The sequence below is a fragment of the Phascolarctos cinereus genome, unplaced genomic scaffold (assembly GCF_003287225.1).
Source record: "Phascolarctos cinereus isolate Bilbo 61053 unplaced genomic scaffold, phaCin_HiC Scaffold_5;HRSCAF=322, whole genome shotgun sequence".
Classification (NCBI taxonomy): Eukaryota; Metazoa; Chordata; class Mammalia; order Diprotodontia; family Phascolarctidae; genus Phascolarctos; species Phascolarctos cinereus.
The window spans coordinates 97,759,281-97,903,459 of record NW_027555958.1 but is presented as its reverse complement, the minus strand read 5'-3'; the positions used below and the strand labels follow the sequence as shown (position 1 = coordinate 97,903,459).

General features: G+C 36.0%; 1 protein-coding gene and 1 pseudogene across 4 annotated transcripts; one reads left to right on the top strand and one right to left on the bottom strand.

The window, feature by feature from the left end:
* Window positions 1-19,113: 19,113 nt before the first annotated feature.
* LOC110208512 (lipid transferase CIDEA pseudogene) lies at window positions 19,114-19,963 on the bottom strand (annotated as a pseudogene).
* Window positions 19,964-32,910: 12,947 nt separating this feature from the next.
* Window positions 32,911-136,912, top strand: SCAF8 (SR-related CTD associated factor 8). Of its 4 annotated transcripts, XM_020986667.2 has the most exons (21): window positions 32,911-33,000; window positions 38,507-38,570; window positions 66,075-66,158; window positions 67,704-67,748; window positions 81,669-81,830; window positions 87,009-87,165; window positions 87,792-87,922; window positions 93,388-93,564; window positions 94,648-94,727; window positions 96,095-96,212; window positions 109,346-109,477; window positions 109,696-109,808; window positions 111,045-111,238; window positions 115,338-115,438; window positions 120,546-120,659; window positions 121,353-121,509; window positions 122,592-122,725; window positions 127,775-127,919; window positions 129,236-129,304; window positions 132,853-133,071; window positions 134,774-136,912. In XM_020986667.2, exons 2-21 carry the CDS (start codon window positions 38,553-38,555, stop codon window positions 136,228-136,230), a joined length of 3,807 nt encoding a protein of 1,268 aa, XP_020842326.1. In that variant the 5' UTR covers window positions 32,911-33,000; window positions 38,507-38,552; the 3' UTR covers window positions 136,231-136,912. The 4 variants fall into 4 exon arrangements, with proteins under 4 accessions (XP_020842326.1, XP_020842325.1, XP_020842324.1 ...); XM_020986666.2 differs by lacking the exon at window positions 38,507-38,570 and having other exon boundaries at window positions 32,917-33,000; window positions 94,651-94,727; XM_020986665.2 differs by lacking the exon at window positions 38,507-38,570 and having other exon boundaries at window positions 32,917-33,000.
* Window positions 136,913-144,179: the final 7,267 nt, after the last annotated feature.

The window sequence follows — 144,179 nt, the reverse complement described above, 5'->3', positions numbered from 1 at the left end:
CGCCACCTAGCTGATGCAATACTGCATCTCCAATTTCCCTGCCTTTGCACTGTCTTGCTCCCCAAGCCTGGAATGCTCTCCTCTCTCCCCTCTTCCTCTCAGTTTCCTTGACTTCCTTTAAGACTTAGCTGGAACGCCACCTATGTCAGGACGTCTTTATCAGACCCCTGACTACTACTGCCTTCCCTTTCCAGAGTATATTCCATCCTTTCTTTATATATCTTGTATCTACCTGGTTAGAGTCTGGCGTAGTTTTTTTCCTGCTGCATACGAGGAGGGAGATATGGCTCTTAATTGGCCGAGAGAATTCCAAGTGTGATGCTGTGGATCTGTGGCAGCAGTTAAGTGACACAGTGGACAGAGAGAGCCCACGAGATCCAAATTCAAATCCCACCTCAAACACTGTGTGACCCTAGGCAAGTCATTTAACTTCTGTCTGCCTTAGTTTCCTCATCTGTAAAATGTGATGATAGTAATAGCACCTATCTCACAGGAATGTTGTGAAGATCAAATAAGTTTTGTAAAGTGCCTGGCATTGTGAAGTACTAAATAAATGCTTAATCCCTTTTCTTTTCTCTATTCCCTGTGTGAGGGAAATTGTTAGACGACATATTTTGAGAGAGACAGGTGAAATGTAGGCTTTTGAAGGGCAGATTGCATCCCATTAGCCCCAGGGATATAGGAGAAAGCTGCCCTCTATCATGTCCCTTGATTTTTAGCACCGGCAGCCCTAGAAAATGCTGAGAATTAACTCCCATTAATAAGATTGTTTTTGGGACAGCTAGGTGGCACAGCGGATAGAGCACTGGCCCTGGAGTCAGGAGGACCTGAGTTCAAATCCAGACATGTAACACTTACTAGCTGTGTGACCTGGGCAAGTCACTTAACCCCACTGCCTAGCAAAGGAAGGAAGGAAGGAAGGAAGGAAGGAAGGAAGGAAGGAAGGAAGGAAGGAAGAGAAAGAAAGAAAGAAAGAAAGAAAGAAAGAAAGAAAGAAAGAAAGAAAGAAAGAAAGAAAGAAAGAAAGAAAGAAAGAAAGAAAGAAAGAAAGAAAGAAAGAAAGAAAGAAAGAAAGAAAGAGAGAGAAATAAGATTGTTCTGTCCTGGTTTGAGCTCAGATCTTATCTTACTGCTAGATGATATTCCTGGATATTCTTTGGTATATTCTTATCTATATAGTTTCTCTGATTTCTGTTTGCTCTTTTCTTTGACAAGAGATTTACTAACAATTAATGATGGTCTTTTGTGTAATCAGCATTTAGTGAGAAGGGGCTAAGCTGGAGAGTTCCAGCTTAGCCTATCTCTTGAGAGCAATCAGGGAAGGGACTTTCATTCTGAACTAGGCTCCTAGAATACAGACACTTTAGAGGTGGTAGGTAAAGTCCAGTCCAACACTGCTCATGGTGAGATGGCCCAGCCTCGGGGGTCCCAGATCTAGCCTGCCCTCCACCTCACCCCAGCTTGCTGCTGATGGTACCAACAAAGCTGTCCTGCTATTCTACATAAAGGTGGGCCAGATCCTAGGTCATATGTATCCTTGACACCTGAATGCTATATCATCTTTATATTTAGATGGACAACCACATACACCCCTATATCTTATATCATGCCATCTCCCCCTTAGAATATAAGCTTTTTGAGGACAAGGACTGTGTTTTTGCCTTTCTTCGTAGAACAGTGCTTGGCAAGTTAAGCTTAATAAATTTGTGTTGGTCTTTTGACTTTAAATAAAGGAACAGTGGAGCAAAATTTCTTAGCAATAAAAAATGTCTTCTTATAAAAAGTAATATTAAAAAAGTGCCATTCCTGGATGCACCCAAGGCATCTGTCTACCCCTAGTGTGTTAGCCTTACCAAGGTTGTATATCAAAGACTTTTGTATACTTTGGGGAGGTTGGGGTAGGTGAGGAGGAGCAGATGAGCAAGAGGAAAGGATGAACTGCAAAAGTTGATTTCAGGACTCACAATTCACATTACAAGAATGTCAATGACCATCAGCATTGGCCAAACCTGTATTTGGAGAGAGTGATAAAAAAAAAACTAAAACTATGTATTATTTCATTAGTATACTGCCCAACTTCAAAAGTTTATATTCCAATAATCTCTTGATTCTTTTTGCAATAAGGTTAGTGGTATTTTTGAAGGAGCAAAAGTCTATTATTTCATGACACACTGTGGCTAATAAAAGCTAACTAGGTGTGAAGGGCATCTGCCGAATTGCCACTGTTCACTGGAAAAAACAACAAAACTTTCTTCTGAAGAGGGAAGAATAAAAAACAGATTTCCCCCAAGAATTGAAAGAATGCCTTTTGGAACCATAAGGGATCTGAGGGGATGTTTACCTTACTGTGGAAAGGCTGGTGGGTCTATGAATTGTACAAAGTAAAAAGATAAAGATTTTGATTGGGGATTTGAGAGATATTTTCTAGATAGCTTTTATCATGTGTCTGTCTTCCAGGGATTTTTGATCTGCAAAGGGGTAATGTTTTGAAAGTTCTTTTGATATTCTTGAACAATCTTTCATTTTGTCCTTCCAGTTCAGGGTAGCTTGGGTTTAGCTAGTGCAGCAGAAATTTGCCCAAGATTTCCCTCACAATCAATCAGAAAGCACTTATTAAACCCCATTCCTCCCAAAGCACTGTGGTAGGTATTGTGTAGATTGAGTTAAACAGACAAGATCTGAGCACATGAGAGAAGCTTATAATTCCCATCATTGAGCCACAAATGGCTCTATTAACTGTGAACTCAAAAAGATTGAGTTAACTTCTCAAGACCATGTGCTCACACTGTAGTTTATATCTAATTTAATACCAAAGGTTTAAATGAATAGTGTCAGAAGAAGGAAGGGTATCTTACAAAATCTCAAGCCAGATGCTTTTTCTTAGAGAATCTGGATGAGAGGTTCTTAACCTGAGATCTGTAAACTTGCTTTTAATAAATAAATAAACAAACAAACAAATAAATAAATAAATGAATGAATGTGTGTGTATGTATAGATACATACATATATACACACTAATAACTATATTTCACTTCTCTGGGCCTCAGTTTCCTCATCTACAAAGTGAGTGGGTTTTCAGGAAGTATTAGATGAACTCTAAGATCTGTTTTAGCTCTGGATCCTATAAAGCTGGAGGAAGGGATAGAGTAAAGGGCATCCTCCCAAGTCAAAAGTGGGGCAGAAAGCTCCAAAACTGAAGAGGTTGGGGATTTTGAAATTCCCTAACTTTGCAATTTTACCTGGCCTAGTCCTCTCTCTCTCTCTCTCTCTCTCTCTCTCTCTCTCTCTCTCTCTCTCTCTCTCTCTCTCTCTCTCTCTCTCTCTCTCTCTCTCTCCCTCCCTCCCTCCCCTCCCCTCCGTGTGTATGTCTTAAGAACTGTTTCCAGTTGAAGGTTGCTTGTTGAAGGTTAATCAGAAATGGAGATAAAGTATCACTAAAATAATAATACAAACGTAGGGAGGAAAAACAATTTATTTATAAAAATTCAGACACTCAACTTTTCATAAATGCCCATTATGTTAAATGAGATATAGCTATGCATGTCCACTACAGAGAAATCAGGATTTGTTTCTTAAATATGGCCCATAGAATAGAATGTTCCCAACAAGCAAGTTCAAGGAGAATGATTGTAACAATGATTCTGTTCTGAGGCTCTATAACAAAATAAAAAACATCATCTTAAAGTTACATATTGCCTTGTCCAAAGTCACATCCTTTCCAATTCATCTCAGACCAAGTTCAAAGCAATAATAATACTACAATAAACTGAATTATTCTAAACACTGGTACTATTTCTTCAAAAAATCTAAGTTTATCTAGTATCTAATATTAATGTATTTTTCTTTTACTAAATGATAATAACTGCTGTTTGTAATGAACTTTTAAAGTTTTCAAATTACTTTAATAGAGAGAGAAAGAGCTAGATAGAACAGTGGATAGAGTGTTGTACTTGGTGTCAGAAAGACCTGTGTTAAAATCCACCTCAGACACTTACTAGCTGTGTGACCCTGGGCAAGTCACTTTACTGCTGTCTGCCTTAGTTTCCCCATCTGTAAACAGGGATAATAATAGCACTTACCTCCCAAGGATGTTTCGAGGATAAGATGAGATAGTATTTATAAAGTGATTGCAAACCTTAAGGTTCTATAATAATGCTATCAATGACTAATACCTTATCTTTTGTAAGCCTCACGATAGCTATGCCTTGTATTGATACTGCAGGTATTATCTCCATTTTGTAGATGAAGAAACCAAGGTACAGAACAGATGAGTGACTTCTCCACAGTCAAACAGCTAATAAGTGCCAGGGACAGTATTTAAACCCTTCTTCCTGACTCCAAGTCCAGCAGTCTGTCCACTAAACTATATGGCCCTTCATTTCAACGAGCATCTTTAAGCACTTTTCTTCCTGAAAGAATGCAGAAATTAACAAGAATCCCCAAAGAGCACAAAACAAGTAGGTGAGATACAGACTCGGGTTGTGATGGTGGGAGAGGGCAGAATTTGATGTTAAAGCATCTGTGGCTATACTATTTGGTATCCAAGTGACTTGGCAAGTCAGTTAATCTCTGTAGGTCTCAGTTTCTCCATCTTCAAAATATATGTGTATGATGTGGGGAAGGAGCGTTGATGACCTCTGCTGTCCCTTTCAGCTCTAAATCTGTGATCCCAAGAATACAAGCTAGAACATAATAAATGTGTAAGATCAGTCCAAAGAAAGGTTATGTGAAATCCAAGGAAGAAAGGTCATTTCTGATTAGAGAGGGAAAATTTTCATGAAGGAGATGGCATTTAAGCCAGACCTTGAAGAATGGGTAGCATTTTCATTACAATAATTTTAGATAAACATTATTACTGAACACTCTTCCCTCATTAAGGACTCTTGTATGGAGATGCTTTCCTAGGTCTATGTGAGAACTTTCAAAATACATCTAAATTTCAAAGAGTAAACCATTTTCCCTATAGTAAACTGATTGTACCTTGCAAAAGGGGAGATTCGTAAATCAAAGTTTAAAAAAAAATCAGTCTACCAGTTAGTCTCTATTATTTATATGTATTATTATAACAGAAACCTAAAAGAGGATAAATCACCATCTGTGCTTTAACAAAATGATGGGAAACAAAGCACACTATAATCTATCAGTGAAGTGTCACATTTAAATATCTACTTTAAATGTTTACTAAATTAACATGTACTATAGCTTTGTAGTAATACATCCTAGCATTTTACATTTCCATAGGATAGAATGATCATTAAGTAACCATGTCTCACAGCTGCCTATGTGGAGAGAATTATACCTCTCCTGATGTTCTGTTTTACCCACTGACAGTATTTTTCACTGAAATAAGAAAGCATTGACATGATCTACAACTTAGAAATATTTAAACAAATAAATTCTTAAAGGAACAACATTTCAATAACTCGTTTCCCTCAACTGCTCATTATGCCCAAGAAGTTGAGAGGTGGTAGGAAGTGATTATTATGCTGTAATCAGATGAAACTAGTTATGTCACCAAGGAGAAATATGAGCACTTTTATGAAAAAGTTTTATTTTGTTTTATTTCTCTCTGCTTCTTACTCCCTTTCCTTTTTTAAGCTCTTCTATCCTGTTCACCTGGGAAAGAAACAGAAAAGGTATTGACAAATTCAAAGGTTACATATTTTGGTGTAGTGCAAAGAACATGGATGTGCAGCCAGAGGACATGGGTTAAAATCCAAGCTCACTTTGCCTCTTAGATGTTAAATGTAAAATGACAAGATGCTATCTAAGGTCCCATTCAATTCTAAATATTTTGATACTATAAATGATCCTTAAATTTTAAAAACTGCTGGCTAAGAGATCACTCAACTAGAAGACATTTAAATAAGCGCTGAAAGTGGAATAAAGAGTCTGGGGGTGGGGTGGGAAGGAGGATGTCCTTAAGTGAATATTTAAATGAGGCAGAAATTTAAAATGCAAAAGAGATGTGCCTGTTACAGATTATGGATGATGACCCAGAAAAACTTTAAAAGTATTGAGCCTTTATATAGTGTTATAACAAAACTATTAAATTTTATGATTCCCCAAGTTAGATTTGATCTTGGGGTAATGTTAGTAGCCATTGTTAATTCTAATGTTCTATTCAGTTGAGTGAAGGTAATCTTGATTTGACAATAAATGTCTATTCAGAAGTTTGAGTCCTAATATGGTTTGCATTTGTGCTTATTTTATCTTGGAAAATCTTTTCTCCTGTACTCCTTTTAGTCCATTTCCTTAACCTTAAGAGAACCTTGAGTATGTTTCTTGTATGAGATAAGCATATAGAAACAACTTCTAGTTTCCTCCAAGTGAGAAGGAAACACACGGCTCTGGCTTCTTCACCTTGAAAAATAACCACTAAAATGACCTGCTCAGCTGTGTCTCGTTGATCCCGGGGGAGTAATAAATGAAACTGCTGGCCAGAGCCATGTAAAAACAAATCTATGACTCTGGAGTAAAGAAACGAGGTGAATATGAGATCAGTTTAAACACAAACTTTTTCCCCCTCCCTAAGGAAAGGAGAATCCTCTGTTTCTACAAAGTTCAACCTTTCCCTGACTTGTAAGACCAAAGAGGAAGATGAATGAAATGAGTAGAGTATTTTACTATAATACTAAGAAGTGGTTATCTGACTGAATTATTTTTGATGAGTTTTCTGTATTCTTCATATAGTAGTCTTCTTTACGAATACTTCATATTATGGACCCATATTGTAGGTAATTCTAGAGTAATGCTTACACAAAGTTCCTACCAGCTAATTCCTGCTTGTAACAAACAGTCTAAATGCTCATTAGCATTTAGATATCTAGACTATTATCACACTATGCTGGGCACTCTGTTTTCTGGGTATTTTGTGCTATGTACAAAAGAAATGAAAGACATGATCCTTATACTCTAAAGTCTTACAATCAAATTAAGGGTCCAAACATACTCAAAGCAAACAGTTAACCAACAATAACAGCTAGCATGTATATTGCATTTTTAGGCTTGCAAAGTGCTTTACAAATATCATCTGATTTTACCTTCATGACAACTGTAAAAGGTAGGTACGATTATTATCCCTATTTTGCAGTTGAGGAAACTGAGGCAGACAAGCTTAAGTGGCTCGCCTAGGGTCACATAGGTAGTCAATGTCCGAGACTCTTGAAGTCTTCCAGACTCGAAGTCAAGCTCTCTATCCACTAAGTGGGTTACTCAGTAACAAAATGAAAGCTCCTTCAAGGGCAGAGGCTGCTTTATTTTTGCCTTTTTATCTCTAAGACTGGCATAGATCCTGGCACACAATAGATGTTTAATAAATGCTAGCAACTGAAGAATGTCTTACAATGAAAGGAGAACTTGAGCTGGGCCTGGAAAGATGGATGGGGTTTGGAAAAATTGATTAGGATTGATTTTTCTAGGCAAAGTGTAGAATGTTTTGGGATTTCTACAGGTTGCATCTTCTATGGGAGAATGCAGGTTATGGGCTAGACCTCTGAAGTTCACCCACAAGCCAAGACAGAGGCTAGTATGCAAAAAATATATGTTGTATCACTGGCCTCTTGCCTATATAGACCCTTGATCAGCTCCTAAGCTTCCTCCTGGTCTCTGAGCCAAGCACAGAGAGAGATATTGACAAAGACATCGGAAATGATGAAAATCCGTCGTATAAGGAAGAGAGAAAAGATTCAGATCCCTCTAAAGAAACAGGATGCACGCGCGCATGCACATACACACACACACACACACACACACACACACACACACACACACACACACAATGCTGAGGGATGGTTACCAAATAAGGCAGGATGATATTGTCCAGGAAGCTTGGCTTCTGCAGGAGCTCATTCATAGCACACATATTTTGAGTTCTTTCTGGGAAGCTATCAGCAAACAAGAGACTAGCACCAAGATAACTCAAAGTAGCACCATGTGCCTAACTTGTTTTTATAGCTTGGACAGCACCACCTTGTCTGCAGGGGTTGGGGGCAGGGAGAGGGAGGAGGAAGGGCTCTTTAATTAGCCACAGCTGGGAAGGTAATTTTGTCTCTTCACCAGAAAGTCGTAAGTGATTTTACAACTCAACCAGTGCCTTCTAGCTGAGCCTGACTTGGCATGGCAGCTAGCCTCTGATTGCTGTCACATGGGGAACACCAAGAGCAAACACCGGATTTGGGATGTGCATGATGAGTTCAGACAGAAAATGAGTAGATCTATTTGTAGCAAAGTGGAAGAAGAATGCAGAAGTAGGGTAGAGTCCTGTGTGCCAGGCTGAGGAGCTGTACCTTTATCCTCTTGGCAATGGGAAAGCAGCAGAGGTAATTGAGCATAAGAGTGGCATGATAAAATCTGTGGTTTTTGTATAGACAGATCACTGGTGTGCTGAATTTTAAATAAATAGCAAATAATGGCCTAAGAAATATAGGATGCTTGGTTAGATCGGTTTTTTTTTATGGGGGAAGGGGTTCGTGGACTTCAAAATCTGTATGAGTCAGCAAAAATGGTAGCCAAAAAATCTAATGCTTTCCTGGGCTGCCATTAGCCCCAGAGAAGCATAGTTTCCAAAAATAAGAATTTATTTTTATTGTTTGTTTATTTATTTATTAAGACTTTGCCCTGGTTAAACTATATCTGGTATGTTGCATTTAGTTCTGGGTAAAAGAATTTTTAAAAGATATTGATAAACAGGATAACACATCCAGATGAGGCCAACTGGGGTTTTGAGGGGCCTTGAATCCAAGTGATATGAGGATGTGGTAGAAGAACTAGGGATGTTTAGCCTGGCAAAGAGAAGGCTTATATGGTAGCAGTCTTCAAGTGTTTGAAGGGCTGTTGTTCGGAAGAGGGATAGAAGACAGAGCTAGGAATGATGAGTAGAAGTTTAATGCAGAGAAGAAAACTTAGCAAAAACTTCCTAACAAGAGCTATCCAAAAGTAGAATGGATTGCTTCCAGAGGCGATGGGTTCCTCCTCATTGGAAATCTTCATTGGATTTTGGATCATAACTGATTAAGTATAAGTATTAACTATAAGTATTAAGTAAGAATTTCTTTTGGGTGTGGTACTACATGGCCCTTCCAACGTTTAAATTCTGTGATAACAATTCTATAAATGTATAGATTTCAACTTTGGTTTTTTTTTTTACTCTTAGCCTTATATTTTATACCTGGCCTTGTTCCTTTTAGACCCTCTGTGTTAGAAGCTGGAAATGATGAATACTTTGCCCAGATCCCAGCTCTGGATTACTCCTACCATCCACATCCTCAGCTCTTATAGGTGCTGAAGAGCTGGATGTAATCATAACGGAAAGGATTGAGTCCACTACAAATGTGTTCTCTACCTTTAACTGGACCCTCAAATGTAGCAAAACAATCTTTTTATTCCTCCACAGGCAGTTTTGTATCTCATGCCTTATAGAAGCTATTCCAAAACTTATCTTATCCCATCAAATCTGCCACAATTCTCCTTCCTCCACACTCTCAGCCAATGATCTACATCATACTTTACCGAGAAAATTGCAGTGAGCATCCTTTTCCCCTTCTCTTCATTTCAAATTCCCTCAACTTTCTTCTCCTTTACTATATAGTCTCTGACAATGAGATGACTCTTCACCTTCCCATGACAATCCCTTTACATGAGTCACCCTTAATCCCAACCCTTCCCATCTTCTCCAACAAATTGGACCCTCAATCATCCTCCCCTTTCTCTAATCTTCAATATTTGTCTATCTACTAGTTCTTTCCTTGCTGCCTTAAAACATGCCCAAGTTTCTGGCATCCTTAAAAACCCTTCTCTAGACTCTATCATCCCCTTAGCCTATTGTTCTTTACGTCTCCCTTTCTCAAACTCCTAGAAAAAAGTTTCTTGCTTCATCTATTCCTCTCACTTCTCAAACCTTCTCCAAAGTTATTAATGATCTCTTTATTGCCAAATCTAATGACCTTTTCTCATCCAGAGAAGCATTTTCTTTGTCCAGTACAGCATTAGTCACTGTTGACCTCCTTGTGAATCAATCAACAAGCATTTACTTGGCATCTACTTCGTGCTAGGTACTCAGGACACAATTATAAAGAATGAAACAATCTTTACTCAGTACTTTACAATGGATCAGACAAGAAGTAAATACAAGATACATACAGTAGAAATAGAAGATGAATACACATACATATTATTAGTTGAATACAAGATAGCTTGGGGAGGATGGAGGAATCAGAAAAATCCTTATGTAGAAATTGGTGCTTGAGCAACAAATTAAAAGAAGATAGGGAATTTATGAGGCAGAGGTAATAAAGGAGTGAATTCCAGCTATGTGAAAGAGATGTCCAGTGAAAGGGCACAGAGAGGAAAGAAGTGAAGAACAGAGAGAAGGCCAATTTGGCTGAATTTAAGTGTGTAGGAGGCAGGATAATGTCCAATGATGCTGGAAGGTTGGGTTGGGGCCGAAAATAAAAGCTGAATGGAGAAGTTTATATTTTTCCCAGACACAATATGAAATCAATGGAATTGAGTTGGGGATTTCAGGATTAAATCTGTGCTTAAGGAAAATTCTTTGGCAGAGTGTGTAAGATAGACTGGAGTAGTGAGAGACTTGAGGTAGGGATACCATGTAGGGGGCTATTACAATAATGTAAGTGAGAGACAGTGAGGGCCTGACTTAAGATAGTATCTGTGTGAGTAAAGAGAAAGAGTCAAATGCAAGAGACACTATAAAAATAGAAATGGAAAGAGTTGGAAACTGATTGGATATGTGGGGTAAGGAAGATTAAGAGTTCCAGGATAATGCTGAGGTAATAAATCTAGAAGTTTGGAAGGATGGTGGTGACTTCAATAGAATAAGTTTGGAAAGAGGGAAGGGTTTGTCTTGAATTTTCTCTTTTCCGGGTATTTGTTACACTACTCTCTCCTCTTATCCTTCTACCTGTTTGACCGTTACTCAGTCTCATCAAACTCTTTAAGTACGGGTGTACCCAAAGTTTCTGTCCTGGGTCTTCTTCTTTCTACTCTTCATTGGTTACCTTATCAACTCCATCAGTTTAATCATCATTTCTATATAGATGATTGCTGCATCTATATAGCCAGTCCCAGTCTTTCTCCTGAACTCCTATCCTTCATTGCCTAGTTCCAATCTTACATCTTCTTATTGAGTCCTTCAAATTGGATGTCCCATAGACATCATAAACTAAACAAGTCATGAACAGAATTCATAATCTTACACCCCACTCCAACTTACCCCTCTTTCCTATCTCTGTTTAGAGCACCACCCATTCTTTTGGTCTTATGGGTTCACAACATTAGGATTATTCTTGGACTCTCTGCTTTCTCAATCCAATATATCCAATCAACTGCCAAATATTATTTTCATTCATCTCTGATACTTCTGTCATGCCTAACCCATTCTCACTACTCAACCAGCCACCATCTTAGCTAAGACTCTCAAGAAGACTTTGTTTCTCTAGTGCCTAAGTGACTAAAACTGTTTCCTCTGTACACACATGGCCATGAAGCTTAGTCAGACCTTCATTATTTGAACTGTTGTCACAACCTTCTAATTGGTTTTCATATTTCAACTGTCTCTTTTTTCCAATTCATCATAAAGGTAGCTGTCAAAGTGATTTTCCTAATATGCAGGTCTGACTATGTCCACTCAGCTGACTCTGGTAGCTCCCACTATTTCTTTTTAAATTTTAATATTTCCAATTACATAAATAAACAATTTTTAACCTTTGTGTGTATGGTTTTTCTTTTACAATTTTGAGTTGCAAATTTTTCTACCCTCACTTTCCTCCCCCTGCGTTAAGAAGGCAAGCACTTTGATAAAGGTTATGTGTGCAATCATGAAAAACATATTTCCATATTAGTTATGTTTTGAAAGAAAACACAGACAAAAAATAAAAATCATGAAAAATTTTAATAAAGAATTTTTAAAAATTTAAAATAAAAAATTTTAACAAAAAATGTTTTAAAATTTTAAAAAAGAAAAATTTTTTAAATTTTTAAAAATTAAAAAAAATTTTAAATCTTTGATCTGCATTCATATTCTATCGATTCTTTCTCTGGAGGCAGATAGCATTTTTCATCATAAGTCTTTCAGAATTGTCTTGGATCTTTGTATTGCTAAGAATAGCCAAATCATTCACAGCTGATCACTATACAATATTGCTGTTACTGTGCACGATGTTCTTGTGGTTCTACTCATTTTGCTTTGCATCATTTCATTCAAGTCTTTCCAGGTTTTTCTGAAGTCTGCCTGCTCATCACTTCTTATAGTACAATAGTATTCCATTACATTCATATACCACAACTTGTTCAGCCATTACCTGATTAATGGACATCCCCTCAATTTCCAATTCTTTGCCACCACAAAAAGAGCTGCTATCAATATTTTTGTACATACAGGTCCTTTTCTTTTTTGTTTTAATTTCTTTGGGATACAGACCTTGTAGTGGTATTGCTGGGTCAAAGGGCACAGTTTTATAGGGCACAGTTTGGGCACAGTTTCAAATTGTTCTCCAGAATGGTTGAATTAGTTCACAACTCTGTCAACAATGCAAGTGTCCCAATTTTCCCATATCTCCACTAATATTTGTCATTTTTCTTTTCTGTCATATTAGTCAATCTGATAGGTGTGAGGTTGTACCTCAGAGTTGTTTTAATTTGCATTTCTCTAATCAATAGCAATTTAGAGCATTTTTACATGACTTATAATAGTTTTGATTTCTTTATCTGAAAACTGCCTGTTCAAATCCTTTGAACCATTTATCATTTGGGCAATGACTTATATTATTATATATTTGACTATATATTTGAGAGATAAGGCCTTTCTCAGAGAAACTTGCTGTAAAACTTTTCCCCCAGTTTTCTGTTTTCCTTCTAATCTTGTCTATGTTGGTTTTTAAATTTAAGTAATAACAGTTATCCATTTTACATCCCATAATGCTCTCTTATCTCTTCTTTGGCAATAAATTCTTCCCTTATCCATAGATCTGACAGGTACATTATTCCATGTTCCCTTACTTTGTTTATAGTATCACCCTTTATGTCTAAATCATGTACCCATTTTGACCTTATCTTGGTATATGGTGTGAGGTCTATACCTAGTTTCTGCCAAATTGTTTTCCATTTTCCCCAGCAGTTTTTGTCAAATAGTGAGTTCTTTCTTGTCCCAAAAGTCTGGGTCTTTGCATTTATCAAACACAAGATTAGTATGGTCACTTCCTATTGTTTATTGTGTATCTAATCTATTCTACTGATTCACCCCTCTATTTCTTAGCCAGTTCCAGATTGTTTTGATGATTACCACATTGTAATATAATTTGAGATCTGGTATGGCTAGGCCACCTTCCTTCACGTTTTTTTTTTCATTGATTCTCTTGATGTTCTTGACCTTTTGTTCTTTCAGATGAATTTTGTTATTATTTTTTCTAGCTCTACAAAATATTTTTGGTAATTTTATTGGTATGGCAATGAATAAGTATATGAATTTAGGTAGAATTGTCATTTTTTAAAAATTGGCTTGGCTTACCCTTGAGCAATAGCTATTTTTCCAATTGTTTAGACATATCTTTATTTGTGTGAAGAGTGTTTTATAATTATATTCATATAGTTCCTGAGTTTGTCTTGGCAGGTAGACGCTCACATGTTTTATATTGTCTATAGTTATTTTAAATGGAATTTCCCTTTTTGTCTCTTGCTGCTGGACTTTGTTGGTGGTGGTTTTGATGTTTAGTCATTCTTCAGTCATGTCTGACTCCTCATGACCCCATTTGAGGTTTTCTTGGTGAAGATACTAGAGTGATTTGCCATTTTCTTCTCCAGCCCATTTTACAGATGAGGAACTGAGGCAAACAGGATTAAGTGACTTGTCCAGGATCATACAGATACAAGTGTCTGAGGCCAGACTTGAACTCATGAAGATGAGTCTTCCTGATTCCAAGTCCAGTGCTCTACTACTAACTACTACATCACCTAACTGACTGTAATTGTCCATAGTTATTTTAAATGGAATTTCTCTTTCTATCTCTTGCTGCTGGACTTTGTTGGTAACATATAGAAATGCTGATGATTTATGTGGGTTTATTTTATATCTGGCAACTCTGCTAAATTTGTTAATTATTTCAACTAGAGTTGATTTTCTGAGATTCTACAAGTATAGCATCATATCATCCACAAAGAGTGATTGTTTTGTTTCCTTATTGTCTATTCTAATTCCTTCTATTACTTTTTCTTCTCTTACTGCTATAGCTAGCATTTCTAGTACAATATTGAATAATAGTGGAAATAATGGGCGTCCTTGCTTTACTCTTGATCTTATTGGGAAGGCTTCTAGCTTATCCCAATTACAGATAAGACTTGCTAATGGTTTTAGATAAATATTACTTATAGTTTTAAGGAGAGCTCCATTGATTCCTATGCTTTCTAGAGTTTTCAATAGGAAAGAATATTGTATTTTGTAAAAAGCTTTTTCTGCATCTATTGAGATAATCATAAGATTTTTTGTTGGTTTTGTTATTGATGTGGTCAATTATGCTGATACTTTTCTTAATATTGAACTAGTCCTGCATTCTTTGTGTAATCCCACTTACTCATGGTGTATGATCTTTGCAATCTAGTGCTGTAATCTCCTTGCTAGTATTTTATTTAATTTTTTGCATCAATATTCATTGGTGAAATTGATCTATAGTTTTCTTTCTGTTTTCACTCTTCCTAGTGTAGATATTGGCACCATATTTGTGACATAAATGGAATTGGTAGGAATCTTTCTCACCTATTTTTCCAAATTGGAATTAATTGTTCTTTAAATGTTTGGTAGAATTCTTTTATGAATCCATCTGGCCCTGGGGTTTTTTTCTTAGGGAGAGCACTGATGGCTTCTTCAATTTCTTTTTCTAAAACAGGGTTATTTAAGTATTATGTTTCCTCTTCTGTTACCTGGGCAACTTATATTTTTATAATTATTCATCCATTTCACTTAGATTGTCAAATTTATTGACATATAATTGGTCAAAATAGCTCCTAATAATTGCTCTAAGTTCTCCTTCATTGGTGGGGTCAGTTAACCCTTTTCATTTTTAATACTGGTAACTTGGTTTTCTTTCTTTTAAAAAATCAAATTAACCAATAGTTTATTTATTTTATTGCTTTTTTTCCATAAAAGCAGCTCCTAGCTTAATTTATTAGTTCAACAATTTCTAACTTTTATTAATCTCTCCTTTGATTCTCAGGATTTCCAATTTAGTGTTTAATGGAGGGTTTTTAATTTGTTCTCTGTTGTTGTTTTTTTAGTTGCATGTTCAATTCATTAATCTGTTCTTTCTCTATTTTATTGATGTAAGCATTTAGAGATATATCATTTCCCCTAAGTATTGCTTTGGCAGCATCCCATAAATTTTGGTATAATGTCTCATTGTTGTCATTCTCTTTAATGTAATTATTGATTGTCTCCATGATTGGTTCTTTGACCCACTCATTCTTTAGGATTAGATTATTTAGTTTCCAATTAATTTTCAATCTATGTTTCCATGTCCCTTTATCAAATGTTATTTTTTTTATTGCACCATGATCTGAAAAGGGTATATTTAACATTTCTGTTTTTCTTCATTTGGTTGTGAGTTTTTCATGACCCAATACATGGTCAAGTTAGGTGCCATGTACCACTGAGAAAAGGGTATATTCTTTTCTATTCCAATTCAATTTTCTCCAGAAGTCGCTCATATCTAACTTTTCTAAAATTCTATTCACCTCCTTAACTTCTTTCTTGTTTTTTTGTTTGTTTGTTTGTTTAGATTTATCTAGTTCTGATAGGATTTGAACCTAGGTTTTCCTGACTCTAAGTCCAACACTCCAAACACTATACCATATTTTCTTTCTTTTGGCAATTGGTAATGACTTGGTTCCCCATGGTTCTTTAGCCTCCCTGCCAAGCCTTGTTAGCACCTCTGCAGCCACTGTCAGGTCTCGGTTTCCTTTGTTGCTGCTCTATCTGCCTGACACTGATGGAGGCAAGAGCTAAGCCCAAAGGAAAATCCATACTGGGCTTGGAAGAGCGGGCAGGACACAAGTGAAGAACTCAGAGCCCACTCTCCTTCCTGTTAGTATAATATATGTGTGCAGAAAATAAAGCAGTTAACTCAAGACCTTTGATTTCATTGGAACTCCCAGTGAAGATATTCATTCTGCCAATGCAGGTATGACCAGATCTGATATTTATAGCTTTAGCGAGTGGCCTGGTATTCTAAGAGGTTAAGTGACATGCCCAGGGTCACACAATCAATACTTGTTGGGTGGGTCTTGAACCAGGTAGTACTTACTTCAAGATTGGCTTTCTATCTATTTCACAGTATTTAGCTTAGTCAATATTTTTAAGATAGTGATGGGGATGAGTATGGGAGAAGGCAGAAAGTAGTTGCAACATTGAATTTTACTCTGACCAAAAGTCAAATTATAAAATACAGAGCTGAGTTAAATCCTTTTTAATGCCAAGTGAAGTATTTCTTAAGGTGCTGCTAGGAGGTACAGCAGATAGAGCACCAGGCCTGGAGTCAGGAAGACCCAAGTTCAAATCTGGCCTTGGACCCTTATTAGCTGTATGATACTGGGTGAGTCGCTTCACCCTATTTGCCTGAGTCTCCTAATCTATAAAATGAGCTGAAGAAGGAAATGGCAAATCACTCTAGTATCTTTACCAAGAAAACCCCAAATGGGGTCATAAACAGTCAGACACAACTGAAATGACCAAACAAGGAACACTGCTTATAAAGCATAATATTAAAGAGTCTTATAAGTAACATAAAGAGGAGTAAATTAGAATTATCCTTAGTCATTGATGGAAGATACCAGATAAATGACCACTATATTTTTATTTCAAGCAGTTTTGAACGTAAGGACAGGAGGAAGGGAGAGAAGGAAAGAAATATCCAGAGAGGCAGCAACTGGAGCCTGGCTTCACTGTAAAAGAAACAGCTTCTAGGGTGGGTAGTGTTGCAGAGTTAATTAGCCTATATACGAAAAAAGCTTACACTGATAACATAAGCAGCTAGAAAGAAGTAGGCATAAAAACTTTTAAACAGAGGCCTGCCCCACAAAATTCTTACCTAAGATTCAGACTAAGATTAAGTAAAGTTGTGATTTTTTTTAAAAAAGAAAAAGCTATGTAGATTAGTCAATATGATACAGTAGAAAGAGTATTAAATCAGTGTTAGGAGACCTGGATTCTAGTCTCATTTGGCTTATTCCACAATGGAATACACAGGTATCCCTTCCACATCGTGGGAGTTGGGAGCATGGTGTCCCTATGATCTGGAAAATCCTCATAAAATTTTTTGCTTACCCTTCATACCTGAGAAGAAGTCTGAATTTTTTAATTTTCTTTTGCGGGGCATTCACAGCATTAAGAGATAAAATATGTTGATATTATATAATACTATACATATATTTTGTGCATTTCTGAGTTTCTAAACTTTTTCTGTTATCATCTGCTGGCCTTTGCATGTCTGCAGCTTCCCAAAAATTCCCCCAAAATTCCCATTTAATTTCTAATGCCAATCTGTGATGTATTGAAATCAGGATGGGGAAAGCCCAGATGTGGAAGAGGTAAGTATTCTAGACTCCAATTAGGAACTGAAGAAGTAGATATCACTTTTTGAGGACGGGGTGGGGCAGACTTCTTAATGATCCTAATAGATTAGTTGGAGGTATAGGGTGTGAGGGGGGAAGGATGAGATTGTTCCAGACTTGTGATTATATTGGTGGAGGCAGTTTTGTTTAGAAAACTCCCTTCCCCAAGACAGAGCTGTACCTTCTCTCTAATTTGTAATCTTAGAGAGTTTCTTAGGGGCCCTGAGAGATTAAGCCATTTATACTTACCAGATGACTTACTAGAGGCTGGACTTAAATCCATATGCTGTGGCTACCTCTACCCATACTGCCATACTGCCTTTAGGCTGGATAAAATTTGGGGATGGGGATAAAGTACATTTAGTCTGCAAACCCCCATTCCTCTCCTCAAAAGAAATCCCGAGTTAAATTTCTAAGAAATGACTTTGCATAACTTGACAAAATGTAAAGATTTTTAAAATTAAAATTCTGAATTTTGCACACATAGAAATCTTCTTGTTTTACACACTATTTATTAGATTTAGGTAGCAAAAATCAAGCAATGACTGCATGGTAGCTGCAGAGAATCAAATGTAGTCTTGTGTCAGGAAAAATTTCCTAACAGAGCTATCCAAAAGTAGACTAGACTCTCTCTGGAGAGGTAATGGGATCACCCTCCTGGGATGTTTTCAAGGAGATGTCTATTCCATTGTCCAGTATGTTATGATAGCCCTTTCATGAATGAATGGGAGTAGATGGTTGCTGAGATCCCTTCAGACTCTCAGATTCTGTAACTGACTGTAAAAGTGGCCTATTGTAAAAAAAAAATCTATTTGAATAATGTGAAGAAGAAAAAAAAAGACTATAACCATTTATCTGAATTGAGGGGAAACTTTCAACCCTTTGTACTAGCAGATAAAACCTTAAGCCCAAAGGTGCTTATCTAAGAATTAGAAGACTCGTGGGTACTTAAGGAAGCTTAAAGGGGTTAATACACATCTTGACACTTTTTCATAGTTTCTGTTTAAGCCTTGGCTCACCTTTAAAATCAGTACTCTTTGTTTTTATTGTACTGACATATATATGCTTATTAAATTCTACATAAGAAACATATACCTTTTAATATATTTTAGTCTGATTTCTCATAATGCCTATTATTTAATTTTTATTCAACAAAGATCTTTAAGGAACTCAAATCATTTCAAATGGCTACCTTCATAGCGGCGACTAAACTAGAAAATTTTCAATCATAGATTAGAAATATATACAAATATATATTTCTAATCTATGATTGAATATATATGTATACATATTGTCTGCTATTTCTTTATTTCCTTCATGGCATCAATAATCTGGACTAAAGACCCAAAAGTACTTTTCCTACATTTGCTTGCTAGAGGTGTGATTGCACATGAAAGCTAGTTTCAGAGACGCACATATGGATATACAGAGGGCCCTGCATATTCCAGCGAGTAAGCCACCAAAGCATATTGTGTATAACCCTTTCTTCCAGGCTCATTAGTATAAAGGAATTTCCTAGGAAACAAAAAGCTGGCCACAGCTAACTTTTACCTGCATCATTAGTATTGAGCAGTAGTGGCCAACTATCTGTAAATGATGTGTCTAAAAATATAAGGTAGCATCTCTGAAACCAGTCATTTAAAAGTTAACATTGGGAAGGAAACTAACAGAGCCAGCTACAATCTCTTTAATGCAAGGCACTGTCCCCCTATAGGAGCCACCCCTTGGTTCTTGGTTTCAGAGGAAGAATAGAATCACCAGTGTCATTAAGCACACATAACATGTAATTCCTAGTGTAGATGAGAAATTATCTGGTAACTTGTGCAGCATAGGACACAAATAGCAAAAAGTGCCTCAGCATAGCTTTGGCAGAATATATCTCATACATGGTAGCTTTCATGTTTAAACATCCTAGAAGTCATTAGGATTCATCTTATACAAGTCAAAAGTGACTCTTGCTATTCCAGACTTTTTTTGCTTCTGAGTAACATATTTAGGACCCAGTGTCCACTTCTGTACTTTTTCCAAGGTCATGAAATGTGTATTATCTCGTAGGGTCTGAAAGAATTCTTCTGTATCCACAACCGTGCCATCTTCTTCCAACACTAAAGTAACTAGCCCAGTAGTAATTGCTAGGGCATCCACGATCTTGCCAATAAGTTCCTTCAGGGTATTGGCTGTCACCCCACACCGGCTGCTTCAGTCGTGATTGGAGATCTGGAAAGGCTGAGATGAATGCATAAGGGGAATTAACAGGATTTGTTTGGTCTGTGATTCCACAAAAGTCAAGCACCTTATCAGGGTTCTGGCACAGTCCTTGGTGGTGTCCATAGCCTGGTGACCTTTGTTGTAGAACTCCAGGAAGGAGTGGGCAGGTGGCGCAACTGACTGCAAGCCGTCAATTAGAAATATTTTTAAACCTAGCCATGCAAGCTATATTAAAATATAGCAAATATTAAATTTTCAAATTTTTTGGAAAATCTTTTTCTTGGTCAATTCTACCTATATACTATTTCAAGTCCCACTACCATACCTCTTATTAAATCCTTTGATACTTACTACATGCATTGCCTTGGGCAAGTCATCTAACCTCCCTGAGGCTCATTTCCCTCAGCTGGAAAATGAGGGGGTTGGATAAGAAGGCTTGTGTTAGTCTTTCCATCTCTAGATCTATGATTCTAAAATAATGCCTTTTCCACTTGACAGCATGAAGGGGACCTGGCTTCCTTTTAAAAAATTAGTTTAATTTTACTTAAAATCAGTTTTTAAGCATTTATTTCTCTCTCTCATTGAAAAACATTTAAAAAGGGGAAGAGAAAAAAACATTTAAGTGTCTACTAAGCCCCAGGAACTCTGCTAGGTACTTTTCAAATATTATCTCATTTGATCCTCATTACAACACTGCTTAGATTGGTGCTATTATTATCCCCATTTTATAGTTGAGGATCTTGAGACAGATAGTGGTTAAGTGACTTGCTTAGGTTCACACAACTAGCAGATGTCTGAGACTGGATTTGAACTCTGGTCTTGCTGACTCCAGGCCCATCCAATGTACTACTTAGCCCTCATAACAAATATGAGTAGCCCAGCAAAACAAATTCCCACACTGGCCACTTTACATTACATTCTGCCTTACAAATCTGTCACCTGACTAGCACGAGACTCATTTTAAGTTCTCTGGAATTTTGGTTAGTCATTGTATTTATCAGAGTTCTAAAGTCTTACAAAGTTGTTTTTCTCTATACTAGTGTTGTCATTGTGTAAACTGTTCTTCTGGTCCTTACTTTACTCTGGATCAGTTCATAGAAGTCTTCCAAGTTTCCTCTGCAAATACCCATTTCATCATTTCTTATGGTACAATAACTTTCCATTACCTTCATATGCTATAATTTGTTTTGTTCTCCAATAGGTGTATTTTAGTTTCTAGAATTTTTTCTTGCTACTATATGTGAATGGATTCTTAAAGGCTATGCCAAGATAGTCCAAGCTTTTATCATTCAGATGGAAAGGCTTTGAGTATGGACCAGGCAACAGTCTGTGCAACAATTATTAGCAAACCATACTACCTTAATCCAGGAAAACTAATCACCAGACATAAGTTTACTGGGGGATAAACATTTTTAGTCCCAGAAATTCATGAAATAACTTGCTAATACATGGAAGGACTGTGACCTAGAATGAGAGAGAAATGTCCTGAAGTACTAATATTATATCTAGATGCCAAGATTACTAATTTTTGAAACTTTTTGTAACCAGTGATTCAACGTTGGGGTCTTTCCTCTCAGCTTTCCTGTTTCTGTTGATGGAATCATGGGTACTTCAATAAACCGAGCTGAAAATCTCAGAATCACCTTTTACTATACCTTTCCCCCTGATCCCCACATTTCATCAGTTACCAAGTCCAGTCCCCAATGTCTCTCATATCCATTCCCTTATTCATATGGCTACCATCTTATTTCAAATCTTCATATTACCTCATGCTTGAAGTCCTGTAATATCATCTTTACAATGACCTCTCATTCCAACCTCTGTCTTTCAAATCTATTTTTCACACAGCTGCCAAAAACATTTTTAATGTATATGTTTGACAATGTCACTTCACTGCCCCCCAAAATGTCAAAATGAAATACAAGCTCCTTAGCCTTGGGATTCAAGGCCCTTCATACTTTGGCTCCAACTTACTTTACTTTTCCAGCCTTATTTCACATTATTCCTCTTCAGGCCCTCTATGTTTCAGCCAAACTGTACTTGAATTTGACCTTCCATCAGCTTCTTCCATGCATTCTGGAAGCCTGGAATGTATTTATCACTTCATCTATGCCTAGCACAACCCTCTTTTCCTTTACAACCCAACTTAGGTTTTACTTTCACTATCACATTTCTTTGCTACCTTTAGCTAGAAATGTTCTCTTTAGCTTCAACTTTTCCTAAAACACTTTGTCTGGGTCTCTTTTTTTTGTCCCCATCCCATTTTACGTCCTTTTGCTTATCTGTATATGGTGTCCTGTCCATGGCAGAGACAGTTTCATTCTCCATCTTTGTCTCCTTAGCACTTGGCAGATGCTTAATAAATATTTGTTGAACTGAATTCTGCATTCACCTTGCCCAATTTCTAGTCTTAAAACCTGTAGTAATTCTGTGACAGCCTCTATCTCAATGTTTTGAATTCCCAACCGTGAATTATCCAGGTGATATTCTAACTTGGTTAATAGGGCTAATGGGATTATGATTGTTCTTTGTGAGAAACAAAAAGCAAACAAATAAAAAACTTTAAGATACTAACTACATAAGTGCTGACTAACGAAGGGAGTAGTTATTCTGCTGCATCTCCCTAGCTAGCCATGTGAAGTGGAGTTCAAGGTAGGTGATTACATATATAACTCCTGTGAATATATAAGTTCCAGAAAAATCTCAACATGACTTGCACCTTTCTAGGTTTCTTGGAAAACTGCTAAGGAAGACAGCCTTTCAACTCTGCAAAGGTTGTAGGGTAGGCCTGGATGCTAGGCTGATTGATATTTAAGGGTCTTAAAAAGCCATCATTTGCCCCCAGAATATGTTGCCAGTATTCTTTAATGCATATACTGATTTGGTTTGCAAGTAATAGGACTGGAGCAATATCCCCCCCCAAAAAGTACCTAATGTCTTAGTTATGGTAACAGATATAGAATGGCATCTTCAGGACTAGTTGGTTTGAAAGGGATGCAGGGAAATACCGGTTCTACTTGCCTTTTCTCTTTCAGTTCCTAGGCTATGGAGTCAACTTTTGGACTCCCTTCTTTAGTGTCATCCTTTGCAAGTTATGTGTAGATGGCAAAGAAAGATAGATTACTAAGGAGTGAGTATTGGGGAGGTACTCAGTGTGGTACTGTTTCAGCTTTTTGTTAAGACTCTCCCCCTCTCCTCCACCAATGCTGATCTAGTCTCTGCCTCCTTAGAAGGCCCTGAACGGCTTGAGTTCAGGGATCCTTTGGACCACCAAAGTCAGCCAGCTCCCCCTATCTTTATAGACCATTATGTGTACCAATAGGCAAAGCAATTGTACAACCGGTTTATTTGGCCTGGTACTTAGAATTATAACTAGTAAAGTAGACACCCATATATGTGATGTGATATAAGGGAGATCAAGAAGGTTTCTACTCTACATTATCTCCTTTAAAGATATACAATAAATATCCAAAATTCCCCTATTAGAAATTTATTTTCTTTAGTAAAATATGATGCCTCCTCAAATCTCTCTCCCTTTTAAATATAAATGTTTCTTGGAAACAACAACAGATTAAATTACTAATATGTTAGCGTGACAAATGGTTTCATTCCTAATCAAATATGTACTATAATTGTACCTCTTTTTCCACAGAATTATTTTTAAAATCTTTAGCTTATGACCTAATTTTATGATCTTCTCTACATTCTTCTACCCTTCTACACCTTTACACAGATGAGAATTCCCCTCTGCCTCCATTCAATTTCTTCTTTGCTTTTCCTTTGACACACAATCTGGATTTGGGAAGAGCAAATGTCAAAGGCTTCAAAAGAAAGAAAGATATATAAGATCCCATAGATTAGAAATCCAAAAGGAAAATTACCTGAGAGGAATTAGAATCTTTCAAGAATGAAATTCTGAAGATGCAAACATAAACAATTCTGAGGATAAAGTAAAAGGAAAATTGTCCAGAGAAACCCAACAGGTTCAAAGTGGATGCACAGAATACAATTGTGGAAGATTTTTACCTTAAGAAAAGATCCAGAGTAAGGCTAAATAATTGATCGTAGTTACTGACAGAGAAATGAACCGAATTGTATTTAAGTGTTTCTATTTCTTTTAAATCTTGTTCATTATTTTTTTATGATCATATCTTAAAGTTTTTTTTAACTAATTTAGGCTGTGGAAAATGTAAACTGAGGCAATAAAAGAAGATGCATTTTAAAATGAGAGACATGGTCTTAAAAAAAATAGTATTAAAAAACATTAATCTCAGAATGAATTGAGCTTTGTGATGAATCCTAAACATGACACAAAGTGCTTTTTTAGGTATACTGGGGGCCTCAGGTTAAGAATCCCTGCTCTAAGGTATGATAATTGCCTCACTGATTTTTTTTTTCTCTTCATCAGACCACAAGTCAGCTGCTTTTACTGTGGTCAATAGTTCTCTATCTACAACTCTTCAATCCTCAAATGTATTGTTATAAATAAGAGGATCATTATCAAACTCTAACTTTGGTAAAATAAAACTGAACACTATAGCAATTATGAGCGTATTAACACCATCACTGAGTATTTAGGGATTATACCCCTTCATTTCAAAGAGAATAGAAGACTTGTATATTAATGTAAAACTTGACATAACTTTCAAAGTTATATGCCAGCATTGATTGCCAGGTAATAGAATCAACACGCTGACTTAAAATTACTATAGTGAATAAGTGTTCTAATTTTTTTTTCAAAATAGATTTTATTTTAAAAGAACAAGTAAAAATGTGAGGCAATCAGAGTAAGCCATAAATTGTTGATGGGACCTGCCTTTCAAACTTCAAAGTAAATTGTATACAGTACACCCAACCAGCTCAGACCAATAGACAAGAAAGACAATGAATACTAAGACAGTTAGGTCAATAAATTATAGTGGTCCCAATGAGCCTCGGGTTTGATCCTAAGGGCCATTGTAGCTTCCTATAGAGCAAAAGTTTTCCAGAGCCAAATACCGTTAAGCTCATCCATCAGTATATATCTCAGAAAGCCACTGGAAATGGACATTAAATTGGACCCAGAATTAAATAGGAGGAGAGTGGGTTGAATTGTCTTTGGAAAACTTCAAAGTTCTTTTAATTACTTCGAGCTTTGCCTGGAAACAAGACCCCACATTATTAATAACAATATTCTTCCAATGATGTATCACTTTCTGAGTAAGTTAGCCCAGAAATATCAAGCAAAACACTAGCCTGGGAATCAAGAGGCTTGGGATTTACCTTATCCTCCATCTAGCTCTCTACCTCCAGCATGGATGCCCCACCATCCGCATCACCTTTTTCTTTTATTGTCTTCTATGCATTTTAATTATTATCTCTTTCATTTTTTAAAGCTCATCTTTCCTTCTAATTATATATATATATATATGTATATATACACACACACACACACACACACACACACACACACACACACATATATATATATATTTTTTTTTTTTGGTTAGGCAAAGTGACTTGCCCAGGGTCACACAGCTAGTAAGTGTCAAGTGTCTGAGCTGGATTTGAACTCAGGTCCTCCTGACTCCTAGGCCAGAGCTCTATCCAATGTGCCACCTAGCTGCCCCCTAATTATATTTTCTATCACCATTACTGTGTAATATAATAATATTATACTGATCATGCAAGTTCACTATGTGGGAAGATTAAAAGTTTTAAGAGTGGCTTAAATTTATTAGAAAATAAGACAATATTCTAGGTACATCTTCTATATTAGAAAATAAGACAATATTCTAGGTACGTCTTCTATATTTGATAAAAATACCTCTTTATGTATCCTGCAGGGTTTGACTATTCAGTTCTTCATTGTTTGCTATGTCTACTTGGGAGTAACATCCTAGAGAAAACACATTCTTTTCTATGTAAAAATTTCTAGGTTTATATGTATAGTTCAATGCCATGAATAATGGATGCTCAGTAAATGTTAGTGGTTGTTGAAACTGTTATCTTCCTACTGACTTGTGTGAATTGAGTAAATCACTTTGTTTCTCAGTTTTCTTCCTATGTATGAGATAAAGGAAATAGTTTCCATTTTCAGAGATGTTCAATATGCTCAAAAAGTACTACAAGCAACTTCCCCTTTCCCTTCATCTCCCTCCCTCACCATAGAGAAGAAAAAAAAAGTGAAAATTATGTTGCAAATTTGTCTTTTCATGTTTTTATCTTGAAGATGTTAGTCGTGTTCAAAGTGATTCATTATTAGTTCAAGTATGACTAACTGGAGCATACTTTATTAAGTGTATCAATACCATTAAGAAAGGTAATATGTGAACATATTTATTAATGCATAATTTAAAGAATTTGTGGGATTGTATTTTCCTTCAGTGTTTGGCATTTGTAGGACATACTGAAACTTGCTACTCTATGATTTTTTGAACCCAGAATCAGATAAATTTTGAATGTTATTTGTGCTTGTTCCTCTGTGATTGTTTTGTTTTTATTTTGCATTTTTATCATCTCCAGTAGGGTACGCGTGAATGCATTTGCTTCTGTTGGGAGGGAGCCTCCTGTAGGGGAAAGAGCTGGAAGGGGAATGAGGAGAACAAGGCTCTCCAACAAGGCTCTCCACCCCGTTCTAGCTCCAGCTGTGCTACCAACTTTCTGCATGACTTGAAGCAAGTTACCTCATCTCATTTTCCTATGTGTAAGCTGAGGGAGTGGATTAGATGATATCTAAAGTCTAAATCATGTAACATGGACTTTGTGTCACAGTCTCCCACTTTAAAAATAGGCGACTGTCAATTAAGGAATAGTTTAACTGAATATACATTTGTTAAGTGGCTATTATGAAGAAGCACTAGGGATATAAAGATGAAAAATGACAGTTCCTGTCCTCAAGAGGCTTACAATCTAGTGTGTAATGACTGGGCTGTGTTGGACACTGATGGCAGGAAATAGAGAAATGAATAAGACATTTCTCTTAATCTCGAGGAGCTTACAATTTATTGGGAAAGATAATGTCTTACTTTTCTTTTGGTATCCCCAGCACTTACCACAGTGTTTTGCACATAGTAAGCACTTAATAAATGCTTTATTCATTTATTCAAATTAATAAAAGGTAGACTATGATAAGAGCTTCAGGACAGCTACAAAGTACTTTGGGAGTACACAAAGGGAGGGGTGTGTGTGTGTGTGTGTGTGTGTGTGTGTGTGTGTGTGAGAGAGAGAGAGAGACAGAGAGAGAGAAAGAGAAAGAGAGAGAGAAAGAAAGAGAAGTTCTTTGGTTTCAGGAAATAATAATAATGCTAATAGCTCAGGCTTAATTGCCCAGGCTTTGGTACTTAGAATTATAACTAGTAAAGTAGACACCCATATATGTGATGTGATATAAGGGAGATCAAGAAGGTTTCTACTCTACATTATCTCCTTTAAAGATATACAATAAATATCCAAAATTCCCCTATTAGAAATTTATTTTCTTTAGTAAAATATGATGCCTCCTCAGGCTTTGCTTTTGGAGACCTCCAGTGAACCCACTACAATGAAGTAGACTCACTTATTAAAGTTTTTTTTTTTCTTACATAAAGCCTAAAACTACTTCTCTCTGTGGTTCTACCCTCTGGGGGCCAAGCAAAACAAGTCTACTCCATCTTTCATGTGGCAGCCCTTTAAATATCTGAAGGTAGTTATTATGCCCCTTTAAAATGTTTCTTCTCTAAGCTTGTATGATATGCTTTCCATATTTTTCATCATTGTAAGTGACCTCTTATGAATGCTCTACAGCTTATCAACATCTTTCCTAAAATGATTCCCAGAACTCAATATTTCAGATGTGGTCTGAGCAGGGAAGATTATAGCAGAAGTAATTACCTCCCAGTTGTTGTTGTTTATCCTTCGTTCTTGAAGAGGGCTATGACGTTGGGGAGGTGATGCCATGACATGCAAGTGAATTGGATTTAAGTGAGGAATGGCTGTGCAAAGTCACCACCTCACTTTCTTCTCCAGAGCCATCTGTGTCCATTGGCAATATATAGATCAGGATGACTGGAGATGGCCCTGGGTGCAGTGGGATAAGCTAAGATCTTTAACAGGTCTCAGTTTGACTGAGGCAATGTCCATTCAGTGATTAAGGCCAGGTAAGAAATGAGGCAGAGAATAGCTTCTTTTACCTAGTTGGGGGTAGATGTGGGGGGCACGGAAATCAATTTGGGAGGGGAAGACCCTCCAGGTTTCTGTCCAAAATAGAAACAATTGCTATTTACATTCACTCTGAGACAATCAGGGCCCAAACAATGACCAAGTCGGGTTTGGCTTGGGACCTACTGCTGGCCAATCAAAGAGTGATTTGGTTTTAAGGCACAGTACTGTAGCCTATAAACCCCAAGATATCTTGCATCTTGCTAGGTTTCAGTGATCAAAATTTACTTTGGGCAGAGCACCTGCAGGTAAAGGATATGATACCTTTTGTGGACAGAGGGAAGGGAAGAGAAGGGAAGGGGGAAGGGAAGGGAAGGGAAGGGAAGGGAAGGGAAGGGAAGGGAAGGGAAGGGAAGGAAGGGAAGGGAAGGGAAAGGAAGGGAAGGGAAGGGAAGGGAAGAAAGGCCTAATGTTAGTAGTAAGTAGAAGAATTGCAAGATTAACCTCAATTCTCTGCCTGCAAATCTAGTACTTCTATTCCTACCCCAACCCATGTATGGGACACATAGTAAAGAATAATTGAATATTTATCAGACAGTCTCAGAGATGGAAATAGAGGACATTTAGCCCAACTTAAATTGAACTAAACTCTTTCCTAGTATATCCTCAACTTCTTGACTTCTTATTGATTAGGTGGGATTCTGAGGGGTTTTTTTTGGGTGGGGGAAGGTACTCTGGAAACAGAATTCTAGGTCTTTTTAATGTTGTACTTCTAGAGCTTGACATTAATGCAAAGGGCTATGTGTGGACTAGACATTGCTATTTTGAGGAACCACAGGGAAATTATCTTTCCTGTGGCATAATTATCTATCTCAGGGTAGAACAACAGAAAGCACCTGCTCAACTTGCCACATCCTATTCTATATCAATCATTCCTAACTCTATGCTACTATCAGTTGCCTTTCTGTCTTCTTAATCAAGTATGAAAGACTCTGAAATGTTTAGGTTTTGCCCAGCTTGGAGAAAACCTTTACTAGGGAATGTATCTATGGTCAGAGACCATAAAAAATGAAAAAATGTTTTGCCTAAACAAGAATTTACAGAGTTAGTGAATCAAGTTTTCAATAGTACTGTTGCTTCCTTTTGCACATTTTCAAGGATGATTTGTAAGAAAACAAAAAAGCTACCATTTCATAATAGACAGCAAGTTGAACCTTAAGTTGACAGATCTGGGTTCTAGCAGGTGCTGGTGAGACCTTACTGGCCCAGGGATGAATCTCAGGATATTATGGATCCCAGCTGTCATCTTTGAATTGCACGTGTACAGTTCAACAGACATTTCTGGAGGCCCTGAAGGTGAAGTGGAGCTTGCAAATCACTGTGATTGACTGGCATATGACATCATGTAGAGGAAAGATAAACTGTGTTCCATGTAATTCAGTGAAGCCCTTTTAAGTGAAGACCAAAAAAGGATTTTATAAAGACATTCTCACATGAAGTGATATCTGTTCATTTCTTTGTCAGGACAGTGATAAAGACCAGGAAGAGCATGGCTTTGAGTTTTGCAAACACACCAATCTGCTGTACGAGAGGGGGCTCAATTTGAACTGATTTTCATATCTGCTGCTGGAGTTCAGTCCAGATACTCAGTTATCTGGGGTCCCAGTTTCCTCATCTAGAAAATGAATGGATTGGATTAGGCAAATAGAGGTTAAGTGACTTGCCCAACATCATATAGCTAGTAAGTATCTGAGGCTAGATTTGAATTCAGATCTTCTTGACTCCAGGCCTGGCTCAGCCAAGGTAACAGAATTCTGGTACTACAATGCTCTTTTCTCCTCATGAAGTGTATTTGTAGATTCTTCCCCACCCAATGCCTCTGCTGGGCAATTTGCTTAGTTGGGCTCCCAACATCTATTTATCTTTCCACAGCTCAATTCTGAACTGCCAGGACGAGCACTCTTTTGAATCCATAGAAAGCTCTCTTCTTTGCTGCCAGAGGTTCCAACTCCTTGAAGTTTCTTGAACATAGCATTGCAGTGTCCATGTCTGTGTGGAGAGCGTATATCTCTGCCACCACCTGGATGTCGTCTCTTGTTGGTCAAGTAGGTTTGCTCTAAAGTACCATGGCTGATGGAAAGGTGGAGAAGACAAAGAAATATCTTTTTCACTTTCTACAGGGATTACACTTCTTCATTTCTCAACAGGCTTCACTCTGGACTTCTCCGTCATGCCCCACAAGCCTCTGAATCCTGGAAGATCATTTCATCCCTGGAGTCCACACTTTGAAAGTACTCCCCTCCCCACTTCCCATCCCTCACAGTAAGCTTTAAGAAATATTTTTGACTTACTGACACTCCACAAAGCCTCCTAACTTGGACTGATTCCAACTCTTGAACTCTTGACTGCTAACTGTTTCTAGAGTTTAGCCTTAGAAGCCTCAAGGCTCCTGATCAATTTGCTCATCCAAAGGCCAGGCTCTATTTAAATTGATTTCCTTCAAGAAGTAAATGCAGTTCTTCATATTCTTCAAATACAGTTCTTCTTCGTGAAGCCTTTCCTAGTCTTCCCTGCTCCTATTGCAGCTCCTCTCACAACCATCTTGTTTTCATTTTGTATAAGTAACACCTTGTTCAGGCAGCTAGGTTGTGCAGTGGACAGAGTGCTAGGCCTGAAGTCAGGAAGACTCAACTTCACGAGTTCAAACTAGGCCTCAGACACTTATTAGCTGTATGACCCTGGGTAAGTCTCTTAACCTTGTTTGCCTTAGTTTCTTCATCTGTAAAATGAGCTGGAGAAGGAAATGGCAAACCACTCCAGTATCTTTGCCAAGAAAACCTCAAATAGGATCACAAAGAGCAGATATGACTCAACAACAACAATAACAACCTACCAGATTGCAGGTGCTTTGACTAGGTGCAGACTCTTTTGTATTAAATCAAATAATCAGAACCTAGTACGAACAGGGATCTAGTTAAGGCACCAGAGGGAAAAGAAGTGTCTTCAAATCTTACATATATAATCTGTATATATTTAAATATGTACATGTGGTCTTCTTATTAGAATATAAGCTCATTGAGGGCTAGATTCATTCATTTTTGTTTTTGTATCCTCAGCTCAAAGGCTACCTTGACTAATGATATAGCACCAGCCTCAGAGCCATGAATATTTGGGTTCAAGACCCACCTCTGACACTCATTGATTTGTCAAATCATTTAACTATCCATTTTCTAAACTAGCAGTTCTCCCTGTGATCTGAGGACCCCTAGGGTTCCCTGAGGTCAGGTCAACACTATTTTCATAATAATACTAAGATGTTATTTGCCTATTAAAATAATTTTCCATTTTCCAACTATATATTTTGAGGCCAGGTTTTCTTCATATATACGGACCAAAACAACATCTCATAAGACTGAATACAGAAGCAGAGAATTCTATTAAGCCAGATATTAAAGAGATTTGCAAAAAAATATGTAAGACAATGCCACTCTTCTCATTTAATTTTAGTTTTGGGGTAATATAATTATTTTTCACCAAAATACTATATGTACATTAACATGTAATGAGTTTATTATATTATTTAAAGATGAAACAGATGTTTCAAAAAATTGCCAATTTTCATTTCTAATTCGGTAATTTTTATATATACCTCACATAAACAAAAGCTCTTTGGTGTACTCAGTAATTTTTTAAGAGTGTAAAGGGGTCCTGGGACCTGTTGTAGGCTACTCTCCAGGGCTAAGGTGCTGAGAAGTTACCTGACCTGCCCGGGTGGGGGAGTTTCTTTCTCATCTGCGAGTTTGCTATATGAATGAAATCACAGGTCCCAGTCACCAGCCCCAGGTTCGCAAATGCTTGTTGATTAAGTAATTCATCAGAAACCAGTGTTCTCATCCCAGAAAAGGACCGCAGAGGGTCAACAGCAAGTTCAAACATTAACGGCGAATTAACAGATCAATACCTCGTTACCACTGTTATTCCTGCTTCCCCCCAATAAATCAGAGGTGGAGGAAATCAATTTTACAAAGACCCAACTAACCCCCCCACACACACACCCAGATTTCTTTGATTCGAAGGAGTGTGGCAGCAACACATCCTTTTATAAGCTGGTATTTCTCATGCTAGATGCCCAATTATTAAGAACAAACTATAACGAGATCAACCCCATTCCACTACAGAGACACTTGTAGAGGGACCAAGTAAAGGCTTCGTTGTCTGTGCAGGGCAACTGGGCACGTCTGCAGTACTGCCCATTGCCCTGCAGGGATCACCACTGCCCGGCTCCCAGGCTCGCGAAGCAGCGGAGGCGACCTCCTGACAGTCAGCGCGGGACACTCTGGCCCACCCGCGCAGACATCTATGATTCCCTGACCCCCTCCCCCCCTACATCTTCCATCCACCTTCCCAGCCTTTCTGTGGCGGCGGCTGTCCGGCCGCCAGGGGGCGCGCTCGCCGCTGCTGCTGCCGCTCTCCAACCTGCGCTGCCAGATCGCGTCCGCCATATTGGCTGCCGCAGCTGCCGCCGCCAAGCGCCGCCGCCGCCACAGCCACTGCCGCCTTTGCCTCTTCCTCCTCCTCTACAGCAGCCGCCGCCGCCGCCCTTTGCTGATTCCTGTGTCCCGAGCGGTGGGGAGGAGAAGCAGGAGCCGGTCGGAGAAGGAGGAGGAGGAGGTGGTGGAAGGGGGTGGAGAGAGTGGGGAGAAGGAGGGAGCAGAGGGTGGAGAAGAGAGGCCGAGCGCGGGGCGGAGAAGAGCAGGAGCCGCGGCGGCTCGGCCCCTCCCCCGCCCGCCCCGGCTGCGCTTCTGTTCCCCAGTCCGGAGCTCCGCTCGTCCCAGCAGCCATGCCGAGGCCTCGCCGTCCCTGAGGGAACCCGCCCCCTCCCCCCCTTCCCCTCGTATCCCGCTTCGGCCCGCAGCGCCTTCGACCGGTCCCCGGCTCCCCTGGGCGGCCCCTGGCCCAGTCCCCTCTCTGTAGGCCGCCGCCGTCGCTTCTTCCGCCACCGGGCGCTGGGGCCTTCGCACCGACAACATGGAGGCCGTGAAAACCTTCAACAGCGAAGTACGTATAGCAGGCCGGACCCCAGCTTTCACTTCCTTACCCTGTGGGAAGGGCAGCGGGTGGGGACACGGACAGTAGGGGTGCGGGGAAAATGGGGGGGTGCCTAGGCTGCCCCTCCCCCTCAGCCCTCGGTGGGAGGAGGGACGCCTGGGCCCAGGGCTGGGGATGTGGATGGGGGGCTGGAGGGCTGGGGGCTGGAGGCTTTGGCGCGTCCACTTAAATGTCCTTGGGTTTGGAGTGGAGACCAAATTACCCGACGCTTCCCTAAGACCGACGGGGTTCGTTTCTAGTAGTTAATTCTTCACCCCCAACCTCCATTCTCTTCTCTTCCTTCTTAATTCCCCCTCCCCCTTTCCCGAGGACCAGGCTCAGGGCCCCAGGGACCTTGGTGGCTCGAACTAGATAAAGGGACCGACTTTCGAGGGGGGTTACTTTAAGGAGCTAAAGAATCTATCCACGGGGGTGGTGATCGGTTGTGGTCCCATTACACGTTGTGTTTATTACTGGGATGCTGTTGACTAGGTAACGTGCCACCCAGACAGAGAACCAAGCAGAGGGGATGGAGGATAGGGAGGAGAGGTTATTCTGCAATTCCCTCCATCTTTCTCTTCCTTTTCTACCCCCCTGCCCCCCAACACACACCACGAAGTAATACGGAAATGGTGAGAGAGGCCTGTGTTATCACTGTGCCTTCTACGGAGGAGGATGCTGAGGTAGAATGCAGAAGCATCTCACAGGAGATATCTCAGATACAAAGATACCTAAAGGTTATGTGACTGTTAACTGAGCAGGCCCACTTGGATTGGGTTATTTTCATTATCTATTTAACTGATTCTACTAATCTGAAGAAAGACTTGGTTAGATTCCTGAAGAATTATTTTGTTATAATTAAACTTGAAAAAAATCAAAAGCAAGCATTTTGTTCCAGCATACCAGGAAATGTACCACTTCAGATAAATATGTACATAACTTAGGATACTTTGGCTTACGTATATGCACATGAAAACAAAGTGCTTTATCAGGAGATCTGTGTATTTAAAGAAAATTGCACCTTGTCCACTTTTCATTTCGTAGTTTGGCATTTATTTTGCAAGAGGTTTAATGTCTATTACTCCATGCAATTTTAGCAGTTATTTTACTAAAGTAAGGCAAACATTTCCCATAATATTAATGGTAACCTGTATGCCCACTCATGGTACTGTGATATTTTAAGTAAGAAGGAACTTAAAAGACCCTTAACAGTTTTAGTTTGTTTCATTGTTTGCATTTTTAAAAAAATGTCCCATTTAGTACTGGGAAAATGTGCTTTTTGTCCATTTAGGAAAATAGGCCAAAAATGAACTTGGACAACTCTTACAGAAGCAGTCTTTCCATAGTAGGACAGAGTGTAATGGAATTATATGGGGGAAAAAAAGCTCTGAGTTTTTTTCATGTCAACAAGTATTCATTAAGTACTTACTATGTGCAAGGTACTGAATCAAGAATTGACAGTATGACAGAATTTATATTCACTGATTAGAGGAATTGAAAAATGTTATTAGAGAACACTTTCAGAATTTTCTTCCCAAATTCATGGCTATCTAGTGTGAACACTACCTTTAGAAGGTTGTAGTTGACACTGGGTAGTGTTATTAAGAAGCTTTGAAAGCATAGATTGAAAAGTACTTTACAGATACTATATACTATTAATATTTATTAATATTTTAACATACCTTGCATAAAGAAACAGTAACTTTAAACAGTTTTTCATTAGTGTTTAGAACACGAAATATTATTTTAAGAATGGGGGAAAAAACTTACTGAAACCCTTTAACTTATTTTTACCCAAATATGACAATGCAGTATATCCTTAGGTGTGGGGGGATTGCCAATTTGTGCCCCCAGAACATTTAAGTGACAGTTATACAGGTTGTGGGTTCCTTTACATAATAAATTTAACCAAATTGTTTGTATTCCGAAAAAGGATAAGTCAGAAATTTAGAACATTATTAAAGGACACAGTTATATAGAGATATCATAAGTTTTCAGTGTAGCAGTAAAATAGCAACAAGATATTTGATTTCTAGAACTTTTCTTTCAAGGAGTTCAAAGCATCTTACACAATCTATGTGTAGTTATTTTGTAACAAAATATTTTAATTTTTGCTTTCTGTTTGAAAATAAGATAAAATTGAATCTGGCTGAATTTTAAAATTAAGAATAAAAATTGATCAGCCTCCAGAGTTGAGGAAATATTACAAATTTGAAATGCTGCTGTTATGCCTCGAATCTGAATGCAGTTTCTGTCAGCTTTTCTTGACATATATGTTTCACTGTAAAATAAAATTTGTCATGTCATTCACTGAATTTTTTAAAGAATGTCAGGTAGTGATAATTACTCAATAATTAACATTTTCCTTTAGTTTTATTTTTAAAAATTATAAATTTAAAAAATGTCACTTTGGAAGACATCTGTTTATTGGGAGTTTTCCTTTAAACTGAGACCTTTAGAAGTTTTCTTTAACCTACTAAATTTTATGGCCTCAGTCAAGTTTTGGTGAAAGAAATGTAGTTGAGTGCAGTGTTAAGGTACAGAAACTTAGGGGTCAGAATTTTATGTTTAGCTATTGACTGGCATGTAACATTGATAGTTATTTTGAACTTCTGGTCCTGTAGATGAAATAAAATGAAAGTTAAAAATAGAAAATAGTTGTTAAAAATAGAAAATAGTTCCTTCCCAACTTTTTCAGTGGCTGACAGACTACTAGCACTCTTTCATTTGGAATAAGGAGAGTAAACTACTAATAACACAACTGATGATAGAATATCCATTCTTATTTTGAGCCACTTGGTAAACCCCTTCTGTTTATCTCGAATTTAAATGGGATTGAGGCCCTACATTTGATCCATCATTGCCTATGATGCTAGCTAGCTTTGAGCTAAATTAAAGTTTCTAATTACTACTTCCCATCTCGTAAAGGACTCCCTAATCCTCTCTCCCAGGTTGCTATGAGGTAGGGTCAGAATGCTTTAGGTAAGTCTGTGGGCAACATGATTTCTGCAGTCCACTATCCTGTCTGTGTCTGTGTGTGTATGTGTCTGTGTGTTTAGGGGAGGTTATTGTTCTTGCATTGGGATGAGGAAATCGTCTGGGGGCCAAGCTTTTTGTTAAAAGGTGTTTCACATATAGGACCACTTGATTTTATGTTTCTGAAGACCCTCCTTGATTGCTGATGATATAATATGGCTATATGTGTGTATATATACATATATGTACAGCATGTATGTATATATATGTATACACATGTATGTGCATACGTATATGTATATACCCACACACTATGTGGTAGTACTAACTGGGTGTTTCTTATTGTGATAGGAAAGTAAAAGAAAAGGGCATGATCTTTGCCTTTCATTTCTTAGGCTTGTGGGAGAACACTTGTATGTGTGAAACAACTTTGGCTATTTAAACTTATACGTTAAAAACATGCAAAATGAAATAATACTAATTCAGTGGGTTGGGTAGATTTAGGGCCTTGACTTCCTCAAATATTAGAGTTTTAAGCTAGCTAGTTGTTGAATTTTTGTTCCCAGGAGGATTTCTAAGATAGCATGTGCTCAATTTCATCTAGTTATGTGTCTTTTGCTGTTTTTATTTGTCCCTCATTTCTCTCACTGCTTTGAGTATACTGAATTGTACGGTTTTAGTTGAGGTGTGAAATTAATTGAGTTTCCATAAGATAGGAAGCATTTTAGAAGAATCTGGAAGTTGGGTGTTTTTTATATGTGTGTGTGTGTATATATGTGTATGTATGTATATATACACACATATGTATATACACACACATATACACATACACAGAGACTCCCACACATTTGTTTTAATCAGAATGTTACAATCTAATGATCTTCCAGGCTCTTTGGATTCACTGAGCTCCCAGATTATTTCTTCTAGGACCTTTAAGTTAGCAAAACAACTTAGTAGCATAGTTACTTCTAAGGGCTAAAGACTCCAGAACCGGCATGCCATATGATATTTCCATTGCACTTCCCACTGTTCTGCTGTCTGTATCTTCACAGCTAGCCCCAAAGTATAACCTATCTCCAATTCCATAAACAGAATCTGCACTATGACTTGAATTTGGGTATTTTTCCAGAGCCCCACAGCATCTACATCTGGCTTTGGGGGGAGGTAATAGATATGAGATGAATTGATAGAAAAAAAAGGGGCAACGTCAATGAAATTACTGCAAGGGAACATGAAATTTATGTATAGTTTATATATTAAAGTGGCATATATAAAGAAAATTCAGAGAAGTACTGAAATTTTGAAATTATATTTCATTTTTCCTTACTTTCATGGTGGTTTATGAGACTACAGCTTGTCCACCACCTTTTTTTCTTGTCTTGTTTATTAAAATGATATGGGAATGGAATGATTCCAGTGTATGGATTTTCTTGTTTTACTGAAGGTGAAACAGAAACTCTTTTTTAAAAAATGTTTTAAGTAGTAGTGCAGTCTAAGAAGAATTATGTTTGCGGTCAGGAATCCATAGTTCAATCCTAGCTCTGTAACTTAAGTCACAGTTTCTCTTTGGGCCTCAGTATACTCATCTGCACAATGAGAAATTGAATTAGACAGTCTTCCTTCTAATCATAAAACTCTTTGATTGCGAAATATTCTTTGTTATTACTTTGATTGTGAATTCTATATCATCTTAGTCATTCTGATTTTTATTGAACGGTATACTAGATGAAGAATGGTGTAGAGAAACTGGAAGTTAAAAAAATTCATGATGTTCAATAGGAAAGAATTCCTGAGGTTAGATAGTTAATTTTCCTTTTCTGAAATTAGACTATATAAATTCCATTTCATCAGTGGTTTCACAGAACAGGATTTTATTGTATTACAAATATTAATACATTATTCTTTTCTTGATCAGAACTTTTTCTTTAGTTGTTTTTCCCCCCAGCATAACATTTAGGTGGAGTAAAAACTTTTTATTTATAACGTTCCTTCAACCAGAAATACTTTATCAATTCTGCCACCATATCTCCGTTTACAATAAAATAATTAATGTTAGATAAAGATACAGAAGTACTGTAAGATCCTTAAATGCTATCTTAATCCTGAAAGAAAGATTAAATTGTGTTTTGTAATTAATATTAAATGTATTTTATTGCATTATAAAATTCTAAAAAATGGTAATGCAGATATGGCACATGGTAATTTCTTACCAGAATATTTGATTAACTATACCGTGCACTAATTGTTCCAGATTAGTCCTAGTTTTAGTTTCTGGGGTGGGGTGGTTAAGGGAAAGACCTCTATATTGGTTAAGAATGAGTGACGATACTGCTTTTTACAATTTTAGATGTGTCTTTGTAGAGCTAGTTTTACTGCCATTAGGTTTATTTCTAGCTCATATGACTGTGGCCTTGAACTTTGGCTGAGCCCCCTGAACTCCTAGGTGAGGTCATTTTGTAGGTTTATTTTCTCAACATCTCTCTCTGCTCCTCTCTCTCAGGATTGTGCCTCTACTCCTGCTTGTACAGACTGCTTTTTCCAGCAGCATGGACACGAGAAGCATAGTAAGACCAATGCAACCCACATAAGGCAGACCATATGGAAAATGTTGGGTTTAGAACTAGTAGTAAGATGGTACTTTACTTATATGGGCCGTAGTTGGGAAATGGAAGACTATAACTTTTATCACTTGAATGTAACAAGTTGAGGGGAGAATGTTCAGGAATTTGTTGTGTAATTTCTTTTTTTAAAAATGGGCTAAGTATAGGAAGAGTATTGCTACTTAATAGTGATATGTGAATGCCTGTAAATATTTATTCTGTCTGCTTGCATTCTGTTCCATAACATAGCTTTACTGATCATTTAATTGTTTGGCATTCAGTATTAATATACGTCTCATCTTTTGTGAAAACATGCAAAGATGTCATGAAGTTAATTTCAGTATTACATTTATCCAGTACTGGTAAAACTGTTTAAAAATCCAGTGAAGAGATGGGGAAATGTTTATAAATCCTAAAATTGTCCCTTTCCTGTTTTCTTTTTTTGGCTAGGCAATGGGGTTAAGTGGCTTGCCCAGGGTCACACAGCTAGTGTTATGTGTCTGGGGGCAGATTTGAACTCAGGTCCTCCTGAATCCAGGGTTGGTGCTTTATCCACTGCGCCACCTAGCTGCCCCTCCTGTTTTCTTTAAAGACTTGTTTGAAGTATTGATTTTTTTTTTAAATTACAGAAAAGCAGATTGTACCAGAAGTATTATAATGAGGCATGCTTATGAGAAAAATAGCAATAAATTGTCATTTTCGTATAGGAAGAGGTTTAATTAAAATTTTCATTGATACCAAACTATTGTGATTACATTTGTTATTTTTATTGTTAGCTTTGTTTTTGATCATTCTAATTTATTTTTTACAAAATTTGCATGGGAATGATCATAGATTTTCTGTGACACATGGCAATTTTATTACCTAATTTTAAACTTAGGGAATGAATTTGGTGTATCACTTGAAAACATGGAATTATAGAATTTTAAGGAGTTCTCAGATTCACACAATACAAATTCATTCTTTGCTTTACTAATTCTTAATTTTAATATTTGGTTGAAAAGGGAGATCATAATACTCCTTGAGTTTGAGTTCCCTTTCACCCTTATTTTCTAGGATTGTGTGGAGTTAATGAGTACTCTAGAGCCAGTGTGATTGTCAAGCAAGAACTCTAATATAGGATAGAGGATATTTCATTGTTTGGTGCTGATGGCGTTATTCTACTCTCTTGTGTTGGTATAAATCTCTCTGTCTGCTACGTATATTAACAACCTATATTTCTACCTCCAGTCTGCCTATCATGTCCCTTTTTTGGGACTGGGTATACTAGATGTGAGTGTGGGAACACTGTTTTGCTTTAAGACAGAGGTCAATGGAAAAGGGTAAATTATACAAAGTTATACTTTATAGTCATCTTGTATATTAAGAAATGGTTATAATTGTTATTTCTGAAGCCTCACATTCATATAAAATTATTGCTTCAGGATATGTTTTGTATTTATGAATGATGAGAGTGATATTTCCAATTAATATGTGAAATTAAGGGCAAATAAAATAACATGTAGCACTTAGAAACCTTGAAGTCTCATGTAAATGCTAGATATTGTTAATAAATGAGGGTAATTCTGTATCCAAGTGTTAAGGTGGGCTTCAAATTTAGGAATTTGGAAGAATGAAGTACTAGGTTAATTTTTAGTGTGGTTTAAAGATTGTTTTAGTTTCTCCAAATGTATCAAGGAATTTGATCAGCATGCTAACCTTTAAAAAAAGGCCAAATGGCATAGTGGATAGAAGGCTGGATATGGATTCAAGTCTTTAGACACTAGCTGTGGGGTGATAGGCAAATTACTTCTCAGTGCATCAGGTACTTAAAGTTATGGGTGTGTCACCCATTTGCTTTGGCGGAGGAAGTTTTCACACTGAGAGTTTCCCCACTCAGATGAAATCATAGGTCCAGGACTGGCTAAAAACAAACCTTGAAAATACTGTTTTTATTATATTTGAGGTGAATCTTAGTAACTGATTTTTTAAACTCCAGTTTGAATGTGAAGGCTGAAATTTTGGGGTATTATCTACATCTGATATTACCTTTATATACTAGGATTACATGGTATCCATGTAATATTTAATTGAATGATCCCAGTGTTTCCAAATATATTCAGCTCTTAGTCAGTTGCTCACTTATTGAAATGGTGTTTGATATGACACAATATCAGCATGAACTCCAAAATGTCTTAAAATGTTAACAGTCCCTTTGATTTCATCGTGATCTTATTTAATCTGACCTTATTGACTGTAATAAGGCATCTATAGTATTATTATCAGTGGTGATATTGGTTCAATGATCAGGATCACCATATGAGTCATAATAACAAGCATAACAATGGTAACAAGTTATTTCTGCCCTTGTTTTGACAAATGTAAAATTTGTTCATTCATAAATACTTTTCTACAGCAAATACCTTAAGAGTCTAAGTATCTCATTTTTCAAATGTTTAAAAAGTATCTTTCATGTTGGCTAATTTCCTATGTAAAACAAACACCTTACATTTGTATAGTCTTTGTACTTTTTAAAAAAAGGTTTTTGAATATATTTAATGTAATCCTCACAATAACCCTCCTTTGCAAATGAGAACAGGGCAGCTAGATGTTAGAGCAGTAGGTCTGGAGTCAGGACGACTCATTTGAGTTAAAATCAGGCCTCACACTCTAGCTGTGTGATCCTAGGCAAGTCACTTAATCCTGTTTACCTCAGTTTCCTCATCTTTAAAATGAGAATAATAATAGCACCTGCCTTATAGAGTTGTTGTGAGCATCAAGTAAGTTAACATATATAAAGGGCATTGCAAAACAAAATGCTATATAAATACTGTTATTATTATTCATGGAGTCTCTATGCCTCACAGACTGAAATTTTGATTTTTAACATGGTACTTTCTACAGCAAAACTTGTGAAAAAAATTTCAGTGCAAAGTATGGATTCACTAGTAGAGATTATTGTAATAGATTAAGTTTATAATATGTTGTTCCTTCTCTTACAATAGTGCTGATAATTTATTGAATACTGTTTCCAGTAATACTAACGGTTTTTCAGTAATCCATCCACATTATTTTGCCCAGTTTTGGATGGGAGGAACTGTAATCAGTCATCCAGTGATTACTGTGTACAGGTAACTGTTGAATGCTGGTAGAGATACAAAATTTAGATAAGCCTTGGTCTTTGTCCTGGTGGAACTTTGTAGTTTTGTAGACCATGTGCTCTGTGAAATTGAATGAGGATGGGGGTGGGGATCAGGAAATGCTTTGTGAAAGATCTGGCTTTCATGGTGAGTTTTAAAGGATGACTAGGTGAAAAGGGAGGAGGCATGAACAGTGTGAGCAGTGGCGTTGAAGGCTAGATAATAGGAGTGCTGGAGGGTGAGTGGTACAGAGAACACTATAGTTTGGCTAGAGTGGAGAATGTTTTGATGAGAGGAAGATAATACAAGACAGGAAAAGTGGGTGGTACCTGGTTGTGGAGGGCCTTTCTTCTTATCATTTTCTTTATTCTAATCTGGCTTCTAACCTTATAATTCAACCTAACCTGCTGTCTTCAAAGTTACTATCAGTCCCTTAGTTACCAAATCTTGTGGCCTTTTCTCACACTTCATTCCTCTTGATGTCTCTGTAGCCTTTGATACTGTTGATCACTCTCTTCTTGATCCTTTCTTCCCTCTTAAGTTTTCATGACATTACTCTTCTGGTTCACTTCCTACTTGTCTGAATGCTCTATATCAGTTTCCTCTGTGGGATCTTCATCCAGGTGATGCCCACTAACCATGAATGTTCCTCAGGGCTACGGTCTGTGCCCTCTTCTTCTCCTTTTATACTATTTCACTTGGTGATCTTGTTAGTTCCCATGGATTCAGTTATCTATCTATGATGCTGTTTCTCAATCTACGTGTTTAGTCCCAAACTCTGTGCTGACTTCTAGTCTCATATCTCCAGTTGCCTATTAGACTTATCTCCAACTCGATGTTCCATAGATGTCTTAAATGATATATCCGAAACAGGGCTCATTATTTCCCCCCCAATACCTTCCTCTACTTAACTTCTATATTACTGTTGAGGCTGCACCATCCTTCCATTTCCTCAATCTCAAAACATAGGTATCATCTTCATTTCTTCACTTACTGTCACCCACTGCCAATGCCTGTTGATTTCACCTTTGCAACATCTCTCCTATGTGCCTCCTTCTTTGCTTCGTCACTGCCACCATCCTAGTGTAGTCTCTTATCACCACATCCCTGGACTTTTCCAACAGCCTTCTGGTTGGTCTGCCTGCTACAAATCTTTCCCTATTAAAGTCCATCCTCCCTTCGGCTGTCAAGGTGATCTTCCAGGCACCCTTCTTCCCCCCAAACTGCAGTGTCTCCCTATCATCTCAAGGTTCAAATATAAAAATTCTCTGTTTGGCATTCAAGGGCCTTTATAAGCTGCATGCTGCCCTGCCCTTACATCACCCCCACCTCCCTCTCAATGTACTCTTCTATTTAGCAAGACTGGTCTCTACTGTTCCTCCAGCAAGGCACTTTGTTTCTATGCTCTGGGCATTTCACTTGCCTGGAAAGCTCTCCCTCCTCATCTCTGCCTACTGGCTTTCTTCAAGCTAAAATCCTACCTTTTATAGAAAGTCTTTTCTGATATCTTTTAATTAAAGAGCCTTTTCTCTGTTGATTTTTTTCCCCCAATTTATACTGTACGTAGTTTGCACATATTTATTTGCATGTTGTTGCAAAGCACCATTTGCATGGTGCATAATAAATATATATTTACTGACTGATTCTGAATGCCAGGACAAGGAGTTTGAGCTTGGTTGGCAACATGGATCCATTGACATTTATTGATCAGAAGACCAGTGTGACCTCATCTATGAGAAGTTTTTCTGTTGTCAATATGAAGGATAGATTTGAGGTGATCATCGATTATATCTGGAGTATTATTGTGTTTGGTTCTGGGTGCTACATTTTGGAAGGACTTTGATTAGCTGGAGAGTGTCCAGAGAGAGATAGCTATAATGGTTGAGGGATTTGAGTTCTTGCCCTACCATATCACTTGAAGAAACTGAGGGTGTTTAGCCCAGAAATGAGACTTAGTGGGGATCTCATAGGTGCTTCAAATTTTAAAGGCCTCACTTTTTAAAAAAAAGTGAGCAGAGAACTAAGAACGTTAGGCAGAAGTTGCAAAGAAACAAATTTTGGTTTAGTTTAGGTTAATTAAAGCTATCCCAAAGTCGAATGACTACCCTAAGAGATACTGACTTCCTATTTATTGGAGTTCTCAAGGAAAGTGTGAGTGACTACTTGTTGAATATATTTTAGAAGAATTATTTTTCAGGTATGGGTTGAACTAAATTGTCTTTAAGGTTCCTTCCAACCTTTAAATTCCTTGATATTGGCAGTAGGGAGACTGCTGGTCTTTTTACTACAGGTGTTTGGTAGTGAATGATTGTTTTTAGGCATTGAGATAGAGAGGAGGAGGAGATGTTGCAGACTTAGACTTACCAAAGTTAGGTAATGGAGGGAAATTAATCCCTTCATAAAGGGATTGAATCTCTGATATTAGCTTTAGCATTGTCATGCCCTAGCAGTAGGGCTAGAAAAAACTTAAGATCATGGCAACTTATCTCATTACTTCCTGGAAAATAGAGGAAGAAGAAATGGAAGCAGTGTCAGATTTTATATTCTTGGGCACAGTGATCACTGCAGATGGCGACTGTAGCCATGAAATTAAAAGACGCTTGCTTCTTGAAAGGAAAGCTGTGGCAAATCTGGACTTGCATGCTAAGAAGCAGAGACATCACCTTGCCAAGAAAGGTCAGTATAATCAAAGCTGTGGTTTTTCCAACAGTAAATGTATGGCTTTAAGAGTTGGACTATAAGGAAAACTGCTGCAGTCAGCACTTTAAAGTTTTGGTGCTGGAGAAGACTTGAGAGTCCCTTGGACAGCAAGGAGATCGAATCAGTTAATAGTTAAATAAATTAACTTAGATTGCTCATTGGAAGGACAGATACTGAAGCTGCTTTTTTTTTTTTTGGCTGCATAATGAAAAGACAGGACTCCTTGCAAAAGACCCTGATGTTGGGAAAGATTGAAGGCAAAAGGAAAGGGACAGCAGAGGATGAAAAGGATGGATGTTGTCATGGAAGCAGTGAACGTGAGCTTGGTGAGATAGTGGAGGATAGAAGGGCCTGGCATGCTGTGATCCGTGGGATCACAAAGAGTCAAACATGACTGAATGAATGAACAACAAATAAAAGCAGTAGGGCTAATTGATTTTGAGGTAGTATAATTGGTCACTTTGAGTGTGAAGGGAAGGAATTAAGTTGCCATGCATTTGATTTCCTTTCACTTTAAAAAAAAATTATCTTTCTAGGTATTTATCTCTGATCAGTTCACACTTTGAGTAAATATAGATCATATGTAGAGCTTTTGATTATGTATTCTATGGGCAGTATTTGAAAATGTTTATTAGTACAGGGAGGAAATATAGTTTTTAATGTTGAGAATTTTGAGAATTTTTTTTCTATATGGGGGAAGAAAATTGTCTTTAAGATGGTGTGACATTGCTAAAGCTCACTGGAATCATAAAAATGGAATGTGGCTAACATCTCCTTAAAGATTAAAGGAAAAATTCAATTACTGAGAATATCAGGGAAAAAAAATTGAGGCATTATGGTATAAAAGATAGAGAAGTAGCTAGTTGAGGAACCAGGAAAACCTAACTCCTGCCTCTGACATCTAATGGCTCTGTGACCCTGAGCAAGTCATTTAACCTTTTAGCGTTCTAGGCAATTCTCTAAGACTAAGGTGCAGAGAAGGCGCCTTCTTGTATTAGTAAAAGGAGGTCTCATCCTGACTTTTCTATACTAATGAAGTATCAGGTCCAGGCTTTATCTCCATGAAAGGAAAAATAGGTTTGCTTTTCCTGTCATGTTGAAAATATGTTTTTCTCCAATTTTCTGTTTTTAGAATTTTACTACTATAAATTGCTTTCTTAATTAAACTTCTAGGGTATGTAGTGTTCATCATGCAACTTGACAGATTTATGTCAAAATGTATAATTTTAAATGAAATTTTTCTTGTATCCTTACATTTTATTTTAGAATTGAATACTTTTTAAAATTTGAAAAAATCTGCTTAGTGGCTTTAGAGACTAATGTTTGACCTCATTGCCTAAATGTGAAGACTAGACAGTAAAACCTAACCATGTAGATTTATTGAGGATGTGTGAGGGAAAATTGAGCAATAGAGAAGGGTTTATCCTTATGTAGTGAAAAGACTACATTTACAAATGTTTTTAGAGAAATGCAGTTTCAAACTAAGCAGTGTTAACCCAGAAAGGTATTACTTTGATGACTAGAAGAGAGTGATTTGTAGCTGAAATGTCAAAGCACCAGACTAAAGAATTCTGATGTCTGCTTTTTTTTTATGTTGCAGTTACATTTCTAAAAATATGTTCATTGTTTCTTCTTAGGGGCTTAAAAACTGTTACCTTAATAGAAAAACAATTTCCTGTATTTTTACATTATTGGTTTTCTTAGCAGAAAATTTCTAATAGTTAACACTAAAGTTAATCAAACCAGTCAGACTAGTTACCTTTTCCTAATTATCACAGATTTTCAATTTATGTAGTCAGTTGGAATAAATGAGCTTTGACTGTATCATAAGATTATAGTTGTTGTTTAAAATTCAATGATTGCTTTTGTTAAGGATTATAAACATCTTAAGAAGTTATTTTCAATATAGCTTTTTAATTAGGTAAGTCTTTGCTTTGGAGTACTTAAAAAATCCCAAAGAAATTCTTAAATCTTGGTTATTTATTCTCCATTCAACCCTAACAGCCTTGATCCTCCTTTCTTTTTTCTGTTTGTTTGTTTTTGGTGAGGTAATTGGGGTTTAGTGACTTGCCCAGGGTCACACAGCTAGTAATGTCAAGGGTCTGAGGCTGAATTTGAACTCAGATCCCCCTGACTCCATGGAGCTTTGTCCACTGCGACATCTAGCTGCCCTGATCCTCTTTTCTTAAATAGCAACCTATTCATTTACCCAAATCTTTTATGTGATACTGTTTAGGTCTCTTCTGTTGAAGGATAGAACCATGAAAGACAAAAACTGTTTGGTAAATCTGTTTAGTCTAGAGCATTGGTTCACAAAGTCTAGTTCAGGGATCAGACCCTTTTAGGGGGTCCATGAGGTCAAAACTATTTTCATAATAATACTAAGACTTTTAAATTTGCATTCACTAGTATGGAATCAAGTTTTCTTGAACAGTAGATTATTCAAATTAATACAGATTAGCTGTCTGTATGATAAATTCCTAAGGATTTTCCAAATTCTTTTGGAGTTTGAAAATTTTGTTGGATAGTACTTAAAATGAATGTTCCACCAACTAAGATTTAGGGCAAAGTTATTTGCATTTATTATGAGATTTGTTTTTGTAAAGGTTAAAAATCAGGGTAGATAATCTTTTGTGTCTGTAAATATGAATAGGTTACATGAAAAAGATAAGCTAAAATCTAGAGGAAGTTAAAGCAGTGTAATTGAAGTTTTATTTCCTATCCAACTTAACTTTTCTTTGGCTTAAGAGCTTGCAACTATTACTTGGTTCATTACTGTTTCTGAAAAAGCACTCTCACTTTTATTTAGCCAACAGTAATTTCTGTAGCACCCTGTGTTTCAGTATGTAAATCTAGGAACCAACAGAGCATGACTCTGGTGTTGTCTTTTTCTGAGGTGAAGCTAGTAACTTTTGTTTACTTCCTAGTGCCTCCCTCTCAAGCCATCATTAGCTTCTACTACTCGTCTGTGCTTGCTGTGAAGACCCCTCAGCTGGGAGGTTTTTCTCTGAATTTTTTTAGAAATTAATAAGATGCTCTTCTGTGTCCTTTATTTGATGAATATAAGAACTTAATCATGTTCATTCACTTATATTTTTACATGATCATAATTATAGTCATGCATCTATAATTAATGTGTGCATACATGGGTGTATATGCAGACCACTTATCTGCATGTATTTCCAAATTAAAATTTAAAAATTATAAATTCAGTATTCTTAGGATTTAATAATAATTTTTAAATTTCCCAAATTATTCCAAAATACTGTTACATTTTTTAAAAAGTAAGCAAATTATAACATTGTTGCTAAGCAGATTAAAATTTTGCTTAATATTACTAGGGCACTTACATAAAATATGAGCCCAATCCAATACACATTTATTAAGCACCCACTATGAGCACTGTGCACCTCACTGTGAACCATCTGTAGCTACTAATTAACTGTAATGTTAAAATTGTGATAGGTTTAATGAAAGCCCATTTTGGAATAGAATCCAGATTTAAGAGATGCCCTGGTTTATACAGCTTATATGATTAATTCTTGATTGTTACAAGCTCTTTTCATTTTGGCCATTTTACTCTTAATACGGGAGTTAATTAAGACAAGAAGGAAGGAAAAGTATGATTCAGGTCTATAAATTTTAATACTCTCCTCTTTTATAAAACACTTGCTATTGAGGAAAACAGAATTATAGTATCATAGATTTCACACTTAAGGAACTTTAGAAAAGTCCAGTCCCCATACTTGACAGATTAGGAAACTGAGGCCTAGATAGGTTATAGTCCTTTTCTAAGGTTACACAAATTGTAAATAGGGGATTTGAGACTTGAACCCATATATGTAAATTATATTTACTAACCTAGTTGTCTGGCAACCTTCATATTCTCCTAAAAGCAGCAACGGATTGGGGTTAGACACTTAAAGCAAACATGAAAGTAGTAAACTAGAATGTGTGACCACTTTATTATAGGGGTGAACAACACTAACCCTTTCAATATTTCCTGAATTATATTGTAATATAACATTTAGTCATAGCAATTGCCTTGTCTCATCAGTAAATTAGGTCCAGTGTATTGTGTGTTGAAGTTTATGTATCCTGTTAGGGAATTATATAGTCCATTTTAGAAAAATTTGCATCAAAAGCAGTTAGTTTTTTTTTTTTTGGTCAGTTCTTTTTTTTTTTTTTTTTTTTGGCAAGGCAGTTGGGGTTAAGTGGCTTGCCCAGGGTCACACAGCTAGTAAGTGTCAAGTATCTGGTCTGAGACTGTATTTGAACTCAGGTCCTCCTGACTCCAGGGTTGATGCTCTATCCACTGCACCACCTAGCTGCCCCTGGTCAGTTCTTAAAGGGATAAGTTTCAATTATTTGGAAAATTCCCAGAATATTTTGTTCTTGGATAATGCTGGATAAATGGAAATGTTATAAGTATATTGTTAGAGGAAAGTCTGAAATCTGCCTCCTTCTTCCCAGTAATAAACAAAGTAGAAAACAATTTAGTCTAAGCTATGACTTTCCCCTCCCAAAACATAACAACATATCCCTCCCTTCTTTCCCCTCTTCTACTTACCTACTCTGTTCTTTCCACACATAACACCACCCAAATATAATCTTACAATCTAAATCCTTGAAGTTTGTAAAGTAGTGATTTATATGTATTTTTTCACCCACAATGAAGATTTCTTAGTTCAATTCATAGGAAGGTTTGCCTGGGTTGAAGAGTCATATTTGAGGGCTTCTCAGTTACGTTGAACAGATGGTATAAATCCATACTTGTTTTAGAAGTATGAGAATGGTAAGGTTACTGAGGTTTTGGGAGAGAACAACATTTTTGAAGCATAGGTTACTTTGACGATCAGTACTTAAAATACTCTTTGTTCATTTCTTCTTAATCCAAATCCAGTGCCCTTATATCAGAGGAAGAAATGTCCTTCCTTTTCAAAGCTAACCAACCCCTGTATTTGCATCCTAGATTCTGTATTCTTTTGTTTCTTCTGTGTTTTAGCTTCATTATTTATTTTTTCTCATGAATTTTTATTCTTTTTTTTTTTCTTTAAGACTGGGTCTCTCATTTTCCCAGGCTGAATGTACAGGAGTTACTCACCAACCTGAAACTGCTTTTGATCAGCGTGGGGCAGCTTTGACCTCCATTTCTAACCTAAGCTGGTCCCTCCTTAGGCAGTCTAGCGACCCCAACTCCTGAGGGTCTTCATATTGGTGCTAAATTTAGTGTGGACACTCTCTTGGCAGAGCCCACAGCAGCTCAAGACTCCTGAGCTTAAGAGATCTGCTAGTCTCAACTACTGTGGTAGCAGGGATCACATTTTTTTCAGTGGCTTCTTTATCTCTGCCTGCAAACACATGTAAAAGAACTTTTCCTGAAGTACTATTCTTGAGGTGCTATCCTCTTAATTATTTTTATTCCTCTAGCAGATGTTTTCCTTAGTCTGCTTATTTCCTCTACTTTTTTATACCCTTGTATCCTTGTTTTTTCAAAGGCCTAATCTCCCAAGTGTAATGACTTTTTCTCAGTCTTCATTTTGCCTGATATCTAGGCTTTGATCTGGTGCTGATCAACCTCTCTTCTTTGAAACTTTCTCCTCCTGTGACTTTTTTATATTGAACCCTCCTGGTTCTGTGATAGATATAGTAGTAGAACACTGGATTTGGAGGCAGGATGAGTTGAATTTAAATTTGGCCTCAGAAACTTAATAGCTGCATGACCTTGGGCAGTCACTCTGTTTGCTTCAGTTTTCTCAACTGTAAAATGGGGATAATAATAACACATCTCAGGGTTATGAAGACAAAATGAAGTAATATTTATAAAGTGCTTTGTAAACCATAAGCACTATATAAATTCTAGATATTATTTATGAGCTTTCCTGTTTTTTTTTTTTAACTTTCTGTTGATTCTTTTATACATCCTTTGGCTTCTCTACTCAGGAGTTTTTAAGGGTTCTGCCCTTGACTCTTTTTAACACTCTCTTCCTTGTTGAATTCATTGTTCTAAGGTGTTAACTTTCTCTATTCATAACCTGGAGTCCACAGATTTGTTTTTAATATTTTGATCATTCTGTTTCAATATACTATACTTATTTTCCTTTGTAATCCTATGCATTTAAAAAAATTCTGAGAAATGATCCATAGGCTTCACCAAGACTGCCAGAGGGGTTTGTGACAAAAAAATTTATGTTGTTTTAGTGCCTCTCCAGCATTCATTCCAAGCCTCAGGGCCAACTTTTTAACTGCCTGCCAGAAATCTGTACCTGAATGCCTCAATGGCCCTTGAAACTCAGTATCACAAACCAGACTTAGGAAACTGTAGTTTTTGTAGGTTCTATAGTTGGAAGGGAACTTAGAGGTAGGGAACTTAGAGGTTGGCTAATCTAACCTTCCTTCATTTTGTAGAGGAAACTGAGGCCCAGGCAGGTGCCTTGTCCAAGGTAATACTAACTAGTCAGTCAACAAACCTTTTTTAAGTGCTTACTATATAGCAGGCACTGTGCTAATGGAGAGAAAACATGTAAATAACCATATTACAGACAAAATATAAATTTTAACAGAAGGTAATCTCAGAGGAAAGGGCCTGGGAAGGGTAAGAACTGAGAATGATCTTATCCAGGAGGTAGGATTTGTCCTGAGTCCTGAAGGAAGTCAAGCCATTATAGTTGAATATATAGAGAGTATTTGGTGGAGAGTAAAGTGAAAGAATGCTGAACAGGTTGTAAGGGGTCAGTCTGTGAAGAGCATTTAAAGCTAAATAGGATTTTATATTTGATCCTCGAGTCAATGAGAGAGCCTCTGGAGTTCATGGAGAAGAGAGATTTGATGTGGTTAGGCCTGTGCTTTATGAAAATCAATTTGGTAGAGCTGTCTTTAAAACTTAGGTTTGGCAATCTAGAAAAACTATGGTATTTCAAAGACGATTTTCTTGGGAGGCTTTTACTTTTTTAGACATACACTCTTTCCCTGTTAGTTACCCTACAAACCTGGTCAGCTACGCAGAATTATCTTGATCCATCCTGGCTTTATCAATGGGTTGACATCTCCCACCTTCAAACCTGCAGCATCTCCCCTAACTTCACTCAGACAGTATCCTCCTAGAAACAGGAATCCTAGCAAATCACGTCCGCGACACATGCTACTTACTGCAGATAGAAGACCTGGACTATTAGAAAGTCCTACTTTTTCTGGTTCAAAACAAACCCACACCTCTATTTATATCTTAGAGTCTGTCTTCTCTCTCATCTATTTGTTTACTTCATCACTTATTTTGTCTCATGCATCTTTACTATCTGAAATCTTCTAAGCTGGAAATGTTTAGTCTCCTAATCTCTGGAAGCTTCCTATATCAGACATCAGGAATGGGAAACCAGTCATATTTGCCTTATAGATGATCCCTCTCCCTGTAAAACCCCTGAATAGCATAATCCAGGTATTCCAACACTTAAGAAGGAGAAGTGATCAAAGCCCAGCATAAACTGGATGTCAGGAGAATGTTCATTATTTCCTTTCTTCTTCTGCTATGGCCTAAAGATAATTTCACCTGAAGCCTCACACCTTTCTACTGGTTGAGTGCCTCCTGCCTCCTGTGGAGATTTTGTTGTACCCTTGTTTCTCTAGCTCTGATTTGGATGTATTCTTTGCCCATCTTCCCTCATTGGCTCAAGTTAAGATAAAATCATCTTATGGGGTGTCCCAAAAGTCTTAATGCAAGCAGGAGCATAAGGAGTAGGGTATACATAGGTTATTAAAACTTAAAACTACACCAAGACTTTTGGGACACCCTGTGTACTGCATGGTATAAAGGCCTATTGCTTTTAGGATTTATTGACTGGTCTGCCTCTTGGAGAAACTTTTTTGAGGAAACCCCAAAAGCTGCTTTAATAGTTTGGGATATCAGGTCCATTATTCTTTTTACTGTAATATGCTACCTCGTTTTATTCTTAAAATCTGTTTTTCTCTTGACTCTTTTTGGTGATGGTGTTGGGCAATGGGGTTAATTGACTTGCCCAGGGTCCCACAGCTAGTAAGTGTTATGTGTCTGAGGCCGCATTTGAACTCAGGTCCTCCTGAATCCAGAGCCAGTGCTCTATCCACTGAACCACCTAACTGCCCCTCTCTTGACTCTTTTTTTTAGTCAATGGCAACAGCATTGTCCCTGGCACCTCAAAAGTTTTGTCCCATCTTAAGCTCTTTTCCTTTTAATTGTTGCATCCTATTGCATATAATTTCTTTTTTATCTTACCTCCTCCTCCATATTGCATTAGTACTCCCTTGCTTTAGGCCCTTATTACCTCTCAAAACCAGTCTGCTCCTGAATCCATGCTACTCATGTTTTCCAATTCTTTCTACAGCACAGCTTGAATCATTTCATCCTCCTACTCAAAAACTTTTACTCCCCATCACCTAAGTAAAATGTAAATGATTTCACATGACTTACCTTTCAAGATTTGTCCTTAAGTTACATTTCTAGCCTTCTGTTTTACTATTTTTCTCTTAAAACACTCATGTCAACTAAATTAAGTGTTGTTTTTGTTCCCCAGATGTCTTTTTTCTTTTCTCTTAACCCTGAGCCTAATTCTCTGTACTTCATATAAATGCATATATAATATGCTTTTTGCACATCCTTTCAAAGATTTATCTAGAGCAACATCACAAAAATATAAATTTATAAAGAATCTCAGTGCAGCTAGGTGTTATGGTGGATAGAGCGCTAGGCCTGGAATCAGAAAGACTCATCTTCTTGAATTCAAATCCAGCCTCAGACACTTACTAGCAGTGTGACCCTAGGCAAGTCACTTAACTGTTTACCTTGAGCTGGAGAAGAAAATGGCAAACTACTCCAATACTTTGCCAAGAAAACCCCAAATGGGGCATAGAGAGTCAGTCATGACTGAAATGACTCAACAACAACAAAAGAACCTGTTTATTTATGAATTTTTTAAAATTTTAATTTATTTTATTGATTATCTTTTTTTATATAACCTTTATTTCCCAATATAGACTAAATTTCTCTTTCCTCTCCTCTCCACCCATCATGTAAACCATGTCTAAAATTGTTTTCAGTGTTTCACACACATAGTTTCCTATCTCTTCAATGAGAATGAGGAAGTACTTTTTTATATCCCTTCTTTGGAGTGAAACTTTGTCACTATAATGACAGCATTCAGTTTTGTTGTAATCATTATACATTTCATTTTCCTGGTTCTGCTTACTTCACTTTACATAGGTTCATATAAGTTCCCATGTTTCTTTCTATTTTTTATTCATAGTTTCTTTTTTAAAAAAAATTGATGAGTTTTATTTTATATTACATTTACAGATTACTCACACTTTGTGAGAGGTCTCTTGTAACAAAGTAAAACTAGTAATAATTATTTAATCTGAGAGTTCATATAGCAGTTTGAATATGTAATAGCCCTTTACATCTCTACTAAAAAAAAAAGTTAGAAATCCATTTTCTTTCCCTTCTACCTGCTATTGAAAAATTTCTTGTAGCATATGACTCAGTGTCCATATAGAAGATGTATGTACAAATATATACGTACACAGATGTGTGTGTATGTGTATGTGTGTATATATTTGTGTGTATACACATACACATATACGTACACATACACACATGTGTATTTGCACTGTAATTGTATTTTGTCATTGAATTGGATGGCATATTTTATCATTGGTCCTCTGGAATCAAGCATGGTCATTGTATTGATCATAGTTCTTAACTTTAAAGTTGTTTGTTTTTACAGTGTTGTTGTATAAATTGTTCTCCTGGTTCTTCTAATTTCATTCTTTATATTTTTATAAAAGTCTTCAAAATTGTTCATTTTTATAATATGGATGTTATAGTATAAATTGTTCTTCTGATTCTGTATACTTTGCTCACTTATCAGTTTATGTAAGTCTGTGTCTTTTTTTTTTTTTTGCAAGGCAATTGGGGTTAAGTGACTTGTCCAGGGTCACACAGCTAGTAAGTGTCAAGTGTTTGGTCTGAGGTCATATTTGAACTCAGGTCCTCCTTACTTCAGGGCCAGTGCTCTATCCACCGCACCACCTAGCTGTCCCATGTCTGAATCTTTTTTTAAAAAATCATCTGTTTATTATTTTTTATAGCTCAGTATTACTCCATCACAAATATTAAAATAACCACAAGTTATTTAGCCTTTCCTCAGTTGTTAGGCATCCTCTTAGTTTTCAGGGTTTTTTGCCACCTCAAAAAGAGCTGTTATAAATATTTTTGTAAATAAAGGACGTTTTTGCTCTTTTCTTTACTCTGGGTATAGGTCTAACAGTATAGTTGGATCAAAGGCTATCTTTCTAACTTTTTATGTATAATTTCCAGTTGTTTTCCAGGTTATATCTATAAGTAGGAGAAAAATACATGACTGAACAAAGAATAGAGAGTATTGCAGAAGATAAAATGGATAATTTTGATTATATAAGCTTGAAAGATTTTTGTACAAACAAATTTTAATAAAACTAAGATTAAAAAAGGAAGCAGTTAATTGAGAAAAAAATCTTTGCAGTAAGTTTTTCGGAAATTTCGTTTCCAAAATATATAAGGAACTGATTCAGATTTATAAGAAAAAAGAACCATTCCCCAATTGATAAATGGTCTGGTGAAATATATGAACAGACATAGTGTTAAGGGCTGTTAAAGGATCCCCTTAACTTGTCTTTTGGGTTGCCATGTTTTCCAGAAACATTGGACCCAGAGCATGCAGAAGGCCCTGAATGTGTCAAGGACAAAGCCACCCCTACCCCCCAGCTGACATAATTTCTTGTTTGTACCCCAAGCTGGATTTCCTGTGTGCCTTTGGGAGGCAAGATAGGCAGTAGCCAGTCTGTGCTAGGCTGGGAAAATGCTTGTGCAGCTGGTGTCCTTTGCAGATAATTGGACCCTCCTATTTTCATAGTCTAGCACAGGAGTGGGGAACCTATAGCCTTGAGGCCACATGTGGCCCTCTAGGTCCTCAGATAGGTACAGCACTTTGACGTTAGGATTTGTTCTGTGAAGTTTGGATCCGGTCAAAGGGCCACACTTGAGGACCTAGAGGGTCACATGTGGCCTCAGGGCTGCTGGTTCCCTGACCCTATCTGGCAGTTCCCAAGGGAAAAGAATGCAGTTTTTGCCATCACCTTGCTCTTCCCTTCGAGAGTGGTTTTGTCCTTTCCCTGCCCGTTATTGTACCCGTCCCTTCCTGTTTTCTCCTCCTTTTGTTGTACTATCATAAATATGCAAGCCTCTATTAGGACTGTGAACTCTTTGGGTTCCACAGCATGTTTATTTCTCTTCTAATAAACTTGGTTTTCACATAAGTCTTATGGTGTTGTGATTGCCTGTTGACAGTAGTTAATATGAAAAGAAATGCCTCAATTTACTATTAGAGAAATGCGAATGAAAGCCATTCTGAGATTCCACCTCACACTTTCCTATAGGCAAAGATGACAAAAAAGGAAAATTATAAATTTTGAGAAGGCTGTGGGAAAACAGGCACATTGATCACTATTGAGAGATCCATAAATTTGTACAGCTGTTAGAAAAGCAATCTGGAATTATACACAAAAAAGTTCATCGTTTCTTACATTGCCTGCTTTTGTACTTTTGTTCATGCTAACTCTTGCCATTCTGTTTTTTGAGTCCGGGTTCAGATTGTTGTTTACTGTATGAAGCCATTTCAGCCAATCAGAAGTAATTTGTCATCCTTCTAAACAACCATAGCACATTTTATCTCATTTTTTTTCATATTCCACCTTGTATTATACCTTATCTGTTGCACTATATTGTTGGTCCCTTGGTGGAAGCTTTATGTCTTAATTATTTATACTCTCCACAGCATTAGGTACTCTGTAAATAATGATTGCAATTGTTTTCTGTCTCCCCTACTAAACAGTAGATTCCTTTATCTACACCTTCTCTCTCCCAAAGTATTATTGCTTTGTATATAATAGGATCTCTGTAAAAATTACTGAAATTTCTATTCAAATGGAAATAAAATTTCTGAACCAAATAGAATTTGTGAAACTAAAAATTGTAGCTCTATCAGAATTATTAGTTTTATTACTGGCAATCCCATTTGATCACTGGAATATGCAGTGTGGTACACTGGAAAGAGTTTTTAATTTGGAGTCAGAAGACCTGGGTTCAAATCCTGCCTACTCTACCTTGGTGGCCTTGGATGAGACCTTAACCGCTGTGACCTAAGTTCCCATCTTTAAAGTGAATGAGGTGGATTAAATGACCTCCATGTGCCTTCTGGCTGTTCTGTCAAATTATTAACATTTTTTGATGCAGCATAGTGTTTTCCCTTAAATTTGTTATAATTCTTTTGTAGGTTTTAGTTTTTTCCAAAGCCGTATGAATCCCTTGCAGTTTCTGTTTCTTAATTTTGGGAGATAGTGAACATTTAGGTTGAGAAGATATTAAAAGTTCATTTGGTTTACAGACCTGTTGAGGGAGACAGTTTAAAATTCAGACTTAAAAGGAATTTAAGTAACTGGAACATTATTCTGAGTCTATCTGTGATTTTATTGATATAGACTGTATCCAATAAAAATAGTTCCTCTATCAAAGTAGATCAGCAACTGTTCTGCCAACTACAGTTTTAGGCAGTTACTTGGATTGTTGAAAAGATTGAGCTAACTTGCCACAGGTCACAAAGGTAGAAAATGGCAGAGGTGGAACTTGAACCTAGATCTTTCTGATTTCAAGGCTAGTTCTCTGCTGCTCTCTGTTGCCTATATAAAATATATTCTTTAAAACAGATTTTTGATTGATAAATCTCAATGTTTATAGGTTGTGTGTGAAGGGAGTTGTGTTTTTGTTTTGGCTTTACATTTTTTTAAAATTTATTTTTAGTTTTCAACATTCATTTCCATAAGCTTTTGAGTTTTAAGTTTTCTCCTCCTTCCTCCCCAAGATGGCGTGCAATATGATAGAAGCTTTACATATACATTCCTGTTAAACATATTTTCATATTAGTCATGCTGTAAAGAAGAATTAGAACCAATAGGAAGAACCACAAGAAAGAAGAAACAAAACAAAACAGAAGAGAAGGGGAAAAAAAAGCAAATAGTATTCTTTGATCTGCATTCAGACTCCATAGTTCTTTTTCTGGATGTGGATAGCATTTTCCATCATGAGTCTTTTGGAGTTGTCTTAAATCCTTGCATTGCTGAGAAGAGCGAAGTCTGTCAAAGTTAGTCATTGAACAACGTGGCTGTTCCTGTGTACAACATTCTCCTGGTTCTGCTCACTTCACTCAGCATCAGTCCATACAAGTCTTTCCAGGTTTTTCTGCCTGCTCTCATTTCTTAAAGCACAATGGTATTCCATTACATTCATATATCACAACTTGTTCAGCCATTCCCCAATTGATGGGCATCTCCTTAATTTCCGATTTTTGCCACCCCATGTACATGTGGGTCCTTTTCCCATTTTTATGATCTCTTTGGGATACAGCCCTAGAAGTAGTATTGCTGGGTCAAAGGATATGCACATTTTTATAGCCCTTTGGGCATAGTTCCAAATTGTTCTTCAGAATGGTTGGATCATTTCACAACTCCACCAATAATGCATTAATATTCCAATTTTACCACATCCTCTCCAACATTTATCATTTTCCTCTTTTGTCATGTTGGCCAATCTGATAGGTGTGATGTTGTACCTCAGAGTCGTTTTGATTTGCATTTCTCTGATCAATAGTGATTTAAAGCATTTTTTCGTATGACTAAGGATAGCTTTAATTTCTTCATCTGAAAACTGCCTGTTCATATCCTTTTGACTTTAAATTTTGCTTATATCTGTTGCTGTTATATTTGGTTGCCCACTAGGGGTTCTCTGACACTGTTATTCTGTGGTGCAGTGTATTTGTGTCTAATTAATTGCTGACAGGCAGGCTTTCTTGATTCAGAAATGTTTGAGGAAGATTTAAGGGTTCACAGAAACATCTTTTAACTGGTCCAGAGTCCTTTTTCTCATATGGGTCCAGTCAGGGATTTTGGATTGGTCCTGGGATAAATAACTCATAATCCATTAATTTATATTTGCTTTCCTTGGAAAAGTCTTGAATTATCAGATATTTTTAAAAGAAATACATTGACACATTGAACTTACAACCCTACTAAAACCTTTGAATTTGTGTGTTTCTATGTAAGTATATATACTGCTCTTTAGCTAAGATTTTCCTACTCTATTCCCTGAAATTGAAATTTTGGACCTATGTCACACTTCTACATTTAGCTGTAGTTTAACATGTGCTAGCCTTTTAAGGTCCTGACTTTGTCACTCAAAATGTTAGCTAACTCGGTTAACTTTGTGTCATCTCTAAATTTAGCAATTATACTATCTATTAACCTTATCCAAGTCATTGATAAGAATGTTAAATGGCACAAATCTGTGGAGCCCTTCTAGAAAGTTTCTTTCCAGGTTGACCTTATCTTCTCTTGGTGTCTGGCCATGCAACCTGTTATGAATCCACCTAACTTTCCTGTTGTCTTAGCTTACCCTGCTTTATCTTGTTCATAAGAAAGACATGAAGAACTTTATCAAATTTTTTGCTAAAATCAATTATAGTATTTCACTGGTTTACCAGTATGGTAGTCCTTTCAGTAATGGAAGTGAGGTTAGTTGGGCTTGGCCTGTTATTGATGAAGCTGTGTTCTCTTTGTGTTCAATACTGTCTTTGTCAGAAGTGCACATATAATAATATATTTTAGAGTGTTGTTGGAATCTAAGCTCACTGGTCTGTAGTTTTCAGACTATTCTTTTCCCTTTTATTGCATCTCAAACATTTGTACTCAAATCTTCTGTTTTTTGGAGTTTTTCAAAGATTGCTATCAGTGGCCCAAGAGTTGCATTTGCCAATTCTTAACAGTACTTTGGAATAAATGTAATTAATCTATAATATAATTCTTACCTGGCAATTGAGTTCATTGGGGTAGTCACACATGCATTCTTTTTCCTGTATGTTCTCTGTGTGCTTTCTGTTTTTTCATAACATTTATTTATGAATAAATCATTCCCAGTGAGGTTTTTTTTAAAAAGAAATTAAACAGTTAACCAAAATCAACAAATTCATGAACCACATGTGACCATTATTCAGTCAGCAAACATATGTGCCATATAGAGGCAGCTAGGTGATTCAGTGGATGAAGTACTGGACCTGAGTCAGGAAGACCTGAGTTCAAAGCTGGCTTCAGATACTCACTAGCTTTGTGAATCTGGGCAAGTCACTTAACCTCTGTTTGGCTAATCCACTGGAGAAGGAAATGGCAAACCATTCCAGTATATTTGCCAGGAAAACCCCAAATGGGGTTATAAAGAGTGGAACACAACTGAACAGTAATAAAAATGCCATATATTGGAGTAAGCTGTAGGGCTACAAAGAAAGGCAAAAACAGTTCCTGCCATCAAGGAGCTTACATTTTAATAGAAGAGACGACATGCAAATAACTGTATACATAGTGTAAGTGGAAGGTAGTCTCAGAGAGAAAGCACTTGTCGGGGGTGAGGGTGGGAGCAGAGACTTAAGAAAGGCCTGTAGAAGATGGGATTTGAGCTAAGGCTTGAAGGAAGCCTGTATATGCAGTATTCCACCCCCATTGTTCCCCACTTTTGCAATGAAGAGGCGGTGCATTTTTCAGCTACAAAGATCATAGATGTTTTCCTGGAATTATTTGTATTTGTAATTTCTCGTGGTTCAGTAGTATCCAATTATGTTTGAGTCTTTGGACATCTAGGTGCTTTCTTAATGTTGTCTTCTTATTCTTCTTTCCTTTCCCATACCACATCCACTGAGTTGCCAGATTTTATTGATTTTTCCTTTGTGACATCTTTTGTATTTCTCCTTTCCTAATAGTGCCACCCTGCTAGTTCAGGTCTTTATTCCCACATATAGGCTGTACCCTCTGAATGGAAAGAATGCCTTCTAAAATTTGCTTTTGAGGAGGATACCCAGCCCAGCCATATCTTCATTTTCTACTCATTTGCATGAGCCAGACACCACCTTCCCTCATACTGCCTCCCTAACCATCCAGCTTCCTTTAGTTTGTCTTCCGTCATTAAATTATAAACTTTTTGAAGGCAGGAACTGTGGGACTATCTTTCTTTTTTTGGGATTTGTATTCCCAGGGCATAGCACGGTACTTGGTACACAGTAGGTACTTAATACATTTTTGTTGACTACCAGAAGCATTACTCTAGATTAGGTGTTGTTAACCTTTTTGTGTGTGTCATGGACCCCTTGACAGTGTATGGAAGTGTATGAACCCCTTTTTAGAATAGTCTTTTTAAATGCCTAAAATAAGATACATAGGATTACAAAGAAAGCCAATTATATTAAAATGACTTATAAATTTTTTTTTAAAAAACAAGTTCATATACTCGAGAAGAACCCTTGCTGAAGGTCTTTTTATATTTCATTAGGGGTACCAGTGTGAACTGTGGTTTATCTATTGTATGTAACTAGCCTACCTCCTTTTCTGGTTGTATATTTCTTGTAAATTATCTTTTTTGCTACCACTTATTGAATGTAAGTTATTATTTGGAATATGCTGCAGCCTACTTGTACCAACCAAGTGTTTCTCTACTCTCCGTTCTTTAGATTACCTGAAGTTTGGGCATGTGTGCAACATTACCCAGAGATTTGAAGGGTGGGGTTGGGTGGAGGTGGTGAGTTGGACTGACCTGTCTTGAAACTCTGAAATTCAGGCAATTTGTAGTCTTAATTGCCTGAGGCACTGAGAGATTAAGTCATTTCCCACCGTGGCTACCAAAGTGATTTTCCTTAAGCACTGATCTGGCTGGTACTGTCATTCCTTTACTCAGTAAATTCTATTGACTCCCATCGCCTCCAAGTTAAAGTAAAAATTTCCATGTTTAGCTTTTAAAGCCTTGTACATTTTGGCCCTAGCCTACTTTCCAGCTTCACTGGACATAGCTCCCCCTTCCATTCTCTACAATTCAGCCAAAATGGCCTTCTTTCTGTGTCTCAGACATAGCACTCCATCTCTAGTTTCCATTCATTTGTTCTAACTATTCCTTGAGCTTTCACTACCTCCTCACCACCACCTCACAGAAGTCTTCACTTCCTTCAAGACTATAAAACCTTTCCTTTTTCCTCCAACCAGTAGTCCTCTCTTTGCCTAATTTTCTATTGACTTATATGCATACTTACTCATTTCATAAAATTCTTTTGAAATTAATTTACACACGTGATGCTATTGTTGACAAAAATGATGGGACAAGCAAATTTTTACAAATAGTTTTCTGCAGCAGACTGCCAGATTAATGTTTCTAAAATCTTCATTGGCTTCCCATTTCTTACTGAACAAAGTCTGAACTCTGTTGCTTGGCTTTAAGATATCAATGTTCTAGCTCTGACCTTGCTTTCCGGTACATTTACCCCCATAATCTCTTTTCTCTAACCCTCCTAGTTCATTTATTCTTCCCTCAATGTCATATATGTGCTTGCCTCTCTAATACAGTGTTAACTGAAATTTATATCTGTGTTTTACAAATGAACAAATTGAGGCTCAAGGTAGTTTGCATTGATAGTTTAGACTTCACCTGAGAATGTTTTTCATGACATTTTAATAATCCACAAGATGGAAGTAACACCACAAAATTGGATCTTGTAATATTTTTTCTTCTTGCACTTCCCCAGAACCATAAATTGGATTTTTTCAATCATTTGTGAATATTGAAATAATCATTTTGTAACTATTTGTGTTTATCTGTCTACTAGGATTTTAACATTTTATAGAACAAAGTGTAGTACTTAAGTGTTTTTTTTAAAGTAGTGATCTTATCTATAAAAATAATATAGATATTTATCTATCCCAATATAACATTTGCTAACTAACCATTCTTGAATTTGTGGATAGCTAATTTTCTCTTTATATTGTACGGTTTGAATTTAGTTCAGTGGTTGCTTTTTTTAGTATGTTTTGAATAGTGGAGAAGATGGGCACATGGGCTTTTGAATTTTTCTGAATCTTAATGCCTTAGGAATTGCATTATTCTGGACTTTATCATTGTGCTGACATACCTCACATCCTTCAGAGTGACTTCTCAAGCTTTTTTTCATTTGTCTGCAGTCATAAGATAGTTTTTATACAAATCAAGAACTGGGATATTGAGCTTCCTTTAAGAGTGATTGAGTTAAGTGTTTTTAATCATTTTGATCATCTATTTCTTCCAAATTTCTCTGCCCTCAAAAAAATTCTGTTTGATAGTCTGGTTGCGTCATTACCACATAATTAACCATGATATTGATGTTTATGATATGCATTTATTAAATACCTAATATGTAGTAGGCACTGAGAAGATGTAAGTAGAAAAGTGAGGCAGTTCCTTCTCTAAAGCAGCTACTTTCTATTTATTGAAATAGGTGTTGCATCTCAGTTTTTTAAAAAAGCGTTAACAATAAGAGATTGGGGCAGTTAGGTGGCACAATGAATAAGAGTATTGGGCCTGGATTCGGGAAGACTCATCCTCCTCAGTTCAAATCTGGCCTCAGAGGCTTACTTGCTATGTGATCTTGGGCAAGTCACTTTAATCCTGTTTGCCTCAGTTCCTCATTTGTAAAATGAGCTGTAGAAGGAAGTGGCAAACCACTTGGCTAACAAAACCCCCATATGGGGTCATGATAAGTCAGAAATGACTGAAGCAACTGAATAGCAAGCAATGAAAAAAACGAGCAGCTGAGGCCTAGAAAGCCTAAGTGACTTAGTTAGTGTCATCTACCTGATTAATTGTTTAATAATACATAGAGAAAGAGACTTCACTATAGGATGCCAGGAATATCCCCATATGCTAAAGAAGGTAAGATCTCCCAAGCTCTGGGGTAGAATGTTCACTCTGTTAACTTGCTTGTCTTTTCTATTAATTTTTGTTAAATTTAGAATATTATACTTGATACTTAATTTCTGATAAATCTTACCAGCTCTTAACATAGATGATGTATATTTGACAAAAAGAAAGGCATTTTCTTTCAGTTCTTTTTTAATTTGAATTTTGGTATGAAATATATTGATATTTTGTCAACTATTTTGAGAGAAAATGTTTTGAGTGTACATAGAAATAAGTACTTTGCACAATTTACAAAATAAGATACCTTCTTTGAATTCTTTCCCTTTTCATGTTTGTTTCTTTTTGTATTCTTTTGTGGGCTACAAACCCTAACTGTATTATTTGTTAAATTCATGAAATCATTTGAAATGAAATTTAGAACTCTATATTGTTCCTTGAAAATGTACAAAATGCAATGATTTTTTTTGTCAGACATTTAGATGGCAGCAAAATAACAGGAGTTTTGAAAAGTGGCAAAGTGTTTCCAGCTAGATGGGGCAGAATAGGTAGGGTTAGTTTTTTCTATTTATTGGGAAACAGATGGAAAAGACCAAAGTGTTCATTAAACAGATATTAAATATTTTCTTATCTAGGCTCCTGCATATTAAGATTTAAATGATAGCGGTTCTGTATTCATTAATGCAGATGAAGAAAGGAAGGTGGGGCTTACTGATAGTGTACCATCCTTTTTGTGACCATTTTAGATAATGACTAACATATATGTAAACTATTAGCTTTTGAATTTTTCATTTTAATTTTTTTGGGGGGTGAAATTTATAACTTTGTGTAGGACCCATTTAAAGAGAAAGGAAATGAAATTCAAAGTTTAGGGAAGTCTGAACTGTTTTCTTTGACCCATGGTTTCTCTTATAAACATTAGGAAGTAAGATAATTTGGAATCATTGGCACATGAAAGGGATATGTTGAACAAAATTATTCATGTGTTCTTAGTTTAAAATATACCTCTTTTTGCATCTACAAAAGCTCTAATTTAGTAGTCATGACACTTTAGTATCCTGGCAGTGATAAAAGACACTTATTTACTGGTTTTTATTTTTCAAGGAAAATGAGAATAAAATATGTTTGAGTGTATACTTCAAGCTTGTGTATGGGGGAATGAGTAAGTAAATCTGTTGTAGTTAAGAAGTGAATGCTATAATCAAGGCAGATAGAAATAGACAAAGCTGGAAGGAACTTACAGTCTCCCTCTCTTATTAAAATCCCAGCAACAAAACAAAAAAGTTAGTCTTGTTTTGGTAGAGGCATAGAATTTGAAAACATAAAAAAATACCTTGGAATCCCTGCTATCCTGTTGAGGCACAGAGAGATTGACATGATCGAAGTAACATGTCTAAAAAGTAACAAGGCTCATAAATTATAGTCCTTTAGCTCTTTGCACTATATGCTATTGTCAATGATCAGAAATCCAATTATGTCAGAGAGGCATGGATAAGCCAGGAGTTCTAGTCAGGAGGTTAGTTAATAATAGGGCAAGGCGTGTGAGTACCAGAAGTCTGAATTAATAAACCAGAATCTAGTTAAGGTTATCTGGGAGGAGCAGATGATTATTGGATCATTATTGTATGTGGAGTCGGAACATTGTTTAAACAAATGCTAGCTCTATTACTTTACTACCTGTGTAACAGTAGATAAGGCACTGAATTTCTCAGGACCTCAGTTTTCTTGTTTGTAAAATGAGGAATAGATTTGATCATCTCTTAAATTTTTCAAGCTTTAAATTTGTGATGCTACTTCAGGTCAAGATAGAATCTTAGAGAACAGCTCAGGTAAGAGTTTCGTTCCAGGTATATAGATCAGCATAAGTCTGAATGAACAGATGGGTAGCAATCTTCTAAGTAGGCATATCTAATAAATGTCTTGAATATTAGCCTGGAGGGATGAAGATCTCAAGCTGGAAGTTTGGGGAAACACACAGACTCAGAGAGGCAGGCACAGGGGAGAGATCACAAACCTAGGTAGATGGAGAAGGAACTAGGTGGTAGTTACAAAAGATCAACAGTAAGAATGACCCTGATTTTAAACCAGTGGTTTTTGAGGAAAGCCTGATCATAGGTTGTACTTAAGGCCAGAACTAGGATCAAATAGTGTGATCTGAAACCCTAAATGCAGACAACTGAGCTGAGCATCCAAATAGTTTCCAACAACTATGCTACTGTGTTATCATTGTGGTTGAGCCCTCTGTTGGAGAGCCAAGAAGTTGACTTAGTGAATGGTAGATAAAAAAGCACCTGGTGAAACCTAAAATACATAGTCTCTCAACAAATGAATTTTAATGTATATTTTAGAAGGACTTAGATGAAGGTTGTGGTTTGATCAAGTTTTATGTCACTTTTGTTGAAGTATGTCAGCAGAAAATTTATGACCATATTTTTCAGTATATCATAAAGGAAATAACACAAAAGAAAATTTATAATCATGTTTTTCAGTATAACACAAAGGAAATGTTCTACATGGGGAAATCAGTAAGTGAATTTTGAATATTTAAAAAAGACTATAGCTCAGAATTATCAGACTTAAATTGAATTCTTCATCCATACATATTTTTGGTCAAAATTTTTTTAGAGGCATGGTTTAGATCTTGGGCAGTTTAATACTTTACTATATAAAAATCACCCTTATGTTTTAGTTGAAGAATTTCTCTTAACAGAAGCAGCATTTTAATTTAAGTAGGGTATTGTCAGTAGAAAGAAGTCTGGTATTTACATAAATTTTATCACTTTTGCAGGATTAGTCTTGCTTTGTATTTAAAGACATGTTTTTTTTCTTTAGCTCTATTCCCTGAATGACTACAAGCCACCTATTTCCAAGGCTAAAATGACACAGATTACTAAGGCAGCCATCAAAGCTATTAAGGTGAGAAATAGTAATTTTTCTTAAACTACTGTTGTCTTTTCAAAAGAAAAGATCAGTTTCTACAACTGAGAGACATTTTTGTTCCCTGCATATATACTTCATAGAGATATATACTACTAAGTTTATATGGTATCTCAGAAATTAGCCTAGGCTTCTGGGAGGTGATGCCTTATTGGTCTGAATATAGACTATATTCTTCTGTGACTTCTTTGAAAGGAAAAAAAAATATATATATACATATATATGTATATGTATATATATAAGTATTAACTAAAAAAATGCCTTCAGGTTTGCTACTAGCCAGGTTTTGGGAAAAGTACAGCTTTATACTCAGACCACCATGATTGTTAAACTTGCTTTTAAATATACCTCTGGCACAGCAAAATTGTGATGAACAGATGAAGAAAAGCTCTAAATACGAAGTTGAGAGTTGTTGGGATTGGGTTGAACGAACGTAGTATTTGTAAATCAGATTGATTATGGACACTTGATATTTTTGCAAATCTGCATTAGAATAATAATTATCCAAACATTAAATGTTTACATGGTTTTCTTTTAAGATAGTTTACATATTCTTAGATACAGGGTGTCCCAGAAGTCTTAGTGCAGGTCTAAGCTATGTTAAAAAAAAAACCACACACCTTAAAACTGCATAAAGCTTTTGGGACATCATGTATAAGAAGCTCCCATTTATCTTGGTTTTTCAAAAAGGCCAAATAATCAGATTTTTAAAAACTTTTTGACCTTATGAGAGAGCAAGACAACCAAACCGGTATTAAGTTTTTTTTTTCTAAAAAGCAACCCATAGGGTATGCCATAGTACAATGGTATAGTTATCATTATAGCCTAAGAGCCCTTATGTTCTCTATTTAAAATGTGGTAGTCACTGATGTTCATAAAGAAGCTCTACTCTGGAAGGAATCCAGAAGCGATTTTGGGTTTATCAAACATTTTCCATAGTTTTAGTGTTAACTTCATTTTTATTGATTTTAATTCTTTTAAATTGCACTTTTTCCTTTCCGGTACAATGAGGAGTTTGGGCTAAATGCCCTTCTTGCACCAGCAGTTTTGTAGTTTTAATAATGACATAGTTTATATAGAAACTTTTATTCAAAGAGATTTAATCTAACCACTCCATTTCCCCAGTCATTCTGCATAAACAAAATTATATTCTGGTTTTTTTTCATGAGTAGGTGAATTTGATTATTTTAATACAAGAAGCATGTTTTGTTTTGTTTTGTTTTCAACTTTTCAAATTAGTTGTTTACCTGCATTGGTTTGTCTTACACAATTATTGGCAAAAGGGAAGAAACTTTTGAGTGTCTTCTTTTTGTTAAAAGGATCAAGTCCTTTGTAAGTGCTAATTATCTCTGTCTCTTTTAAAGAAGCTCTGTTATAGTTAAGTAATACAGCTGATTATCTGTTGAGGCATATAATAAGTTGACAGTTTTGAATATTCAAGCATAAAAAGTGCCATACACACATATAATTTGCACTTTAAAAATTATATCTTATTTACGAAGTATATTATTTCTTTTGTTTTAGTTCTATAAACACGTGGTACAGAGTGTTGAGAAATTCATTCAAAAGGTAAGTATTTGATATATAAATAAGTTATAAATATATTGAAACTAGCTATAAATGATTTTTTGATATAAAGCATTAATAAAATTTTAATTTATATGTACATCATATAAAAGTTTAATTATCCAGGCAGTGTTTAAAAGGGAGAAGTAAAATGTATCAGTTTTCATGAAACAGCTTAGTGTAGTAGAAGAGCGTTGAACTTGGTGTCAGGCAGTCTTGGGTTTGAATGCTGTGTCTCATACTAATCTGATTGACAACAAGGAAGTTATTTAGCATGTCCAAAACATAATTCATCATCTTTCCTTCTAAACACCCCTCTCCCTCAGTCAGTTAGTCAGCAATCATTTATTAAGCACTTACCATGTACCAAGTACTATGCTAAGTGCTGGGGATACAAAGAAATGCATAAAATCTCTATCCTCAGAAAGCTTATATTCTAATGTGGAGAGCTAGCAAACACACAGTTATGTATAAACAACACATATATACACGGTGTAAATGGGAGATAATCTAAGAGGGAAGGCACTATCAAGGGAAAAGAAGGAGGGAGACTCTCTTGGAGAAGGTGAGATTTGAGCCAATTTCTTGAAGAAGGCCAGTGAAGCTAGGAGGCAGAGGTAAGGAGGGAGCATTCCAGAAATGAGAGATAGCTAGTGAAAAGGTACAGGGTTGGGAAATAGAGTCCTGTGTTCAAGGAATAAGAATAAGGTTAATACAGCTAGATTGTAGAGTATGTGGAGGGGAGTAAAGTGTAAGAATACTGGAAAGGTATGAAGGGGCCAAGTTGTGAGGGGTTTAAGAAGCAAGCAGAGGATTTTATATTTGATCTTGGAGGTAATAGAGAGCCCCTGGAGTTTATTAAATAGAGGGGAATATAGTCAGACCTCTGCTTAAGGAAGATCAGTTTGAAAGCTGAGTTAAGTATGGACTGGAGTGGGAAGAAATGAGGCAGGCATACCAACCATCAGACCATTATGCTAATCCAGGCAAGAGCTGATGAAGTCATCTGTACAAAGATGTTATCTGTGGGTATGGAGAGGAGACAGTAATGGGAGATGTTGTGAAAATTAAAACAACAAGATTTGGCAATAAATTGGATATATAAAATGTGAGTGAAGAGTTAAGGATGGCATTGTGGTGTGAGTCTGGGTGACAGGAGAGTAGCTAGTGTCACCTCCACAGTAATAGCAGAGTTCAGAGGAGAGGAAGATTCAGGGGAAAGGTAACAAGTTCTGTTTTGTATATACTGAGTTTGAGATGGCTGTACCCCATATGGGGTCGCAGCTCACAGTTTAAGAAGGGCTGATAGGGGTCATGAGTGGAACAAGTTTAAGAATCCCTGCTATAGTATATACAATTTGAGATGTCTATTGGGAAGTTGGTAATGCCAAACTAGAGGTCAGGAGAGTACTTAACTGCTGGAAAAATAGTTTAGAAAATCATCTACATGGAGATGATAATTGAACCCATGGAAGCTGACAGAATCATCTATCAAGCTAGTATAGAGTTGGGATTCTTGACCTTTTTTGTGATATGGACCCCGTTAGCCCTCTGGAGAAGCCCATGGACTCCTCAAAATAGTGGTTTTTAATAAAAATTCATACTTGAAAGAAATGTTTAATTTCAGTTAGTAGATAGTGAAAATAATAATATAATACTTTCACAGGACCGGTTAGGGGGTCCGTGGATCCCAAGTTAAAACCCTTGGTATAGAGGGAAAAGAGGGCCCAGGACAGACTGTTGTTGTACACCCTTCAGGAAGCTCCAGCAAAGGAGACTGAGAAAGAGCAGACAAGGTAGGAGAACCAAGAGAGAGCAGCATCACAAAAACCCAGACAGGAGAAAGTCTCCAGGAGAGAGAGAGTCTCCGGTGTCGAAAGTTGCAGAAAGTTCAAGAATAATGAGGATTGAGAATGAGTTATTAGCTTTGGTACTTAAGGTTTATTACTAATTTTGGAGAGCACATTTTTAGTTGAAAAATGAAGTCAGAAGTCACACTGTAGAGGTTTTAGAAGAAAATAAGAAGGGAGGAAATGGAGGCACCATTTGTAGTTGGCTGTCTCTCAAGAAATTTAAGTATGAAAAAGTAGAGATATAGGAAAATAGCTACTGGGGATGGTTGGGCCATTTGAGAGGTTTTTAAGGATGGGGAATATAAGGGCATTTATAGACAGCTGGGAAGCAGGTAGCACATAGAGATTAAATATTAAGGAGTGTAGTGATGATTTTCTGGAAAATATGGGATAGAAGAATTGGGTGAAGGGTGCATGTAATTTATATCATTTTTGTTTAGATCATTATCATCCTTTTAGTTGCCTAGGTTTCTAATCTTACAGTCATCCTCAACTTTCATTATCCATCACTCTACCCCACCGCCCAATCCAATCAGTTTTCAAATCTTGTTGATTCTTCCTTCATAGCATTTCTAGTATCCATCCCTTTCTCTCCATCTGTGCTGCAATCACCTTAATTCATGCTTTCATCACCCATTGCCTAGACTATTACAGTGACCTCCTAATTGGTTTCTCTGCCTCAAATTTCTCCCCTTTCTATTCTGTCCTACTTTAGCTGCCAAAGTGATATCCACAGATAACTGACATGCACAGATTTCACCTTCTCTGCTCGAAAAGCTCCAGTAGCTTCTTAACACTATTAGGGTAAAATATAAATTTCTCTGGCATTTAAAGCCCTTCATGATCTGCCTCTGGTTTATAGTTCTAGTCTTATTGCACATTACTTACTCCTCTTCTCAAACTTGATATTTTAGCCAAAATGCTCTACCTTTTATTCCTTATATTTGACCTTTTATCTGATGCACTTCAGCTCTACTTCTTGGGAGTTCCTGTTTTCCTTCCAAGCTCAGTTCAAGTGTCATCTGTTTTGTATGATGACTTTTATGATCTTCCTAGCTGCTAGGGAGATCATTACCCCGTAATTTTTGTGTATATTTTGTATGTATGTGTGTTTGTACCCACATACCTACCTGTACACACATACACAAGCACACATATACACATACATACATACATCTAACTTTACCACAATGACATGTAAACTTCTCAAGGGTTCTTCATTTTGTTTTTGAATTTTTGTCAAAAACAGTGCCTAAGACAATGCCTGGCATATAATAGATGCTTAAACATTGCTTATTGATTGGTGATTTTTATTTTAATTCACTGAATGTGTTTCTTAATCTCCATTAAGTGGAGATAACTATCATACCTGCCCCCAAAAGGTTATTGTATGTGAACCTAGTTAAATAATGTATATAAAGTATTTTGCAAATCCTGAAGTGCTGTAAATTGTCAACTACCACAATTATTTCAGGTAATTATAAGAAAAAATATGCATTTGATTTTTACCAGCACTTTTCAGATTTGTTAAGGCTATAAACATATATCTGGTGGTAGTGAACGTTGATCATTTGATAAAGTGTACTTGTATCAATGTGGTGAGCTGTATTTTCACCTTTTGTCAAATATATTTTAAGTTGTAGGCTTCTACAATCGTATCCCTTTTGAATGGAGTTGAGTGTATATGACTCCAAATGAATTCTGTTCTGCTAAGTCATTTTATCTGATCCATCAGCCAAGTATAACACTGTTTGCTGCTTGTGATAGACTTAGCACATTTGTCTTCCAGTGAAAACAAAATGGGAGGAATAGAATTGGAAATAATTCCATTGCAAGGTTTCAGAAAGGCTAATAGTGGTCTGGGCACAGTGACAGCAGTATCCAGGTGGTTAGAGCTCTAAGTTCTCTGCTTTGGGTCACTTCCTATGACGATATTTTGAAAGGAAAAGTAAGTACGATATTTCTGCCTCGTGTCTTTTAGCTTTAGGTCCTTTATAGTTACATTTTAGGTGTAATATTAACTGCTGTACATGCTATTCAGGTGCTGCCTTATGTGTTAAAGATCTGCCCTTCAGCGGGAACTGTTTTTGGACATAGTATAAGTTCTGATGTCAGAAGACATCTGATATTAAGTACAGTTATCCCTTCTACATTGCTACTTTTTCTATCACAGTTTTGATATATCGAAGGTCGGCATAAGAAATTAAATGGGAATTTTTGCGGAGTTTTGTGGAAGCCGCGGACGTCAGGTGAAGACCAGCAGATGACACAGAAAAAGTTTAGAAACTCAGATATGCATAAAGTATACGTATAATATTGTATAATATCAACATTTTTAGTACCATAATAATTCATACTTCTCTGGTATGAAGGGAGGTCAAAAAATTTTATGGGGATTTTTCAGATAGGAGGGTGGGAGGAAGAGGGTGTCCCTGACCCTCTTGATGTGGAAGAGATAACTGTAGTTCTGAGACCATAGTCAAGTAATTTGAAGCTTTCTGTGCGTTAGTTTCTTTATATTAAAATCGGAAGGAAGGAAATAAACATGTATTAAACTCCTACGGTGTGCCAGGTGTGCTTTACAATTATTATCTCATTTAATACCCACAATAACCCCAAGAGGAACCCCAATTATTCCCATTTTAGAATTGGGGAGACTGAGGCAGGCAAAGGTTAAATGACTTGCTTAGCGTCACACAGTTACTAAGTACTTGTCTGAGGCTGTTTCCATTTGAACTTGGGTCTTTCTGACTTGAGGCCTGGTGCTTGATATCCACTTCAGTGGATTATTTACACTAACTTCATTTTGGAAAGAAAAAGTACTGGATGAGGCTATTGAATTTTTGCTCAGCGCTCATTTAGACCAATTGCTTCCAGATATAAAATGCCATGTTAGTAAGATCTTATAAACATTTACATGCTGAAATATGTATATTGACAATTGTCTTTAGCTATGAAAAAAGTCATCAGATTATAGAAGGGTTTTTGTTGTTTGTTTTTGTTTCTGATTTTTGATGAGGCAATCGGGGTTAAGTGACTTCCCCAGGATCATACAACCAGTAAGTGTCAAGTGTCTGAGGCTGGATTTGAGCTCAGATCCTCCTGCTCCAAGGCCAGAGCTCTATCCACTGTGCCAGCTAGCTGCCCCCCATTGTGGAAGGTTTTATGATTAATAAGTTCACTTTAAATGATTTTGTCCTCTTATGTATATTTCTGTTATTATTATCACTAAAAATATCTCAAATCTGAAATGTAATAAGTGTATGTAATAGTAATTCTAAATATATTTCTAAAACTAACATTGATATTTTCCATTCTTTTGTATGTCTTTCTCTCTCTGTAGATACATACACATATACATGTGTGTGTATTTTAAAATTTTTATTTTCAGTCACATTTAATCCTATAAATCATTGTTGTCAAGATGCTTTATTATATGTGTCAAATTCAAATTTTTTCCTCCTATTTTTAGTTCATTTCTTTTAGTTCAGCAAACTATATCTCTGCTCTGTATGGACATTTAAGCTAGGTGTTGGGGGGAGATACATGATTTAGATAAGGCAGTAAGTGTTCAGTAGTCTAAAAATCAAATTATACCATAGAGTTTTCCAGGGTGAAGTTTCTTTTAATAGTAGCGCAGGACTGTTACTTTAATATTGCAACTTGGCATTTCAGTGAGTTTAATATTATTCAGTCACAGAATCTGAGTTAGACAGAACCTACCTTAGAATCTGTCTAGTCTAAGCAAAACAAACAAAATCTCATCTACAGCATACTTGACAAGTGTTCATGCGGCCTTTGTGTGAAGATGGGGTGAGGTAGGGAGCGACCACCATCTCAGGGCAGCCCATTTCGCTTTTGTATATCTCTAATTGTTAGGAAATTTTCCCTTATATCAGGCATAAGACTACTCATCAATGAATTATGTCCATTGCTCCAAATTCTGTCCTAAGACCAATAAGAGTAAATCTGATCTCCATCTCACATGACAGCCCTTCGTGTACTTTAAGACATCTATCATAGCCTCCTTAAATCTTCTGTGGGTTTAACATGTGAAATTCCTTCAGTTGATTCTCATGTATCATAATCTTGAAGCCCTTTACCATCCTGGTTGCCTTCTTTTGGATACTACAGTTAGTCGTGTTGCAAATATGTGGTGTTTGGAATTATACACAATTCTCCAGATGTGGTCTGATCAGGATGGAATGCAGAAAGACTGATAGTATTGTGAATTATTCTTCTCTTACAGCAGCCTAAGATCACTTTTTTTTTCCTTTTTGGGTTCCATATAATACTGCTGATTTATTGAAATAGTATTCCATTTAAACCCTCACATCTTTTTCAAATTACCTATTGTCTAGCCAAATTTCTTTCATCTTCTACTTGATAAGTTGTTTTTTTGAATCCAAATCTAAGATGTTACATTTGTGTTCTAGCCTGTCCAAATATTTCTAGGTACTAATTCTTCCACTATATTACTTATTATCCCTTCTCTCATCTGAAAATTTGATAACAATGCCCTCTGTGCCTTTATCCAGGTCATTGGAAAAAGTGTTAAATAGTACACAGGGTCAAGTACAGATCAGTGGGGCACTACACTTCCTTCCAAGTTAATCACTTCACCTTGGTTCTGGCCATTCAACCTGTTCTAAATTTATCTAATCATACATAAAATTGTATAGGCCACCTTACCTACAAAAATATTATGAAAAGCTATTAATTGTTTTACTAAAATCTAGGTCAACTGTATCTGCTTCGTTCTTTTGTTACTGGTTTAATTACCTTGTCAAATAAAGGAAAGAAGGTTAATCTGGACTGACCTATTCTTGATGAAACGATGCTACTTCTTTGTGATCACTGTTTCCTTTTGTAGGTGTTCACTAACTATCACCTTAATAATACATTCTAGAATTTTGCTAGGAATCTAGTTGAGACTCTCTGGCTTAGTTTTTAACTATACTCTTTGCTTTTTTGAAAATTAAGACAATATTTTCCCTCTCTTGTTTGATATTGCTTCTCCCAGATCACTGACTGGCTCAGCAAAATCATATGCTATTTCTTTCAGTACTTGGTATGTAATTTGTCTGGGATAGGTGACTTTAACTTGTATGTGTTATCTAGCACTATCTTATTTTTTTCTCCACTTTTCTTGGATGCTAGCTCTTTTTTTTTTTAAAGTCCATTTTTGTTCTCGGTTTACTTTTATATTCATCCTCCTTTGCCTGACTTTGCTGTCATCTTTTGGGCTTTCTTTTTCTGGTCTTAAGTTTTTAATCGAGTTCCCTGTGTATCAATATCAGTCTCTTTCTGCATTAGTTCTTAAAATATGGTCTGGGGACCCTGTTGGATAGATATAACCCACCTAAATAAAAGCTCTTTGGAAGTCCTCATATTTTAAGAGTATAAAAAAGTTTGAGAACCACTGCTTTTCTTCCTCTTTTGCATCAGATTTATTTCTCTGTGCCTTCAAAATTTCATCCTTCAAATGTCCGATTTGGATTGGCTATTCTCTTTACCCTTCCTCTGAGGTGTTGAAAATTTTCTCTCCCAAAACCTGTGTCAGACCATATATACTTAGCTTGTTTTCATCTGTCACATGAAGATGACAGTGGTTGCTTGCATCATTTTCACATTAGTAACCAGTTCTTTGTTGGAATTCTAAGGTCCAGAATAGAGGTTCTTCTCATTGCTTCCTTACAAAGCAAAAAATCCTTAGTTGCTTCTGCTTATGGCAGGATAGCTCCAGCAGTTGCCTATATAATTGAAATCCCCCTTCACTTCTATTGAATGTTGCTGTGCTTTGAAGTGTAAAAGCTGTTGGTTTTTTAGACTAATTCTTCAGGGGCATTCTAGTTTCATCAGAGTTGGTATTCCTTCTACTGAGAGACTTAACAATTCCTCTGTAGCTTTAATGTAGTTACTTTGAGGTGGTTAGCCACAGAATGCATTGTTTTTTTGTTTTGTAAATAGTATTTTATTTTTTCCAGTTACATGTAAAGATAGTTTTCAACGTTCTTTTTTTAATAAGATTTTAAGTTTCAAATTTATTCTCCCACCCTAAGACAGCAAGCAATCTGATATAGGCTATAAATATGCAATAATATGAACATATTTCCACATTAGTGATGTTATGTAAGAAGAAACAGAACAAAAGGGAAAAGCCTTTTGTGAAAATACACAGTATGCTTTAGTCTGTATTCAGACTACATAGTTCTTCTGGTTATGGATAGCATTTTCCTTTGTGAGTCTTTTGGAATTGTCTTGGATCATTATATTGTTGAGAAGAACTAAGTCAATCAAAGTTGATCATTGCACAGTGTTCCTGTTACTGTATACAATGTTCTCTTGGTTCTGCTCACTGCACTTAACGTCGGTTCGTGTAAGTCTTTCTAGGTTTTTCTGAAATCTGCCTGCTCATCATTTCTTATAGCAAATAGTATTCCGTTACATTCATATGCCACAACTTGTTCAGCCATTCCCCAGGTGATGTACATTACCTGAATTTCCAGTTCTTTGCACCACAACAAGAGGAGAATGTATTGCACATTATATTTTTAGAAATAAACTAAAAATCTTTTCCAAGTTATTGAATGTCTCTAATACCATAAGGACAGTGTAAAGATTGTTGAATTTCATCACGTAAAAATCTCAGAGCAATTCTAATGTGTCTGTTAATGGTTTTAAAACAACAATGTATTTTTATGTGTTGAGAACTAGCAGGTTTTCATATAGGCAGTACATTTAAAACATTTTGTTTTAAGGGACAGAAATTGTACTATATATCCATTTCTAAGTTCCCTAATTACATAGGAATTAACCTACTTAACCTCTTAACCTAGGTTAGCCAGGAAGATTTACAAAAAATTTCTTAAAGCTTAGCATTAACATTTTTTTTGAATGGCGTTGTTGCCTTACATGAACTGCAGCATAATGCTGTTGTTATTGTTGTTTTTTGTTGTTATGATGAGACTGAGTGCCCCCTAGCTCACCCAGGCTGTAAATTTGTTGACCATTCAAGGGGCTGTTCCCATTGCTAATCAGCATGGAAGCTTGACTTGTTCTGTTTCTAACCTAAGCTAGTTTTCCCCTCCTTTGGTAACCTAGAGGCCTTATTAGTGTTAGACTTACTGTAGCTACATGATTGGCTGTAGCCCTACTTCTGCTCAGAACTCCCAAGTTTGAGTGATTCACTAGTCTCTTTTTTACAGAGGATTGCCATATGATACCAGCAGCATGGTCTATCTGAACCACTTTTTGGAAGGATAAATTAACTGAAACATGTCAGTTCTCCAACCAACAGCCTTTTCAGTTACCCAGTTTTCAGAAAGACTTTGCAATTACTAGAAAGAAATAAACATTTCAGCAAACATATATTGAATACCTGCTGTTCATAAGGTACTTTAAGGGATACATCGGTAATGGGGGTGGGAGGCGCCAAATATGCCAAAGATTTAAGAAAAACAGCCTATGGTCACTCATTAACACGTGAACATAGAATCTTAGAATGTTAGATTTGAATGGGGGTGCCAGAGGTCGCCTTGTCCTCTTCCTTCATGAAGCATTCTTTTTCTCTACAGCATCCTTGACCAGGTCATCATCTATCTAATCTGACTGAAGACCTTCAGTAACAAACATCTTGCCGTCTCTTCAGTAGTGCATTACATTTTGTGGCATCTTTTGTCAGGAAGTTCTTTGTATTGAGTTAGATTTTCCTTCCTTATAAATTGTGCTCGTTGGTATGTAGCTGATCCATTTAAGGCTAAAGTAGGTCAGATGAAATAACCTAAAGATAATTGGAAAGACCACTAGAGGGAGAATCAGGTGACTTTGGTTCAGTTTGAAGATTGTCATAAATTTTGTAATCTTATGCAAGTTATTTTACCTCTGTGTATCTGTAAAATGAAGATTATTGTACTTTATCATTCTCAGAGTTTTTATGAAGAAAGCTTTGTAAATTGCAGTATGCTATAAAGTCTGAGTAACAGTGATTGGTTGGTTCTTGGGTAAGGAAGCAGTGTTCTGATTGGCTTCTTTTAAATCTGAGCTAAAATGCCACTTTCTACAGAAGTCTTTCCCAATCTCTCTTAATTCTAGTGCCTTCTCCTATTGATTATTTCCTATTTATCCTGTATATAGCTTGCTTGTACATATTTGTATGTTGTTTCCCACTTGGATTGCAAGCTCCTTGATGTCAGGACTGTTTTTTGCCCTTCTTTGTATAGCCAGAAATTAGCACGGTACCTGGCACTTCAGTAGGGGCTTAATAAAAATGCACTGACTGATTGACTCCTAGCCTTTACGGAAGGCCATCTTTCCACTTGAGAGTGAATATGAAAGAGAGATCTGACTGAAGTTGCATAAGAAAGAAGTTACTTGGGAAAGGGACAGTCATTTGGTCCATAAGAGAAAGGTTAGTATCGTAAAATTAAGTGCTGGATTAGGTGTCAAGAGAGAACTGAATTTTGACTTCTGCTACCTAAGAGCTGTGAGATTATGGGGGAATCACTTGTTCTTTTTGAGTCTCAATTTTATCTTTTTTATTTATTTTTTAGTTTTATTAATTTTGTATATATTACTGTATTATATTATATATATGTTATGTTATTTTATAAATGGAGATAATACCTTTTCTCTTACCCTCTTGAGGATTGTGAAAATTCAATAAAATACATGACAACACTTGCAAACCTTCTAGTACTGTATGCCTATTAGCTATTGCAAAAAGTGTTGAATTTGGAATCTGAGAGCCTCTGTTCAAAGCCCAGCTCTTTGTTTATTCCTTGTATGACCTTGGGCAAGTCATTTAGCCTTTCCTGGGTTGGAGCCCTCTTTTTTTTTTTAAAAGAAAGGCCAAGAAGATTGTTTTTATGGAAACTTATAGTTGATTGAATCCAATACAGTTTTAGAAAGATGCTTTCTGTGTTTCATAATGGAGGCTAGATATAATTGGCAGAAACCAGCAAATCTTGAGGGTGTAGACAATTTTTGTGACTTTTTCAGAGAACTAATTTCAGGACATTGTTTATTTCCTAGAAGTAATGATGCTTGTTAACTGCTATTCTGGCAGTGAACGAAGTTTTTCTGACTTTCATAAAATAAAAACCTTTGGAGATTTGAAAATTCTATTATCCAAGAGTTTTCAAAGGTGTTATACATGAATATCTCTTGCTAAAAGCAAACACATGTGTTTGGGCAAAGACATGTTTTCTGATGTGTTGTTTTTTATACATATTTTGAAAGAACATTTCTGAATTATAGACTCATTTAAGACTAGCAAAACTTTTTGTTGCTATAAAACTGTAGAACTCAGCCTGAAGAAGCAGTGATCTCACATATTACTTCATTCCTTTAATCCATGGATCAGATTTTTAATATGAAATGTTATTACAGAAGTAGGTTCGTGAAAAGCTGGTCCACTGTACTGCTGCTTACATTTTTTAGTATTGCTGTGATAGTAAAGCTGCAGTTTTATACGTTGATTATTTCTGGGATTGATTTGGGAACTTAGAGGAGGAAAAGATCACATAAAGTTTGGAAGGATAGAAGTGCAGAAAAACTTCTTGAAGGTGGATTTTGAGATGGTCTTTGACGAATAGATTAGGTAGTATTTTCAACAGATGGAGATTGAGAGAAAGCTAGAAAATATAATGAAAAATGGTTTTTATCTGAGAGGGAAGGGAACAACAAGTATTTGTTCCCTGTACAAATACCAATACATAGTGCCTGCTATGTACAGGCACTGTGCTAAGCTCTTTACAAATATTTTCTCATTTGATTCTCACAACCACCTTGGGAAGTAAGTGCTTTAGTTATGCCCATTTTACAGTTCAAGAAACTGAGACAGACAAGTTAAATGACTTGCCCAGTATCGCACAGCTGTGTGACACACAGTAAGGGTCTGAAGTTGAATTTGAACTCAGATCTTCCTGACTCCAGGCCCAGGACTCTATCTGCCTTCCTACTTGGGAAAGTATGTGGTGTGAATTAGACAAACTTGAAGTAGTCCAGTTTGGCTAAAATGTAGGATCTATAATGGATTGATATAGTATAAGCTGAAGCTAGAAAAATTGGTTGTACTTATTTGTGTCTTAGGTGCTATGTTGTCAGGTACAAAAGAAGCCTAAGTTGCTATTACCACTTAGAATGTTATGTGTTGATTATGAATTATATTTGTTTGTTGATTTGTTGATTATGAAGTATATTTATAAGTTATATTTAACTTAGAATGTTATGTGTTGATTATGAAGTAGACTAATTTGCCTATTTCTGTTAACTCCTAAGTTGATATAATTGAGCAGAGAAACTTTTTGTCTTGAGAATTGTCACACTTGAACATTTAAATTGGCAACGCTTGAAAATTTAAATTGGCAACAAAGAAGAGTTCTGAATATTTAGGCTTTTAGGCCCAGTAACTAGGCCTTGAGATTCCAGTTTCTCCTCTCTCTCTCTCTTCCTTTATTTTCCTGTGGTACAGGAGAGCACAGCTGTGCTTCTTTAGGTAGAGTTGCTTTTATGACCTTGTCCATACCAAGCCTGGAAGACCTGGTAGCAAACTGGAAAAGGAAATGGCAAGCCATTCCAATATTTTTGACAAGAAAACCCCAAATGGGGTTACAGAGTCAGACATGACTGAAACAACTGAACAGCAACAAAATACTCCATTGCATTCATGTACCAAATTTGTTTAGCCATTCCCAAATCGATGGACATCTACCTTAATTCCAATTCTTTGCTATCACAAAAGTACTACTAAAAATATTATGCTGTATGTATATGAGTACTTCTTACCAATGATCTTATTGGAGTATAAACCTAATAGAATTTCTAGGTCAAAGGGATGGTTATTTCAGTCACTTTTTAATTTCAAATTGCTTTCCAAAATGGTTATACTGATTCATAGCTGCACCAACGATGCATTACTGTGCCTCTGCTCTCTTACAACAATCCGTATTCCAGTCTTTTGGAAGATCAGCAGTTCTAGTGTCTTTCAGTTGCAAATTCCTTGAGTGGTTAAGTGACTTCTCAGAGATAAAGCCAGTATGTACCAGAAGCAGTACTTAACCTCAGGTTTTCCTGACTCCAACTGTGAGGCTACTTCTTTAGCTATGATTAGGTAACTGCTAGGTGGTACAGAGAATGGGGTTCTGGGCATGGAGTTGGGAAGACCTGAATTCATATATGGCCTCAGATACTTAACTAGCTATGTGACTCTGGTCAAGTCACTTAACTTCTCTTTTCCTCAATTTCTTCATATGTAAAATGAGAATAATAATAGCACTTACCTCCTAGAATAGCTGTGAGGATGAAATGAAATAATAATAATTGTAAAGAACTTAATACAATGCCTGGCATATAGTAAGCACTATATAAATGTTTATTGTTATTACTCCATGCTGTCGGTAATTATGGGGATTATAGAGTTTTATTATCAGGTTATGTAATTAAAGTAGATAATATATAAAGTATGTTATTTATCAGTCAGTCAGTTAATATTTATTAAGTGCCTACTCTATGCCAAGCACTGTGCCTTAAGGCACAATTCCTCTGTGATTATCTATCTACTTATTTATCTGTCTTATTTTTTTTCTCATACCAGTATAGAAACGTATGATCTTACTCATTTGAGAGTTTAGGTGAAACATGATACATATTGGTGATATTTTTCTCAGAGCTTCTCCCATTTATTTTCTTGATCCTCTTTCTTTATTGTATTCACTTCATTATGTTTCTTCATTGTATTGACTTCCTTCGTTATCATAGTCTTGGCATTAAAATTATACACAGAACTTATAATTGGGATTTAGGCTCTGTCAGAGTATGTACAGTGGTTGCCATTGATTCTTGTTGCTAAAACTATTAGAAGAATTCAAATATTTTCCTTACATTTTTAGACTTTGCTTTGCATTTTCAGCTATCACGCAGCTAAGATAAGGTTCAAATGCTTTTTCTGCAGTGTAGAAGAGCTACAAAGTAAGAACTTATACCCAAGTTGAAATTTTATTGTTTGTGTATGATTTGCAATGCTTTGTCATGATATTTACTTTTAAAATTTTGCCTTTCTTTCTTCTAGTGTAAACCAGAATATAAGGTACCTGGACTTTATGTTATTGATTCCATTGTACGACAATCTCGACATCAGTTTGGTCAAGAAAAGGATGTGTTTGCACCCAGATTTAGTAATAACATCATTAGCACTTTTCAGAATTTATATCGTTGCCCTGGTGATGACAAGGTACGCTACTATTGTTTTAGGGGATTTCTTATCATAAGGATTCTTAATTTGGGGATCTCTCTTCCCAGAGGTTAGTGGGTAAATTTCACAAGGTCCAGACACTTGGATGGGGGGAAATTATATCTTTATTTTGACTAACTTGTAACTGAAATTTAGCATTTCCTTCGATTGTGAATGTGGACATTCACAGTAGTATTCTGCTTCATGAGAGTATCGGAAAGGTCACTGACAGAAAATGTTAAGAACCCTTGAACGAGAGCTTTATCATGAAATATATGCATTAGAATAGTGATCATCTTTGGCCACAGCACATAATCATTTTATTATAAGGATTTGGTTTTTGAAATGTTTTGACATGATATTTATTTACCCATATTCAGACAACTCCCTATTTTCAGGTACATTCACTTAAGTTAAAATATCAATTAGGCACAGCCTTTTTAGAGTCTTGCCTCTTTTGAATTGTTTTATGTCTTAGAGTAAGATTGTAATGTTTTTCTTTAACAGTTTAGTTTTTTAGTATAGGCAACATGACGATGTATATTTTGCACTGGATTTGGAATTAAAAGACATGAGTTCAAAAATTTTACTTTTAACACTAAAAGTATTCTTATATTGACTGATACTAAATGATAACCTGTTCTTAACTGGTTAGGTTCTTTGAAGTATATACATAAGATAATCAATATATGGAAGAAAATAAATATTATATAATACTAAAGTTGAACTAAAATACAGTTAAATACTCTGTAAATGTTACATTTATATAGTGATTTCAGGTTTACAAAAGAGTTTGCTTATATTAACACTGTGAAATAGGTCATGCAAATAGTATTATCCCCATTTTACATATGAATATCAAAATCCTTTTAGGTATTTGGTAGTTGCTACAATATTCTGAGAAAGGCAGGGAGTACTTTGGTTAGAATGATATTTGTAAATAATTTTTGTTGCAGTGCAAAAAAATCTCCAAGATAAAAATTATTAGCATGAGACAGCAGTTGTGAATTTAGAGGGAGTAAATTTAGGGTAAGCAGCTAAAACCAGAGCCAAGCTGAGACAAGTCTTAAAGGATCCAGTGGGTATGAGAACTTCACTATAGTCAGTAAATCCAAAATAAGTACTATCCTGGTCAGTAGTATCAGGAACTGAAACAAGGAGATTAGTCTCAAGGGGTTAATACTGCAGAAAAATAGAGATCGGAATTTAGACAAGAAATCTGAATAAGCCATCAGTAAGAAAGTATTTAAGATGGAGGCACTGGAATTTCATAGTCTTAAGGCTTTTCTTTGTTTTCTGTGAAGGATGAACCAATTCTGGTGTGACCAGATCAGATTGATCTAGGTGCAGGAAAATAGTAATATCTGTCTAGGATGGAGTTATGGGGATGTCAGTAGGACAAAGCCAGGGCATTTCTTGACAGAGACTTAAGTCAGGGCTTAGACCACAGTTGTAGAAATGAGAATAAGGAAGAAGGTGTGACTCAGGAAATAATATGTGATGTAGCAAATTTGTACCAAGTACTTAGTCTATGGGAGGATTAAAAGGTTAGATAATGGTTATGCCAACACAGTATTATTATGTAATATGTGCATTTGTTTGTTTTTTGAGGGCTATGTGTGGTCTGATGAAGGAAAATCATTACTAAACATTAATAAGGAAGAATTAATAGACCTTGGGTAGATGGGACATGTAGGGACTATATATATATATATATATATAGAGAGAGAGAGAGAGAGAGAGAGAGAAGAGAGAGAGAGAGAGAGAGAGAGAGAAAGAGAAGTCAAAATGACCTGAGGCAATATTAAAAGAATAACAGTGATGGCGATAATTAGAAAGGCAGGGATAGTGGAAGGGGTGGTGATAATGGAAGGGGTAATAAGGGAACATGTATAGACATGTTTCATAATAGTTTTTTGTAAAGTGTCTAATTATATATGTTCATTAGAGAGTGAGATGGGAATAAAAAGTATTGACAGAGACATAAATCTAGGTATCTTTTACAGAGGAACTTCTGGTAAATCTGAGTATAAATGGAGAAAACACCCAGGTTAAACCTAAGGATTACCCTAATTTCAAAGCAGGGGAAAGAGGAAGTAGTCAGATGTTTTAAGAGAGAGAGAAGAGAACAATATTCCTTAAACTGAGACTAGATATGGGAACAAGAAGGGGAAAAAATGGTAAATTTTAAAATGGTAGAAAAGAATAAAAATAAAGATAGCATCATTGGATTTTGCTGAACCTGGCCCAGTGTGGAAGAGTTTGGTCATAAATCAGGGGAGGTATTGTATTAGAATCTTTTAAGAATTTTTTCTGGGGCAGCTAGGTGGCCCAGTGGATAGAGCACTGGACCTGAGTTCAAATCCAGCCTCAGACCAAACACTTGACACTTACTAGCTATGTGACCCTGGGCAAGTCACTTAACCCTAGTTGCTTTAAAAAAAAAAAAGGAATTTTTCCCCCAAGTTTTGATTGTTGATTAAAAAATATGTGAGTGCCATAATGTGTCACTCAAATACTTGAACAGAGTTATTATGTCCCCTTTAAGACTTTCCTTGTCAAGGCCAAACATTCTTAGCTCCCTCAAGTAATCCTCATATAACGTGATAGAAAGGTACTTTACCATCTCGGTTGCTTTTTTTCAGGACTCTCTAGATTAAAAACATGCTTCTAAAAAGATGGTGTCCCCAACTATGCACAGTGTTCCAGATGTGGTCTGACTAAGGCTTAGTGCAGCATAGCTATTCCTTTTGTAATGCTGAACGTTATGTCTCTTTCATTGCAGCCTTAAGATTGGATTTGTGGGGTGGGGGAGAGTGTTAGAGGGGTGCCATATCCCACCTTTGACTCATATTGCAGTCCTCTAAAACTTCTGGGTTTTTTTTTTTTTCCCGACCAAAGGTCATCTAGCCAAGGTTTCCCTGTTTTTGTACTTTTGTTTGGAATCTGAGTATAAAACTGACTATAAAACTTTACATTTCTCAGCATGAAATTTCATTTTAAGAGTATTAGCCCAATGTTCTAACCTTTTGAGACCTTTTGGATCCTGACACTGTCATGTAACATATTATCTCTACTATCCTTCTGTCATCTATACTATTCATAAGGATACCATCTGTGCTTTTTATCCATCGCTAGTAAAAATGATAAATGATACATGTTCATGTATACTCCCTTCCACTGGAGACTTGCTTTAAAGTTAACATAGTATCATTAATCACTAATCCTTGGATTTGGAACTCAACCAGTTTTAAGTCCATCCTAAACTGTTCTTTATCCTAATTTGTTTACAAGAATAGCATGAGACTTTGTCAAAATGCTTCGCTAAAAAGATCAGCTGTATCTATACCATTGGCTCTCTGTGACCACTTTCTTTTTGTATATGTTTATTAACCATCCCCTTAATAGTACATTCTAGAATTTGGTTAATCCATAGTTTATAAACTCTCTTCTCCTTTTGAAACTGACATAGTATTTGCCCTTCTCTTGTCATTTCCCTCTTTGAGCAGTGATACAATGGTCTACAGACACTTCTGCTACTTTTCAGTGTTTGACATACTTGATTTGGGCTTGGTGACTTGAACCCATAAGGGGCATGTAGATATTATATTATTATATCAACTCCATATTAGCCATTTTCACTGTCATTTGCAATCAGTTTTCTTTTGCATAGAAAACAAGAGCAAAATAAGAGTTCTGCTCTCTCTCTATTTGGTTCTCTTTGTCCTTTCTACCCCAAGCCATGAGGTGCCTTTAGTCATTCCTACTCTTGGTCTATTTTAAGATAGCAGAACTTTGGAAGTGATAATTCTACCGTACTCTGGTCTGATCACCATATTTGGAGTATTGTGTTCAGTTTTGCTTGCCATATTTTAGGAATCAATGAATAAACATTTATTAAACAAATGCTTTATACCAGATGCACAGTTTACAAATGCAAAGAACAAAATAATCCCTACTCTTGAGAGCTTATATTCTAACCGGAGAGATAATAGTTACATATATTATAAGAATACAAATAAAGAGAACAAATATAGATAAATGCAGAGTAATTTGAGAGGGAAGGTTCTGTCTATCTATGCAGTAAGTACTGAAAGGTTTTGTATAAAAGGTGGTGCTTGAGCTATGTCTTGAAGGAAGAGAAGGATTCTTTGAAGTGGAGGTGAGGAAGGAGAACATTCCAGATGTGATGAAAGGAAAGAAGGAAATTTGGAAGAGGTTTGGGTTGCTGAGAAAAGATAATGAGCCTTTGGAGGGGCATGCTATGTTTGAGATGCCTCTGGGACATCTAGTTTGAAACATTCAGTAGGCAGTTGATGTTGTCGGACTGAAGCCCAAGATACATACCAATGAAACCGATGAAAGCTAATGGTTGCCAACAGAGAGTATATGTAGAAAGGACATTAATAACTTCGAGAGTGAGCATGATGGTAAAGAGCTTCAGAAGGATCATGCCATATGAGGATTGTTCCAAGTAACTACAGATACTTGTCCTAGACAAGAGTAAAGTTGGAAGCAGGGTGTGCCTTACAGCTTTTTTCTAGTGTTTGAGGGGCTATCATGTAAAAGATAAGAATCATTCTTCTTAGCCCCAAAAAGCTGAAGTAGGACTGATGAGTGGAACTTACAGAATGGCACATTTACAGATAAATAACTCTTTTCAAAAGTAGAATGGGTTGCCTCGGGATATATAGTGAGTTCTTTTTCACTCACTGTATTAAAGATTGACTACTATACAGTGTGGTTGAACGCTATACAGACTCTTCCTTCAGGAACTGGTTGGACTAAATGACATTTGAGTGCCTTTCCAAATCTGAGATTCTGCTATGTGTTTAGCACTTTGGGGGAAAGCTTGATTATGACATGGTTACTGCCCATTGTCTTTTAGGTAAATTTGGGTAAGCACAAAGGCAGAGTTAACGTACCCTCCAAAGTTTCTTCTATACCAATAAAGTTAGGCACTGGGAGAATATGATTTAAGCCTTATAAAGTATTTAATACGTAAATGCAAAAGCTATTTTAAATAAAGACAGCACTTAAGTCCACCATATTTTTACATTGTTCAAGATAAATGTTGCCAAACTATTTTTCCGTAAGTAAAAGATTAGTAGATTAGCATGGTTGTGATGAAGTTTCTGAATTTAAATTATTGTATCTTACATTTTTTCTCTTTCCCAGAGTAAAATAGTCAGGGTTCTAAACTTATGGCAGAAGAATAATGTGTTTAAGAGTGAAATTATTCAGCCTCTTCTTGATATGGCAGCAGGAATTCCACCACCAGTTGTCACACCCATTTTGCCAAGTACGGCAGCATCTATGAGCAACAACACACCAGGTATTTTGTGAAATTATTCATCTATTATGGATTTTAAAATAATCTTTTACTTATACTCCTGTTTTCAGGTGTTTATTCATTGGTAAAATAATAGTTGTCTGCTGGAGACTTCATCTCAGTAATATATAATTGGGAGGAAAATTATATTTTTAAGAAATGATACTTTAAAAAGTAAAACATGGGAAAAATGGATATCTTTTTATAGTCTAAATGAGAAAGTACTTGTAATTTACTAAATTTTGGAGAACACCTTTTCATAAATGAAAATTAAATAAATGAAATAATAATATTTAAAGGTTCATCTTATATGTCTCTAGGTTTTCCTTAATATATGTGTATTAAATGTATTTTTAAATTATAGTTTGTAAATTGAAAATTGCGAAGCAAGTGCTGTTTTAAACAAATAACAGGTACTCTTAGGAGCCCTGAGAAAGATACACTAGTGAAGTAAAGTATGTTAATAAAGTAATTGTGCCAGATTCATCTGTTTTATAAGTCTAGATATTTACATGTTATTTTTTAATTATGTGGCCTTCTTGTAATTTAAAGTATGGATATAGTAAAAACCTGTTAAGTATATATTTTTAGGATGGATTCCTCTTCATATGTAACTTTTTTTTTTCAAGGAACTCCTGTAACACCTGTTACTCCAGCTAATGTGGTACAAGGTTTGCCTGACCCTTGGGTATCTCAGATAGCAAATACAGATACACTAGCTGCTGTGGCACAGATTCTGCAAAGTCCTCAAGGCCAACAGGTTAGTATTTTTTAGCTTGATGTACAAAAATGAACAGAAAGGATATTTAATGATATTAAATGTTTTAGAGGGTCTCATTGTTTATGTATATAATAAAAATCATTTTCATTACTATTACCGTAGAGTTGAAGAACATAGAAAATAATAAAGAACAATTATGAGAGGTTTTTAAAAGCTATATTTCTTTCAAGAACTTATTAGCATGTAAATATACCCCCATTTAGTCATTTATATTTTGTTGTGTACATGAGCTCCTCTATGTAAGTATTGCTGCTGTCAGTGTGTGACTAATATAGTCGTCCTGTAAATTCTCCACAAGGGATCCACTCAGCATGCTAGAGATACTCTTTGTAGATCTCTTCACATTGAAGCATGCAGACTGGCAGTTGCTATACCATTCCTTATTTTTTCCCAGGATCTGCTTGCCGTCTTTTCTAATGATCTACTAGGCTTTCCCTCTAGTTATTTCTCTCTGTTTAACGTGATGATATTGCTATAGCCTTTCATTATCCTTCTTTGTAGCATTTTAGAAATAAGTTTGTATTCTATACCGGTGTCACTCTGATTGTCATATCTTTCCATATGGCAAAGATAAGTTATTTTGTGGTTTACACAGTGTCTGTGCTATTTTTTGTTGTTGTCATTGTTGTTTCTTTTTGTGATTGATTTGTCTTGGTTAGATTTATCCAGAAAATTGTGATAGTTTTTGTCAATGTTTATTCCTTTATCCATTTTCCATTTATTTTTTGGTGACAGTATCTCTTTTAAATAGGTCTGCCTGGAGTTGTTTCAATTGCATACCACATCTTTTATTCCAATTTGGTGGTAATTTTTATTTTTGTTATGATAAGTCAATTGTTTGACTGAATTAGATTTGAGTCACATTGGTAATTAGGCATTTCCTATCTGTTAAGATATCAGTCAATTTTTTTGTTGTCAGTTTTACATATTTCTGAATATGAGAGTTGTATACACACATGTTTTCTTGTTTTTACTAAACCATCCCTGTGCAGAAAGCACCTGCGATGTTGTTTTTTCCACTGGAGAACTAAAGAGTTCAGTAACAGAACTAAAACTAGAATTCTGTTCTCATTCTCAGTCCAACCAATTCTCCACTCCCCCTCCAAACCCTTCCCTGATACTCTGCCTCTCTCTGAAATACAAGGTTAGTATGCAAAAATAAATTTCATCCCATCCTCAGTATGACTTTATAGGTTTTTCGAATAGTGGCATATTTATTAATGTTGTTTTACTTTGTTTATGAACTACTATGATAGCTCCCCTTAAGTTCATGGTGTAGGCTTCAGTGATAAATGGATCTTATTTTAATAGTGACTTCAGTAATAGTCCCTTGCACAGTGTATAAAAATGTATCTTTTTCATTGTCTTTACTGCCACTCTGTTCCATGTTCCATCACGACGTACTGTATAATTGCAATATTAATCTTCCCCCAAATACTAGGTTTCTACGTGTTCTTTAGCTTCTCTAAAAATTTCAAGGGCTCCCCACTGATTCCATATTGTCTGACATAGAGGTCTTTTATAATCTGACCTCTGACTCTTTCTCCTTCAGCCTTATTTCCACAAAAAACCCCGTCATTTCACATTCTGCCTCATTATTTTCTGCAACATCCTAATCTTTCAGGATAACCTTTAATGTGTGATCTCTCACTGTATTAAAGTGTGCAGTCCCTAAGAGCAAGGATTTTCTTTCTTTTGTTGATATTCCCGGTGCTTTGCAGATAGTAAGCATTTGACAAATGCCTTTTCATACATTTATTCATTTTACAGATCTTACCAACATTCACAGCTACATTGATGTTCATGGACGAGAGATTGTATTATGTCTTTGTATCCTTAGCAACTAGTACAATTTCCTATATACATCCTATCAAATCAGTGTTCATTGATAATGATTAAAAGACTAAAGATTGCACTTTCATTATACAGCATTTAGTCATATTAGATAAACTAAAATGATTTTAACTTTTGCTTTGAATAAGCAGTGATTTACTGTTGAAAAGCAAATTTTCATTAAAGGGGTATTAATTTCTATATCAGTAGTAAAATTTTTACCAATATTTTTTATGTTGAATGGTGGAATTTTTTGCATTTTATACTTTAAGATTAGGTCTCAATTATTCATTCAGTTCTTACTTTAACTGTGAAATATGCTAAACACCTAAGGTTAGGTTGTTAAAAAAAATAAAGTTGAAAGCTTTACTTTTAATTTTTTGGTTGCTATCACTGCCTTTGGTTTTTTGTTTTTTTTTTCCATCCCTATTTTCAAGCTCACCTGCTTAAAAAAAAGGCCATTTAGATCTAAACTTTCCATAATTTCAGAGAAGACAGGCGCTAGATAGCAATTTTATAAAGTGGGAATAGAAACTTAGGTGTATACTTTACATTCTCTAATATATAGATATAATGTTGAAGTAAAGATCAGATTGGTTAGAGTGAAGTAGAGGAAGTGCAATGAAGAAATCAGTCAACTTCTTTTTGCCCTTGATTTATCAGGATATGACTTCATTAATTTAGTTTCAGGCATGTATTTTCAAAGAAATATATTCCTTTTCGATATATACACATTTAGGTATTTAGTTCATTAATTCAAAAATTCTGTAATTTCAGAAGGCCTGAATTCTAATCCCAGCTTTACCACCTGCTGCGTGTGTGACCTTTGACAAGTCACTTAATATCCTTACCTGTAAAAATGAGGGGATTGAATTTTATGACTTCTAAGATTTCAGCCCCAAATATATGATAAATATAGGTACTTCCTCCAGTCAAGCCTTTGCCTTTCTTTACCTTGGTAGATGGTTTCATTAGTTACTGTGCCCACAGTAGTTCATTACTTAACTAACTTTCTGGTGTTAATCTTTCCCTGGAATTATCTTAGTCTACAGACAAGGTGGAAAGTCTTTTGGGCTACTGTTTAAAACCTTTCCAACTTAATGGGGCTTTCTAAAACTTAAGAGTGCATTGGTATTGCCATGATGTGACATTGAAGTAGGATTTCTTCATTGGATATTTATCTGGATATGCTTAGTCATATAAAGACCCATATTTCTCAGACATGTCATTTAATTTTGTATTATCTTCCTATTTCCTTCTCTTTCCTATATATTATATATTCAATTCAATATTTAACTACCCGTCAAATGCTAGAGATACATAAGCAAAAATTAAATGATTTCTGCCTTCAAGAAGTTTGTACTTTACTAGGGGAAGGAAATTGTTAAAATCTGTAACAAAAGAGCTATTACAATATAATAGTGGGAAATAAGATATTTTTAAGAGCTTTTCAAGGGATGGTAACAAAAGATATTGTTAGGACAGATAGGTGGTGTGGTGGTTAGAGCACTGGCCCTGGAGTCAGGAGGACCTGAGTTCAAACCCGGCCTCAGACATATAACACTAACTAGCTGTGTGACCCTGGACAAGTCATTTAATCTAAATTGCATCACGAGAGGAAAAAAAAAAGATATTTTTTAGGAGATTGTACCTAAGCTGAATTTCAAAAAGTGCAAGATGATCTAAGAACAGAAGCAAAGAGAGAATATATTTTAGGCATGGGGGACACAGGAAATGAAATATCTAATTTGCGACCAGTTTTGTTTGGCTGGAACGTTGAATGCACAAAGGGATATAATCAAGTCAAGTCAGCAAGTATTTATTAAGCATGTGCTATGTTCCAGGCACTCTACCAAGGACTGGGGAATACAAAGAAAGATCCAGCACCACCACCACCACCACCACTCCATATTTCCCCCCCCCAAAAAAAAAACCCACCTCAAACTAGTCCTTGCTCTCAAGGGTCTTACAATCTAATGGGTGACACAGCATTTAAACAACTATGTCCAAACAAGAGATATATGTGTGTGTGTATAAATATATATATATATATATATGTATATATGTATATATATATGTGTATGTATATGTATATATATACATATGTATATGTATATACATATGTATATGTATATACATATATATACACATATATTATACACATATACATATATATATATATATATATATATATAAATATATATATAAAAGAGAGAGAGAGAGATAAATTAGAATAGAAATTAAATCTGAATGAGGGCCAGACTGAGTATACTCTTAAATTACATGAATTTAGGAAGTGGGGTGACCAAATCTTTGTCTTATAAATATTAATTTGTCAGTTGTGTAGAAGAGAGATTGAATTGGAGAGTGACATAAGTATTAAGATCTGTTAGTAGGCTGTTGTAGTAGTCTAGGCAAGAAGTGACAAGGGGTTCAACTAGGCTTGTGGCAATATGAATGGAAATAAAGGTTGGAGATAAGAGATAGTGATTGATTTAATGTAATATTGGCCGTAGGACATCATAAACTCCATCTCTCTTAGTTTACAAACTAATTATAGAGAATTCATCTGCCTAGCCCAATGTCACATAGCCAGTATCTGAGATGGGATTTGAATCCATATCTTCCTGACTCCAAGTGCCCTATCCCATCATATCTTACTTGTTGTGGAAGTAGCCTATCCCATTATATCGTGCTTGTTACATCATAGCATGTTGTGGGAGTAGAATCTATGAGGTGAAGCTCAGATAAGAAAGCTGAAGAAAGAAAGATTTAAGGGTGACACAAAGGTAACCAGCCTGGATAGCTAGAAGGATGATATGCCTTCAACAGAAATGACAGTGTTGGAGGACGAATGCTTGGGAGATGAGTTGTCTTTTGGACATGTTGAATTTGGGATACCAACAGGACATCCAGGTGATATTGTATGTCAGGTAGTTGGTAATGTAAAACTGAAATTTAGAAGAGAGATTAGGGCTGAATGTATAAGATCAACGAGCAGGAAAGGGATCGGTTAGTGAGGTTGGTTAAAGATGATGATTCAATAAGAGACACAGAAATAGTTGTCACACAAATAGAAAATGAAGCAAGGAAAGTGCCAATAGATGCCAAGAGAGAAAAGAGTGTCTTATGAAAGAGGATAACTGATGGTGTCAGAATCAACAAAGAGAACTGAGACTGAGAAAAGAATTTTTGGCAGTTGAGATGGGATTATAAAACAGTTGTAAATGGTTGAGAAGTGAGTAAATGGAATATAGATTCTGTCTCATAGTTCATGAAAGAGAAAGGATAAAATTATAGTTTGAACACATGGCAGGGTCAAGTAAAGTTTTATGATGAAATATACATGTGTTTGTAGGCGCTCAGTATAAGGATTCAGAGAAGTCACTGGAATAAAGAGAGATAAAAGAGATTGGAAATTATTAAAGGGCCAAGCTCTTAGAGGAGATTGGAGAGAATGGAATTGAGTGCATAGGAAGTGGGATTGTAACTTCCCCATGGCATAGATAATTGAATGTGATCTACTGGTGTTTTTGGAAGTTGGGGATGTTTCTATTAAAAATTCCGTTTAAGTTTTGTTTCTTTACTCAATCATTTTTCTCTTTCGTCAGCTTCAACAATTAATACAGACACTACAGATTCAACAGCAGAAACCACAGCCTTCACTACTTCAAGCACTGGATGCTGGTCTTGTTGTTCAGTTGCAAGCCTTGACTGCACAACTTACAGCTGCGGCTGCAGCAGCCAATACTCTCAATCCATTGGAACAGGGAGTTTCTTTTAATAAGGTATGCATTAAAAGCAGCATATTTGATTTATTTTGTGTTGTGTTTTTAGTTAAAATCCTGTTTGATGATTTAAATTCTTTGTGTGTCTGTTGAAACTTATTTGATTAGGTATTAAAATGAGAGCCATATTAGAGCATTTTGAATGTGCCTTGGACTTAAGAGCAGATTCCCTTTTTATTAGTGGTTTTTTGGGCTTTTAAGTGTAGGAAATATTTGTAAATTTCAAAATGAAGCTTTTAAAAATATTTTTTCTAAAAGAAGGTAAAATAATAAGTATTTTTCTGACTCAAATTATTATTTCTTGAAATTTGTTCCTACTGATACTGCTAATTAATTAATCATAATTTTAACATCTAGTCTTCCGTTTACTTAAAATTGACTAATATGTTAGAACATAAAAAAGTAGAATGAACCATACCAGTACTTATTGCACTGTATAGTTAATTTGAGATCTAGGTATAAAATATATTCTAAGATTTTAATAATAGCTCATATTTATATAGCTCTTCAATATTTATAAAGTACTTTTCCCACAATAACCTTGCAAAGTAGAGGTATAAGTAGTATTCCTATCTTACAGATTAGGAAATTAAGGCCCATTATAATGAAGTGACTTCATAACAGGAGTTGAAGTCAGGATTTGAATTCAGGTCTCCTGCCTATCAATTGCTTTTTATTATGCCATATTGCTTCTCTTAATAATAAACCATTTTACAGTGGACCAAAAATTTATTAGGGTGATAGATATATTATACTTCAGCACTTTTGTAAATGCCCTTTTAATGCAATTCTTCTTATTTTTATTAAAAAATAAATGTTCATTTATTGGCTTCTACAGTTTCTACATGGAAAGTTTATTGTTTAGTTCCTGAAGTATGATTTACCTGAAGCATCAGCCATTTGACTCACGGATTATACTAGCAGTAATAGAAACAACTTGTTTTGGTCATCTAGTTCCTGAGTTATTATTTTCAATGGGCTATTTTATTTTTAAAAAGCAAGAAACTTGATATATCATTTTAATATTAAAAGTCAACATTAGCACGAAGCCCATTGATCTAATAATTTTTTTCCCTCTCTTAGAAGTTGATGGATAGATTTGATTTTGGAGAAGATTCTGAGCGCAGTGAAGAACCTAAAAAGGAAACTACATCTTCCCAGCTGTAAGTATTACATTATTCTTTTTAATTTTGAGCAAAATATTGTCAGGTAAAATATGTGTTTGAATTTTAGGTAATATAACATTTTGTCCCTTGAACTGGTTGAAAATAAATGTTTCCTGAATTAAATTGAATTGATAGGTCAGAGGAGCAGCTGTTTAGCTTCAATCTGAGGAATTTCAGCTTCACTAAATTTTGGGACAAATGGCTGCTACTTTGATTACCTGGTTTTTGTAAGGGTTTAGGGTTTTAGTCAATATCTGTTCAAGAACAGTGATAAACATCAACACCAAAAGAGGCTAATGCATTATTTTCCTGCCAAACTAGTCTTTAAAATATAAAACTGTTGTGAGACCATTTTGAATTATAGGAAAAGCTTTCTTACCTGTGATGTCAGAAGTAGGATACCGCTCAGACAGTGTACTCAGAATACAACAGGATGTAAAAAGTAGGAAGAGGAGACTTTTTAGAAGATGAGTTTTATATTTTTAGTTACAGTAGAAGAGGACCTTGCATTTCAGTTTGTCCAACTTCCTCTCACATGGAAAAACTTATTCATCACCTCTTGACAGATTGACCTCCAGTAACACCTCATTCTACACATGCACAGCTTTTATTATTAGAAATTTCTGTTAGGTTAAATTGATTTCTTTATTGGTTTTAGTTTTCCATTTTACTGAAACAGAACTAGTTTTGATAGCCCTTCAGATACTTTGACAACTGTCTTTTCTCTTCTAGGCTATACATAAATCAGTTTCATTATCTATTCCCTGTGTGACTTTTTGATATTCTTTCAACATTATTATTACCTTCCTCTTGGCACATTGTAATTTAATATTCTTCTTATTGACCCATTGTTTACTGATCATGGCATAATATAGTGGAACTACTACTACCTCTCTTGAATTGGACACTGAATACTTCTATTAATTAGCTTAAGATTGCATTAGCTTTTCTTTTGGTCAGCCATCACTGTTAGCTCGTAATGAAACTTGTGGTCAGTTGAAGTCATGAGCTAGGTCTACTGTTATCCAGAAGACATAATCATTATAGCCTAAGTTCTGTAACTATTTTTGTAAAGATTTAATACATCAAATATTACTGTAGGCATAATTATAAAATTTTCTAGATACAGAAGTTTCTAAAAACTCTATAGCAATACATGAAAATAATTCAGAGTCCTATTAATTAGAATGCTATTCATGAAAAGAATTTCCATTTAGATTTCAGACTAACGAGCCCAATCTATAGGACAGGTGTTTTACTGAATTGAACGCTTGCTTTTTTCAAATTAGAAAGGTTATATATTTTTCATCCAATTGTAGTAGAATTGATTGTCATGTTGTTTTTGCCTGCTTTTTTCTTTTTAGCCCACATGTTTCAGAATCTGTAAACAACTCAATTTTTCATCAGTTAGCAGAACAGCTGCAACAACAAAATCTTGAGCATCTTCGACAGCAGCTTCTAGAACAGCAGCAACCTCAAAAGGTATATATATAACCCCATCTTGTGGTACTTAAGAGTTATTACCTCCTCTCTACAAAAAAATTAACTTCACACATTCTAACTTAATTTTGGATAAAGGATTATAAATGAGCTGTTTGGCGTGTTTTCTTATTGGTTTTTTTTTGGGTTTTTGTTTTTGTTTTTGTTTTTTTTTTTTTGCGGAGGCAGGAAGGAATGAGTCCCATAGCTATACTTTAATGATCTAAAGAATGATCTGTGGGGGAGCTCTTTCAAGGGAGAGAATTGCTGGGACACTGAGATAAGCGACTTGCCCATAGCCATGTAGCCAGTATATGTCAAAGGTAGAACTCTTAAGGCTAGTTTTCTATTCATTCCATTCTGCTTCTCTAACAGAATTTTATTTGTTTACCCCTTCCCAAAATGTAGAGGATCTGTCTCCAACGTTCTCAGTTATTCTCAGAAAGCTTAATCTGTTCTGGTAACTGTTTGAAAGGCTCTCGGAAGTAACCAAAATCCACTCAGGCTAACAAATGAATCTTTTCTAAGAGTCTCACTGTCTAATGTTTTGAAATAATTTCTATGCATTTTAGCAGCAGTGGAAAGAAGAAAAATAACTTGTGTTTTTATTACTACTTTAGAGTTTTTGAAAGACTAACATTTGAATAATTTTCCCATTTGGAGGAAAAAAGACAAGCAGAGGTGTCAGAACTAATTATTACTTTTTATCCTTTCTACCCAGTCACTCTAACAGCTTAGGTGAAAAATCAAGTCAGTCCAGAATTGATTTCTATGTTCCGTGCACTGTGCTATGTTGGAATGGGAGTGGGGAGCATCCAAAGAGTTCCTGTAATATAGTGGTAGAAACAATGTATAGAAAAACAGGTACTTTTAAGATATGTACACATTTATGCCAGGGGATTCATTGACAAAAAGAAAGGCTCCATAAACACCAAATAGAGCAGCAGCTTTTTGTGGTAGTGAAAACTGGAAACAAAGTAGATATCAAATTGGGGCATGGCTAAACAAATTGTGATACAAGCATGTAATAGAATATTATTGTACTAAAAGAAATAACAAGCATTATGAATAATATAGAGAAAAGTGAAAAGATATATACTAATAGAAAATGAAGTAAGCGGAGTCAGGAAAACAGTGAATTAATAGTTATGTAATGGAAGTCTAAAGAACAACCACAGAACAGTTGAAATTCGAAGTTATAAAATTACATAAAGACCAATTTTGCTCCAAAGGTGAAGTGTGCACCCCTATTTCTTATACTGCCACCTCTGCTCTTATGTCAAGTTTGGGGTACTCAGGTGTAAAACATTGTGTTTCATCTGCTGATTTTTTTTAGAGATTCTATTTTGAGGGACATCTCTTAAGAAGAGGGAGGGATAGATACAGAGAAACTTGTGAATGATGTGAGTGAGGTCAAAACAAAAGATTTGAGTAAAAATCATTTTGCAAAAAGATTTTTAGAGAGTAGATATAAGGCAGTCTAAGAGGGGAAAGCACTAGTGGCCAGAATGATTGGTAAAAGTCTCCTGTAGTAGGTGGCACTTGAGAAAAGTCTCAAAGGAAGCCAAGTGTTCTAAGAGTCATACGTGAGGTGCCTTTTAGGAATGGTGCATGGCTTGTGCAAAACTGGATCACAGAATGCAGGAGGGGGTGTAATGTCTAGCAAGGCTTGAAAAGTTTGGGACCAGGTTGTATAGGGCTTTAAAAATAAAGAGGAATTTATCTCTGATTCTGGAGACAATTGGCAGTGACTGGAATTTAAGTAGGAGAATGATGTAGGTTTTTACTTGAGAAAAACACTTGCAGTATAGGGGAGAGACTTGAGCAGGAAAACAATTAAGATGCTATTGCAGTAGTCTAGGCAAATCCAGAATAGTCCCTGCCCTCAAGGAGCTTAAATTCTTATGGCAGACTGAATTAAAGTGGTAACTATGTTAATAGAAAGAAAGAAGTTGGGCTCAAGAGATATTAAGTTGTAAATACAGCAGCATTTGGCAGTTGGTTGAATATAATGAGTGAAAGGAGAGTGAGGACTCAAAGATAATGCCAAGATTATGAATCTGGGAGACTTGAAGATTGATGATGCCTTTACCCAAAATAGGGACATTTGGAAGAAGGTTGGGGAGGGTTCTGTTTTGAATGTGTTGAATTTGAAATTTCTTTGGGACATCCACTTTGAAATGTCCAGTAGTTGATAGGTAATGTGTGGGAATGAAATTCAGGGGAAATCTCAGAGCTCGATTTTTAGAATTGTAATTCATCTGCATAAAAATGATTAATTAAACCAAGGGACACTAATGTGGTCACCAAGAGAGAACATAAGAAAAAAGAGGAGGGAACCCAGCCAAAGCTTTGGAAAAGACCAACAGTTAGAGGTCATGATCTGGATGATGAAACAGTACTGGAGACTGAGACAGACTGGAAAAGAACTAGGAGTAAGTTGTTTCAGGGAAAACTAGAGATCGGAGAGTACTCTAGAGAAGTGGGTGGTCACCACTGTCAGATACAGAAGATCTAGGAATCATCTGCATAGAGATAATAATTTAACTTCTAAAGTTGATAAGATCAGCAAATGACAGTTTATAGAGAGAAGAGGTCCCAGGACCGAATTTTGAATAACTCCCACATTTATATGGATGAGTTTGAGAAGGACAAGTAGGAGGAAAACCAAGACAGAGCAGAGTCATAGAAACATATAGAGTAAAGAAAATATCCAGGAGGAGGGGTAAGGACTGAGAAAAGAACTTTGGTAACTTTGGAGAGGGCAGTTTTGTTTGAAAAATAAACTCATTTTTTAATCAGATCCCAAAAAGGGAAATAATATTTAGTGACCGTTTTATCTAAAACTGTCTTGTAAACTCAAAGAAGATTTTTTTCCCCCTCTTACAGTGCCTACACTGCTCTGAGGTTTTGGGTTAATAGGTGGCATATATATATATATATATATATATATATATATAATTTTTCCATTTTCTTCCTTTTTTATTTAAATGTGTATAGGATTCCTTTGGATTGTCCCACTTTAAATATTTGTCATATTAATTTGAGGAGTAATGTAATAACCAATTAATATAGCACTGAACTTTAGCTGTCATTAATATTAATATTTTAAAACTGAATTTGAAAAAATCTTTAGTGTTTTTCTTTAGCTGTTAGAATCCTCATCCATTTGTTAGAACATCTAATAATTTAAATTCTCATGCATTAACAGGCTATGGAAGACGGGGGCATCATGGAAAGGAAATTAGTAAACAAGTATTCTATTCTTGATTGACTTAGAATCAAATGAGGGAAGAGGAAGAAACAAGTAATGGCCTGTTTTTTAAAAATATATATGTATTTCCACGGAGTTAGATAATAGTCAAGGTGTCACATCAGCATAATGTTGGTGTTTTTGAAATTATTTTTGAATTAAAACAAGATTAATGTCCATTCCTTTGGTAGACTCTCCTAATTACAATTAAGAATCCTTTTTTGTACACTCAGCATGTATTCTGTTTGTCCTTTATTAAGAGAGGAGAAATATTGAATGCTTGCTTGAGGAGTGGAAAAGTCAAGTGATAAAAGTTTTTTTTAAGGGTGAGGGAGTATGTTTGAAAGTAGCAGGGAAGGAGCCAGTGAATAAGGAGAAATTAGAGATTAGAGAGGGGGTAGAATGAGGGAAGGGAAAGCCACAAGAGAAGATCAGATCACCCCATTGACTAGGATTGGCCTGACTAGGAGAAGGTTCAACTCTTCATCAGAGAATGGAGCAAGGCAGAAAATGAAGGATGGTGTCAAGGGATTTTGAGAAGTAGAATAGGAAGAATAGGAATCTCACAAAAGATGATTTCTCAGTAAACTGGAAATATAGTCTTCTGAGGAAGGGTTGGTATGGGAGTCTTGAGGAAAGAAGAGAAAGTTTGAAATAGCCCCTATAGGAAGTGAGAAATGTTTAATAAAGTGCCAGCTGTGTGCCAGGCACAGTGCCAAGTGCTGGGGATACAAATTAAGGCAAAAGATGATCTCTGTTCTCAAGGAGCTTACACTCTAATTGGGAGATAAAATGCAAATATCTAGTTCAAACTAGTTATATGCAGGATAGATAAGAAATAATGGATAGAAGGAAAGAACAAGAATTAAGAGAGATTGGGAAGGACTTCCAATGTATAAAGGTGGAACTTTAGCTGGAAATTAAAGGAAGCCAAAGAAGCCAGTAGGTGGACATGAGGAGGAAAAGCATTTGAGGCAGGCATAGGGGATAACAAGTAAAAGTACCCAAAGCTGAGAGATGGAGTTTCTCTTCTGAGGAACTGCAAGAAGGCTAGTCACTGGCTTGAAGAGTATTTGAAGGAGAAGGTGGCATAAAGTTTAAGGAGGGTAGAAAGATTATGGCAGGGAAATGCGCAGTGAAGGACTTTGAACACCAAATAGAGGATTTTTTTATTTGATCATGGAGGTGATAGGGTGGCCCCAGAGTTTATTTGAATTGGAGCAGATGATATGTTGGGGCTGCACTTCAGGAAAATCACTTTGACAGCTGAGTGGCAGATAGACTGGAGTAGGGGGAGATTTGTGGCAGTGAATCAGCCAGCAGGCTATTGCAGTAATTCAGGTGTGAGGAGTGCCTGTATCAAGGTGGTATCAGGAGGGTATTTAAGAGATGCAGCAAAGGTAGAATTAACAGCTCTTGGCAATGTATTGGATATGATGGGAGCTAGAGTGAATAAGGAGTTGAAAATGACACCGAGGTTGGAAGTCTGAGGGACTGGGTCTTTGACAGTAATAGAGAGATTTGGAAGGGGAGAGGGTTCTGGGAGAATTTTAATGGGTTATTTGGATATGGTGAGTTTTGAGATGTCAGCAGGACTTCCAATTCAAGATGTCAAATAGGAAGTTGGAGATTTAAGACTGAAGGTCAACAGAGAGGTCAGAACTGGTTAAGTAAGTTTGAGGATCAGAAATCACCAAATGCAGTATGCTGTAGACATGATTAGCAAATATGACCTGAATAAAGATGTAGCAAAGGAGACTGACAAGAAGCTGTTAGATAGGAAGGAGGAGAAGCAGGGGAAATAGTGAACTGAAAACCTAAAGAGAAGACGGTCTCAAGGAAGAGGTGATCGGCAGTGTCAGAGGCTACAGGAGAGGTCAAGAAGGATGAGAATTCGATAGAAACCTTTGGATTCGTCAGTTAAGAGATCACTGGTAACTTTTGAGAGAGAAGTTCCAGTTATAGAGAATTAAAAGAATGAGAGGATAGAAAACGCTATCCACATCCAAAGATTTGGATTGAGTTTGAATGCAGATCGAAGGATACTATTTGCAATTTTTTTCTTCTGTTTTGTTTTCTCTTTCTTGTGGTTCCTCCTATTGGTTCCAATTCTTCCTTACAACATCACTAATGGGAAAGTATGTTTAATAGGCATGTATATGTATAGCCTTTATCAGATTGTGAACCATCTTGGGGAGGGAGGGGGAGAAAAATTTAAAACTCAAAAGTTTATATAAGTGATTGTTGATAAATCAAAATAAGTTCATAAAAAGAAAAGAATGAGAGGAGCAGAAGTGGTGGCAGCTGTTGTAGATGGCCTTCTTAAGGAGTTTGACCACAAGATGAGAAATATGGGGCAATATTTAGCAGGGATAGATGGTTCGAGGGAGGGCTTTTTTGAGAATGGGGGAGACATGGGCATGTTTGTAGGCAGTAGAGCAGTGAGTAGACAAGGAGAGACTGAAGATAAGTGAGGGAGTAGGGAATCACAAAAGGGGTATTCTGCAGGAGAAGATGGGATGGAATGGGATTGATTGTGTGTGTAGAGGAGTTGGCCGTGGGAAGGAGGAGGACCACCTTATCCTGATAAGGTTGAAGTAGGAGATAGTGACAGAAGGCATTTGAGTGATATGAGATGAGGGGAGGAGGAGCTCTGGGAAAATGACAGGGAAGATGAAAAGGATTGCCATTCATTACCAAGAGCCTCATTGACATCAGAAAACATAAATTTTGGGGGGACTCACTTAGTGTGACTGTAGCTGTTAGCATTATTCACATTATATTGTGAAGAAATTTAAAAAGCCTGAGTGGCTGTTACTGTCTTTTTATATTCAGACAGTTTTTCCTCTTAATGATGTCACTATTTGGTTATAGTTTTTATTTCTAAGGTTGAGTAATTGTGAGTGCTGTCTTTCTTACTTCCCCTTCCAGCATATCGTTGATCATATTTATGATTAATAATATATAGGAGTTTACTTTTGGGCTTCAGTTATTTCTTCTGTAAAATGAAGAGGTTGGATCTTTCAGGTGTTTTTCTCGGTGTTTTTCTCTCTTCCTCTCTGTATCTCTCCCTCTCCCAGAATTTTTTATTGTAATAAGTAGAGTATCCTCATGACAAATTTGGTTTAATATAGCAAAAGTTTATTGAACGTCTGCTGAGTTTGTTTTGCTGATACTTTGGCCATCCTTTTTATCCAAAGAGAATAGAATACAAGGAAATAGTATTTAAGTCATTTGAGTTTTACAAGAGATTGTTTACAGGAGATCGTTTCTATAGGATAGAAAATTGTACTTAGCTACTTTCAGTTTATTCTCATCTAGAAGCATTGGTCTTTAGTAGAGAGTGGTCTAGTCCTATATACTTCTCCATGAAGAGAAGGGAAAGAATATATAATCCCTGGAGGAAAAAGTTGTTTAAAATTTATAATTAAGTTAGGCAGATGGAAGGGTACTCAAGTAAAAGGTAAACCAAAACATTTAAGTTTAACAAGATATTAAGTGGCTACTTATATTTATGTGACTTTTCCTTTCCTATATTAGTGTATTTTATTCTACTTATATCCTTTGTCCTTTGCTCTACCTTTCCAGCTTTATTTCATGCTACACCACCTTATATGCTATATTCTTGGTATGACCACTCACTGTCCCATACACATTGAAATCTCACCACTGATGCTTATTTACTTGTGTGACCAGGGTGTATGGAGTGTTCAGGGAGGACTAGAACCTCTGGTGTGAGGGCTTCCCAAGTCCTTTTCAGGACTGCTTATCCACCTTTGGTGTCTACCTGGCACCCAGCTTTTACCTGTGGTTCCAAGAAGCTGTAAGCATACAGAGCGGCCACACCTTGCTAAAAACTGTCTCAGCAGATTTGCTAAACCAGGTTCAGGGTAATCCACAAATACACTGGTGAATTAGGGGAATGTCTATGCCAAGCATGTGAAGACTTCTTCTGTCAAGATGGGCAGATGAGAGCAGTTTGTTCCAATGGGCCATTAAAGTGGTGGAAGCAGGTGCTATGGAGGGCTTAGAGTTTGGTCAAATGCTACATCCCTGCTTATCAACAGTTGTCTTGATTTTTGTCTTGCCACTGGACTTCAGTGACTTTGGAAGAGAGAGTGAGGCTGAAAACTGTATAACTCTGCTTTACTTAAATCCAATTCATGCTCAAATCAAGATGTCACTTACCCATTATTTTACTATTTTATTATCTTACTACTTAACTACTTTATTATTTTACTGTGTTATTATTTTACTATCTTACTATTTTACCTATCTTCAAGATCTGCAGTGACAGATGAGTAACAAAGCAGCAGGGGCTAATACACTGGGAACTGTAGTTAAAACACTGCATAAGAAGGCCCAGGGCATACAGTCATCTTCTCACTGGACTTATGCAGCAGTGGGATTAGGCAGCTCTGTGGGTGTCTGAGCAGCTTTTTTTTTTTCTTAAAGGCAGTTGGGGTTAAGTGACTCGCCCAGGGTCACACAGCTATTAAGTGTCAGTGTTTGGTCTGAGGTCAGATTTGAACTCAGGTCCTCCTGACTTGAGGGCTGGTGCTCGATCCACTTCGCCACCTAGCTGCCCCATGAGCAGCTTTTTTTAAGGACTATACTGCTTACTTCCTGGCATGAGGATTGAGCTAAAAAAGGTGCTCCCAGAATTGTCTGTTTTATCTAACCCTGGCATGTTTACCGTGCCAGGCAGGATCCCACCCTAAGGTCAAAACACAAAAAAAGTACAAAAATTTTTGTGAAAATGATTCCAGGCACCACTGGTACATGGAATGTGTGCATGCTCATGAACTACTTGAAATCCAGTAGACCTGAAAGACAAATAACTCTTGTTGCAAGAGAACTCAACTGGTATCACATCTAAATAGCAACTCTGAGTGGAACAAGGCTGGCAAATAAAGGCCATTTTACCAAAGTCAGAGCTGGATACATGTTTTTCTGAAGTGGCAGCTATGATGAATCAGATCTAATCTAGTAGAAAACTGGTGTGTTTCCCAAAAGGATTTAACAACAGGCTCATGACAGTGCGACTGCCACTTTTGCAGGAAAGTGCCATGCCATCATCAGTGCATGTGCTCCCACATAACAAGCCCCAGTGAAGTCAAAGAAAAATTTGTGAAGACCTGGAGATGCTTATCATTAATGTGCTGAAAGAGAACAAGCTTCTAATTTTGGGTAACTTTAATGCCAGAGTAGGCACAGACTACCAGGCACAGCAGTAAATTCTTGGAAGAAATGTAATTGGAAATAGCAACAGCAGTGGACACTTACTGCTGAAGACTTGTGCATCTCATGATATCATCACCAACACTGTTGTCTGTTTCCCTAAACTCAACAAAATGTCATGTGGATGTGCCCTCACAACAAGCTCTGGCATTTAATAGTCTGTGTCATTGTAAGGAATAAGAGACAGGATGTGAGAGAGATGAAGGAGATGTGTAGCACAGTATGCTAGACTGATCATAGACTTATCGTCTCCAAGCTGAGCATTCACATTCGACAAAAGCAGTGACCCCAAGGCAAGATGACTATCAAGAGATTCTATGTCAACAGATTAGAGGGATTCACCCTGCATGAACAGTTTTTTGCTGACCTGGAGGGAAAACTGAGTGAACACACATCAACAGTAGAGCAGAAAAGGAGTGGGCAGCTTTTAGAGATTTGGATACAGACTGCATTTGTTCATCTGGGCCAGAGCACTCACAGACATCAAAATTGGTTTGATGAAAATGATGGCATGAAATTCAGAAGCTACTAAACGAAAAATGAGAATTGCAGAGGACTTACCAGCAGGACAGTTCATATGTCTCTAAGAAGGCAGTGTTAAAATCCATCAAAAGTGAAGTACGAGTGAAGCTTAGAGGGTTTCAGGATTCTTGGCTGAGTAAGAAGACCAGTGAGATTCAGTTTTACACTAATAACAATAATCTAAAGCCCTTCTACAGTGCACTTAAGACTATTTATGGGCCAAAGACCTTTGGTGCATCTCTGCTACTCAGCACTGGTGGAACTGCACTGATCCATGATAAGGATTTGATCCTGAAAAGATGGGCTGAACACTTCCATGGTGTTCTTAACAGACTGTCATCAACCAGTACTGAAGCCATTGACTATATCACCCAGGTTGAAGTCAGTCCCTCTCTAGCTTAACTTCCGACTAAAGAAGAGGTATTGAATGCCATTAGACTCTTTTGTTATGGCAAAGCACCTGGTGCTGATTCCATTCCAGCAGATATCTACAAGGCAGGGGGTCCACTGCTTTTATAGAAGCTGTCTGAAATCTTCCAGGTTATATGAAAAGAGGAAGTTATCCCCCAGGAGATAAGGATACCTCCATTGTCCATCTCTAGAAAGGAAAAGTTCACAGGTTTTCCTGTGACAATCACCAGGGGTGGGGAGTAGGGGGGAAAGGTGGAATCTCTCAGTCATTGCTGGCAAGATTCTTGACAGAATCCTCCTTAATTGGCTGATCTTCACTTGTAAGATGGTCTCTACCCAAGAGCCAGTATGACTTCAGAAAGGGCTAAGGGATGGTTGACATGGTGCTGGCTGCCCAACAGCTGTAGGAGAAATGCCAGGAGCAGAATAGAGGTCTGTATACAACATTCATCAGCCTGACTAAGGCCTTTGATACTGTCAGTCATGGGGGCTTGTGGAAGATTATGGCAAAATGTGGTTGCCCAAAGAAGTTCATCAGTTTTGTATACCAGTTCCATGACAGCATACATACACAGGTTCTGAATAAAGGATGATGCTGTCACTCTTTCCCAGTCACCAATGGAGCAAAGTAGGGCTGTGTCCTTGTTCCCATGATTTTTAGCATGATGTTTTCTGTGATGTCATCAGATGCTTTCAGAAAGAACTAAAATGGCATCAAGGTCAACTACCAAACTGATGATAAGTTATTTAATTTGAAAAGGCCACAGGCCAAGACTAAAGTGAAGAGAGAGTTGGTGCATGACTTTTTGTTGGTGCAGATGATTGTGCACTCAATGCAGCCTCTGAGGCTGAGCTATATGATCAGAGTATGGATCTGTTCTCTGCCACTTGTGTTAATTTTGGCCTGACAATCAACAGTTCTCTGGCCAATACTGTACCATCTGTATGTGGATCCACTAGTTATAGCAAATGGAGAAATTTTGAATGCTATAGATAAGTTCAGTTACCTTGGTAGCATCCTTTCCAGGGATGTACAGAAAGATGATAAAGTTGATACACTCATTGCCAGAGCAAGCCCAGTGTTTGGGAGGCTCTGAAAGAAAGTGTGGGAGAGAAGAGATATTAGACTGCCTACCAAACTGAAGGTCTATAGACTTCATTGTTGTATGTTGTGAAATCTGGACAGTGTACCTGTGCCATGCCAGAAAATTGAGCTCCTTCCATTTGAATTGTCTTAGGAAGATTCTAAAGATTACCTGGCAAGATAAGGTACCAGACACTAAGGTCTTCTTTTGAGCTGAACTGCCAGGCAATCAAACTCTACTACAGACAGCATACCTTTGATGGGCTGGCGAAATGTATGTTTGTCTAAAACAGAGGTTCCCAAAATTTGGCCTACTGCCCTCTTTAAAAAAGAAAAAGAATTACTCAGCACCCCCCCCCCCCCAGGTTAGGCTAGGTTAACTCCTATTTTTATTCAGCACCCCCCAGTTGCACTCGGGACTACTACCTTCCCCTCCTCCCCCAATGTTCCAGCACCCCCTGGGAGCAATATTGTCCACTTTGGGAACCTGTGTGCCTAAAACTTTTATTTTATGGAGAATTCACACAAAGTTCAGAAGGAGCAATACAAGAACAATCTCAAGTTTTCTCAGAAGAACTTTAATTGATGGTGAGACATAGGAGACACTGGAGGATCTTCCATCATGGCATAATTACATCAAAGAAGGTGCTGTGCTGTGAGTAAAGCAGAATTGCAGTAGCTCAAAGGAAACATGAGATGGACAAATCCAGAGACATCTCTATCACACATGTTCAAACAGACTACTTGTGCCCGTCCTATGGTAGGTAGAACCTTCCAAGCTTATGTTGGACTAGAACCTTCCGAGTTCATGTTAGACTGATCAGCCACAATCAAACACACTGTACCTTGACCTTGACATAATGATGTTACTGGGCCTCTTTGAGTACAAAGTTGAACAACAACAGCTGTATGACCTTGGGCGCTGAAACTGTCTGAGGCTCATTTTCCTTACCTGAAAATGGGGAGTAGAGTTTAGACTACACAAGAGGGTATCATACACAAGGCCTGCAACACTCCTGAGTTCTACCTGAACCAGATTAAATTATTATTGGGAAATAGTTAACAAAACACAATAAAACATGGATACTACTACATTTAAAACCCAAGTCAATATGCAGCTCTTAGAGATCCTTATATATGGATTACTGGCTACCATTTCTATTTGAGTTTGACATCACTGGACTGGATGATCTCTGAGGTTCCTTCCAGCTTTTAAATTTATGATCATCTCACCTTCCACCCCCATATACATACATTCACACCCACCCACAGATAGTTTCCTGCTTCTGTGCACATCATTCGTTATGTCTGGAATACTTAAGGAATTTCTGCTTACCTCTTCAAAACTCAACTAAAAATGTTACCTCCTTTAGGAATCCTCCCTCATCAGCCCAGTTAGTGATGACCTTTCTCTTCTTAGATCTCAGACACTATTTTTCTTCAATTTCAGCTGCCACTGCTTCACCCAGAGATGTACTGGTAAATGTTTAATGACTAGTTTTCCCAAAACACACTAGTTTCCCAAAACATATCAGTTTAATCTATATTATTAACATTTTCTCCATAGTTTTCTTAAGTTTAGACAATCAATAAAACAACCACCTTCTGATTTGTAGAATTTGTTTCAGAGTTATACATGAAACTTTAATAATCAACCCTTATGTGCCTGTGTAAGCCAACTCCAGGACACTCCTGATCTCACTACTTCTGCCTTTCTTCAAGATTACCTTGTGTCAGTTTTGTGTATACTTTATATGTGCATATTGTCTCATCTATTAGAATTAAGTTCATTGAAGGCAAATACTTTTTGGCTTTTATCCTTTTATCCCTAGTGCCAAGCATAGCACCTGGCACTTAGTGGACCCTTAATAAATGCTTGATAGATTGTTCTGATGAATGTACATAGGGAGATTTAACTTGAAGAAGAGAAGACTTCAGGGTACCTGATTGCAGTTTTTAAGTGTTTGGAGAACTACTATCATACAGAATCAATCAACAAGCATTTATTAAACATCTGTCAAGTACCTATACAAGGTATGGTGGGATTAGATTTATACTGAAGTGCTCCAAAGGGCAGAACTAGGAGCAGTGAAGTGGAAATTATAGAGGCTAATTTCAGATCTATTGTAAACTTCCCAACAATTAGAGCTATTCAGAAGAGCACTGTGCTCCCTTGGGAAGTACTGGCTTCCCGTCATTGGAGGTTCTCAAACATATGTTGATTGCTGACTTGTCAGTGATTTTATGGACACTCTGCTGCCCTCCCCCTATGTGCCCACCCCTCACCCTCCCCAACCCCCCCCCCAAAAAAAAGCACCAAGTCTAGAGTCAGGGTCAGAAAGACCTAAATTCACATCCAGCCTCTGACACTTCACTCTTGTCTACCTCTGTTTTCTCACTTGTAAAATGGGGATACCTACCTCTCAGATTGTTGGGAGGATCTAACAAGATATTTGTAAAGAGCTTAGCAAAGTGTCTGGCACGTAAGAGGCATTTAAAAAATGTTTGTTTCCTTCCTATTTAATCTATTTTATGGCATTAGGTGCACTGGAATACATATGAAATTATGTCCATATGTCAAATTGGGATATGATGACATTTTCCACTATGCACTATTTTCTGTAGGTAACCACTCAAGAGAATCCAGAAAGTACATTTGGTTCAGAGCACTCTGCATCACCGTCACAGGGAAGTAGCCAACAGCAGTTCCTTGAACCTGAGACAAACTTGGATGATTCTATAGATATTCAGCAACAGGTAAAACTTTTAATTTATAGGTCTAGGATTTCTATTATAAGTTATAGATTAAAAATGCTGCCACTTTTATAGTATACTTTTAAAGGTAACTAAAAACAGTGAGTGTTGAAATGCTCTGATAATTACTTCTTAAGGCTGTTATCTTTGGTATAAAATTTGCTTTGAATGTTGTCAGGATGTTTTCTTTTGCTGACTTTGTTGTTCTTTTCTGTGTCAAGGACATGGAGTTAGATGAAGGGCAAGATGTTGCTGAAGAAGAGATATTTGAGCAAGAAGAAAAGAAAGTGCCTGTTCGCTCTAGATCAAGAACACATTCAAGATCTCGTTCAAGGTTTTTTAATCCTTAATATTTGAAGTGGACATTTGTGCTTTAAGTGTGGTCTTTGTACTTTTACCCAAGATATAAGGATATTACTGTTCTGGACATAATAACATCCTTTTCTTCAATTGGCAGTTCTTTTAGAATTAAGTGAAATGATGTAGTTATGCAGAACTTTGAAACTGACTTGTATAACATTTTCTGCTACTCAAAAAGTACTTTCATGAAAGTATATTTAAGGATTTTTAAAATCAGCCTGCTAATTATATCATGTAACAAAGCATTGTGTGACTTAGGATTTTACCCGATTTTGCATAATTACACTAAGTTAGCTATGACCAGTAGGGGATATAAAGAATCATTTATGAGGGCAGGTAGATGGCACAGTTGATAAAGTGCTGAACCTGGAGTCAGGAAGACTCAATTTTTCTGAGTTCAAATCTGGTCTCAGACACTTAATAGCTATGTGACCCTGGGTAAAATCACTTAACCCTGTTTGCTTTAGTTTCCTCATCTATAAAATGAGCTTTAGGAGAAGGAAATGGCAAGCCATACACAACTGAAAAACAACTGAACTTATTTGTGAAGTAGTGATATTTAGCCATCCGAACTACATTTGTGTTGCAAGCTTAAAAATTTAGAAGATAAATCATTCACTGGGGCTTTTTGTGATAATGAGATCTCATTTTAGGTCTCAGAGAAACAGTGTTGGTCCATTAGATTCAGAGAATTTTGAGCCAGAATGAATTTTACCAGTCCTCTAGTCCACTTTGCTGATTTTATGGATAAACAGTGATGAACTTCAAACTCACCTCCTCTGACCCCTAATCCAGTGTCCTAACAGTTGCCACACACAGTGATATCTTTATCATCATTCCTGCTTTACTATCCCTCATGCCAACAGTGTTGTTTTACTAGGAAAGCTGTAGTGGAAGAGACACAAAAAAAGGTGAAGATCTTCCTTAGATAACATGTTTCACTTCCACCCACCCTCCTCACCTCATGAAACACAGCTTTGGGGTCTGTGGGTGTACAGACTGGCTGAGCAAAGATAGAAGAAATTATGAATTTTGACATATAAATTTCACAATGAGATCTTTTGAGACTCATCTGTAATAGAAAAAGTATAAGGACCAAGGCAATAGTGGTAGTCCCAACTGCCCCTTTCTCTTGAAATCTGAGCCCCTTCAAATAGAACTTGCTTATGAGGTATTCAAAAACATATAGTATGTGTGTATTTTTTAATAGGTCACCAAGAAAACGAAGGTCCAGGTCACGATCTGGTTCTCGAAAGCGCAAACACAGAAAGCGATCTCGCTCACGGTCAAGAGAAAGAAAAAGAAAATCTTCCCGTTCTTACTCTAGTGAAAGAAGAGCTAGGGAAAGGGAGAAAGAAAGACAGAAAAAAGGATTGCCTCCAATCCGATCTAAAACATTAAGTGGTAAGTATCATCCACTCATATTCCTAGGTCCTTTACCTTTAGGGAAAACTAGAGAAGTTCTTTTCCACTGTGAATCCTGTTACTGAGTATTTATTTGAATGATAATTTGTGGAAAGAAAAGTATACAAATTAGTGTAGTAAAAAAAAGAAAGTAATAAGCAGTCTCCTACAACAACTTATTTTACTTCCCAAGTCATTAGGATTAAATAAATAAATATGGCTTTCTAACATCTCTGGCAATTGCAACTGATTTCTTAGTGCTGCATAGTTTCTATTAATAAATGCAATTTAGAAAACAGTTATTAGTCATGTCATACTTTCAACTCCCATTTCTTTTCTCGACAGTGGCCTTTTATTAAAGAAAATTTCCCTTTTTCACAAATATAACCATACTACACATACTATGATACCTGTGTATCATAGTATAGCCCAGCCCCAAATTTGAATTTGATTCCTTTTACTTCAGACTTCAGGTTCGGTGCCCTGCTAGCATTGGTTTTTGCTTTTTGCTAATGAAATTACATTATTTTTTGTTCTTATGAGAAACTATTAAGACACAAGTATACCTCTCTCATAGAAAGACAACACAAACTATACTCTATTGATAACTAAGTAATAGAATAGTTAGCATTTATATAGCAGGTGTAAAAATCATGATTGCACGCATAAAATAAAAAAGTATTAAGGGTCTTATGCTAGAGGCAGTATAAATTGTAGATAAGAGACAGACCCTTTGGATATTGACAGTGTTCAATAAGGGCAAAGCACTCAGCCTATCCATTAGCCCTCCTTTTTATAACAAGGACATCAAGTTTATGTTACCCTACTTAGTCTCTTTTGGAATAAAAAGGGGAAAAAAGTTATGTGTGTGTTTGAACAAGGTTTGAAAACATTTTAAAGAGTTTTTGGCCCCAGGATCTTTCTGCTTCAATTTTTGGAGGTCAGATTCATTTTCCTTTTGGTTGTCTTATTCCAGTAGTGTAGGATGGGAAAAATTTGGCTTTTGGACACACTCTCACCCCACCCTACCTCTAGGTTTCAACATCAGATATCATCTTTCCCTTTTTTGTATGTTGTACTGGAACTCAATACTCTTACATGGTTTGGGGGGAGGGGGAGAGGAGGAAATGGGACACTGGGTGTGGAGTCAGAGGATCTGGGTTTTTAGGATCTGCCATTCACTATCTGTTGGACCTTGGGCAAGTCCCTTCGTTTCTCTGGGCCTCAGTTTCCTCAGCTGTTAGACTAGAAGGTTTATAACATCCTTTCATTTCTAAATTTATGAGCTGTTGCTCTCTGTCCCTTTGATAAAGAGAGATTCTTACCATTCCCAGCTATGGGCAGTAGATAAAGGAGGGATGGGTGGAGGGATGTTGAAAGAGTGTTGAAATTCACTTCTGATTAGATATCTGTATCGTGAATTGGAGGTTAAGGGATTCTTGAGAAGGAAAGTATGACCCAACTTTCTAGTCACTGTTTAGAATGATAATGAAGCTATTAGTTTGCCATGTTTATTTATCTACAAGCTAACCACTGACTGATTACTTAATATGATAGCTAGTAAGCCTCCCTACTTCATTCTCTGCTGATTTTCAGCTGAGGTGAAATTTCTTGTTTTCCTTAGTTGGCCATCGTATCAGTTGTAAATCTCCAATAACTTGGGGATATTAGATCTACATACTTCAATTCTATTAGCATGTTCACTTGGCCCTACCCAGGGGTACATAATATATTCATCAAGTTCATAGTCTCAGTCCTGTAAAGACCAGCTTAAAGTTTTTATGGTTCATGTTTTACCATTTAACAATACATGACCCACATTGTCACAATGAAATGGCCTTTATTCAAGTTAATTTATGTGTAAGGTAACCCACAAGTTAGATTATAAATCTTTTTCTTTAGAACCAGTGTACAAACTCCTGTGATTAAAGAGATCTTTAATGCATATAAAATGTTGTTAACATTGGAAATTGAAACCTGATGAATATGTATTTTCTAATTGTTCTTTCCTCCCAAGAGCCCTAACCTGTAGTCACATAAAAAATTTGCATTATACAAATAAAATGCTTTAAAAATTACATTTTAAAGTAATGCAGATTGTTAAACAGTAAAAATGAGTGTTTTTCAAAAACAGTGAAAGAGGGGCAGCTAGGTGGTGCAGTGGACAGAGCACCTGCCCTGGAGTCAGGAGGACCTGAATTTAAATCTGGCATCAGACACTTTAACACTAGATGTGTGACCCTGGACAAGTCACTTAACCCCATTGCCTAAACCCTCCCCCTCTCCATCCTCCCCCCAAAAAAAATGAAAGAAAGATTTGCTAAATAAATTTGTTGATGTAATCAACAAATATTATCTAATACTTCAGCATTGGATGATACAGTGCATTTTGAGCTCCTTGAGGGAAGGGACTTGCACTTACATCTTTATATACTCTGTAGTTAGCATATAGTATGTAGTAAGTGCTTAATAGATGCTTATTGATTTACTGATTAATTGAAGATGTACTATATTAGGCTTTGTGGCAGGTAGTAGTCATATAATTTCAGGGTTGTAAAGGACCCCAGAGGTCATCTAATAAATTCCATATTCATCATCCCACCAAGTGGTCGTGCACTAACAGCAAATTCACTACCCTCCCAAAGCATTTCTTACTTGATTTTTTTTTCAACTTGAAGTGTTTGAAAAATTTTCCTTATGTTGAACTAAAATAGGCTTCTCTCTAACTTCCTGCTATGGATTTTCCTCGTGGTCCATTTTATAAAGTCCATTCCTTACTCTCTAAGATACTGCAGATGTATTTGAAAATACCTTTTAAATTCCTTCTTCAGTCCTCTTTCCTCTGATTCAGACTTCCTACTTCCTTCATCCAGTCTTGACATAATATGGTTTTGAGTCCCTAACTCCATCTTGTCAGTGACTATTATGAAATGTGATGGCCAGAACAGAATGCTCAACAATGTGTTACAACTAACATTTAAAGTTTCTTTTTTCTTTACTTGTGTCTCTACTGCCTATCCAAAATCTGTCATCGAAAAAATTTCTTTATTGATTTATTGGGCAGTGTGTATCCTTGATTGTTATCTGCCACATGTTATCAATACAAATCAAAACACTATAGCATGTTGAGTAGGGCCTCTGTGGAGAACACATGGGAAATCATTGACAAGAATCACAGAATGGACAGGCATAGATTGTTTGTGATATACATTGGAGGGAATACCCATATCATTAAAGTCATAGAGCAGCTGGAGCATTAAAACAAATTTATGCAGAAGTTCACATCTTTTAACAGTAACAATGAATTTGCCATCTTTGTGGTTTATCCAGTATTAAATGTTTTGAAGGGTTTTTTTGTTTTTGTTTTTATCAGAAATGTGATTTTATTGGTATGAGAAATTTCCATGAAGGAATCTCGACTACTCTACCAGTGCAGAAAGCAACTGTTCTGTAATTTATAGTCTTATTGAGTTGCCTAAGGCACTGAGAGGTTTTATCCTCAGTCATCAGAGTTAGTGGGTATTGGAAATGGGTCATGAACCCAAATCTTCCTGACTTAGAGGCTCACCCTTTATTCCAAAAGTTAGCACCTCTTTTTTGCCTGAACAAAGTTGCAATTAATTTATAATTTAATTTTGAATGTTTGCCCAAATTAAGAAGAAGAGGCTATGTTGCTCTTAGGTAAAGTAGCAGATAAAGCTTGTGTATAGTAACAAATTTGCTTGGGACACATGCTTAACTACCTTGGCTTCAAATGAATCACATATGCAAAGAAAACCTGGAAATTTTAAATATTTTTTGCATTTTTCTACTATGTGTATCCTCTATAAAGTTATATGAACTTCTAAAAAGCTATTGGTGTTGTGAATAGAGTGCTGCTGGGCTTGTAGTTAGGAATATCTGAGCTCAAATCACTTAAGTTTTGTGTGCCTGAGGAAACTGCTTAGGACTTACCTACTAAGTCATAGCCCATTGAGCTAATGGAGTTTTTACCAAGATCTCTATGCTAGTAAAATCATAGCTCATTCCCATAAGTGACTGAAAAATAAAAATTATACTCAAAAAGTTTAAGCTGTTTTTTTTTATTGTCTTTTCACAGTCTGTAGTACTACTCTCTGGGTTGGTCAAGTAGATAAGAAAGCTACACAGCAAGATTTAACCAATCTTTTTGAAGAATTTGGACAGATTGAATCCATCAATGTAAGTATTAATTTTCAAATCATAACTAATTACTCAGACTGATAAAGATTTTTTAAAAAGGCAGGCTGCCCCAACCTTTCCCATTTTGCATTGGTATTTGCTTATTTAACGCTCCATTTTTCAGCTTTCATTTCAACCTGTGTCTAATAACATGAATGGCATTGTTACTGAATTAATGTCCTAGCAATTCTGTGATAGATATTTTGAGCGTCCTTTTAAGTGTTTTTATGGCATTCTAGTAATTATGAACCACTCCAGTTCTTGTTGTATGTAAAGTAAAAACTTAGTAGCATTTGTTAGCTGTCATTTATTAGCTTTTATTTAGTCTTATATTAAGCAGCTGTCGCTATTGATTTGTATCAAGTGAAGAGGTTGTAAAAATAGGAGGAAGAGGAACAATGTTGAACCAGCTTTTTCAAAAGTACTTTTATAAATGACAGACATGCCACCATTACCAGCTGACACATATTGAGCACCTGAGGCTAATTTAAGGAAGCTTTCATAGGAGTAGGAATAATTATGAAAGTTCTTTACTGTTTGATAGAGTGAAATTTGATAAATAAAAATAAGCTATCAGATTAAATTTCCTCGGATAGTTTTAAAAATTTTTTTATTAGAAATTTAACATTAAGTATTGATACAAAGAACAAAATTTGCTTGATTTGCAATTTAAATTTTTCTATGCATAAATTAATGTAACACTTTTTCATTTTATGCTTTTTGGTCTTCATGATTTTTTTATCCATTTTTTTCTTATTTATTTTTTCTTCCTATGATGGTAGCATGTATTCCATTTTTCTGGTTCTGCCTTTTTTTTTTTTTGCTTTGCATTATTACAGGAAAGACTTTCCTTTCATTATTTTCCTCATTTGTTCATCTTAATCTCTTTGTAGTGTTCATTACATTCTTGTGTCACAATTTATTTAATAATTTATTAATTTATTTAATAATTCCACCCTTAGGTTGCTTACGATCATTGTTTTTGTAATTATTTATAATGTTGCTATGAGAATCTTTGAACAGAGCTTTTGTAGATAACACTGTCTTTGGATAGGTTTTTGTAGAGATTAGGGATATCTATCTCTTCCTTTGATATTCTAAGTGGGCAGGCATAATTATTGTTGAACTTAACAATGTTTATTGAAATTACTACATACTATATATGTTTCAGTAGTACATTGAGGGTTCTTTTATGTTATGATTTACCGTATATTTATACTCATTTAATGATATTTGGAGAATAATTGTTCCATCTTTATTTTAGAGGTTGATAGTTCTTTTATCTTTGTTTCGGTAAAATGTTGAACTCAACTCAACATGTTGTTGAATCATACCTGATTCTTTTGTTATAGATTACTTGGTCATCGGTATAAACACAGTTATAATTATCCTTTTAAGAAATCAGAAGAGATCTATTTTATGAGTAGTTCCTAGGACAGGCAGCATGACTTAATGAATAGAGAGGTGGCCTCACCTTAGAGCTGAAAAGACTTGAGTTCAAGTTCCACCTCTGACTCATGTTGGATTTTTGATTCTGGACAAGTCTCTTAACCTCTCAATAGGCAACTCTATTCAGACTATGAGTTGCAAATATGATGTTTCCTTGCATTGCTAAAAGGAAGTTCCTTTTCTGGGAGTTCTCTATACCAATCATTTCACAGGTCCTATCCCTGTTCACTTATTCTAAGAATGAACTCTGAAAATATATGGGAACTGTCTAGATATTTTAACGTTGCAGTTAATTTTTCTAAACTTTCTATTGAAATATGTAATTTTATATACTTTTGGATTTCTCAGTTGCCAAAATGGAAATTTTTAGATTAAAAACAGGTTAGTTAAAAATGGAAGTAGTTTTTGCTTTTTTGTGTGTGCAGCCAATTTGATTTATTTTCTTAAGTGAAGTATAGCGCTTTTTCTTTAAAAATATTTTTTACTGATGCAAAAGATAATTCCTTACAGGCATGCAAAGAAATCCTTCTACAAATAATATTTTGTGAAAAGTTAGTTTATTGGTTAATAGAAAGGTGGAATGTACAGTACTACCATTCACCATTATATTTGAAATATATGAACATATTTCTGTTGCCTGTCAGTGTTGACTTTATTTACCTTGTCATAATAACAATGTTCTTTTGACTCTGCTTTTTTTTTGTTGTTGTTGTTCAGCATTACTTCATGCAAATCTTGCCATATTTCTCTAAATTTGTGTTTATTTCTTACAACACACTAATAATCCATTTCATATGCTATAGTTTGGCCATTCTGCTGTCATATGGCAGTTATTTCCTTTCCAGTTTTTTGATTTCACAAATAATGGTACAGTGAATATTTTTATACCTATCAAGTTTGTCATCAATAATCTCCTTGGAAAATATCAGTAATAGTAGACTCTACATCAAAGGTTATGAACAACTTAGTAACTTTTCTTAAATTATGCCAAATCGTTTTCCAGCATGTTTGAACTAATTCATTGTTCCATTAACAGTGAATTACTATGATTGTAAGACTTTTTTTTTTTTAAGCAGTCTGGTTGATAGCTATAGCTTAAGAGTTAAAAAATAGTTTTTAAAAATTCAAGACTATGCTGTGTGTATGTATGTGTGTGTGTGTGTGTGTGTGTGTGTGTGTATATATATGTATATTATAAGAATTAGTACTTTTGGGTAGTTACATGGTTATTTTTTCAGTGATAGTAGAAAGAACATTAGATTTAAAACCACAAGACCTGAATTTGAATTCTTGCTATGTGACTCTCTGCAAGTCAACCTCTCTGGGCTTCATTTTCCCTTTTGGTGTAATGAGGCAGTTGAATTAGCTAATTGGTAAGGTCCCTTCTAACTCCAAAATTCCATGAGCCTAAGACTAGAATACTGTGAAATAAATTATAATGTGGTAGTTATCTGGCTGCAAAAGATACCTTATTGTTTCTTCCTTAGAATTTAATAAGTTGGGATGATTGTTTAAAATTTTGGATTGTATTTTCTTTTATTGTTATATGAAATATTTCTATATTTTAAAAAAATGTAGGGGTTGATAATTATGTGGAAAAAGAAGGTTTGAGACATTTTTTCTGTTTAAATTATGTATCTTAAATTACTTTATTTTATGGTTTCTGTTGTCTGAATTTTTATGTTCACCAATTTCCAAAATTAGGGGAATTTTCCACAATTTGTCTTCCATTATACATCCCATGCCTGAACAGTTCCCCTAATACTGTTATGAAAAGTTGACATTTAACAATTAACAACTGAATTATGCCTCTAGTTATCTAAGTACTAAGATAATCCATTTTTTTTTTTGTCTTTCTTAAAGCCAGATCTTAAGTGTACATGACAACTTGGATCTTGATCATAATCTCTTTAAAAATAGGGTCTCCAAAAATGAATTTTACAAAATGTGTAACTATGAAATGGGAATTCCTATATAATAGATGCTCGTAGTTTCTTATTCCTTTAGTAGCCCTCCTTTAGGAAGATTTTGGTGAGGTATAATACACATTTAATGATTTGCAGCCACAGGAAAACACCAAGTAGAATATTGGCATTAAAAAGATTGGCATTATTTCATGAATAAGTGAAAAGAACTTTGCAATTACTGTGAGGCTTTCTGCCTACTATCCTCTTCCTGTTCTAATTCTAGACCCAAGTCATCATCCATTGTAGTGTCTGTCTAAGATGTATACTGATGGATAATGTAGGTTCTACATTTATGGATCTTGTCCAGGAGTGTCAGCAGTGGTGTAGACCTTGATGCACCAGCATGAAGTCACCCACAAACAGGAGCAGCTTCAAGACCTTCCCATCTATTAAAAAATCCTTCTTGAACTGGGATTCTGTGCTGCATCCTCCTTGATTTTGTTGGTGAACACCTTTCACAAGCATGTCTTTCCCTATTTTTTGCCTTACCTATTATTCAGTATCAGAGCATCATCTAGAAATCTCTCTGTTCTGTATTTAAAATAATCTTTTATAATTTTAGGATATATAGCAAGAGACATCTTCTTGGAGGAAAGCTTCTAAAGCAATGTTTTGCTGTAATGACTCAGATGCAAATTTAGAACCAGCAAGCAAGCACAATGTCATCAAAAAAATGTGTGATTAAAAAAAGAACATGGTCTGGTCATAAGGAAGGAAAAAGGGATAGATAGCCCTTGTGGCTCACCATTATCTTTGCATTGTCAAGAAAATGTGAGGAAGGCCCTCAGCATGTTGAGTAGAACTCTGTAGTAAACTCATTGCCGGGTATGGACAAGAGATCACACCTGATGGACAGGCATGGATGGCTTACCATCTGCATTATTGGAGGGAATATTCACATCCATGAAATCACTGACTAGTCCGTATGAATCTTTGAATATAGTACCCTTTATACTGTTAAATGAACTTAGTTATTTTCTATAAAGAGATTTTGGGAAAATTGTTTTTTGTTTTTTGTTTGTTTTGTTTTTTGCTTGTCTTTTTGTTCATTTCTTAAAGTTCAGCTGTTTGTTTTTGGGGGAGTGGGAAATGAAAGGAAGTATCTAGTGGGGGTTTTTTTCAGCTATTTTGAGAAAAAATAAAGTGCCTTTTCAGTTTTGTAAGTCACCATATTAAAGTTCATCTGCTAATATAATAGGATACAGTACATGCAGTGCTTGAAGATACTCTTAATACTTTTCAGGATCCAAAGTTTGTAGCACAATGCAACACAATCCTACATGCAACACAAAACACATCAGAAACACTTTGAAAAGTATAAATCATCTAGGAAAATAAGGGTGTATTTTTAAAAAATAGTAGTAATTCTAATTTATTTGTTGGTACTATTGATAGATAAATTAATACGGGATTTGCCAGAGTTCCCAAATTACTTAACACATTTTAAAATAATAAAATTTAAAAAATCCAATCTTATCCTAGGGTATTTGGGCTTCAGAAATGGCATTTTTTGGGTACATTTCCTGGGGCTATCAATATCAGTAAGTGGTCCATTTTATTGTTATGTATATTATTAATGGTTATAGATTGTGAGAGAGATTCTCTTACTCTCCATCTCCTTCACTCTCAAACTCCTTTTGTAATATAGCATAATGGTAGGTTTTTTTTGTTTGTTTGTTTTTTTCCTGTAGATGATTCCTCCAAGAGGCTGTGCCTATGTCTGTATGGTTCATCGACAGGATTCCTATCGGGCACTTCAGAAACTTAGTTCTGGATCTTACAAAATTGGATCCAAAGTTATAAAGGTAAGGCATTTTTGTGGTCTTGAAAAGAATTTGACACGTTGCTTCTTTTTAATCCCTTACTAGCGTTTAACAAAAAAAAAAGTGACTTTTCTTTTTAAAAGTTTTTGGGCAGTATTTTCATAGTGAAGATCAAGAAGTAAATTCTAGTTACTTTCAGCCCATAGATGAAAAGGTTATTTCCTTCAAAGAAGGATGAAATGAGGGAAAGAAAAAAGAGAAACCATAAGAAAAATATGAAATAAAGAAGTGAAAGTAAGAATTTAGGTTTTGTCCTCTGAAGCAAATTTTTTTTCTTTTGGGCAAGGCATTCAAGGTTAAGTGACTTGCCCAGGGTCATGTGGCTAGCAAGTGTCAAGTGTCTGAGGCTGGATTTGAGCTCTGGTGCTCTGTCCACTGCGCTACCTACCTGCCCCTTGAAGCAATTTTTAAAGCCCTTCTGTAATGGTACTGAAATAGATAGTACCCCATAAATGAGCTCTCTTTGAAATTAAAAAAAAAGAAATACAAATAATAGTGATTATACCTTGTATTCAGATTTTATTCAAGCCATTTATTGGGGAAATTGTGCAAAACCATATAGTAATTTGTGCTTTAGGCAAGTTGGATACATTTTAACATTGGAAACATTAAACTTAATTTTTTAGATATGTTTGCGGCATACATAAATACACAGGTTGTTTTTTCCCCCCCCAGATTGCTTGGGCTTTAAATAAAGGTGTCAAAACAGAGTACAAACAATTCTGGGATGTAGATCTTGGTGTTACTTATATACCATGGGAGAAAGTAAAGGTGGATGACCTAGACGGCTTTGCTGAAGGAGGCATGATTGATCAGGAGACTGTAAATAGCGGTAAGCATTCTTCTAAATACTTTGGTTCAAAATAGCCTTAACAACTGAAAGCAAATTGAGCAGGACACATTTAAAATTGTATTTCTTGGCTGTGATATAATGTATAGGGTATTCTAAAAGGCTTAGTGCAATTTCAAGCTACCAAAGCTTAAAAGTTTTTGCAGCACTGTTATTTGGAGAATTTCAGATTGGGCAAAAATAGGAGGGCTGATATCGAATATTTACCAGAATCTGGTATGTGTTTAGCTCAAATGTCTTTCCATATGAAACAGCATAAATTGAGGCATTGCTTTCATTTACCTTTATGATACTAATAGGATTTTAGAGTTGGAGGGGATCTCAGAAGTCTTTAAGTACTTTTTGTCCCATGTAGGAATCTTCTTTTGCAAGGAATCACAAAAGCAAAGATCATGAAACTTGCTTGATCACCTCCACTGACAAGAAGTTCACAACCTTACATGATAGATTAGCCTGTTGTTGAATAACTCTAGTTGTTAGAGTGGTTTCCTGCAGTGAGCTTACATCTCTTTTCCTGTAACTTGCATACCAATTGATCATAGTTATGCCACACTAAGCAGCAAAGGATAAGGAGGAACCTTCTTCCACGTGAGATTTTTTTTTTTAAGGCAGTTGGGGGTAAATGACTTGCCCAGGGTCACACACCAATAAGTGTGAAGTGTTTGGCCTGAGGAGGTCGGATTTGAACTCAGGTCCTCCTGACTTCAGGCTGGTGCTGTATCCACTGAGCCGTCTAGCTGCCCCCACATGAGATATTTTTTAAGAGCTTCATGTTCTTCTCAGTTATTTTCCAGGATAAAGATCCTCAATTCTTTAAACATAGCTTTATAAAGTGTAATTTGTAGTACCAACACAGTATTCTTTTCCAACACAGTATATTCAGCATATACTTTATTTTTCATTATCTCCTTAAATATCCAGAAATAGACACTACGTTATAGACGTGTCTAACAAGCACTGAGGGCTTCCTTTAGATCTGTAGCAGCCTTAAATATGCAAAGTGCAGGCTTTAAAGTCACCTGTATACTTAATTCATAAAATTAATGTTAATTTTTTTTTTTCAGAATGGGAAACGGTAAAGAGTTCAGAGCCTGTCAAAGAACCTGTCCAAACTGTAGAGAGTCCAACAACAGTTGAAAAGACACCAGTGGTGACTACACAGGCTGAAGTTTATCCTCCACCTGTTGCTATGTTGCCGGTTAGTATGGTGATGGTTATCTAAAATGGCTTGTATTTAGTCAGTTAATAAGCACTTTAGGCACTTAGCATCTTTAATTAGAAATGTTTTTATTTTTTAAAACAGATGTTTTTGAAATTATGTTGCAGTTAATTCCTCATTGTTCTATATCTTCAATTGTAAATTATCTCTTTCCTTTTTGACCAGAGGGTGAAATAGTTCAACTGACTTTTTTTTTTTAATTTGGTGAAAGAAGAGGAGGGTAAGGTTATTGACCAAAACATAATTTTGGAATTATAAGTTCATATTAATTTGGACCGTTTCAGAATTTATAATAATTTGAACTGAGCTATAGAAATAAAATCTCAACTGATTCCTACGGATATCAGGATTTTTTTTTCTGTAGTGAAGTTTTGGCATATTGTTACATACTGTAATCCTAATGTTTAAGAGCTGAAAATGAAGCAGGTGAATGCCCTGTTTTCCTGTAGTGAATGCGAAAATGAAAATAACGTTATGGGATAAAATGATTAAGGAGGTGACATGTGTATACTAAAACTATTTATATAAAAATAAGGTTACCTTTTCTTTCTTCAAGCTGCTAGATCATTTGGTTCCATGATTTCATAAATAGAAAAGTTTGGATATCAAGGTTTGTTTTGTTTTGTTTTCCTAGCACTGTTAATTGGAGAATTATAAAGGTTAGTACAGAGTTAAGGATAGTTGAAATGTAATTCTTTTAAGAATATGGTATGTCTTTCAGATCTCTCTCCTTTTGAAACAGTGCAAATTGAGGCATTTTTATTCATTGTGATTATGTGGAAACCAGAACATTTATATTGCCATATTTTTATGTTTAGAAAGTTCTTTGTAACCTGAGCAATATACTGCTATTTCATTGTTTGCAAAGTAAAATAAATATATTGGAAATTAACTAGATGAGTTCTTCATCTGGGTTTCATAGACTCCCATGGGGTTCTGCAGACTTGTATGGGGAAACAGTTACACCTTTATTTCAGAATAATTTATTTCTTTTGTAAGCCTGTGTTTTTTTTTAATTTTATGAATATAAAAGCACTATTCAGAAAAGGGTTGCATAGACTTGACTAGACTTCAAAGACTTTCATGGCACAGAAAAGATTCAAGAATTTAGCATACACCAAATCCTGTGTTATGTTCTGGGAATACAACAAAAAAAATCTCTGCTCTCAAGGAGCTTATATTGCAATGAGGAACAAAACAGATACAAATAAGTATATGGAAGATAAATATGGAGTAGACAGAAGTGTAGTGTTTGACATTCAGACCTGCACTTTATTTTTGTTTTTTTTTGGTTTTTTTGGCTAGGCAGTGGGGTTAAGTGACTTGCCCAGGGTCACACAGCTAGTAAGTGTTATGTGTCTGAGGTCGGATTTGAACTCAGGTCCTCCTGAATCCAGAGCCGGTGCTCTATCCACTGCGCCACCTAGCTGCCCCCTCAGACCTGTACTTTAGAAAAATCATTTCGAAAGCTATATGGAGGATAAATTGGAGTGAATCAGCCAGCAAATATTTAGTAAGTGCATACTTACTGTGCTAAGAACCACTGAGGGGGAAATACAAAGAAATGCAAATAACATTTGATACCCTGAAATAGGAAGAGACTTGAGTAGGAGCACCATTTTTATAGTGGAGAGAAAGGAACTTATGTGAAAAATTTTGGAGACAAGTTATAAATTTATTGCATTTATAAATATAATTTTATCACACTTTCCAGATGAGGATAAAATGTATTTAGTTATTGGTGAGCAAATTGTTGTAAATCTTATTTGTGTTTATTGTATTCATAATAAACCAAAGTTAAAGCAGTAACCAAACATAAATTTAAAACAAATACATTAAAAAATACTTGGATGGGGCTTCATTTTCTGAATTCTGTAGTTTAATGATTTTCCCCAAATTTCAGCTTAGTCATATGTTTTAGCTTTTGAAAAATTTCTTTCTAGAGAATGTGTCATTAACCTTTAAATATGTCCTGTCATTTCTATATTTAAGCTCAAGAATGAAAGCCAGGATTATTTGTATCCTAGAGTAGTAGATAATAAATAGCTGTAAATTAAGCAAATCAAACAATTATAGAAGTAGTTTAAGATAGAGACTGGCCCAGGGAATTTCATTTTGTTTAGAGAGCTTTCATATGAGGAAATTGCCTCTATCAATGCAATTTGACTAACAGTAATAATAATAACTAACTTGCTATGTACAGGCACTGTGCTAAGCAATTTACAGATATTATCTCATTTGTTCCTCATAACAATCCTAAGAAGTAGGTGCTATTATTCCAGTTTTACAGATGAGGAGACTGTATCTACGTGCCTTGCAGATAGCCTATAACTATATGTCTAATCCCTGCCCCCTGTCACCTTCTACTTAGACATTTCAGATTGGATGTCTTATAAGCGTCTCACATTCAACTTGTCCAAAAAGACAAGTTATCTTTGCTTAGAGCTCATTATCTTATCCCCAAAACTCACTCTTATAAAATTCCCTGTTCTGGAAAGGGCACCACTATCCTTTCAGTCACTCATGTATTCATCTTTAGTATCTTTACTTCCATGGCATCATTCAACTCTTTATCTTCTTCTCATATAGCCACTACCCTAGTTTAGGTATTCATCATCCTTGCCTAAAATAGTGCCATGTTATCCTGATTAATCTTTCTACTTCAAGTCTCTCACCTGTCTAGTCTATCCTCTATCCATCCTTTAACAGCTTCAAACATATCCAAAATATTTGGAACTGCAGCTTCCTATGTCACATTGCTGCTGAAGTTTCAGTGCTTCTTCGTTATCTCTAGAATCAAATACGTGGCATTTAAAACCCTTCACAACCCCACTCTAACCTATACATTATTTCCCTTCACACTCTTAAGTTCCAGACAGATTAGTCTTGTGATCCCTCTCACACAGCACTCCCATCTCTCACCTACATGCCTTTGCCCTGGATGTTTACAGAGAAATGCACTTTCTTTCACCTTTACCTCTTTGAAACCCTAATTTCTTTTAAAGATCAGCTGAAGTACTACTTTCTGTAACATCTTTATTGATCCTCCTACCTTCGTCTACCCCACACTCTCAAGTATTTTGTATTTATTTTGTATACATTTTGAACACATTGACTATGTAAACTCTTTATGGGCTTCTACTTGTGTTTGTATCCCTGCTGCCTAGCATAATGCCTGGCATGTATTAGGCACTTTTTAAGTGCTTGGTGACTGATTGATATACATATGTACATTCATGTGTATTTCATATATATATTCAGAGAAAGAGAGCTTACTCTGTTTGGAAGGACAAGGGTATGTGAAATAGGACAATTTGTATACAAATAAACATTAGGTGTAGGCAGTAATTCTAAGAGGGAATGAGTACTAATAACAAGGAGGATCAGAGAAAAGCCTCAAGAGGTAAATGAATGAATATATGCAAACATATACGGATGAATATAATTACAACTTCCACAGAATCAACACTGTACACTATAGTGCTTGCTTTCTTACATGTTCTATTGTGATCTTGGCTTACATGTTTGAAATAAAAGGTGTAATCACCGCTTCAATGGCAGGCTTACTGTTTTTAGGGTCACTAGGGTTCCTATCGTTGATCTTCTAGTTTGTGTGGTTCTTTATACTTTTCCAGCGCCCTCTGCCTTCTGTGTAATTGAATGAATATGTCAGTAGTCACAGAGTTGGGCTAGAGGTATACTGGAGAATAAATTTCCAGGCCTTATATTCTGATGTGAAACAGAAAAGTGGTTAAAAAGGGAAACTGATAAGTTACGACTTTAGGTTATAGAGTATACTACAGAAATACTCTCTACTTCTATATTGTAGAAAGACCCTGCTTCTTACCTGTATTCTGTTTGCAGGGTTTGTTCTAAAGATTATACTATATGTCTGCATTTCTAGGAAGGTTGTAGGAAATGGAGAAGTATGTCAAATGATGTTATAGGAAGGGAAATTTTAATTTAGTTAATTTTCCTTAATTTAGAGGTGAAAGAGGCAGAAAAATACAAAAAAAAATTGAAATCTAAAAGTTTGTACTTTTCATTTGGCAGGACCTCACTGAGAGTCAGAGGTTTTGGTTTTTACCTATAGGTCTGATCTCGTGAATTAAATCTCTGAGACAGAGCTTGATCTTTGAGCTCTGAACTTCTCTTGGACCACTTCCTGGCCTAGATTCAATCTGTCTCTCAGATTCTACTCTCCATTGCCCTTACCATTCTTGGAAACAGTGTTTAACAGACTTAATAAATGGGAATAGAATAATGAATGAAGCTTCAGTGTGCTGGTGGCTTTGTTAGAAGGATTTCAGAACTTGGAGCAGCTGTGCCTACCCTGCAGCAGAAAGTGAGTAAGGGAGGCAAGTCAAGTCAACAAACGTTTATTAAACATCTGTTACATGCCAGGCATTGTGCTAAGTGCTGGAGATAGAAAGACAAGATAATGAGACAGTTCCTACTCTGAAGGAGCACGTATCTTGCTAGGAGAAGACAAGCATAAAGGGAAAAAGGGGGTGGAGAACTCTGAAAAGTAAGTACTTTAGATTATATCCCCATTTTACAGGTGAGGCACTTGGAGCTCAACACAGGTTAAGTGACTTGGGCCTGTTCACAGAGCTAAAAAGCATCAAAGGCCAGGTTTGAATCCAGAATTTATTAATGCTTAAGTTCACTGCTCTTTTTTTGTTATATTGTCACCTCTCCTTTTCTGGTTGTTTACTTTGCTTTTAACTTTACTTTGGATCATTTAAAACAATTACTCTAACAGCCAGTTTTAAATGCAGTGGTTATGATCTGAGTGTGAATTTCTAGGAAGATGGGAGTAAATGAAGAGGGATATTAAAGGAAGAGCTGATCAAAAAAGGGATGAAAGGAACTTTGAAGTGCTAGAAGCAGAAATGTAAAATATGATTGTGATTTTTCTTAAAATCAAGATAATATGCGACTAGTATATTTTTATTCTTTAAAAGATATTTTCACTTAACATTTGAAAAGTGAATATTTTGTCTTTTTCTTTTCTGTCCACAAAAGATTCCAGTAGCACCAGCTGTACCTACTGTTAGTTTAGTTCCACCAACATTTCCAGTGTCAATGTCCGTTCCTCCTCCAGGATTTAGTGCAATTCCTCCACCTCCTTTCTTACGAGCAAGTTTCAACCCATCACAACCACCTCCTGGTAAGAAATTCTAGAATCTTGTTATTTTAACTCCACTGTGTTATTAAAATTGTTTCTTTGTAGTGAACTTTTTAATGAACATTGTAAATTCATAGTCAGATTTACCACTAAATACAGTGATAGAGGCTTGATCTGTGAGTTCACTGTATAAAGAACTACTAGGCAAAGAAACTCTACCAGTGCAGGTCTGCACCTTCTCTGCAATTTCTAGCCTTAGAACATTGCATAGAATGTTGCAGAACTTTAACTTGGGCCTTCCTGATTCTGAAGCCAATTCTAGTCAGGCGGCATCTATTAGAATATGTTATCACTGTCCTTAAAAATACTTTTTAGTTATAAACTAGAAAAAAATCTTGTATTTTTATGGAGGAAAAAAAAACTTTGAAACATGTCGGTATGTTTTATATTCCTATGTATCCTATTCTGACTGTCTGAATGTTTAATTGTATTTTTCTGTGAGAAATGAATCAAATTTTAGAACAAAAGTTCCCTGAATTAAGCATTCCTATGATTTTAAAATAAAGCCATTTTAACATACAACTGTACTAATCTAAAGTGTCTTGAAAGCTATGTGATTTAGGGATAGCCATGATTACATTTTTTAGTGTTCATTTGCACGTTACTGTGCATGCTGAAAAAGGTAAAGACAAAAAGAAGAAAGCTTTTCAGTGTTATGTTGTTCCAGATAGGGAAAAAATGTAGTGTTTATGGGGTGAAGGAAGGTGGTAGAAGTTACTTCTCTTTTTCTTTAAAGAATAGAGAACTCTTTTTTTAAATGACATTCATCAGGTGTGTGTGTGTGTGTGTGTATGTGTCCCATATATATCTGTATACATTGTCACATAACGGCATTAATAAGTTAATCATGTGAGATTTTTGATGTACTTATACATGCCTCAGTAAAGTCTTTTTTAAAGAGTGTTAAGTCTTTGTGATTTGGGTTCTAGACTCTGCTCAAAAAATGATCTGTGATTCTGTGTCAGGTTAGCAAGCCTTTATTAAGTACCTACCGTGAGACTGGCACTGTGCTAAGCAGTAGTGATACATAGAAAAGCAAAAGACAGTCCCTGCTTACAAGACGCTCACAGTTTTCATACATTAAATAGCCTAATACCCAGCCTACCTCCAAGAAATATTGTGATTATCAAATGAGATAACAGGTGAAAGTGAGGTGCTATCTTTAATAGAGTAATAATAATTTTCAGAATGTAGAAGTTAATAATTAGTCTAGAAATACTTTGTCCACATGTGGCTGTGGAATTTTTAAAATAAATTATTAATGTGGTTCCTTTTTTATTCTTTGTATTTTTGTCTAGGTTTCATGCCACCACCAGTTCCACCACCTGTTGTGCCACCCCCTGCTATTCCTCCAGTGGTAGCAACATGTGAGTTTTTAAATTTGTTTTGATTGTGAAATTCTGATCATAGCAATCTTGTATCAGCTGGCTCTTTAGATTTTTAGTATCTTTGGAATGAATGCTACAATCAATTTGCTGGCGTCATTATCTCTTGCTTATTATTAGGGTCTTAATATTTTAGAAAGAAAGTTAAACTATTAAATTCTGTTAGTCATTTGTTATAATATGTAAGTCTTTTTCACAAATTTCAGATACGGTTACTATGCCTAATTTTTCTCACACTTTACTTTCACCGTAATTCTCTTTTCTCAGCAGAAGTTCTCAGTCTTCACTTTTCCTAATTTTGATTTGAAAGTTTTCAGTAATTCAAGTAACAACAATTAGGAAATTTGGCTTGAAAAATTTGATATAAGATACAAAAAAAACACCTTACTGGAAAAGCAGGTCTAAGTTATACCTTCAACGTGCATACACATTTAACATTTGATAATTCTGCTAATTTTTTCATTATTGCTATGGCCACAACATGGAACCTGGAATAGGATGTTAAAGATTATGTCGTCTAGTCCCTTGATGTTGCAGATAAAGAAATTTGCTCCAAAGCAAATACAGGTAGAAACAGAATTGAGATTGGATCCAAGTTCCTATGAACTCTAGTGAGGCACTCTTTACATTATATCATACTTCTTTTCATTTCTTTAATGGAACTTTTGTTTTCTAACACTGGATTTTAGTTTTCTATTGAGATATGTACTGATTTTCTCTGAAATGACATTGCTTTGTGCAAGGACAAGAAAAGGAGAGAGATATAAAACTAAAACTTTTAGTCCTGAACTTTTCTTTCCCAGTTCCTCCTTTTACCTTATTTTAGTACTCTTTCTCTGGAACTCTGTTAAGCTCCTTCTTGTACTACCACTGCATTAGAATTATAGAATCTTAGCATTGGAAAGACCTCAAAGTTCATCTGTTCTAATAAAAAAAAATTACCTGCCCAAATTATAAACCCAATTTATAATCTGTATAAGTAGTCGTTTAAAATCTGCTTAAAGAGTTACAGTGAAAGGTAACCTTACGCAGCTCTTCAGCTTTTCTAATTGTCAGGCAGCTAGGTGTCTCAGTGGATAAGGTACTGGGCTTGGAGTCAGGAAGACCTGAGTTGAAATCCAGCCTCAGATACTTATTAGCTCTGTAACCCTGGGCAAATCACTTAACCTCTGTTTACCTTAATCCCTTGGAGAAAGCAATGGCAGACCACACCAGTATCTTTGCCAAGGAAACCCCATGGACAGTATTGAAGTGATACGGTCCACAGGGTCACGAAGAGTTGGATGCAACTGAACCAGTAGTAACAACAATTTTTATATGCTTTATTTTATGCTAAAAATTGATATTTGAAATTTCCACTTATTTGTAAAGCTAAGCCTTATTTTTATTTCATGTGAGGACTGGAGAGGCAGTGTAGTACATTGGAAAGAATGCTAGGTTTGCACTTTATTTATTTTGGATAGTATCTAGAGGTGGAACCAATGATTCTTTTTTTTTTTATTAATTTATTTTGATTTATCAATAATCACTTCCATATGCTTTTGAGTTTAAAATTTTTCTCTCCCTTCCTCCTCACCACCCTCCCCAAGATGGCACACAATCTGATATAGACTGTACATTTACATTCCTATTAAACATATTTTCGCATTAGTGATGTCGTAAGTAGAAATTAAAACCAATAGGAGGAACCATCAGAAAGAGGAACCAAAACTCAACAGAAGAGGAAAAAAATAGCAATTTGACTTCCATCTTTCTTTGGATGTAGATAGCATTTTCCATCATGAGGCCTCTGGAGATGTCTTAGATCCTTGTATTTCTGGGAAGGGTTAAGTTTATCAATATTAGTCATTACACGACGTGGCTGTTATTGTGTACAACGTTCTCTTGGTTCTGCTCAGTTCACTCAGCATCAGACCACACAAGTCTTTCCAGGTTTTTCTGAAGTCAGCCTGTTCATCATTTCTTATAGCACAATAGTATTCCATTACATTCATATGTAATGGACACAGCTTGCTCAGCCATTCCCCAGTTGATGGGCATCCTCTCAATTTCCAATTCTTTGCCACCACAAAAAGAGCTGCTATGTATATTTTTGTACATGTGGATCCTTTTTCCCATTTGTATGATCTCTCTGAAATACAGCCCTAGAAGTGGTATTGCTGGGTCAAAGGGTATGCACATTTTTATAGCTCTTTGGGCATAGTTCCAAATTGTTCTCCAAAATGGTTGGATCATTTCATAACTCCACCAACAGTATATTAGGGTAGAACCAATAATTCTTAACCTTTTCATTTTATAAGCAAAGAAACTGAGGCCTAAGAATGTTACTTGTACTTTCTAATCTAGTTTCACAAATGTCTGCTCAGAAAAGAGTCCCTAATTATAAATGGTTTAGGCAAATATTTAGGTGATATTAATTCTAATTTATAATTCATCTTGGTCTTTACTAAAATTCTTATACATCTATTTATTCATATCTTACCAGGGAATGTAGTATGCCATATAAATGAATTTTGCTGGTAATTGACATATTACCCCTTAAAGGCTATTAAAAATTATTTATTTCTGTTTTCTTTTTGTTTTGTTTTTTAATTTTTGCTTTCTTAATCTCAGCACATACTGCATTATCATTTTATAAATGACTTAAAATCATTATTTTTGATACTATAACATGAATGCCTGAAGAACTGCAGTTATGTAAGCCTCTTTATCCCTGTTCTAAATACGGTTGTATTCCAGTTCAGTTGAAGTTACGCAGGTAGTTATTCTTTTTCTACCCTTTTCTGTTAGCTGTTACTTAGCCCTGACAGCAAGTTGCTCTAGTCTACCTTATTTTACACACCATTGTTTTCATAGATATGTGTCTTTGTGAAAAAATTATGTGTGACTTGTTACAGCTTTTGTATCCATTTTGGTTTCATAGCTATAAATATTAAGGTTATTGAGACTGAGGCTAGTAAAAGTCTAACTTGAAAAAGTGGGGCATTAATATATATGAAATCATTAAGAAGACCAAAAGATTTTATGTATTTACACATTAGCTATACGGTCTATCATCAACCAGTTTTTGGTTTATATTTTGTTATTTACATCATTTTTCTTTTATAATACCCGACTTCCAAAGCACTTTACATCTATTACCTCATTCAAATTTCAACAGCCTAGTGAATTAGGTACTATAGATATTTATTATCATGCTCATTTTATTGATTTGGCTAATGGCTGCACAAAGCAGCCTATCTGCTGTTGTTGATCTATATTCCCTACAGCATATTTAAAATATAGGAAGTCTAGGAATAGAAAAAACAGTGTAGTGAGAGCCATCTAAAATGTTGACCAAGTCACTTAGTGGTAAATGTAAATATTTTAATTGAAATTTATTAAACGAGGCAGGGATTGTCTTTTTTCAGCTTTTCATCCTTCACAACTACTAACATTTCTTTTTAACCTATCAGGTTCTCTTTTAAAATGTTTGTTGAATTGGATTAATTACTGATTCCTTTAACAAGACTCTTCTTTTTCTTGAACAGCTCTGGTACAGCCTCCAATATCCATGACTCCAGAGACAATGAAAGATGTTGCTTTTAGTAACCTTGTTTTGCCAGTTGGCTCTGTGTCTAGCAGTCTTGCTACTTCAACCATGTCAGCTGGAAATGTTTTTAATCCACCAAGTAACCAGCCAGAGTCAGAAGAAAAATTGTCACACCTCACAGACCACCAGCTTTCTTCTAGTGAAAGTACCAGACCAGGTAATAAATGTCAGAAGCATGATTCAAAAACCCTAACTTAACTACATGCCTCCGTCCCTTTCTCACACATCACACACATACAGAAAGGGAAAGGAAAGTAAAAATTAAGGAATATAATGAGCTAAAGTATTATAATTTGTCTCATTGATGTAGCCCTGCCCTGAAAATAGCAGAGAGCCACAGTAATACATTGGTGTTGGGACTATAGAGAGTGATATTTGTGTACCTATCTGCCATAGTTCTGTGTTAGTTGATGAGATTGTAAAATCTCGTCTAAATTTTTAGTACTTAGCATTTTTCAATCAAATGGATTTATGTTTTGATTTCTCTGTCAGCTAGAAAATTTTCTAGCTTGATTGGTATACTAATTGAAAAGTATCTGCTAGATTCCATATATAGATAACATGTGTAAAAAAAGATATTTAGATGATTTTCAGCTTCAATAAGTATAGATACTTGGTATCTATTGTCATTTAGCACTTTTTGGACTACAAAGCACTGCAGCAAGAGATAAATGTATATATACTAACTTCTTGAGAGACCTCTAAAATTTCTTTTTAAAGCAGTATATTTTGTCATTACCTTGCAGCTAAAAATCATAAAATTAAAAGTTAGAAGGAAGACTAGATATTTTAGTCTTTACATATTTACATATTTTACAAATGACTGAGGCCTAAACATAAAGGAAAAAAAATAGTTGCTTTGAATTCCAGCAAGTGGCCAGCAAAAGTTTATTTTAACTGAATGAGTTTGATATATGAAGTTTTATATTTATCTATCAGCTGAGTTTGATATCAAAAAATAGTTACCACTGTCTCTTGGAAATAAAAAAATCTGTCTTATAGATATTAAAAAAAAAACCTCATTTCCCTTAAATTATAGTGGGCCCAAGTGACCTTCTTCTGCCTTTACTATAATGAGTCATCATACTAGTGAAAAAGAAGCCTATGGTTTTTATGTCCTACTTCATGTCCAAAATTTGATAACATTTCTCCCATAATAGCAAAGCCAATTGTTTTTAATCACTCAGAGGCTTAAAACAATACAAGAAAATAACACAATTCTAAATCTGGGAACTGTACTTTATTAAAAAGCATGTATTAAAAGGCAACAGGGCATTGATTTAGGTTTAGAGAAAACATATTTAATTTAGCATACAATCTAACCAGAGGTTCTCTAGACTTTAAATTTATTTAAAAAATGGAAAAATACTTGCTTTAAGAATAATCTCCAACCCCCAAATAAGAGCTATTCCTATCCCTTCCCCCAATATAATAAAACTAGCATATACCACACTACCAAAAATTTATTTAAAAGTTATCCATCACCTCATCTTTGTAGCTTTTCAGTAGAACCTAGGGATGGAAGGATGAATGGTTTAAAGTACTAAGATTCATGTGCATTATTACCCAGCTCATGTGTATTTGTAAGAAAGTTCTATAAGATTAAAAATGAGGGCAAGATGTTATTGATAGGTTTGGGTTTTTGAAAAATTAAAAAAAATTTTGAGTAATCTAGTACTTTTCTTAACCGACTGCCATCTTTTAAAATTAATAGGTGTTTTGATCCTTCTGCATCAATATTTTCATAGTGTCTCATTTCATTGTCAGGAACTTAAATTTCCTATTGTGAATGCATTTTATATTAGGTACCTTTCATTTTAATGAATATTTATAATTTGCTTTCTGTCTTTCCATTTTAGTGATCCACAATGATGTCTCAAGTAGCTCTGGAATTCTAGGTGGGCAGCCACCTAATTTGTCAAGCAATTCTGGAATTCTGGGTGGACAGCCACCAAATGTATCAAGCACTTCTGGAATTCTGGGAGTACAGCCATCTAATGTTTCCAGTAGTTCTGGAATTATTGGAGCACAGCCACCAAATATTCCAAGTAGTTCTGGAATTCTGGGACCACAACTACCCAATGTGTCAGGTAGTTCTGGACTCTTGGGGGTACCACCTCCAAATATTCCTAGCAATTCTGGACTCCTGGGAGTTCAACCACCAAATATTCCAACTAATTCTGGAATTTTGGGACCACAGCCACCAACTGGGCCTCAAAACTTACCCCCATTAAATATTCCTGGTCAGCGGATGCCTGGAATACCAATGTTAGATATTCGTCCAGGACTTATACCACAATCTCCTGGGCCAAGATTCCCTTTGATGCAGCCTGGACTTCCACCACAAAGAGGAATCCCTCCTCCAGCAATCCTTGATGCATCTCTTCATCCTCCACCTCGTGGTCCTTTTGCTCCAGGAGATATTTTTGGTCCGGCAGAGAGACCTTTTCCAGCTCCTTTAAGACAAAATATAGATCATATTCCTAATCCAGAAAAAAGGCTACCACTTGGGAGTGATAGTATTCAACAGGAAGGAGATAGAGATTATCGTTTTCCTCCTATAGAAAACAGGGAGACCATTAGTAGACCTTCACCAGTGGATGTTAGGGACGTAGTGGGACGACCTGTAGATCCAAGAGAAGGTCCAGGAAGACCTCCAATAGATGGAAGGGAACACTTTGGAAGACCACATATAGATATAAGAGAAAATCTTGTAAGACCAGGTATAGATAACCTTGGTCGAAGAGACCACTTTGGTTTTAATTCAGATAAGCCCTGGGGCCATAGAGATTTTGATGAAAGAGAGCATCGTGTTTTACCTCTCTATGGTGGTCCCAAAGGCTTCCATGAAGACAGAGGTAGATTTAGACATGGGAATTATAGGTTTGATCCTAGAAGTGGTCCCATTTGGAATAGAGGTTTTGGACAGGATGCTCACAGAGATTTTGATGACCGCAGAAGACCCTGGGAGAGACAAAGGGATAGAGATGACAGAGATTTTGATTTCTGCCGAGAAATTAATGGGAATCGTTTTGGAAGAGACAGAATTCAGAACACCTGGGTCCCACATCCACATCCACGAGTTTTTGATTATTTTGAAGGGGCCACTTCTCAACGAAAAGCAGATAATGTACCCCAGGTAAATGGTGAAAATACAGAGACAGATAATCAACCACCACCTTTACAAGTACAGAATGATCCTGAACTTTATGAAAAACTGACATCTTCAAGTGAAATAAACAAAGAGAAGAGTGACACAGAAGCTGATATAGAAAGTGAACCAGTGGTAGAAAGCACAGAAACTGAGGGGACATAATCATCACTCAGTAGGTAAAAGATACCTTTTGTAAAGTTGTCATCTCTCTGTAATAGATAAATGGCTGACTGGACCTTAGTAGTTCACTTTTGTCTGCCAGAATTAAGTTAATCTGATGTTCATGTTCATCTTTCACTTAAATAATTGTACAACTGACTTGTATAGACACTGTTCTTAATTTGAACATGGTAGGTAAACATTTTTTATTTTCTGATAAAATTCAAATGTTGCCCCAGATACTTTTAAAACGTCAAAGAGATGAATAACAGCTTGTCAAACAAAGACTTCCTATGGAAGAAAGTGAATTTTTTTAGATACTACTATTAGGTTGATATGGAAATTGATATACTTGAAAACAACAGTTGGTGGTGTATCTGTCCATGTCTTTAGGTTGCTGCAGAATTTTAAAGTATAGACAAAGCTGTGATATTTTATGTTCTGCTATTTGGCAAAAAACAAAACAAAGACTGACTCATAGTCATTTGAGGAGCACAATACAGAGATTTTAAAAATGATTTTGTAAAATCTACACCATGGTCTCTGTTATCTCCAAAGTAAGTGTCTGTGATTTGTTCCTCGTACTGCAGTGAGTAAAAAGAAAGAAAGAAAAAAAATATAAAAAAAGTTTCATTGTTGGGTGAATTCTGTTTTTAGCTGCCAATAAAACATATTTGTTTGATAACAGTGTTCTAGGCATTGTATTTTTTTTTTAACCTACAAGTTATTAAAATCTTGGATCAGCAGTAGTACATGCTTTAGTTGTTGCAAAAGGTTTCTATTACTTTTGTAAGACCAATGCAAGAACATTGTGGTAGAAAAAGCATGTACTTTTTTTACCAAAAATCATGCGGTCTCTTTAGTATGTATATATAATGTATGTATGTATATATCTATTATGTAAATTGTATGTAGACATTTTCTATTTCTCTTTGGGCATGTACTTAACATGCATACCCACAGAGAAACACAACTGAATAAAATTAGATTATAAAATAAATAACTGTCTAAGACTTGGTAGAAAGAAAATTGGAGAAGATTGGCTAATTGCTTAAAATTACTCATGCTCATAGTTGCAGTTCCTACTATTTTGGGAAGGTGAAATAAAAAACACTAAAGAGGTACACTGGAGGTTTGGCTTAACTTCTAGAAAAAAACCCAAACACAAAACCGGAGTTTTGCATGTAGCCAAATTTTAAGCAAATGTTTGCATTATCTTTTTTTTTTCCAATTATATGTTTGGTCTTTTGGATAGATAGCCGTAGCATTAAATTGTTTACTGGTTATTTGCCTGAAGTGAATTTCCAAAGTCCAGAATTATTGCACACAAACTATTATGGTATTGTTGGATTAAAAAGCAAAATTGTATACCAGAGACAAAGTGAGCTGTGTGTTTTGAAGGCTTACTGATGAAGTAGAACCTCTGGGTGCCATTGTTCAGATTAGCCTCTGAGAAAAATCAAGTTTCAATAGTATTTTTTTCTATTTTCCTTTATTTGTTGTTTGTTTTTGTTTTGTTTTGTTTTGAAATAACCATTGGTGGCAGTTAGGCATTTAGTAAGACTTTCAACCATTTCATTATGTAATTATTTCCTTATTCCATCTCCAACAAATTATCATTTGCTATTTTGTAAAATTCCTTTGCAAATGAAGTTGTCGCTTTTCTCGAAGACAGGTGGGGTGTAAGATGTATTCACTGAAGTTAGTATAGATTTTGCTACGTGGAGGGATCTGGAGTGTAGATAGAGGTTCCTGGCCAAAATGAAGAATCTTTTTCATTGAGTCTCTCTCTCTCTCTCTCTCTCTCTCTCTCTCTCTCTCTCTCTCTCTCTCTCAATCTATCTGTCTCTTTTTCTCCCCCATATATGTTACACACACACACACACACACACACACACACACACACACACACACACTCACACGCCATTGTATTTATTTTTTTCTTTATCTGGAATAGAAGTGAGAATAGAATTTTGTCCTTTACCTTTAAGAGAATTAAATCCCCATTAATAATGTGTTTTTAGTCCTTTTCTTAGGGAAAGGATATCTGTGATATGTTTGCATGAAGTTCAGGGTCTCAGCACACATGAAAGCTATTAGACTTGTCCTTAAGAAAACATAATTTTTTTAATGGCATTATAGTTCAGTTTTTAGTAACTGGGATTTCTCTTATGCATAAGTACTTAAGCTTTACTTATCATTTTAAAGTCTGGACAGTAAAATTCACCCACACTAAGTAGTAATAAAATGTCACAGTACTTTTCTGCTATTTTTGGTCCAAGGCCTTGTTTCTCCTTTGAACTTTATTTAATCTGTAAAGCTGAAGGCAAAATGTTTTTTCCACTGGTTGGAAGTTCAAGTGGAAGATACTTAATCAGACAGCAGTATTGTTTGTAGAAACACAGTAAGCACGCAAATTTTGAATTTGTGATGCATTGTTTTTTAAAGGAGCTGAATAATATTTTCTCAAATGTACTTTTTTCATTTTGCTCTTATATAGGAAAGAAAATATTATTCATAATAAATATTTAGAACATCTAGTATCTTTGTATTCACCATTGTGTATATATATAAAAGGGGAAAAACAAGTTGATTTTATTTTCATGAGTTTGACTTTGGTATACGTACTCCAATTACGCTTCTGATCACAGTTTTGTTGCTGTAATGCCAGTAGTTGGAAACATGCAGGGAAGTGTCACCATTCTAATAAAAGGGTTTTTAAATGCAGCAGATGAAAATTATGTTCTATTCCAAATCAGAATATCATTTTCATTTGTAACTTGCTGGAAAGGCAGGCTTATTTGGTTTTCTGCAATGTACATTAGTGAAGGAATTAACTGTTGATTTTTTAAAAAAGCATTTTGTGAATGTCTTAACATTTCATTAAACATTAGCTTCTGTTCCTAGCATAGATGTATATTGTATTTTTACAGTTGCCAACAGTTGTTACAATTATTATTGTAGAATAAAAGCTTATTGTACAGCAAAGTAGTCTTTAGCTGCATCATGTTATAGATAGAATACTTATATCTACACACTAATTTTGTTTTATTATGTGTAGGGTAGACAAATATAACTGAAAGAGATGTGTAGTAAAAGATCAAAAGAATTTGAAATTATTCATTTAAAACCATGGAACTGGTTTTACATAAAATTCTCTTGAAAAATTTTTTACTTTAATATTTAGTTGTTGCTTTTTTATAAGAGTAGAATATTTTATTTTCTGAGGGTTAGGCTGTTTTATTGTCACATTACTATATTTCATTTGTATAAAAAGGCTGATGGAAGAAATTTTTGGTTTTGTTTTGAGAGGCTGCATTTCACTTAAGGAAAAGTTTTAACCTTTTAAAAACACAACTCTTTTTGTACTAATTTATGTGTCAAGATGTGTGATTTCATTGTTAGCTCTTTCCAGTATAGATCAGGCAGTTTATCTGTAGCTGATGGTTTTAAAGAGTAGCATAAGGCTTTGAAAGGTTAAATACCTTGTACATGGCTATCCAGCTGCTATATATGTATTTGAAGCAGAGCTTGAACCCAGGTCTCCTTAACTCCAAGGCTGGCCTTCTAGCTACTAAATCATGCTACCTTTCGTTTTCTCTTCATATGTAATTTTAAAAACCTACATTCAGTTCATTGTGAAAATGTCATTTTGAATTTTACTATCAGGCATTGATTTTCTGTTCTGAAAAAAGCCACCAATACACTTGAAATATTTAGTTATATTCTGAATATAATTAAAAGTTTAGAAATTATTTTGAAATTATTTTTCTAATAAAAGATTTGAGGTTCATTGCCAAAACTTTGAGTTTTCATGATCAAATTCCATATGATCATTTCTACAAAAATTTATTGAGCACCTATTAAGTATTAGTATCTTGATACATAGGTGCCATCAGTTCAACTAATAGCATAGTACTTTTTACAGAGAGCTCAAGTCATTTAAAAATATAGATATAAGTACCTTCTGCAGCAATCTCAATTGATAAATGTTTAAAGCCTTGGTAGTATTTATAGAATTGATCATGTCATACTCTTGTACAAATTTTTCCCTTAATCAATCTGGCTTGCTGTAATTTTTGAGAAGGAAAAATTAGGAGAACAAAATATTTTAATTCAGCAAGCTTCTTGAAGCTAGATTTTGCCAACAAGAGTGAAGAATGACCTGCTGTATAAATCCATATTTTTGTAATCCTCTGACCAAACAAAAATACCTATGTATCAAAGGTTTGATTCTCTAAAGTAATTGAGAATTTAAAGTTCCATCAAAGGTTATAGTAGTAAGTAGTCTATCAATTAGGATCCTCAGAATTTCAGCTGCTGTGCTTTAAAGAATGGTTGGAATCCATCCATACAGAGATAACTTAATTCATGGAACTGATTTTGAAAAATGATTATAGTAAAAAATGGATATAAGAAAGAAGGTAGGCAAATACAAAGTGTAAAAATTTGGAGGGACCTCAATGGTTGTCTAGTCTAATCTATATACCAAACAAATCTGCACTATAACAATAAGTAACAGGTTGTTCCTGGCTCTTCCCCCTGAAGTGAAACAGAATGAGTCTAATCCCTATTACATGTGACAACGCTTCAAATATATGAAGACAGTTATCCTGTATACCCTGAGCTTCTTTTTCCCAGGATAAACATGCCTATTTCCTTTAGTTGATCTTCATATGTCATGGACTCAAGTCCCCTTATCATCCTGCTTGCTGCCTTATGAACATTTCTCTAGTTTATCAATGTCCTTGTTTAACCACTATGCCCAGAACTGATCACATTATTCTAAATGAGATCTGATGAGGGAATATTGCATTGATTATTATCTCCCTCTCCATTCCTAGGAGCTATGCCTCTCTTAATGCACCTCAAGAGAGTATTAGCTTTTTGGACTGCCACATTACACTATTTTCTCACTGGTTTTGCAGAACACCAAAATTCTTAGATCTTTTTGGGAACAACTGCTATCAATTCATGCCTCTCTCACTTTATACTTGTGAAATTGATTTTTGCACCAGATGTAAGTTTTTGTTATCCCTATTGAATTTCATCTTACTAGATTCATACTTACTGCTCTGAGCCTTTCTAGATAATTTTGGGTCTAGATTCTTTTATCCACTGTATGAGGGAGATTCCTTTCCCCAGCTTTGTGTCATTGATTAGTCACAGCATAGATCCAAGGGAATTATTCCTCTGCAGTCTTCTTTAGCGTTAACATTGAGCCACTAACAGTGACTCTTTTAGATTGGCCAACCAACCAGATCTTAATCCATCATTCTAAGCCATATGTCTCCATATTCTGCACAAAAATAACACAAGAGACTTTATCAAAAGCTTTGTCAAAATTTAAGTAAACTACCTACAGCATTCTCCTTCTAGTTGAGCAATCCTGTTAAAAAAGGAAATGAGATTAGTGGGACATGATTTTTTCTTTAATGAAGCCATATTAGCTCTTTTTAATCACTGTTTCTTTTTCTGAATGTTCCCCAACCATCTCTTTAATGATTCATTTTAGAATTTTTCCAGAAATTAAAGTGAAGCTCACTGGCCTATAGCTTACAGACTGTTTTCTTCCTTGTTCTTGAAAATTACGACATTTCCCCAAATCCAGTCTTGGAGGACCTGCCTCATTTTCCATATTTTTTTCCTTTTTTTTTTCCTTAATGAAAAATTTTAAACAGAAGTCTGCCTTCTATCTATTCTTTGCCCCCCCCCATCTTCCCTTACCTTTCTCAATTGGCATTGAGAAAGAAAAAAAAACTACTTTTAAAAACATCTATAGCCAGGAAAAATAAAATCCTGCATTGGCCATATCCAAAAAATGCATATGTCACAATTTGTATTTTAAGTCTATCACCCACCCTAAGAAATGGGTACCATTTCATCATACATCCTCCAAAGTCGTGGTTTCTCATTGAATTGGTCAGAGTTAAAAGCCTTTCAAAGTTTTTGTCTTTACAATATTGTTGTTATTATATAAATTGTTCTTGTTCTGCTCATTTCACATTGCATCACTTTGTGCAGGTCTTCCCAGGTTGCTCTGAAACCATCCCTTTTGTCATTTCTTATAGCATTTCACATTCATATGGCATAGCTTATTCAGCCATTACCACTTAATGGCTATCCCCTCAGTTACCAGTTTTCTGCCATTGCAAAAAAAAAAAAAGCTGGTATAAATTTTTTTGTACACATGGGCTCTTTTCCTCTTTCTTTGATCATTTTAGGGTATAGACTTAGTATTGTTGTATCAGAGGGAATACACAGTTTAATAACTTTTTGGACATAGTTCCAAATTGCTTTCTAGGGGCAGCTAGGTGGCACAGTGGAAAGAGCACCAGCCCTGAAGTCAAGAGGACCTGAGTTCAAATGCGGCTTCAGACCAAACACTTGACACTTACTAGCTGTGTGACCCTGGGCAAGTCACTTAACCCCAGTTGCCTTAAAAAAGTTTTTTTTGCTTTCTAGACCAGTTTGCAACTCTACCCACAATACATTATTGTCCCTGTTTTCCCCTAGCTCTTCCAGCGTTTATTTTCCTTTTTTGTCAGCTTTGCCAATCTGATGGGTATGAGGTAGAACCCAAAATTATTTTTGCTTTGAATTCCTCTTAATTATTGATGAGAGCATTTTTTCATATGGTTATTGATAGCATGGATTTCTTTCTCTGAAAGTTGCCCATCTTTTGAGCATTTATGAGTTGGGAAATGGCTCTTGTTCTTGTAAATTTGAATCCATTTCTTATGTATTTTAAAAATGAGGCCTTTATCAAGAAATGGTGAAAAGAGTTACCACATATCCCAGCTTCTCTTCTAATTTTAGCTGCATTGGTTTTGTTTTTGCAAAAAATGTTCACAATTTTTCCAATAACAGAGATAATAGTAGCTCAGCATTTACATCTGCTATTTTTTTTTTCCAGCAACTGGTGATGTGGTTTCTGGGCCAAGTGATTTGAATTTGAATCAGGGGCATTTAAGTGTTGTTTCCTTACTTATCTCAGGAATCAATTCCCTGTTAGATGTTTTTGTTATTTCCATTAGAAAAATCAGGCTTTGACAAGAAAACAAATTAAGAATTCAGTCGCTCCACACCTTTTTTTTTCATTTGTCATCCCATCTGCTCCAAGTGAGGGTCTTATTGCTCCTTTGATTCTCCCTTGTCTCACAAACCTTTTTTGTAGTCTTCCTTCCGTTCACATAGATAGTGCTTAACAAATACTTCATTCTTAAGTTTAGCATTCCTGATGCTTTTTTATAGGGCCTTCCATCTTTTAAAAAGATGTGGACTGGAGTTGCATCAGACTGCATCTGCCACAGTTCCTTCAGATAAATCCTGTTTTTCTTTCTCATTGAAAGCATCTCCCTTCATGTCTTCAAAATTTCATTCTTGATTATTTCTAATCTCCTGAATTGATTTCCTCTGAAGCATTTTAGGGAACCTACCTAGCTTTCCTCTGAATTCTTTCAAATATAGTCTGTCCTAAAAGTCTTAGTGCAGTTTAAAGCTTTAATAGCTTAAAAATATGCTTTCCAAAATCTAAAGTGCCTTTGAAATTATCCCCAGATTTTCTTTCTTCCATTCCAAATTTTATGGAGTAGTTACTTTCCCTCCAAGTTAAATGCTCATTTCTGCCTGTGCAGCCAGTTCTCTTTTAGGAAGAATCTGATCCAGAATGGATTTCCCCCTAGTTAATTCCTTCACCTCTTGAAGGATGAAATTATCATTAAGGCAAGTTAAAGAGGTATTTGAAGTCTCCTGTAACTCTTGTAGCATTCTTCTGTGCCAAGCCTGTTGTCTGCACTGGTGTGATTGTATCACCAACAGGGATCAGACTTTTTCTGAAGCTTACAAAAGACAGGCAAGTTCTTTGGGATCATGAAACCAATTGGAATAATTATAGACAGATCCTGGTTTGGTAGGGGAAGCAAAAGAACAATTTAAATTCTCCAGGAACT

What these genes read in the sequence shown, in the direction of transcription:
- SCAF8 (XM_020986665.2), top strand. Translation starts at nt 32,971, where the DNA reads ATGGAGGCCGTGAAAACCTTCAACAGCGAA. An exon ending in CAGCCATCAAAGCTATTAAG is followed by an intron (nt 66,159 to 67,703) that starts GTGAGAAATAGT and finishes CTTTTGTTTTAG; the next exon opens with TTCTATAAACACGTGGTACA. An exon ending in TTGAGAAATTCATTCAAAAG is followed by an intron (nt 67,749 to 81,668) that starts GTAAGTATTTGA and finishes TCTTTCTTCTAG; the next exon opens with TGTAAACCAGAATATAAGGT.